Source organism: Oryctolagus cuniculus, chromosome 14 (assembly GCF_051225735.1).
Source record: "Oryctolagus cuniculus isolate XC-2025 breed Fujian yellow rabbit chromosome 14, ASM5122573v1, whole genome shotgun sequence".
Taxonomy (NCBI): domain Eukaryota; kingdom Metazoa; phylum Chordata; class Mammalia; order Lagomorpha; family Leporidae; genus Oryctolagus; species Oryctolagus cuniculus.
The window spans coordinates 83,288,947-83,433,125 of record NC_142880.1 but is presented as its reverse complement, the minus strand read 5'-3'; the positions used below and the strand labels follow the sequence as shown (position 1 = coordinate 83,433,125).

The 144,179-nt window shown below is 43.3% G+C and overlaps 1 long non-coding RNA gene across 1 annotated transcript; it reads right to left on the bottom strand.

Annotated features, from left to right (window-relative positions):
- Positions 1 to 28,037: 28,037 nt before the first annotated feature.
- LOC149122415 (uncharacterized) lies at positions 28,038 to 95,110 on the bottom strand. The gene is made up of 3 exons (XR_016220818.1): positions 95,012 to 95,110; positions 32,108 to 32,257; positions 28,038 to 29,156 (listed from the first exon to the last, which is right to left on the bottom strand). It is a non-coding gene; the product is annotated as an uncharacterized LOC149122415 (long non-coding RNA).
- Positions 95,111 to 144,179: the final 49,069 nt, after the last annotated feature.

Here is a 144,179-nt window from a genome sequence, read left to right as displayed (position 1 = left end):
GGAGCGGTATTGGAAGTGGAGCAGCCAGGACTCGAACCAGCACCCATATGGGATTCTGGTGCAGCAGGCCAGGGCTTTAACCCACAGTTTCAGCCCCTATATATACCTTCTATCACCAGGTCACCATTTCAAGAAAAGGATTGTGTCTTACTTGCCTTTGTACTTCTAACAGTGTAAACAACTGCTTCTTAAACAAATGACTTAATGAAGTAGAAAAGTGATAAAAACAACCTTCCTTAAAGTTTTTCTTAGAATCAGGTTTGGAGAGGCACAGCCTTTTGAAAAAGAAAATTCCTGATATGTAGAGTCCATTCGTGCCCTAGTTTAATAAAGTTCATTTGTCAAGAGTTTTTGGGAAGGTCTCCATTCATATACTCATCATCATGTTCAATGCTGACTAATAGTCAGTGAATCAAAGTAGGATTACATTGAACTGGCAAACTTTTAATATTTGTTCATTTATTTTGTTTATTTGAAAGGCAGAGGGATAGAGAGAAAGGCAAAGAGAGATCTCCTATCTGCTTGTTCACTCCCCAGCTACCTGCAGCAGTTGGAGTGGGCCAGGCTAAAGCCTGAGAATTCCATCCGGGCCTTCCCCATGGGTGGCAGGAATCCAGCTACTTGACCATCACCTGCTACCCCAGAGTGTGCATTAGCGGGAAGATGGAATCAGGATCAGAGTCAGGACCCACACTCAAGGACTCACACTCACACTCCTATATGGGATGCAGCAGCCCAAACAGTATCTCAGCTGCTGCCCCAAATACCTGCCCCTTAACATACCATCCTCTGATTCTGAAAGATCCCACAGGATCTGCTTAGGCCTCGAGGTCACATATTATGAAAGTTATTTACATGGCTAAATGCTGTGGGGAGGAAATAACTGTTTGAGATTTGCTTCATTTTTTGGTATGATTCTAGATAAAAGGGCATTTGCAATGTCTTTTTTTTTTTTTTTTTTCAAATACTGTTTTTCGGGGCTGGAGCTGTGGCACAGCGGGTTAACGCCCTGGCCTGAAGCTCCAGCATCCCATATGGGCACCAGTTCTAGTCCCGGCTGCTCCACTTCCAATCCAGCTCTCTGCTTTGTCCTAAGAAAGCAGTGGAAGATGACCCAAGTCCTTGGGCCCCTGCACCCATGTGGGAGACCTGGAAGAAGCTCCTGGTTCCTGGCTTCGGATTGGTGCAGCTCTGGCCATTGCAGCCAATTGGGCAGTAAACCATCGGATAGACCTCTCTCTCTGCCTCTCCTCTCTCTGTGTAGCTCTGACTTTCAAATAAATAAATCTTTAAAAAAAATAAAAAATATTGTTTTTCATTTCTTAACTCCAAATCCATCTTTTGTTTTTCTCTCTCCTTCCTTCCTTCCTTCCTTCCTTCCTTCCTTCCTTCCTTCCTTCCTTCCTTCCTATCTTCCAAGATTTATTTGCAAAACAGAGTTATACAATGAGAGGAGGAGAGGCAGAGAGAGAGTCTTCCATCCACTGGTTCACTCCCCAGATGGCCACAATGGCCAGAACTGGGCCTATCCGAAGCCAGGAGCCAAGAGCTTCTTCCAGATGTGAGTGCAGGGGCCCAAGGACTTGGGCCATCTTCCACTGCTTTCCCAGGCCATAGCAGAGAGCTGGATCAGAAGTGGAGAAGCTGGGACTCCAACTGGTGCCCATATGGGATGCTGGCACTGCAGGTGGCGGCCTTACCCGCTTCGCCACAGCACTGCTCCCCACCACATCTTTATATTAGAAGTTCTCTCCCACTGTCATTTGGGAAGGCACCTCATAACAAAAAAGTCACAGAAAGTCACTGGCCAAGTTTCCAATCTACACGTGCAATCGGCCCCATCTTTCCATGAAGCCCCAGCCCCAGCCTGTCTTTGTCTTCCCAGAGCACTGCAACTGTCGTCTTTTGTGCTCACCAGTTGCTGGAGCTCTTTGGGGCCATGAAACAAGCCCCAGGTAAACTGCAGTTCTTGACATCCCACACACACACCTGTTTCAATAAGTATTTCTCACACTGCAGTGAAATGATGAAAACACCACGAATGTGACCATAACTTATCTTCAACCCTTAAAGGGCCAGGTTACTATTCACAGCTTTAATTTTTTTTAAGATGTTAAGGCTTTCGTAGAAAAAGGAGAAACTGAGAATTTTCTTTGAAAAGGAAACAAAAAAAGATGAAAGAAATAGAAAGGGACAAGTGGATAGAAGGCATGCCCAACAGAGATTCAAACAGATGATCACTTGCTATCATCTCAAAGACCCCTGGAGCACATCACACAGCTGGCTCTGCCTTTCCCCCAGCCTACGGGGAGGAGAGGGGGATGTTTCACCCTCCATGCCTTGAACGTCACTTACTCCCCAGAAAATGACGGTGCACACAGGGGAAGGGGAAGTTTGTAGCAGGGCTAGGCAAACACGGTTGGGGCGTCCACATTGTATCCATCCCCCCACCCTATGCTTCAGGTCATAAAGGCTGCAATAAGCACAGAGCTCCCACCAGCAGGTGGACTCCTCTACCTGCCTCACACCACTTCTCTTTCCCTGCTCTTGCGTGAGCATCTTGTGCCAGGACATCCCACGAGCACAAGGTTCATGCTGCCTGTTCCGCATTCTCAGGGCTGCCTTCCCCATGGAGTGCAAACAGGGGCACTTCTCCGGCTGGCTGCTGCCACAGGTGCCCCAGATGACACATGCCAGTCCTCAGGGAACTATGACCAAGCACACGCTAGGGGTCGTAGGCAGGCCAAGCCCAGCAGCGTGGTCCCGATCTCCAAGCCCACTGTTCTGAAAGCGCCATCCCCTCGCCCGCTCTGCCCGACTTACGCCTCCAGACAGATGCCTCCCAAGACTAAGCTACTGTGGTCGTGAGGAACCTGTCAAGGTGAAGAAAATTAGTTTCTGCTTCAGATGTTTTAAAATCTCGGGAGTGGATTTTTAAAGCAGTGTTCTGATATGGAGAGCGTGAGTACAAAACTGGGCCTTGGGACCACAGAGACGCAGCCCAGCTGGCTGCTGCAGCGCCTGCCTGACTTCAGTTCTCGGGGAACATTGCTCATTGGTGAATCAGCCACAGAGGAACCCGCCAGATCATCCGCCAGGAATCTTCTCAGACTTCCAAATGGCACCACATCTCCCTACTGAGTCATGGAAAGCCCCCAGTCACCAGTGATGTCCCCTCAAGTCTCAAAGTCCCTGACAGATAGGCGTATGTCTTCTCTGGATAGCTTGCTGAGTCAGATTTAAACATCACCAGGAGTCTGTCTGATCACCACTCTGAACTCCGCATACAGCCCTCCCCTGCATCGCTCACTTCATTATGATGACATCAAGTGATTGCAGCACCCAGTGTTTGTAGTGACAGCAAAGCAGCATTGGATCACAACAGAGAAAGGGGGGAAAAAGCCATGCCCGAGAAAATTAGAATCAATGGCAACAGATGACTGTTTTTTGAGAAAAATTAGACCAATGATAAACTGTCACTTGTTTACCCAATTGATAGAAATAAACTTACAAGCAACATATATACAAACATCTTACCATGGTACAATCAGATTTACTAAAAAGCATGTGGTCTTGGGGCTGGCGCTGTGGCACCCGCAGTGCCAGCATCCCATATGGGCACCAGTTCGTATCCTGGCTGCTCCACTTCCGATCCAGCTCTCTGCTGTGGCCTGGGAAAGCAGTAGAAGATGGCCATATTATCTATTATCTGTTATTACTGTGAGGTAGCAGACTGTCTTATGGAAAGGGTATGGAAGAACAAGGATTCAGCGAGTGGTGGAAGAAATAACCAGTCTATCACAAACTCCTGCGAAGTCGAACAATCTAAGTTCATGTTAGCCAAATGGACCACAAACCCACCTCAAAACTGAAAAACCTTCATTTAAAGTAGTAGCTTTACAAATAAATAAAAATAACAGTATTTTCCTTGAATAAATACTGGACTAGCAACCCCATTTAGACTGTCATTTTGATTAAATGTTGGCAACAAATATCAACACACACACATAATTTATGAATATTACTGGCTAATGATCAAATCAAGGAAGAAGCATTACCTACAAGCAAGTTTCTCTGATTTTCCATTTTCATTCTCAAAATAGATGGGATAACTGCTCTCCAAATTACACAAACCCTTTATTTCATAGGAGAAAGCCAAGTTCAAGAAATAGTTTCATGTACAACCCTTGTTCACTTTGTGCTGCTAGAACAGAATACTTGAGAGTAGGTAATTTATAAAGAAAGCAAACTTATTGTTTACAGCTCTGGAGGCTGAGAAGTCCAAGGCTGAGGGACCTACCTCTGGCAGGGGGCTTCTTGCTGTATGAAAGGCAGAAGGGGGAGAGAACAGGCATGAGCGAGAGGGAAAGGAGCTAAACACATCTTGTACCAGGAAACCTCTCCCAGGATAACTATCCTCCTCCTGAGATAAGGGCATTAGTACATTAGAGAGGGCAGAGCCCTTGTGACCTAATCACCCCCTAAAGGTCCCCACTCTCAGCTCTGTTGCGCTGGGGATCGAGTTTTCAATACAGGAACTTTTGGGACACGTTCAACCTATATAAGCATCCATAATGGATGCTCTGCACTTGAAGTTCACAGGCCCCTCCCAGTCAGTGCATCTTCCCTAAAGCCTCTCACTAATCAATGGGGAAGGTTCCCAGGAAGCCGTCGCTCATTTTCAGAAGGCTTGAGAGCCTGTTCTGAGAGGCAGGTCCCGTTCCTTGCTAACCACACATTACATTACTTCTGATACACAATCTCCTCAATCTTTTAATAAAATATTATCTATATCTTGGTCTCTGAACCAGACCATTTGATTCTCTGAGTTATAAAATGAGGATGAGCATAATTTTTCTTCAGATAAAATCCTAACACTAAATGACATAGTTCAGGAACATACTCTAGCATACTTACTTTCACTTTGTTTTTAACAAGTTATTATAATATCTGGGTAATATTGTGACATTGGCTGAATTGGGTCCTCTAAAGACTTATTTGCTGAATTCCTAACCCCTGGTAGCTCAGAATGTAGCTGCATTTGGAAAGAGAAAGATGGGACTACATTAAAATAAAGGTATTAGACTGATCCCATCCAATCTGATTGGTGTCCTTACAAGAAGAGGTGGTTTAGATACCCAGAGAAACACCAGGTGCATGCACACACAAAGGAAAACCATGTGAGGACACAGCAGCAAGGTGGGCATCCACCAGCTATGCAGGAAAAAGCCACTCCTGCTGAAACCTTGATTTTGGACTTTCAGCCTCTGTGGGAAAACAAATTTCTTTGGGTTAAGGCCCCCATCTGTAGCACTTTGTTATGGCAGCCCCAGCAAATGAATACAACCATATGCATGTTTTGTTCAACCAATAAGTAGAAATCTATCTACACAACTCAACAAATACCTATTAGCAGACACAAATATTTTGTGGAATGAGGCCAAAAATGAATACATTATTAGAGCCTACTACTGGCCACATAACTAAAACACATAGATGATTAAGGAGCTATCATAGCCCATCAGAGACTTTAAATCTAGCAAAGAAGTCAAACTCCGCATCTGAAGTACCAAACAGGAGTGTGGACAAGATTCTTGGCGACTCCTTTGAGAAGATGAGAATGTGCTATTGCACTGGAAACACAGTAAGAGGAGGATACAAGAGGCAACAGTAAGTCAAAGTTCAAGAGAGAAGCAACTGCCTTTTCTGGAAAAAAAAATTATTTATTTGTAAGGCAGAGTTACAGGAAAGAGGGAGAAATAAAAAGAGATAGAAATCTTCCATCCTCTGGTTCACCCTCCAAATGTTGACAATGGCTAGCACTGGGCCAGACCAAAGCCAGGAGCCTGAAACTCCATTTGGGCCTCCCACGTGGGTGCTGGGGACCAGACGCTTGGATAATCCGCTGCTGCTTTCCCAGGTGCATTAGTGGGGATCTGAATCAGGAGTGGAGCAGCCAGGACTCAAACCGTGTTCACATGGGATATATCATAGTCAGCAGTTTAACCTGCTGTACAGCAATGCCAGTCCCAGTAACTTCTTTTATTTGTAACATGTTCTAGCTGTTTCTGAGTAAGAATAGCCTGAAATAGCAGACTAAACCCTTATTAACATCTCAGAAAGAGTAACTCAGTGTCAACTATAACAAATGAAAAGGAGGTAGGCACTTGCTAACTGCTAAATTAGACATACAAATATCCACAATGAGTAATTCCCCTTAAGGCTCCCTTTAAGCCCCATTTGTTCTGTTGGCTCATAATATAATCCTCTCCTAAAAATGAGATATTTGTGAGGAGCACAAAGTCAAGAAACTCTCAAGAGACATTTCTCAGTGGTCAAAACTAGCCACTGTTTCAGAGATATATGTTGATAATTTTCACTCTCAAACTATGTGTTTCATGTTAAGTGTAATTCCACTTTCAATCAAATACTTATCCAAATCTTTGAGCCAATTCATGAATTCATGGGCATAAACAAGTAAGGAAAACACCAGTAATACATTCAGCCATTCTAAAGTCCCCCCACAGTTCCCATTCTGCAGTGAGGTAGGGTAGCTCTGTCTGGATAGGGGTCAAGCTAGGCTCTGAAACTCCACAAAAGTCAGTGGTTCTCCCCACTCACATGAAGAATAATGAAAAGAACAGAATACCTGAGCCTCAGGCACTTGTTTCAGAATTCAGTCATAAATTGACTGTCATTCTACACTTGCCAAAAGCTTGAGGCAAATTGTATTTGAAAGAAATTCTACTGAACAAGTTAAGTATCTGAGCTCTAAGCCTGAAGTCACTTAAAGTGATTAAAGAAAAAAAATCCCCCAACATGTCACTCATTCCCTTGCAGAAATGATCCAAGGCCATGGTTTAACATTTTGTTTTGGTGTAAAAAAAATTATAATTTGTAATACAATGTGTGTTTCATCAAACTGTGGATTGAATACATTATCCTCTGTTATTCAACAGCCATTATAGATAGAGTTGCATTATCTGCACAACCAGTTCTTTCCATTTTGTGCAAAACAATAGGAGTAAAGTAAGATGGTCTTTTTCACAGGATGCTGCTCGTTCTGTTAAAATGGGAGTCTTCCTAGGTCAGAACCTGTCTCTTCCCTCATGACCCTGTCTCCCCCTCCATGACTTTATCTGGTTGCCAGTTTCATCCATCATCTCTTCATCAGTGATCCCCAAATCTTCCAACCACAGCCAGCTCCAACTCTGGGACTGGCACCATCTAATGGAGTTTCCTGTAATGATGGAAATGTTCTAGAATGTACTATCCAATACAGTAACCGCTAGAACCATGTGACTGTTAAGCACATAGAGCACATAGTTAAGTTTAGTTTTTAAAAGATTTGTTATTTGAAAGACAGAGTAACTGGGCGGGGGGGGGATCAGTCAATCTTCTATCTTCTGGTTCACTTCCTAAATGTTTGCAATGTCCAAAGCTGTGCCAGGCTGCAGCCAGAGCCAGGAATTCCATCCAGATCTCTAACATGGACGGCAGGAACCCAAGGACTTGACCATCATCTGTTGCTTCCCAGACTCACATGAGCAGGAAACTAGATGTGAAGCAGAGGCAGACTCTATCCCAGGAACTCAGTATGGGATGCAGGCATCCTAAACAGTAGTTTAAACCGCTGTGTTACAATGAGCTGCCCCTCCCAACCCACAGTTTAAATACTACAGGTACTACCCAATTATATAGGTACTACACGGTTTAAATACTATAGGTACTACCCAATTATATAGGTACTACACGGTTTAAATACTATAGGTACTACCCAATTATATAGGTACTACACGGTTTAAATACTATAGGTACTACCCAATTGTATAGGTACTACACGGCTTAAATACTATAGGTACTACCCAATTATGTAGGTACTACACGGCTTAAATACTATAGGTACTACCCAATTATATAGGTACTACACGGTTTAAATACTATAGGTACTGCCCAATCATATAGGTACTACACGGTTTAAATACTATAGGTACTACCCAATTATATAGGTACTACACGGTTTAAATACTATAGGTACTACCCAATTATATAGGTACTACACAGTTTAAATACTATAGGTACTGGCTACCACATCTGACAGCACAGCTGCAGACTTCCATTTGTAGCTGCCTGCTGATACTTGACCCCATCCTTGAAAGCACTCCACAACTAATTTGCCCAATTCAAAACACTCATTTCTGCCAGACAAAACCTCCTGCCTTTCATTTGCTAATGTGTAGCATTTGTACCACCATGCTCTTGTTCATCCAGACTTGCAGTGTTAACAGGTCTTTAACTACTAAGCACAAGAGAAATTTTGCAGGTCATTAGACGTAGGAGGAGCAGAAGAAGGAGGAGGAGGACAAGGAAAGGATGGAGAGGAAGTAGAAAAAGCAGGCAGAATGCTTTTGACTGGTAAGGTGAGGAAGGACTTCCTGGGAGTTTAATAAAGCAGAGTTCTGCTCTCCGTGGAAGCTAAGTCTGCACAGACCACTGCCAGCTGCTCTGGGGTAGGCACTTACATCCTAGAGTACCTACTTCATAATCAGGAAAAAAAATAGGAGGAATCACACTCCGGAGCAACACTGTCTAACAGAAATTTCATGGAAGTCATAAGCTAGTTACAAACTGTTTAGAAGATTTATTTATTCATTCGAGAGGAGAAAAAAAAGAAATTGACAGAGCGCTCCCATCCCCTGGTTCATTCCCCAAATGCCTGCAACAGCCCCAGGACCAAAGGTGGGAGCTGAAAACTCAATTCAAGTCTCCTACGTGGGCGGCAGGGACCCAGCCACTTGAACCATCGCCTGCTGCCTTTTAGTGTGCACATTAGCAGGAAGCTAGAGTTGAAAGCAGACCTGGGACTCAAGCTCAGGCCCTCTGATATGGGATGCTGGTGTCGCAGCTCACAGCTTAATTGAACGTTAGACCAAATGCCAGGTCCTAGATTTATTCAAGAAGTAAAAAAAAAAAAAAATCTATTTTAATACCACATTCTATCTAATCCAATATTATTTAATCCAATATATCTGAAGTAGCCCCATTTCAACATGTAATTGATATTTTAAATTATTTATGAAATATTTTACATTTTCATTCTGTTTGGAAATCCAATATTTTATACTTATAGTACTTCTCACTTTGGACACTAAACTTTCATTGGAAAAAATCTGTATCTAGGTTTCACAAAGTTAAAGAGTTAAAAACAAGAAAGTTTCAGGTTGTTCCATACAACCTTAAAAGATTTCCAAAACTGAATGTTTAGCTTTCAATCCAGATTTAAATTAATTCTAAACAAAATTTAAATCTTCAGTCCCACTACACACAGTCCAAGTGTCCAGTGCATGTGGCTAGTGGCTACCATGTTGGATAGCACCAGCTGAGAGCTTGCACTACTTCAAGAAAAAGCCTTGGAAGAGAATTTTTGGCAAAAAGTTGTACAATAGACAAAGGGTGCACACCAAAGGAAAGAATTGTCATGTAACAAGGCAAGCTCGAGTGCACACATGTGGGAGCACTTTGGACATCACAAATATCCACTGTATTTTCTTGCCGGTTGGCCCTTTCCAAGCCAGGAGAGGTGAAATATCAGAGGCAATAGATTTACATTGTCTTGCTGTTCTCCACCCATTGGCCTCACTGCCTGCAAAGGACACTGGCATAGGTGTAGAAGCAGGTCCCGGGCCGGCGGGGTGGTGTAGTGGGCTAAGCCTCCTCCTGCAACACCGGCATCCCCTTTGGGCGCAGGTTCGTGTTCCATCTGCTCCAGCTCTCTGCTACGGCCTGGGAAAGCAGTACAAGATGGCCCACATGGAAGACCCGGAAGAAGCTCCTGGCTCCTGGCTCCTGGCCTCAGATGCCCCTAGCTGCAGCCGTTGTGGCCATTAGGGGAGTGAGCCAGCAGATGAAAGATCTTTCTCTCTGTCTCTCCCTCTCTCTCTCTGTAATTCTGCCTCTCAAATAAATAAATAAAATCTTTTTAAATTTTTAAAAAATAAAAAGCAGTTCCCTTTTCAAAATTGCTCTGGAATTGAAGCCGCATGGGAGCAGATCAAGAGACAAGATGAAGGAAATGCACCAGCTTGGGTTGTGAGTTCAAAACGCTTCTGGTATTTTTTTGCTTTATTTAGCTGTCATCTTGCTACCATACTAGAAGCACTGAAGAAATATATTGGAAGAAATGCTTTAGCAATATCAATACTCTTCACAAATTCAAAGGGTCATACACATTAAAAAAATAGACTCAACCACCAGAGGAGAGGAATTTTTGTCTGTGTTATCTACTTCTTTATCCCCCTGACCAATACCCAGGCCCACATCAAGAGATCAACAACCATTAGTTTAGCAACAAACTAATAAACAGCTCCATAGCTTACCATGCAATAACCATACAAGCAGCGATTCTACCATAGAGTCATATTCCAAATGTGCTGTTCATATTTCCCAGCTCTTTTTTTTAAAGATTTATTTATTTACTTTAAAGGTATAGCTACAGAGAGAAAGAGAAAGAGAGACAGAGATCTTCCGTCAGCTGATTCACTCCCCAAATGGCCACAACAACCAGAGCTGGGCCATGTCAAAGCCAGGAGTCAGGAGTTTTCATGCAGGTCTCCCACAAGGGTGCAGGCGCCCAAACACTTGAGCCACGTACTGCTGCTTTCCCAGGAGCATTTGCAGGGAGCCGGATCAGAAGTGGAACAGCCGGAAATCAAACCAGTGCCCACATGGGATGCTGGCATTACAGGCAGTGGCCCAACCCACTACACCACACCACCAGCCCCAAAGCAAATATTTTTAACTATTCACTATGTGTCCATAATTCTACTAGATGCTAAGTATATAGAAATAATAGACACAAAAAGACTAAAGCAAAGGTTAAATTTCTATATAATATACTCTAGTTCACAAAAACACTACATAATTCAAAGGGTCCACTTGGCTACTAATTTTATTTTATTTGAATAGTATATAAAATATTACAACTCACATAGAAGCCACTAGATTCCCTCCAACTCTTAAAATCTTAAAAAACCTCCATCAATAAAATAAACATCGCTCCTACAAAAACAATGCACTAGGGATGTTATTCTAGCTGGTTTCATTCACCTTGCTCTGATTGGGCATCCAAGTTCTCTTTTCAGGTTCATATGGGAGTTTTCCTACAATCTCTTACTTAACCCAAGTGATGCTTTTTTTTTTTTCTGTTTTGAGACTTTTCAGACAAAGTTAATCATGGGCGCGCTTCCAAAAGGGCTAAGAATTAGAGAAAGGAGTTGATTGCTTAATTCTTGCCTCTGACTCAGTGCTTGTGTTAATTATGCAGAGCCAGAGTCCTCAGAATGTTCTTCAGAGCTCTGTGATCCACTGATTAGCAATGACAAGGCCATCTGGCCTTCTCGCAGCACGTTGGAGAAAGTCTCCACGGGCATAAAAATCAGGGATGCCTATCATTTAGAATGAGTCAAGTGTTGCCACCAGGTTTGAAGGAAATGGTGTTTGACTACAATATGAGGCCTGTCCCGAAGGCAGCTATGTCTGTGCACATCAGTGCCATGATCTGAACCACCAACCTCGCTGTCTGGACGAATAACCTCCTCTCACCTGCCCTTTAGCAATTCTTCTCCTCAACTCCCTTTACACTGTTTTTCCTCCCTCCAGCACTTAGTACACCTAAAATGACAAATTCATTCCAGGTCTGTAAGGTGGGGTTCACTTTGGAATAGTTACTCAAAAACAGTTGGCAAAATGAAGGCAAAAAGGAGTCGGAACAGTCAGAGGGATGTAGCTGGGATGCCAGGACCTCAGCTGTGGATGAAGCCAAGGTGAGCTGGCAACTGCTACCCTGCACTCTTTTCATCCACGCAGCCTGGCCCAGAAAAGGAAGAAAAAATGGAACACAAGGATGGCAAAGCTCCCAGTGGGGAGACATTGCTCAAATGCCCACTAGCGTATCTTGATGTAATTGGCACACAGGCATTGAAAATTTGAAAACAGCCAGCACCCTTGGCCTCTGCAAGCCAGGAATTTCCACCCAGTGTTTCTTTTTATTCCAGGAAAACCAAATAGCAATGCAATCCTCAGTCATTAGACCATGTATCCAGTTTGAGAAGCCAGAATGTTCCCTGAGGACCTCTGGGTCCAGGACCACCATCCTTTAAACTTCATCTATTACCTAAGCCAGAACTAGACTAAGGATGACAAGAACAGACAAATGAACAATGCACTTCCCTAGTGAAAACTCCATTTGACAGTGAAGCCTCACATTTCTTTGTGAATTCAGGAATGAAATTTTCAATGCAGCCAGGCAAAACACAGAAATGGCAGACCATGTGAACAGTGTCTGCTGGACTCATTGAACACATGCATTGGTAAATATACCACATCAGTTGTGATTTGCAACAACTCCCTTTTTTAACCTTGGGCAATTGTCATCCATGTGTAGTCCTAAGGCTGCTATTCCTGGTGAGTAATGTAGACTTCATATTGTATTCGCTGAAAGTTTTTTCTTTGGATTGCCCAATTTTCTTCAAGTAAATGAGTTGCTCTATGCTGAATGGTTTGAGTGCTTTGGTGAAGTTAGCATGTTAATTTGACTCATACTTTTCCTCGTAGTTAACAGGCTAGAGATGCCTGAGAAGCACGTGGTAACCACAGGTGCCTCCACCTCGGGTACTTCGTGAACTGAGCAGTCTTGCAGGACCCAGCACAGATACTGCACACCCAGGGGGGTGAGAACAGACACGCAAGCACAAGAACCCCTCATTCTGACGGGAGGAACTCTGCACCTGATGTTACATCAAGCTGGAAGTCTTCCAAGCAACCAAGTAACTCACATTGGCAGCCACATTTATGATCTTGATTATAGACAGTGCCAGAGGTTCAGCTGACACATATCTGACAAGGTTCTATGCAAATTCAGAAACACTTCCAACACTGAACATATCAGCTGTGATTTCCTACACTCAGTTTGGCAAGCTTTTATTCTCTATAGAAATTCCTCTAGGTGTGCCAGTTTCCACACTGAATATTAAGTTACTTCCTCAGGTCTTACTGTTCTAAAGGAGAAAATGAAGATCTGGTCATATTTTATTACTTCTCTCATAAATAACCCAAAGCTCTGAATGAGTTTTCAGAAAAAAATAGGAGAAAGAGAGAGAGAGAAGGGAGAGAGAGAGGGAGGCGGAGGGGAAAAAGGAGAGGGAGAGAGATTATTCTTTAGAGAGGAACATTAATTCTTTTAACTTCCTTATGTGTCATTTAACAAATTAGCCATTCAAGGCATTAAATGACTCTGAAAGCAGCCAGGCTGAATGAACCACCCTGCAAACAGTAACCCTTTTATTTATAACTTACTAATCACACCTAGCATATCATCCTGCCAGCTCTTTGTAATTGTGACAAAGAGAAACAGACAAAGCCAACTCTACAGATACACAAACTAAGAAATGATCAACCCATTGGTGTCACCAGCCAAACCAAAAGTGACTCGCTCTTCCTACCAGATATAAGATTCCTGTGAAGTCGTTCAGTAAATATTAATTTACTGAGGGCCTACTATGCCCAGGGTTTAGCTTCTCTAGGGCAACTGGGGGATAAATACATAACCCCATGGGGTGAGGACTTTTAGCTTTCTTCTTTGGGTACAAAAACTAATTTTTTTTGACAGGCAGATTTAAACAGTGAGAGAGAGAGACAGAGAGAAAGGTCTTCCTTCTGTTGGTTCACCCCCCAAATGGCCGCCACGGCCGACTTGCTGCGCCAATCCAAAGCCAGGAACCAGGTACTTCTCCTGGTCTCCCATGCAGGTGCAGGACCCAAGCACCTGGGCCATCCTCCACTGCCCTCCCAGGCCACAGCAGAGAGCTGGACTGAAAGAGGGGCAACCGGGACTAGAACCAGGGGTGCCGGCACCACAGGTGGAGGATTAGCCAAGTGAGCCATGGCACCGGCCACAAAAACTAATTGACTAGAGAGCTGAATCTTAAAGAGCAGATCATGATATAAGTAGAAAGGAGGTACCTTCTATTTTATGAATAACCTTAGTTATTATAATAACCATGTGAGAAATAAATCATGCATATGATTTTATAATTAAGAAAGTTTTGATTCTGAAAGGGTAAATATAACTTACAATAAGACACATAGATAGTACAATTTAACTCATCTCTGTCTCACTTGGGAACAGGGTTGTACCTTATCTGTTCACAAACTACTTATGAATTAGTAACAGGAATCAGAAGCCAAACAAAATGCTAAAACTTGTGGCTTTATTGATTAAAAGTCTAGGGTTCACCTTGGGGCATTCGGATCTGGCTAAAAGGCCCATGAGAGTCTCACAGGCATGGAAAGCCAAGACACGATGGCAAAAACAACCTAAATGAAAGATCCTGGTGAACAAGACCCCAGCGGAAGGAACGGGCCATCAAGGAGAGAGGCGCCTTTCTCTGAAGGGAGGCAGGAACCTCCACTGTGATACGGCCTTGATTAAACAAGTTCAGAGTCAGTGAACTCAAGGGGCTTCCATAGCCTAGATAGCTCATGGTAAGAGCCTCGGGTGATTGCTGATATCGTAAATAAGAGTGCCAATTGTTAAATCAACAACGGGAGTCACTGGGTTCATGCTCCCCACGTAGGATCTCTGTCCTTAATGCGTTTTACTATGAAACTTAGAGACAACACTACTAGTCAAACAATACCCTATACCTTGTGCGGTTGTGTGAGGGCAGCCTGTTGAAATCCTTGCTTAGTATATACTAAGTTGATCTTCTGTATATGAAGGTAATTGAAAATGAAACTCGATGAAGGGTGGGATGGGAGAGGGAGTGGGAGAGGGGAGGGCCGCGGGAGGGAGGGAGGTTGGGGGAGGGGAAGCCACAATAATACAAAAGCTGCACTTTGTAAATTCACATTTATTAAATAAAAAAAAGTCTAGGGTTCAGATTAAGGAACTACACTGTTGAGATCATGGGAGTATTCAGTTTTTTCATTCGTGAGTCTTGTTTGAGCATATCTGGAACATGTCAAGTTCTATGCATCAAATTCTTAAAGGATTTTCATAAAGTGTGCAGATAACAAACAAAGAAGCATCTCATAGATGAACTGGGAAATTCATCCTGCAGAACAAAATGCTGGCAAGAATCCTACAGTAGCTGTCTGCAATGACCAGAAGATTGCCATGTTTGAAAACAAGGGGAGGAATGCGGGGCAGAGATGTTTGGCACAGTGGTAAAGATGCCGCGTGGCACATCTGCACCCGTATCAGAGTGCCTGCATCTCAGTATCCTCTCCACTTCTGATTCCAGCTTCCTGCTAATGTGTACCCTGAAAGCAGCAGATGAGGGTTGAAGTGCTTGGATCCCTGCCAACCACATGGAAGACCCAGACTGAGTTCTGGGTTCCTGGTTTCAGCCTGGCCCAGACCTGACTATTAGGGCTATTTGGGGACTGAACTGATGGCTGGAAGATTTCTCTTTCTCTTTGTCTTTCCCTCTCTCTGTCACACTTTCATAGTTTTGTGTACTTTTTTTTTTAATTTTTAAGCATACAAGTTTGTTTTTTGCAGCACCAGAAAACAAAATAAGAAACTAGAATGACCTTCCCCATAGCCTCTGTGTAGCAATTGAGATATGAATTGCTGAAGACATAGAAAAAGCATAATGAAGAGCCCAGAAAAGAGCAAGTGAATATAAGAGACATTTAAGAGAAGCACCGTCAGGAACTGATGACGTCAACCTTGGTCACTCACCTCGCATGGCACGTGCTTGCCCTAGATATTCGCAGCACTCCCCATACCCCTCACTCTGCCATCACTTTAATGCTGCCTCCTTGCAGAGGCTTTCGTGGCCCACCTGATCCAATGTATACTCTTCGTTTATTCTGGTTTTATTTTTATGGCACACATAATTAACTGATATGCATGTTTTCCTGTGTCATTTGCTTGAATGTCAATTTAATAAAAATATTTGTTTGTTTGAAAGGTAGAGCTACAGAGAGAAGGAGAGACAGAGAGAGAGAGAGATGTCCTAACCTGTGAGTCACTCCAAAAATGGCCACGACAACCAGGGCTACACCAGGCTGAAGCCAGGAGCCTGGCGTTCCACCTGGGTCTCCTATATGGTTGGCATTGGCCCAAGCACTTGGACCATCTTCCACTGCTTTCCCAGGCACATCAGCAGGGAGCTGGATCGGGAATGGAGCAGCCAGGATTTGAACGAGCCCTCATACGGGATGTGAGTATCACAGGCAGTGGCCTAACCCACTATGCCACAAAGCTGCCTCTAGATGTCAGTTTCATGAGACAGAAACCTTTCATTCACTGGTTTTCCAGGGAACCTAAAACAAAGCATGGCTCATAGTTGAGGATCAATAAATATTTGTTGAATTAATAATTTTAATGAAACAATATGTGCTATTACTCTACCCACCAATAAGTGTGGTTCGAATGTTTACTGTGTGCACTTTATTAATCTAGGGCCCTAAGTACTAGAGAGGGGTTTTTCATTTATTTTGTATTTTAGTATAAAGCATTTACCCTCTGAGAATTTATAAAAGTTGGGGATACCAAAGGTAGTCAGTGATGCCAAAGAAATTAAGGGTGAAAAGTATTGGTAAAAATCATTGGCTATACTACCCTAATAAGGAGTTTGTGTTTTCCTGCATTTATGCATCAATTACTCATTGAACATCTATTATGAGTCAAGCCAGAACTGTGCTAGCCTGGAGACATGGGGGTGAACAACATAGATATGATCCCTACTTTCTTGGGAATTCCAAAAGAAAGATGTAATGAGGTGGCAAACAGCAAATGAATCAATGAACAGAGTAATCACAGAAGGACCCTGAGGAAATAAACAAGATCTGTCACAGAGAACAATAGCACACCAATCGCATGCAATCACCAGATAAATGCAGGCCGGGAGGGAGCCAGCACAGTGAACATCTGGTCCTCTGTCTTCTCTCCCCATCCAACCTCCTACCGGTGCCAGCCACTGGCCCAGATGCAAGGCAGCCTGCACCATATACACAGGGCCAGCAGTACACAGCAGGGTGGAAAAGATCTGGAGGTACAAGTGTGTGTGTGCGTGTGCGTGTGCGTGTGCATGTGTGTGTGTGTGTGAAAGCATGCCCTAAAATGCCCAAAGGAGCCCTGAGTTCTCAGACTTTCCTGGTTGTTGTTATACTCACAGTTACTCCATTGCATAGTCAATTTCTTTATTACCTCTCTCCAGAGGGACAATCTATTTCCCTGTGTATAGTTGTTTGTCTAACAAACTTCACAGTGTTGAAAATAATCACAGATCTGGGGCCAGCATAGCAGGTAAAGCTGCCACTTGCAACACTGGCATTTCATATGGGCTCCAGTTCAAGTCCTGGCTGCTCCACTTCCAATCCAGCTCCCTGCTAATGTGCTTAGGAAAGCAGCAGAGGATAGCACAAGTGCTTGGGCCCTGCCACCCATGTGGAAGACCCAAATGAAGGTCCTGGGTCCTGGCTTCAGCCTGGCTCATCCCTAGCCATTGTGGCTATCTGGGAAGTAAATTAGCTGATGGCAAATCTCTCTCTCTCTCTCTCTCTCTCTCTCTTCCTCTTACTCTCCCTCTCCCCCTCTCCCTCTTTCCTTTCTCCCTCTCTCCTTTCTCCTCTTCCTCCTCCTCCTCCTCCTTTATCTATAATTCTGACTTCAAATAAATATTTATTTTTAAAAAAAGAAATAATCACAAAAATAATATCTCTTAAGTTTCCACTAACCAGGTTCATGAATCTAAGCATCTTTAACTTTACTTCACAAAAAAAAGTATATCTTTTGGTTTTTATTTTTCCAAAGATCTTGTTTGATTTCTCTTCTTTCTGAATAAGCAAAATGAAGTATGTATTTTTTAAAGTAAAAAAAAAATATGTACAACTTTTATACCACAGAAGCAAAGAGAAATAGAATTCCCATCCACTGGTTCTCTCCCAAATTCCCCCAATAGTCAGGGTGGGACAAAGCCAGGAGTCAGGAACTCAAACCAGTTCTCCTGTGTGAGTGGCAGGATCCCAATTCTTGAGCCACCACCACCACCTCCCCGGGTCTGCAACAGCAGGAAGTTGGAATGAGGAGCCACAGTCCATGATCTGACTCAGGAACCTCAGTGTGGCACGTGGGTGTCCCAACCAGTGTCTTCAAGCTAGGCCAAGTGCTAGTGGCCCATGGTGCTAGTGGCTCATGGTGTGAGTGGCCCATGAAGGTATGTGCTCTAAAGCCCCATATCAGGCAGGCATGGTGGCATAGCAGGTTATTTCACCACTTGGGACGCCTACAGAGTTCCATTTTCAGGCCTGACACTTCCACTTCTGATCCGGCTTCCTGCTAATGTATCCTGAGAAGCAGTAGATGGGGCGAATGCTTGGTCCTCTGCTACCTGCGTGGGAGATCCAGAAGGAATTTTAGGCTCCTGGCTTCAGCCTGGCCCAGTCCCAGGTGTTATGGGCACTGGGGGGGTGGGCAGGTGTGAACCAGTGAATAGTGAATTGAAGATCTCTCTCTCTCTCCCCCCCCTCCACCTTCCCTCTCTGTACCCTTCCTCTCACTCTGCCTTTCAAGTAGATGAAAATAAATAACAATGACATTGAAAACACATTGAATTCCCCGTTTTAGGTCTCAGAAACTGAATATACAGCTAAATCTCACCTCAGACTGAAGAACAACAATACCTGACACTTACTGAGCTGTCGTTATGGAAAACCACTTTACCACATCAATTAATCCTCACAACCTAAGAGATAGCTACAAATAATATTCCCATTATACAATCAAAATAAACTGAAACACAAGAGATGATGTCACTTCCCCAAGCAGCTATTACGTGGTGAGAGCTGGATTCGATCTGTAATCACGACTGAGCCCAGTTTACCAGGAAGTAAGGAGAGAGCACCTGTCCAGAAGCCTGTGGGTGTGGTCACGCCTCTCGCTCCTTCCCCACCTAGATCTTTGCAATGACTAAGAATATACTTACAGACCACCCCATAACAACAAGAACAGAAAAATCTATTAAGGAGGTGCTGTTAAGTGGGGAAAAAAAAAAAACAAGTTTTAAGACAACTGAGAACATTATTATCTCATGTATAGAAAAATAATAAATATGGATAAGATAAATAGATCTATTGTTTATAGATAATGTGACACATAAATACCAAGGTAACTATACATGAATATTTGTGGTCAAGGATAATTTCTGGAAAGATAGAAGAAAAATCTGTGCATACACAGAGTTGCCTTAGAAGAGCACTCAAGGAGAGTAAGGGATTTATTTCGACTACACCCTTCCACACTGTTTGAACTTACTACATATTCCAATGTTATCACTTTAATTACACTAGTATCTCACAAGGAAGCAAAGGCCAGGATGTTAACACAATAACTTATCACAAAGGAGCATTGCTGGCAATCCCCAGTGTATCTGAAATTTCTACCAAGGTCATCAGTTTTAAACTTGTTCACTTTATCATGAGCTGTTAATGCTAATAACTGCTATTAGTTCTCCCCCCTCCACACACACACACTGAAATCTGCAGTCACAAAATATCTTCATTAATGTCTTTTGAAAATAAAATACTTGCAATAAAGAGACACAAATTGTCTCAGCATATGTTAGTAAACCTGTCAGCATTTTAACAACCAGCAGACAGATAAAGCAACACTTGACCAGTGAAGACTGATAAAATATAACTTAATGGCCACCTTCACCATGCCCCTGTGTGACCTCATGCCCCTACTGAGCCACAACTGGGTGCTCACCAGCCAGATTAATTAACCACTCCCCTTTGGAAGTGGGTTAAAAGCCTCGGACATGGTGGCCGCCCCTCTCTTCCTTTCCTTGGCCTCTTGCCAGGAGCTGGCTGGCTGTAGCCCTGAACCTCCAGGGTGCGTGGCCTAGATGCTCCTCTACGTGGCTGGTTCCCATGCTCAGTATGAACCCAGATTTATCTCTCTCTCCTATGCATCTTTCACACTAAATAAAAGCCTAAAATGTAAAAAAAAAAAAAAAAAAAAAAACACCTTAATGGCCAACTCAAAAGGGAGAAAAGGGAGGAATACAAAAGCAATAGCTTGAGTCCTCCTGTTCTCCAGTTGTGCTAATTCCAACAGGCTGTCTGCATGCTTTGAAGCAAATAGCTTCAGCTGAGACATAAGTGTGTGTGGAAGCACAAACAGTACCTGGAACCAGTTCAACTACAGGCCTTAGCTGCACTCCTGTTAACCAGCCATGTCCTGAGAGGGAACATTATGGAAGACCTTGATTGCCAAAGATGAGGGTATTTGGATCCAACTGTGCACAAATGCTATGTACCATGACTAACATAATATCAACTCTAGATTCCAAATGGGTGTGAAGCCCGTTTTTATAGATGGTGAAGGCCAATTCAGAGTGATTAGGCAGAAATCACAAGGCAACAACGTGTTACACACACAACTACATATTGAATTCTCAGTACCTGTTAATTGGGACTAAATTAAGGAGCATCCATAGACTGAAACAAAGCAGTCACTGAATTTGTACACAACATGACAGAAATCAATATTGTACTTTGTTTCCTCCAGGGTCATCCAACATCAATGCCACGGACACTGAAGTCATGATACCCTCCCCACATTATTCCTCAAGCGAGATGCATCAGTGCCCTCAGAGCCTAATCTTCCATCGGTCTTGGGAAGTACTTGGCATTCAGTGCCCTGCTAGGTATCTCCAGTGTGATTGTGTGCTTCTGCTTCTTTTTTAAGATATTTATTTATGTGAAAATCAGAGGCACACACAGAGAGGAGAGACAGAGTGAGAGAAAGAGAGATCTTCCACCTGCTGGTTCACTCTACAAATGGCTGCAACAACCTGGCTGGGCCAGGCCAAAGCCAGGAACCAGGAGGCTCTTCTGAGTCTCCCACATTGGTTCAGGGGACCAAGCACTTGGGACAGCCTCTGCTGCTTCCCAAGTGCATAAGCAGGGAGCTAGATTGGAAGCAGAGCACCTGGGACTCGAATCGGCCACTCTATGGGATGCTGGCACTACAGGCCATGGCTTTAACTCACTGTGCCACGGCACCAGCCCCTGCTTCTGCTTTGTCTACTTAGTGTCTTGTGTAGTCTTAATCACACAAATTGTACTCCAATTAGCTCTGTTAGCTTGACTTATTCTGTTGCATCACTCCTAAACCAGTAGAAATAATCCTTTGTCTGATATGAATGTTATATAACATACTAGTTAGAAATGTGTCACTTTGGAGATCAAATAAACCTGGGTTTTAAACCTGCTTCCACTACTGACTAGCCTCAGGACTTGGGCAAACTGTTGAATCTTTCTGAGACAGAGTTTTCTCTTCGTTAAAGTGGCACTGAAAAAAATAAAGTGGTACTAGTACGTACGTTACACATGGTTTAATGGATTCAGCGAGAAAGTGGAGGATGGCTGTAATGTACTTACCACAGTGTCTGGAAAATAGTAGTGTTTAGCAAACAATAGCTTGTAATTCCAGAGTTTATTTTGTTGTTGTTGTTATATTTGAAAAAGAGAGAGAGTTCCCACCCACTGATTCACTTTCCAAATGCCCCAATAGCCAGGACAGGGTCAGGCTGAAGCCAAGAGCTGGGAACTCCATCTCCCACTTGGGTTGTTAGGGACTCACATACTTGAGCCATCACTACCGCTTCCCATGGTGTATACTAAGAGGAAGTTGGAATCAGAAGCAGAGCCAGGACTCGAACCCACGCTCGCTGATACGGGATTCAGGAATCCAAGCTGCATCTTAGTCTCTGCACCAAACACCAGCCCCGCAGAGTTTCCGAACCTTCTTCACAGAATACTTTTGTTCACCTTCCCATCATCCCTCCAGGACCAAGAAAGGTCAAACCACTATACTGATGCAGTAGGAGAATCTCTTGATCACAACACATATTAACCTAGATGGAATTTTATTAGACCACAGAAGGTCTGAATTTTACAATAAAGGAAAGTCTCAGAGTGATGTTGGTTTTGCAGGGATATGTAATAGTGACACAGTCTCTTTGTTCCAGGTTTGGTCAAAATTCAAAAACTTTAAACAAAACTAACATGAAATACATGAGATTGCATTGGGGAAAATTTAATCAAATTAATTTGCAATTTTCTTTGATGGCAGGGATGGGACATTGAATAAATGAAATCCATAGATCACACAAACAAAAAGAAATCTAATTTAAAAAGCAATAGCTTCACCCTCTTCTGATTCCTTTCCCTGGGAAGTCTGCAAATGTGCTGAGTGTCAGTTGCCTCTGAAGTTGAAAGTGAAATCCCCTAGAAGGATGCAAGAATGGAAGGAAGTAAAGAAAGAACCATGAAGGTGCTCAGTAATGCCCACCGAACACTGAAGGGTGGGCAACACCATGGTGCTGAGTGGTCAACCCATAATTAGAGGAAAGGTGCCCCTATTTCAGGCAGTGCTCTTTTAAAATTTTTATTTATTTTCATATTATTTAGATAGGGAGAGCTCTTCGATCCTCTGGTTCACACACCAAATGCCCAAACACAGCCATCGCTGGGCCAGGCCAAAGCCAGGAGCCTGGAAGTCAATCCTGGTCTCCCACGATGGTGGTAGAGATCCAGCTACTTGTGTTTCATTGGTGAGCATAGCTGCCTTCCAAGGACTTGAGTCATTACCTGCTGCCTTCCAGGGGTGCATTCGCAGGAAGCCGGAGGAGAAGCAGAGATCTGCAGAAGGCCAGTCCCAAAACAAACTGCACCAGAGCAGCCTGGAAACCCACAGCACTTTTGCTCAGACTTCCTGGCTTCAGGGAGAGGTGTATCCACAGCCCAGGGTAGACAATGCTGCCTTTCCCCACCCACTCACCCTTTCTCCACAGGGACCTTCAGAAACATAAAAAACAAGCCTGTGTCACAGCTAGCAGCCCTGAGCTGGATCCACCTGAGAGATGCATTCTCTTTGGCTTGCAGAGTTTAAAAACAAAAAAGAGAGAATGTTGAACACAGCCATTAAGATCTCACTTGAGGGGCTGGCGCTGTAGTGCAGCGGGTTAAAGCCCTGGTCCACAGCAATTATCCCTTTTTGTCACCAGTTCAAGTCCTGGCTGTTCCACTTCTGATCCAGTCCCTTGCTATTGTGCCTGGGAAAGCAGTAAAAGATGCCCCAACCCTTGGGCCCCAGGACCCATGTGAGAAACCCGGAAGAAGCTCCTCACTCCTGGCTTCGGATCAGCACAGCTCCATTGCAGCCACCTGGGGAGAGACCCAGTGGATAGAAGACCTTTCTCTCTCTCTGCTTCTGCCTCTCTATAACTCTTCTGTTCAAATAAATAAATAAATCTTAAAAAAAATAATCTCACATGAGATGCTGGAAGTCCTAGCTCCACTCCTGATTACAGCTTCCTGCCAGTGTGCCTCGTGGGAAGCAGCAGACAATGGCTCAGGTAGCTGAGTTCTGTCATCCCTGTGGGGAGACCCAGACTGAATTCCAGCTCCAGGTTTCAGCCTGATACAGCCCCAGATATTGCAGGCATTTGGTGAATGAAACAATAGATGAGAGTACTCTCTATTTCTCTGTCATAAACAAAATAAAATTTTTTAAAAAAAATTTCTGGTTGCCTCAATTAAAAATGAAAAGATCTCACATAAATTTCAGATCTCTGGGTCTTCTTAAAAAGTTGAAGTTTTAGCTGGGCGTTGTGGCATAGCAGGTAAAGCCACTGCCTGCTGTGCCAGCATCCCATATGGGTACCAGTTCGAGACCCAGCTGCTCTATTTCTGATCCAGCTCTCTGCTATGGCCTGGGAAAGCAGCAGAAGATGGGTCATGTGCTTGGGCCCCTGCACCCATGTGAGAGACCCAGAGGAAGCTCCTGGCTCCTGGCTTCGGACTGGCCCAGCTCTTGCTGTTGTGGCTGTTAGGGGAGTGAACCTTCTCCCCCTCTCCCTCTCCCCCTCTCTCCCCTCCCCCTCCCCCTCACCCCCTCCCTCTCTGCCTCTGCCTGTCTTTTAAATAAATAAAATCTTTAAAAAAAAGTTGAGGTTTGTAACACCAGGCCAGCATGGCCAGGGAGATGAGGTCCCCCCTTGGGTGGAAGGCAGGCTTTCCAATCACAATGTGCTCTGACACCTGGCCCTCCTCATTCACTCTCATGGGCTGCTGGGTTAGATATTTGAGGACCTAGAATGTAGCGTCATTAGGAACATCAAGCTAAGTGTGACAACTAAATGTCAGAGTCAATCAATATGCCTACTAATGGAAAGATCATAGTAAGAATCAAATCATTGAATGGAAGATACTCTAGCTGGATGTTAAAACATACGGGTTTCCTTCCCGCAACCACTAGGGTGTGAAATTCAGCAAGTTGGTTATCCTTTCTATATTACAGTGTTCTCATAAAATTAGGATAACAATACCAGTATCATTTGTTACAAAATGTAATTTGCGTTATTTTTCAGTCATCTGTAAAGCAGAATAAGCGAAATATAAATGCTAATGCTGAATGATAATAAGCAATATTTGAGACAAGAATAAAGGGAAAAAATTGTACTAAAAAACATGCTCTGATGTCCTCACAAAATATTACAATGCATTGACCTGCCAGTGATTCCACATTATTCTCCACACTTCACAAATTCAAAATGAACATGTTTAAATGCCGTCGCCACAGTTCAAAATCCTTTGCTACTACAAGGGGAAAAAAAAAGTAAAAAGCAATTGCCTTTGTATTTCACTATTGTTAGGAGTAATTAGAATTTGAGCCTCTGTTTTTCTGAACTCTAACGTGTATCTGAGAAGCTTAACAGGAGGTTGAATAAGGCGAGGATCACTCACTGCACATCCTGCCCAGAACTTCATTAAGCAATGTGTGGATCTAATTGTACCCATAAAATATCCGCACCCAAATGAATTTCAAACAATGCTTCCTAAAGGGATGGAGCCCATTAAATCTCTTCCTCCTGGAGCCACAGGCAGGATTGGGAGATGAGATGGCACTGACTGAGCACCTGCTATTGGGTTCCCTCATAAGCCAAGTAAGAACCAGCTCTGAGACCCAGATAACACTAGCAAGAGCGAGGGGAGGAACCAAAAGTACTTTGACAAGCAACATTTCTCCCAGCTTTCTCCCATCAGGCCAACAGTCACAGTGCTGAGCAGAGGGAATTGTCTTTATTCTATGATGCTTTGACCATTTCATACACATCACGTACACACACACATCTCTTCTGGCCAGTAGGGCCTGGTGCTGATCTGAACCTCACACACAGTTCTTAAGTGAAACGAAATTGCTTTCACTCTATTTTCTATAGAACAGCACAAAAGATATAAAAACCTCAAAGCACTTTATCAGGCATCTCCTGTATTTTGGGCTTTGAGTGCATGAGGGTAATAAGCTCACCGCAATGGAGAAAACGATGTCTGTCTGAAACGTAAGACTTGGGCCCACTGTGCACGGTGGGATCCCCCGGATTCTGCAAAGGCAGAATCATCGTGCAATCATGGTATACATCACACTAGTGTTGCTCAGCCCTGAAAAAGTCACGCCTTGAGTGGAGGGTGGGACTCTCTGGCTTCACTCCTATTCCCACACTGCCACCACGTCACCTCTAGGGGTGTCAGCATTCCCAGATAGCAAACCACACAGTGGATCCCTACACAGACCAAGCATTTGTTTCTGTCTCTAGCACTTACTGGGCAAGAAACAAAAACTCCTGTCTTGGTCTTCTCATCTGTGCAAGAGGATAACAACTTGTGCTGCAGGACTCTTGGGAAAACTAAATGAAGCAAAGGGTCTGGCTCACAGAGACTGCGGAATGGACGAGACCACCCCTGGAGTGCAGGAGGAGTAGAGAGGCAACTGACTCAGAGTGAGCTGGGAGAAGAGGAAGATGAGGGTGTGGAAACACTCAGCGTCGGCTTCCAGGCTCCCCGGAGTCCCCCTGAGGCTCTGGGGCCCAGGTCAGTTCTTCTCAAGCCACCCTGTTGGAACAATCCCCACTGAGAAGAGCACATTAGGCCCCGGGGCCTGTTAGAGGCTTCAGAACCCATTCTTACACATTTCTTGTCAAGACATCACATCTTGTGGATTTGCTCCCAAGCACGGCTACCTTTGTTTTCATGAAAAAAATAATATTGTCACCTCCTAAATCTCTGAGAAATTGAGTCTTGAAGGTGTGCTATTGCATGGTGATGTTGCCTAGCCCTGGCCTCCTTTCCCACACACTTGGGTTTAAATGTGCCTCGGTTTGCTCCTGCACGGGATTGTCTTTCCTTTAACACAATTGATCCAATGAGGCCAACTTGGGGTATTGTAACCTCTTATTATTAACAAAAAAGCCTGAGGCCTTGAGAAACTAAAGAATTTTCTCCAGACATAGTACCTTATATATAGTATATTTACAAACTGGGTCATATATGCCAGCCCTGTGTGCCTGTGTCCTACCAAAAACAGAATGCAGATTTGCTCTAGTTCATACCCTTACGTAGGAGTAGCTGGTGATAAATATTGCAGTCGCTGTAGTGAAATTAGACTTTCTTAATATTTCAACTACAGAACGACAAAACTCCATGCATACATTTGGAAAAAAAAAAAAACACACAAACTTTACAATGAGACTTTCAAAATATTGTCTTAATGGGAAGCACAATTTAATTTGTAAAATGATATCTAAATTCAAATAAGCATTAATATTAAAAGATGACTACTCTTATTTTTTAATAAAGCATTAAGGTGATTCTTAAATGAAACTTTAAATAATCTTTGTCATATGCAAATCTAAAACATTATTTTCAAGTTTCCTGCCACAGTAGCGACGATCAGATATTTACCTCTAGGGGGAGCTCAAGGCTTTCTCTCTACCCAATCTTTCTCCACTTTCTGTCCTTTTCCTTCATTGATAGAGCCCTGTGGTCTCTCCACTGTAGAAAAAAATGTTCCACCCAGTTCTCTTCACTCAGTAAAAATGTAGGGGAGCCCAGGGGAAGAAGGAGGCTCTGGCAAAAACACTGGGCCCATCTCTGGTCTAGTGCCCTGTCCAGTCTACCAGCTGGCTGTTTTTCTCTGTGGGGCTAAAACTCAGTTATTAACAGACCCAAGCATTTACCAGGAGGATCCCCTTAGCAAGCCCTTCAGACCACCAACAGTGGAGTATGTGACTGTGGACTCCTCTTCTCCCAGCCATCTCTAGCTCTCTAACATTGCTACCGAGGACCTTGAACTCTAGTACCTGTATAATTTATACCAGTACCTCCCAAAACATGTTCCAGAGAACACCCATTTTACTGCAAGTTAAAGAATTTTCTATGAATAAGGGATTCCTGCCAAAGAAATTTAGGAAACAGGAGGTTATACTTAGTTGGAAAGTGCTCCTGGCTGCACAACTCCACCTGGTCTTCAGGGCGTGATGACTCCAAAAGAACAAGTAGTCAGCAGTTTCCAAACCCACGTGAGCTCAGGTCTCCTGTTTAAGGGCTTCCTCTTGAGATTATTGTTGAATATGCTCTCAGATACATGGCTCAAGATTGCTTGATGACAGTCAAGAAAAGCAGCAAAGACTTGGGATATTTTTAATACCTCAGCTTAGTAGACTTCAACAAAAATGGGTGGTTTGGTCTATGCCCTATGTAACTCATGTTAGAGTTTAATCCTCACCGTGAAATAATAACAAACTGAAAACTTAATCCACGGCAGTGTTTAGAGGCAGGCCTTTGGGACTGGGTGAGGATCAGTTAGAGTCATGAGGATGGAGCCCCAGGATGGATACTGGTGGTTTCAGAAGAAGAGATATTCAGGAGACACAGATGTATGCTCCCTGTCTCTCATCATGTGATGATTTGCTGCCTCAGGACCTTGCCTGCAAGAAGACCATCACCGGACACAGCCCCTTGACCTTGGACCACAATTGTGAGCCAAAATCAAACTCTTTTCTTCGTACCTTACTCAGTCTGTGGTCCTGCACTTCACCTTTAACAATAGACTATGTCCCAAAACAATTTCAAATATCTGGATATCAGCTTTAATTAGTCATTTTACACATACTATAAAAGACTTAGGGCCTCCGGCAATTGTATCACTGCCATCATCTAACAGTTTCTATGCCACTGAACTTCCTTAGGCCAAGTGTATACAAAATTATAAATACATATAAAAAAATTATTCACATCACAAAATGATTTTCCCTGTAAAATTCCTCAAATCAGAGATTATTCTCAAAGTAAGATATACAAATGGTCAATATCTCTTATTACCATGTTCTTATTACCATGAAAATGCTTGACATCACTAATCATCAGAGAAATGCAAATTGAAACCACAATATTACTTCACTGCTATTGAAATGGCTGCTATCAAAAAGACAATAGCAATTGTTAGCAAGCATGTGGAAAAAGGGAAACTCTTGCACATTTGTTGGGGGGAATATAAATTAGTACAACCAATATGGAAAAATGTATGGTATTTCTCAAAAGCTTAAAAATAGAACTACCATATAATCTAACAATGCTACTACTTGGTATAAGTTTAAGGCAAATGAAATCAGTTGTCAAAGAGATCTCTACACTCTCATGTTTATTGCATCATTATTCACTATATCTAAGATATGGAATTAGCCTCAGTGTTCATCAGTGGATGAATGGATTAAAAAAAATATGTACACACTGGGACACTCTGCAGCCATAAGAAAGAAGGAAATCTTGTCACTTGAAACAGCATAGATGGAACTGAATGATCTTATTATAAGTGAAGTAAGCCAAGAATAGAAAGACATATACTGCATGATCTCACTTACATGTGCAATCTAAAACGTTGGTTTCTTAGAAGAGTAGAATGGTGGATTCCAGAAACTGGGGTAGCTGAAGGCAAGGAGATGTTGGCCAATAGATACAAAATTACAGCTAGCAATTAAGACAACTGGCTTACAGCCTTGCATCCCACACCAGTGCCTGGGTCTGAGCTTGACTCCCAATCCCAGCTTCCTGCTAATGCATACCATGGCAGTAGGTGACGGCTCAAACAGTTGGGTCCTGCTCCCCACATAGAAGACCAGGATCAGGGTCCTGCCAGCTTTGGTTTAGATGCTGCAAACATGTGGGGATTGAACTAGTGGATGGGAGCTCTCTGTCATTCTTTTTGTCTGCTTGCTGGCTTTCTCTTGTATTCTCTGTCACTATAAGTAAATAAATATATGTTAGAAGTGAGGAAAAAGATTGACATATTGTACAAAGCATGATCACTATAGTTAGTGATCATACATTGTATTCTTGTAAAATTTCAAACAGGAAGTTAAATGTTATCACTATAAAATATTAACTATATAAGGTAATGCATATTTTAATTAGCTAGATTTAATTACTCCATTAAATATAGTTCAAAACATGATGCACACAATAAGCACATACAATTTTTTTTTAAAATCATTTGTATTTTGTTCAATATGATCCCACATATGAGGGCTCTTCAAAAAAGATTCATGGAAAATTGAATTAAAATATATGTTTGGTACAAAAACTGTTTGAAAGCCATAGACATGCAGGATCTTCGAAAAGTTCATAGGAAATACATAGGTATTATGAAAAAAACCTATATACGCATTTTAAAAATTTTTGCACCAAATAAACTAATCATTTTTAATTCCATTTTTCCACAGATGTTCTGTAGTATCCCTATATTTGTTTCACAATCCTGCCTTACTATTTTGTTATCACATCAATCCAAATACAATCTGCATGGAAAAAAATGAAAAAGGCAAATCATGCCATTTTGTGGCCTTGGTAAGAGATTTTAAGGCTGTGTTCTTATTACCAGTCACCATTGGCATGTGACGGGCTGGCTAGGGCAATTGGGTCAGGATCACCAACAGGGCTTTTCCAAACTACAGTTCAGGCATCTGCCTTCAGACTCTCCTCTCGGAGGGTGTTGCCATTCCCCAGTGTTGAGATCATGGAAATGTGATGTATCCCAAAGAACTACTAGAGCAGTCAAAGCTGTAAGGATCAGGCGGGTATGCATTTGGCCTAGCTAAGCTGTGGCTGCGATGGCCATATCCCATGCTCAAGTCCGTGGCTTCCATCCCAGCTCCACTTGCAATTCTGCCTTCCTACTAATGCACTCCCTGGGAGCTGCAGGTGATGGCTACAGGAGATGGGTCCCTGTGGGAAATCTAGGTGGACTTCTAGGCTCCTGGCTCTGGTTGAGTTCAGCCTGTGCCTCCATAGGCATCTGGAGAGTGAACCAGTGGATGGTAGCCAGAGCTAGCGTGTTCTCTCTCTCTCTCTCTCTCTCTCTCTCACCCCTGGCTCCCTTCCTCCTACACCCATACCCTGCCTCTCTCCCCCTCTTAAAAAAAAGCAGAAATATAAGACTGTTGTTTCCTAAGTGGGTTTATACCCAGAGAACAGGTTTTAAAATAATATAATTTCTACTTATATTTTATCACAGAAATTAGAAATCATATTTTCTTAATATTTAATCATATGAATGCAGTCCAAATAAAGAATTTACACATATTACAGAGAGACATTTTCAAAATATTTCGCTGATGCAGGCACAATTTAAAAGTTGGAAGACCAATGGTATACTGAAAATTATACATCTGAAAGAATATGCCAGGTTAATTAGAAGGTAACTTAGACAGATGTGAGCCTGCAGTCCAACAATGGTCTCCCATTGTCAAATAAATGCCAACAGGAAACTAAACGTATTTTTAAAATGGCTCCATGCTATTATAAGAACAAAACTTCACATTCTGCTAAAACTGTCACTTGAATAGCAAATAACAAACTTTGGAACTTGGATAGAAAAAGAAAAAATTTTTAAAAGCAGAACTAAAATTAAGTTTTTAAACTATTAGGACTAGGGGCAGGCACTTTGGCACAGCGAGTTAAAGCCCCAGCCTGCAGCACCAGCAGCCCATATGGGCACCAGTTCGAGTTCCAGCTGCTCCACTGCCGATTCAGCTCCCTGCTAATGTGTCTGGGAAGGCAGAGGAGAATGGCCCAAGTCCTTGGGCTCCTGCACCCATGTGGGAAACCCAGAAGCAGCTCCTTAGCTCCTGGCTTCAGATCAGCTCAGCTCCAGCCGCTGTGGCCTCCTGGGGAGAGAACCAGCAGATGGAAGATATCTCTCTCTCTCTCTCTCTCTCTCTCTCTCTGTAACTCTTTCAAATAAATAAAATATTTAAAAAAAAAATAAAATTATTAGGACTAGGATATGGTTCCTCTGCTCAAAAATATCAGCAATACATGAATTTGGGTAGTGTGTTTCTAACAAATGCTAATTAAGAGTAGTCTAAACATACTCAGTTTTTAGATTCAACAAGTAATCTGAACTTGTATTTTATTTTTGAGCCAGAATAAAGCTTGTGAGGTTATTTAGCTGGATTTCTTACCAATTAAAAAATGTAAAGAAATACCTTGAATAAAATACTAGATTCTTCTTTGTAGACTGTATAACCAGTCTCTATGCAGAATCTTCCAAGTTTACTCAAACTGGTGGGATAGTTGCCTTGAGAAGTAACTTTTCCATAAGATAAGCTTTATTTTCTTTGCAAGAGTCATATCAAAAGAAAAATTCAGCCTTCCAAAATTAATTATATACAAGTAAAATCAATTAACATAAACATGTTCTAATAATCACATATCTTTCAGCTACAAAGAAACAAACTCATAACCAAATAAAAGGCTAATAACATTAAATGAGTATAAAACTTTTTTTTCTCTAATGTTACAACACTGGTTAGTATTCCTGGTATAATTTGTGGGGTAAATTAAAGCTTGAAGATTTCTAAATACCTTCATAGTCCTAAAAATGTTCTAATTCTAGGGAATTTAGTGATTTAGTCTTTATAAAAGCAATTTTTCATGATTGAAGAACCTAGAACTCCACTCCCCTCACTCTAATACTGTGAGTTATAATAGCAAATTAACCAGAGCCATTTAATCATATCATACAAAAGGACATCTGAAAAAACACATTTTGTTTCACCTAAAAGCCTTTGTCATAGCTTAAGTTCAGAAACCAAATCTTCTAGAAGAAACACCAAAATAAGTACAGTAAAGGAGTGTGCCAGGTATCCTGGATTGTCATGCTACAGGGAAGAAATCAACAGGCACCACTCACCGACAAGAGGACCATGAAGAATCAACTGTGTCTGAGTGATCACTTCCAGGACTTTTCTGCCCCAAATTGAAGGCCATGTGAAGTGATGGCTTCCATCCAATTCTTCAGAGAAGTGCTTCTCTCCAGAAGCAGCTTGGCATGGCTTCGTTCCTGATGGTTTAAAATTATAAATTGCTAATAGACTCATCCATTTTTTAATTAATATAATATTTGTACATATACATGGGGATCAGTATCATAATTTGATACATGTAAATAATGTTTAATGATCAAACCAGGATAATTAGCATTTCTGTCTGCTCAAATATTTATCACTTCTTTGTGTTGGGAAGCTTTGGGCTCTTTTAGTTATTTTGAGGTACATATTAAATTATTGTAGGCTATTGTTACCCAATTGTGCTGGTATAACACTAAAAATTCGTTGTACATAACTGTATTTTGATGCTTGATTTCTAATGTCTCTATGCCTCCTCCTCACTACACTTCCTTTTCTCTAATGACCAATATTCTACTCTTTATCTCTAGAAAGTTAACTTCTAGAATTTCCAGAAATGTACCATGTGGTTTTGCGTGCTGGCTTACTTCAATTAACATAATATCATACATTTCTACCATGCTGCAGCAAATACACTTTCATTCTTCTTTATGGCTGGATGACATTTTATTTTGTATGTATACCATGTGTTCTTTATCCATCCATCCATCAGTGGAACTTTGGTTGATGCCATATCTTGGTTACTGTGAATAGTGCTGCAATTAACATGGAATTGCAAGTATGTCTTTGATGTAATGACTTCCTCTTCTATGGCTATATATCCAGTTGTGGGATAGTTGGATCATTTGGTAGTTCTATTTGTGGTTGTTTGAGGACCCAGCATAGTTTTCTATAATGGCTATATTACTTTACATTTGCATCAAAACTGTATGAGTTCTTTTTCTACATCCTTGTCAGCAGGTGCTATTTTCTTTGTTTTCTGCATTTTCGATTATAACCATTCTATTTGGAGTGAGATGATATCTTATGGTTTTTATTTGCATTTCCATGATGATTAGTAATGTTGAGCATGTTTTGCATATGCCTATTAGCCATTTGCATGCATTTTGAGAAATGTCTGTTCAGATCATTTACCTATTTTTAAGTATTCTATATTTTTTGTTGAGCTTTTTGTTTCTCATAGTTTAGATAGCAAGGCTTTTTAAGATTAATTGCTTGAAACTATTTTCTTCTGTTCCATAGGTTGGCTGTTCACCCTCTTTCCCTTACTGTGCAGAAACTTCTTACTTAAATATAATCAAACTTAGTTTGTCGCTTCTTTTGTTGCCTGTGCTTTGGGGTTTTATCCAGTTACCCATGCTGATGTCTTAAAGCATCTGCCATGTTTTCTTTTAATCATTTCATCATTTCAGATATTACATTTAAGTCTTCGATCCAGTTTGAACTGTTTTTCATATGGAGATGTGAGGTCGAGCTTCACTCTTCTGCATATGGATATCTATGTTCCCAGCACCACTGATTGAAGAGAGAGTACTTTCACCAGTGCGTGTTGCTGCTGCCTTTGTTGCAGTCAGTGGACTACAAGTGTCATTGCTGTGTGTGTCAGTTGTTAAGCCAGTATCATATTCTTTTGTATACAGTGTGCTTTGAAGTCAAGTACTGAGATACCTCTGTCTTTGTTTTATTTTTTCAGGATTGCTTTTGCTGTTTGTGTTTTTTGTGGTTTCATATGGATTTTAGGATATGTTTTCTATTCACATGAAGAATGGCATTGGTCTAATGATGGAGATTACAATGAATCTGTAGATCACTGAGTATTATTGGCATTTTAACAATACTAGTTCGTCCAGTCTATGAATACTGGATGCGTTTTGTGTGTATGTGTTCTCTTCCATTTCTTTCATCAGTGTTTTATAATTTCCATTGTACAGAGTATTCACTTCCTTGGTTAAATTTATTCCTAGATTTTTTTAAAGGTACTTTTAATTAGATTGCTTTCCTGATTTTTCTTGAATTTTTTTTCAGCAAGTTCATCACTGGTATATGTTGATTTTGTATCCAACAAATTTTCTGAGTTTGTCTATTAGTTCTAGCAGTCTTTTGGTGGAGCTTTTAGGTTTTGTATGTGTGTGTGTATGCATTATATCTATAATTGTATCATCTTAAAATGGACAATTTGGCTTCTCCTTTCCTATATGGATGTCTTATTTCTTCCTCTTACATAATTGTTTTCTCTTAATTGTTTGGCTAAGATTTTCAACACTATGTCCAAAACTAGTGAAACTCTACATCACTGTCTTATTCCAGATCTCAGAGATTTTGTAAAAATAAAAACCTATGTCATCTTATGCATAATATAAAAACCATTAGGAGGTAAGTCATTGTTTTCTAGAGAAAACTAGAGTTGCTTTTTAAAAAATACTGTACAAAAACTAACACTTTTAATCATCATTTTCATAGACCATAACCTGTTTGGAGTCAGAAGTGATTTTTAACTACCTTACCAGAACCAAAACTTTTTGTTAGAATTCACCAGTATTCTCAATAACGTGCCAAAGCTTTTCACCTCACCTTAGCAGGGGGTCAAATGCTTTAAAAACGTGGCAGGCACAGCATCACCTTGTGGAATAGTCACCTTTGAGATAGTCGGCAGTATCTGAAACGTGTTCATAAGACTCAGGTAAAAGCAATAGCCCATGGAGACTCTTAGAGCATGTTATTAAACTGGGCTATTAAGCATATTCATAGTTCATAAAATTTAATGGTCTGTCTGTAGTGATTTATTTTTTTAAGTCAGCTGAAGGCTTTCAGGAAGCCCAAACATGACCAAATGTCATCAACCACTCTCTCAAGCTTAATGTTAACATTCCAAGTCTCACCATAAACTTAACAAATTAACGACTTGCCCCAGTATGAACTCAAAGTCTCCCCTTGAATAAATTAAAAAAGCTTCCTGACCTATCAAGCATTTCTGTGAGCTGGAAGGATATATTCTTTCCAGAGTACTAGGTCAGAAACATTATGAAAGAAGTCAGAAGGACTCATTAATATGATCCATAAAGAAGAATCTAGACCAAATGAGCAGGCAGAGGATGTATCCCTGAAAACCAGGAGTCATTGTATCTACTGGGGAAAGGGGGTTCAAAAAAAAGCATGTTAGTAGGAAATAACTCTTTATGACAGAGGCTATGACTGAGAGTCCAAATCCAATGAATGCCAACCAGAAAATATGCTGGTTCCGGGCTGTCACCATGTGTTTTAGCATTTCTATGTAAATTGCTAGCTAAGGAGAAATTTCCATTTAAATTGCTAGCTATCTGTTGTATCAATCATATACTGCATACATATGCATTCTTTTCAAAAATAAGCAGTGAAAGTGTCAAGGAATCCCTGTAATTTTTTTCTTTAAGACATCTATTGAATCAGTGTGAGGCTACATCCATGACTTAATTTTATATCTGTATCATTTCAGAAATTCAAACATTCTAGAAAATGGAGTAATGAGTAAGAAAAGCATGAAAAGAATAATAAAATAAAAAATAAAGCATTCCCTCATCTGTAAACTGGAAGAAATTTCTAGGTAAAAGTTACTGCAAAGCACACCTTCTCTGTTCCTGACAGTGCACCTGACACAGCACCTGAAGTGGGACTAGGTACAGAGTAGCTACTCAAGAAACAGGTTACAGGAAAGAAAAAGACAAGCACACACAATGAACAGAAGAATAAATGAGCATCTGTTTTTCACTACACCCCACATCTACTTTATTGGGAAGCATGCCTTTCCTAAATTCAAGAAATAGTAAGGATGCAGGAAACAATTCTAACTGAAATCTTTTTGCCTGATTTCTTTGACATGAAACTTTTCATTCACATCTTTTGATGTCCTATGTCTATATCATTTTTTCACCTTATTTCGATTGCCTCACCTCTTAATTGTTTCATTGCCTTCCTGATTAGAAAAAGTAATACACATTCAGTGCAAAAAAATAATAACCAGCATATGCAAAAGATGACAAAGGAGAAGTTATAACCCAGAATTAACGGCTGCTAACATTTCTGTTATTAATTAACAGAAACATGTTTCTGTTACATATGTTACATTTTGCTAACATTTCTGACTATACAGAATTTTATTTATTCATATATCCAGAATAAGACCATACTATATGAATGTGTGTGTGTATAAACACCTTTCATTACTTATTTACCTACCACTATGGAAATAAGTCTTTGACCCCAACCAATCACTGTGATCAAAATTCTTCAGCTCAAGTCTGAAATTTTTTTAAAGATTCATTTATTTATCTGAAAGTCAAAGTTACACAGAGAAAGGGAGAGACCCACAGACAAAGAGAAAGAGAAAATCTTCCATCTGCTAGTTCACTCCCCAGATGCCTACAATGGCCATGGCCAGTCAGGCAAAAGCCAGGAGACAGGAGCTTGTTCCAGGTCTCTCATGTAGATGGCAGGGGCCCAAGTACTTGGGCCATCCTCTGCTGCTTTTCCCAGGCCATTCAGGAAGCTGGATAAGAAGTGGAGCAGCTGGACCTCAAACAGCGCCCATGTGAGATGCCAGCATTGCAGGCAGCAGCTTTTCCTGCTATACCACACCAGCCCCTGAAGATGTTTTTTGTGTTTTTTTTTTTTTTTTGAGCACATAGCCTTTTAATCCACCAAGACACCTACACAAGAATATTCATGGTAGCATTGTCTGTACTAATAAAAAACTGGAACTATCAATGGGAGTCTAGTTAAATAAATTAGAAATCACTATTCAATGGGAAATTAAGGATATTCAGAGAAACAGAACTAAAGGGGGGGTAAGATTTATTATAGGAAGGGATTCATGGCTAATGGATATGGAGAAGTGCAAGGATCTGCTGTCCACAAACTTAAAGAATCAGCGGTACAGTTCAGTATGAGTCTAGAAGCCCAAGAGCCAGAACCACTGACGTCTTAGGGAAGAGAAGGTGGCTGTTCCAGCTCAAACAGAGCAAATCCACCCTTCCCTACTTTTATGTTCTACCTTGGCCCAGGATTGGATAGTTCACTGGTGAGGATGATCCTCTTTAGCCAGTCTGCTAACTCAAATGCTAATCTCTTCCAGAAACAGCCTCACAGACAGTCAACAGTACAAGCTATCTGGGCATCCCTTAATCCTTTCAAGCTGGCACCTAAAATGAACCATCACATCTCCCAAAGTTCTCACTTCCTCTTACCGGCACCTTGGGAGTTAGGATTGCAACATGTGGACTGGGGGAGGAAGGGAAGACAAATATTCAGTGCACTGCACTGATGAGAGATGCAAGTAGCAGTAGCGCTGTGTCACCATTGCCTTATGCCAGTTGCCAAAGCCTCACTCCTACAGGGCACGGCTGAGAGAGAATACGTGCACACACACTGGATGTATTAAAGAACTCCAAGCTTCAGGAATGTGAGTCCTGTATGCTGGGTAGAAAGCACCCTGTCCTTGGCTCTGCAGGAAGACACCAGCTTTCTTTTCCAAGGCTGTTCACTAAGTAAACAACCTTATGAAGGCAAACTGACTAAGGTAGTACGGCCTCTGCCCTCCGCCCACAAGATTGCCCGAGTCATGCAATGAAAGGCGGGGAAAATTTTTCTACCAAGGGCCATCTGGATATTCATAACATCATTTGTAGCCATACAAAATTATCGACTTAAAGATTAGCCTACTATATATATATTGAATTTATTTTTTAAAAAAGATTTGTTATTTATTTATTTGAGAGGTAGAGTTACAGAGAGAGGTCTTCCATCTGCTGGTTCACTCCCCAAATGGCCACAATGGCCAGAGCTGGGCCAATCTGAACCCAGGAGCCAGGAGCTTCTTTCAGATCTCCCACATGGGTGCAAGGGCCCAAGCACTTGGGCCATCTTCCACAGCTTTCCCAGGCCATTAGCAGAGCGCTAGATTGGAAGAGGAGCACCCAGAAAGTGAACCAGTGTCCATATTGGATGCTGGGGCCACAGCCAGAGGCTTAGCCTATTATGCCTCAGAGCCGACCCTTATATGTATGGAATTTCAAGTCCCACCTGCAGTTGGCTTGACAGAGCCAGACCAGTTGATTACCTGGTCTGGATATTCCTCACCCCTCCAACTCTCAGGAATCAGTTCCCAACTGCATATGTGCATCATTCTTTGTAGTGGCTACATCATATGGAATAATATTAAGGTTCTATGATGCATTCAATTTTTTAAATGAAATTTTAGTTGTTTCTAAAACCATCATTAATATTGTTGTACTTGTCCAGTACTCTTTGGAGCTTAATCTAGAGGTGGGATTATTTTGCCAGACATCTATATAGCTTTTGAAAGTTTTTTGTTTATACATTCCATTGACCTAAACTTCCTACTTGTAGGGATTTGTTTACACCCTACTTTTGTAAATAAATGCTTCATTCCCTACCCTTTTACTAACACAGGACATTGTCAGTATATTTGCTATTTTCAAATCTAACAAAGTCATATATTACTTTGCTTTCATTTTCCTGTCTTAACTACTAATAAATGTTTTATAGTTTATTAATCATGTAGCTTTCAGAAAATGTTTGTTTACTTACTTGAGACATGGAAAGAGAGTGAGAGCACAAACTGCTGTCATTTCTCGGTCACTCATTGAGTGTCCACAGTGGGTTCCTGGCTGTGGCCCAAGCCAAGAGCCAGGATCGCAATGCCGATCTTCCACACAGGCGGCAGAAACCCAATTACTCGAGTCACCACCACTGCTTCCCAGCATTTGCATTGGTAGGAAGGTGGAATCAGAAACACGAGCACTCACTAAACCCAGTAATTCCAGTAAGTGATGTGGGTGTCTTAACCGCTAGACTGGGTACCAAACCTTTTACGTGTGATAATTAATCCTCGCTCAGTTATATGCTATCTCTTCATAAGGTATATTCCATTTACTTTAAGAACTTTTATGCTGTAGAATATCTAGTTCAATACTCATCTATAGACATCTATTCTATTGGGGACAAACATTCTAGCCCTCAGACTTTCATTCCATCTCTGGGGGGCAAGGGGCGTGACTAGTGTAATTCCACAGTTATACCACAGGTATAAACTCCTATATTTCTTCATTTAGACATCTCTGCCTCAGTGTGCCACCAAATATCTGTGCTAAATAGCTTAAAACTTATCCAGTTGCAAGTGCTGATTTTCATATAAGTCCTTCCATCCTTTTTCCACTCTCAAATTCTAAATGATCAAATTATTTAAAATTATTTAAAAGCACCGAGGAACACTGAAAAGAAAGACTACAAATGCTCTAATAGAAGAGTTTGAACCTAGCCAATTTTAATAAAAATGTCTCATCACTGTCAACATAACGATCAAAGTTATTATTCAATAATGTCCCAATCTCCCAGGCCAAGCACATGTTCAAGGGCTGTTAAATCTGCATATGCAAACACATGCACATTTGTTGTAAATATCATAAAACTTAAAGAAGTTATATAATGTGTTAATCTTGTTAGTGGTTTCCCTAGGAGGAAACCACTTTTAATTACCACTGAAAATCTCATTACATCATAAAAGCAAATCATCTTTTGCAAATCATGCCAGATATTAGAGGAATATAATGGGGAAAATAGATTCAAATTTGAAGTCTAAAAACAAGTGATTGCAACATTATAATAAAACCCTCCAATTCTGCAGTAAAGTACTTTTTCCCTAAAGGCAGAAGAGCTTATTGACAGATGTATTCAAATAACTTACGAGAGCAAACTTTGACAAGGGCTTTTCTAGGAAATGAAAGGCAGTGTGTTAACTCAGGACTCAGGGGTGAATGTCAAGTCTCAAAATTCTCAAGGTAGTTTTTTCACTGATTTCATGTAGCTGATGTGTATTAGGTAGCAGACATTTAAATACAATTTGTAGGGGCCGGTGCGGTGGCGCACTAGATTAATCCTCCATCTGCGGAGCCTGCATCCCATATGGGCACCGGTTTTAGTCCCGGCTGCTCCTCTTTCAATCCAGCTCTCTGCCGTGGCTGGGGAAGGCAGTGGAGGATGGCCCAAGTGCTTGGGCCCTGCACCCGCATGGGAGACCAGGAGGAAGCACCTGGCTCCTGGCTTCGGATCGGCACAGCGCCGGCCATAGCAGCCATTTGGGGAGTGAACCAACAGAAGGAAGACCTTTCTCTCTGTCTGTCTCTCTCTCACTGTCTGTAACTCTACCTGTCAAATAAATAAATAAAAATCTTTTAAAAAATTAAATAAATATAATTTGTAAAAATAACTTCAAGTTCAAAGAAAACTAAAGTAACATTAGGAGTTCCAGATTCCTCTAGGGCTTGTGTTGTTGGTTTTTTTGTTTTTTTGTTTTTTTGGAGGGGGTGCGGGGGGAAGTAGATGTTGAACTAAAATAAAATCCTTACACTTGAATGAACAAGCAGCCTCTGGATACTCCAAGCTGGTGAGGTACCAACAGCAACTTCCGAGCACAGTTAGAGATGTTTAGGGAACCAAACCTATGCTGTGTCCAGGAACCCAGAGCCTCCTGGTAACACCAGAAAGTGAGCACTGCTTTCAGAGCCAGACATCAATATCCTCCAGGTCATGGAAAAAAGACCCTAAGTAACCAGCAATTGCATTACTTTTCTTCTTGACATTATGTAGCTGTTGGAGGCCTATTGATAACTACAGCTATGTACACAGACATATATACATCCACATGTACACAGATAAGCAGACATATAACTTTAAATTTGACTCCCGGGACTCCCGGCAAGATGGCGGAATAGGAAGGGAGCACACTGATAGTCTGGGGAGAGATAGTTTAATAAAAGTGGAGATACTGCAGGTTCAAGGAAGAGTAGGGGAGGAAACAGCAGAAGAAACTCTTCCGGAACGCGTGACTCACAGCGGACCTGCGTGGACAGCGTGGGAGCCCACAGTTTGGGACATCAGCGGCAGACTCAACACACCAGCGCTGGAACGCGAGGTGAGCCGAACCTCAATAGCCTGAGACACCGGCAGGCAAGCGGAGAGAGGAGACTAGAGGGAACGACCCCCCGGGGGGGGGGGGAAGTTCACAAGGCTAACTGGAAGAGAGAGAGAGAGAGAGAGAGAAAAAAAGGGTGACTAGTACGGACACGGGTTTCTCTCTCTCCGCTCACCTCTCAAGGGCGAGCAAGACAAAGAGCAGGCGCCATCTTGGACATACGTCATAAGCAGAGCGACCTCAGGTCTGCACCGGCCCTGAGCCTAGCAGAAAAACCTGACTCTGGGCGGGGCGAATTAACAGGAGATTAGGAGCTAGTAAATTTGTGGTGCTACTGAACTGAGACTGTGAAAAAAGAGACGGTGGGGGAGAGATCTCACGGAATTCACGTGAGCACTCTCCAGAGACGCTACAATTCCGTAACTTTGGCAACCCAGTGGGAGGCTGAAGGAGAATTTGAGCCCACTCTGAGGGCCGAACAGATTCCCTGTGGGGATCTTGGGAAAGAGCTTCCGATCTCTGGCTCCTGTGGGTATATCATTTGCCTGCTAACTACCTCCAACTTCATTCAGCTGTGCGGAATTACTTCCCTTTTGAATCAAAAAAAAAAAAAAAAAGGAAGAGAGAGAGAGAGATTTACCACGCCTAACCTGGGAGTGTCACCTTTGGCACACCAAACAGAGCTCTCAGGCCACACCCATCTCAAGCCCTAAGGCTCCATCAAAAACAGATAGTCCACTTAATCTAGAGTCATAGTATAACAAGAAAAAGCACCACAGTGAAGAAACCAAATATCTCCAATATGCCAAATAACAAACGCAAAAACCGAGGCAATAAAAACAAGGAAGTCACCATGACGCCCTCAAATGAAAAAGACACCCCAATTCAAGATTATGAAGATGATGACATAGAAGAAATGCAAGAAGCAGATCTCAAAAAATTGATAAGAACATTAAGAAGTTCTCAAAAACAAATTCTGGAACTACAGAAATCCTTAATGGACAAGATAGAAAATCTCTCTCGTGAAAATGAAATATTAAGGAGGAATCAAAATGAAACAAAACAACTAGTACAACAGGAAACTGTGATAGTGACTGAAGTGAAGAATTCAATAGATCAAATGAAAAACACAATAGAGAGCCTTACAAACAGAATGGGTGAAGCAGAAGAGAGAATATCGGACTTAGAAGACAGAGAACAGGAAAGGATACAGTCAGACCAAAGAAAAGAAGAGGAAATTAGAAATCTGAAACATATTGTCGGGAATCTTCAGGATACTATTAAAAAACCCAACATTCGGGTTCTAGGAGTTCCTGAAGGCATGGAGAGGGAGAAAGGATTAGAAGGCCTTTTTAGTGAGATATTAGCAGAAAATTTCCCAGGTTTGGAGAAGGACAGAGAAATCCTAGTACAGGAAGCCCACAGAACCCCTAATAAACACGACCAAAAGAGATCCTCACCACGACACGTTGTAATTAAACTCTCCACAGTGAAACATAAAGAAAAGATCCTAAAATGTGCAAGAGAGAAACGTCAGATTACTCTCAGAGGATCTCCAATCAGACTCACAGCTGACTTCTCATCAGAAACTCTAAAAGCTAGGAGGGAATGGCGAGATATAGCCCAGGTACTAAGAGAGAACAACTGCCAGCCCAGAATATTATATCCTGCAAAGCTATCATTTGTGAATGAAGGTGAAATAAAGACTTTTCATTGCAAACAGAAATTGAAAGAATTTGTTGCCACTCGTCCAGCCCTGCAAAAGATGCTTAAAGATGTGTTACACACAGAAACACAGAAACACGGTCATCAATATGAAAGAAGGTAAAGGAAGGAAACCAAGGAAGGAAACCTCACAGCAAAAGATCACAGGGAATTCAAAGCATATATTAGAACTTATCTTTGGCAAATGGCAGGGCAAAGTTACCACTTATCATTAGTCACTTTGAACGTGAATGGCCTGAACTGTCCAGTTAAAAGACACCAATTGGCTGATTGGGTTAAGGAACAAAACCCATCTATATGCTGCTTACAAGAAACACATCTTTCCAACAAAGATCCATACAGACTGAAAGTGAAAGGCTGGAAAAAGATATACCATGCCAACAGAAATGAAAAAAGAGCGGGCGTAGCCATCTTAATATCGGACAACATAAACTTTACCACAAAAACTGTTAAGAGAGACAAAGAGGGACACTATATCATGATTAAGGGATCAATTCAACAGGAAGATATAACAATTATCAATGTATATACACCTAACTACAGGGCACCAGTTTATCTAAAAGATTTATTAACGGACTTAAAGGGAGACTTAGACCCCAATACAGTAGTACTGGGGGACTTCAATACTCCACTCTCAGAAATAGACAGATCATCCGGTCAGAAGATCAACAAGGATACAGTAGATTTAAACGACACCATAGCCCAAATGGATCTAACAGATATATACAGAACTTTCAATCCTACAGCTAAAGATTTTACATTCTTCTCAGCAGTACATGGAAGCTTCTCTAGGATTGACCACATACTAGGCCATAAAGCAAGTCTGAGCAAATTCAAAAGAATTAGAATCATACCATGCAGCTTCTCAGACCATAAAGGAATGAAGTTGGAAATTAGTAACTCAGGAATCCCTAGAGCATACGCAAACACATGGAGATTGAACAACATGCTCCTGAATGAACAATGGGTCATAGAAGAAATCAAAAGAGAAATCAAAAACTTTCTGGAAGTAAATGAGGATAACAGCACAACATACCAAAACTTATGGGACACAGCAAAAGCAGTGTTAAGAGGAAAGTTTATATCAATAGGTGCCTACATCAAGAAATTGGAAAGACACCAAATAGATGAGCTTTCAATTCACCTCAAGGATCTAGAAAACCTACAGCAAATCAGACCCAAATCTAGTAGGAGAAGAGAAATCATTAAAATCAGAGAAGAAATCAACAGGATTGAATCAAGAAAAACATTACAAAAAATCAGCCAAACGAAGAGCTGGTTTTTTGAAAAAATAAACAAAATTGACACCCCATTGGCCCAACTAACTAAAAAAAGAAGAGAAAAGACCCAAATCAATAAAATCAGAGATGAAAAAGGAAATGTAACAACAGACACCACAGAAATAAAAAGAATCATCAGAAATTACTACAAGGACTTGTATGCCAGCAAACAGGGAAACCTATCAGAAATGGATAGATTCCTGGACACGTGCAACCTGCCTAAATTGAACCAGGAAGACATCGAAAACCTAAACAGACCCATAACTGAGACAGAAATTGAAACAGTAATAAAGGCCCTCCCAACAAAGAAAAGCCCAGGACCAGATGGATTCACTGCTGAATTCTACCAGACGTTTAAAGAAGAACTAACTCCAATTCTTCTCAAACTATTCAGAACAATCGAAGAAGAGGGAGTCCTCCCAAATTCTTTCTATGAAGCCAGCATCACCTTAATTCCTAAGCCAGAGAAAGATGCAGCACTGAAAGAGAATTACAGACCAATATCCCTGATGAACATAGATGCAAAAATCCTCAATAAAATTCTCGCCAATAGAATGCAACAACACATCAGAAAGATCATCCACCCAGACCAAGTGGGATTTATCCCTGGTATGCAGGGATGGTTTAATGTGCGCAAGACAATCAATGTGATACACCACATTAACAGACTGCAGAAGAAAAACCATATGATTATCTCAATAGATGCCGAGAAAGCATTTGATAAAATACAACACCCGTTCATGATGAAAACTCTAAGCAAACTGGGTTTGGAAGGAACATTCCTCAATACAATCAAAGCAATCTATGAAAAACCCACAGCCAACATCCTATTGAATGGGGAAAAGTTGGAAGCATTTCCACTGAAATCTGGAACCAGACAGGGATGCCCACTCTCACCACTGCTATTCAATATAGTTCTGGAAGTTCTAGCCAGAGCTATTAGGCAAGAAAAAGTAATTAAAGGGATACAAATTGGGAAGGAAGAACTCAAACTATCCCTCTTTGCAGATGATATGATTCTGTATTTAGGGGACCCAAAGAACTCTACTAAGAGACTATTGGAACTCATAGAAGAGTTTGGCAAAGTAGCAGGGTATAAAATCAATGCACAAAAATCAACAGCCTTTGTATACACAGACAATGCCATGGCTGAGGAAGAACTTCTAAGATCAATCCCATTCACAATAGCTACAAAAACAATCAAATACCTTGGAAAAAACTTAACCAAAGACGTTAAAGATCTCTACGATGATGGTGCTGAAATTTATATGGAGGCACAAGAGACCTCGAATAGCTAAAGCAATCTTGTACAACAAAAACAAAGCCGGAGGCATCACAATACCAGATTTCAGGACATACTACAGGGCAGTTGTAATTAAAACAGCATGGTACTGGTACAGAAACAGATGGATAGACCAATGGAACAGAATTGAAACACCAGAAATCAACCCAAACATCTACAGCCAACTTATATTTGATCAAGGATCTAAAACTAATTCCTGGAGCCAGGACAGTCTATTCAATAAATGGTGCTGGGAAAATTGGATTTCCACGTGCAGAAGCATGAAGCAAGACCCCTACCTTACACCTTACACAAAAATCCACTCAACATGGATTAAAGACCTAAATCTACGACCTGACACCATCAAGTTACTAGAGAACATTGGAGAAACCCTTCAAGATATTGGCACAGGCAAAGAATTTCTGGAAAAGACCCGGGAGGCACAGGCAGTCAAAGCCAAAATCAACTATTGGGATTGCATCAAATTGAGAAGTTTCTGTACTGCAAAAGAAACAGTCAGGAGAGTGAAGAGACAACTGACAGAATGGGAAAAAATATTTGCAAACTATGCAACAGATAAAGGGTTAATAACCAGAATCTACAAAGAGATCAAGAAACTCCACAAAAACAAAACCAACAACCCACTTAAGAGATGGGCCAAGGACCTCAATAGACATTTTTCAAAAGAGGAAATCCAAATGGCCAACAGGCACATGAAAAAATGTTCAAGGTCATTAGCAATCAGGGAAATGCAAATCAAAACCACAATGAGGTTTCACCTCACCCCGGTTAGAATGGCTCACATGCAGAAATCTACCAACAACAGATGCTGGCGAGGATGTGGGGAAAAAGGGACACTAACCCACTGTTGGTGGGAATGCAAGCTGGTCAAGCCACTATGGAAGTCAGTCTGGAGATTCCTCAGAAACCTGAAGATAACCCTACCGTTCGACCCAGCCATCCCACTCCTTGGAATTTACCCAAAGGAATTTAAATTGGCAAACAAAAAAGCGGTCTGCACCCTAATGTTTATTGCAGCTCAATTCACAATAGCTAAGACCTGGAACCAACCTAAATGCCCATCAACGACAGACTGGATAAAGAAATTATGGGATATGTACTCTTTAGAATACTATACCGCAGTAAGAAACAACGAAATCCAGTCATTTGCAACAAAATGGAGGAATCTGGAACACATCATGCTGAGTGAAATAAGCCAGTCCCAAAGGGACAAATACCATATGTTCTCCCTGATCGGTGACGACTGACTGAACACCAAGAGGGAAACCTGTTGGAGTGAGGTGGACACTATGGGAAATGGTGGCTTGATCAGCATAGCCCTGACTGTTAATGAACAACTTAATACATTATCCCTCTTAGTAGTTTTTTTTATCTGTTCTACTTAATATGACTGGTTTAGATCTGTAATTGATGCACAGTTATTCTTAAGTGTTGAAAATTAACTGAAATGTGATCCCTGTTGAACATGGTGGTGGGAATGGGAGAGGGAAGAGATGTATAATTTGGGACATGCTCAGGCTGACTTGCCCCAAGTGGTGGAGTTGGAAGCATACCAGGGGATTCCAATTCAATCCCATCGAGGTGGCATGTACCAATGCCATCTCACTGTTCCAGGTGATCAGTTTCAGTTCACAGTTGGTCATGGTGAAGGGACTGGGAGTCAAAGGGAACACATAGACAAGTCTAGTACCTGCTAACGCTAACCGATGGAGTAAATAAAGGGGAGAGTGATCCAACATGGGAAGTGAGATACTCAGCAGACTCATAGAATGGCAGATGTCCTAAATAGCACTCTGGCCTCAGAATCAGCCCTAAAGGCATTCGGAGCTGGCTGAAAAGCTCATGAGAGTATTTCAGGCATGGAAAGCCAAGACACTCTGGCAAAAGATCTCTGCGAGTGAGATCCCAGTGGAAAGAACAGGTCATCAAAGAAGGAGGTACCTTTCTCTGAAGGGAGGAGAGAACCTCCACTTTGACTATGACCTTGTCTAAACAAGATAAGAGTCGGAGAACTCAGAGGGCTTCCATAGCCTTGGAAACTCATGACTGGAGCATAGGGAGATTACTGATGCCATAGACAGGAGTGTCAATTGGTAAAGTCAACAACAGGAGTCACTGTGCACTTACTCCTCATGTAGGATCTCTATCCTTAATGTGCTGTACATTGAGATTTAATGCTATAACGAGTACTCAAACAATATATTTCACTTGGTGTTTCTATGGGGGTGCAAACTGTTGAAATCCTTACTTAATGCATACTAAACTGATCCTCTGTAAAAAAAAAAAAAAAAGAAAAAAAAAAAGAAATTATCAATTCCCAACTTGACTCTCACTGGGATTAAACATGACAATAGGTCTGCTCTGATTTCATCATCATTTAAAAAAATCATCTATTATTTTTCACTTTATGTTTCTGTGGGGGAGCAAACTGTTGAAATCCATACTTAATGTATACTAAGCTGATCTTCTGTATATTAAGATAATCGAAAATGAATCATGATGTGAATGGAAGGGGAGAGGGAGTGGGAAAGGGGAGGGTTGTGGGTGGGAGGGACGGTATGGGGGGGAAGCCATTGTAATCCATAAGTCGTACTTTGGAAAATTATATGCATTAAATAAAAGTTTAAAAAAAAAAAATTTGACTCCCACACACAAACTCCCCTCAGTTCCTCACCTTGCCCATGCTAATACTGGGAACACAAGGGACCAAAAATCCACATGAGCTGTACTAGTACCTTCACACCCCTCTCTTTTACATATTTATTGAGTTCTCATAACAGCCCTCATCACACACAACAGAGGAACCGAGCCTCCGGAGGTTAACTGACCCATGTGATGTCACACACTTGGTGTCTAACCACTGGCCTTGGATTCCCAGAAGTTCCCAAGACCAGCTCCTTCTTCGCCTCTCTCTTGGCGCCTGAGTTCAATTACCTTCGTGAGCACAGGAAGGGATGCTTGGCTTTCTTAGCCTCCCCCAGTAATCACAGAGACCCAGCACAGCAGAGAGTATCTTCAGCCTTCAAGAAGGAGAGAAGATCTTCTGTCTGTGCACCTAGTACCAGCGATGGCTGAAACCCTGAGCCAGGAGATCCCACAGGTGAGTGAAGTTTCCCCTAACTTTCAACCACTACACAGGTAAGATCAAAACACAGATTCTCTGGATTATGGGATCCTGGACCTGAGTGGGATCAAAAATCTCATTCCAAGTAATTACATTCAGAGAATAAATTCTCTGCTCAGTAATGCACTTCTCTGTGTATTAATACAGATGAGAAAAGTACAGCAGGGCTCTCTGATTGTTCTGCCCCATCCTTTGGTAGAAAAGCAAAACTATACAGTCAAGAATGATGGGGATGAGTATGTTGAATAAGGTAGGAGGTGTTTCAATGGGAGCCAAATGATGTTTGGGAGAAAAGATCAAGGTGTTAGTACAAGACCTGGGCCGGGTGTTCTTAACTCAAGCCAGTTTGTTGGGCTTTCCTTCTGCACATTTCTTCTTCACCAGCATTGTCATTCATCCAGTTTGAGGGTTATGCTGCCTGGAGTAACTAATAGAGTACCTAAAATAGAAGGTGTTGAAGTGAAATGGACATGTTGAGATTCGATGATCGTCTACAGTCCTTCTCTCTTCTATTGAGAAACAGTGTTTTTTTTTTTCTTCATACTATTTGTTGAACTCATTACTTAGTGTAGGGTTAATCTTATGAGTATAAAGTAAATTGAAAATAGATTTGTAAAACGTAAGAGCAGGAGGCCGGCGCCGTGGCTCAATAGGCTAATCCTCCACCTTGCGGCGCCGGCACACCGGGTTCTAGTCCCGGTCGGGGCGCCGCATTCTGTCCCGGTTGCCCTCTTCCAGGCCAGCTCTCTGCTGTGGCCAGGGAGTGCAGTGGAGGATGGCCCAGGTGCTTGGGCCTTGCACCCCATGGGAGACCAGGAGAAGCACCTGGCTCCTGGCTCCTGCCATCAGATCAGCGCGGTGCGCCGGCCGCAGCGCGCCGGCCGCGGCGGCCATTGGAGGGTGAACCATCGGCAAAGGAAGACCTTTCTCTCTGTCTCTCTCACTGTCCACTCTGCCTGTCAAAAAAAAAAAAAAAAAAAAGTAAGAGCGGGAATAGGAGAGGGAGGAGGAAGAAGAGCTGAAGCATGGATGAAAGGCAGGGTAGAGTGGGAACTATCACTATGTTCCTAAATCTGTGTATATGAAATACACGAAATTTGGATATCTTAAGTTAAATTTTAAAAAGAAAGAAAGAAAGGTTAGGGTGTAAACTATGAACTTGATACTTGCCAATTAAAGGAATAGGTGCTAATGAGAAAATGTCTCCAAGGTCAATGCTCTTGGGACCACCTGATTAATGTTAGCTCTCTAGTTTGAATTAATTTGGTAAGTAAACACTGACCCTGCAGAAACTCAAGAGTGCTCAGCAAAGCAGATGTGTTGTAAAGCAGATAATTCTGACTTTTCAGGCCTCTGGCTTGCATGGGCCCCATCCAAGAGCCTGGGAGGTACTCTAGCAAGGTGACGCGCCTGTATGCTAAGGTGAAATTTGCACAAGTGAAATATTTTCACTGCGCTTGGTTGATTAGGAGCCCTGATCCTTTCCACTCCAACACTTCTTCACGCAGATGTTGACGCAGAAAGATACGGTGGCCTTTTTCAGCCAATTGTATAGGGCGGGGTTAGAGTAGCTACAGTTATTGGAGGATCCAACTAAAAGAAGGCGTTGAATTGGAAATGCATTTTTTTTTTTTTTTTGACAGGCAGAGTGGACAGTGAGAGAGAGAGACAGAGAGAGAAAGGTCTTCCTTTGCCGCTGGTTCACCCTCCAATGGCCGCCGCTGCAGCCGGCGCACCGCGCTGATCCTGGCAGGAGCCAGGAGCCAGGTGCTTTTCCTGGTCTCCCATGGGGTGCAGGGCCCAAGCACCTGGGCCATCCTCCACTGCACTCCCTGGCCATAGCAGAGAGCTGGCCTGGAAGAGGGGCAACCGGGACAGAATGCGGCGCCCCGACCGGGACTAGAACCCGGTGTGCCGGCGCCGCAAGGTGGAGGATTAGCCTATTGAGCCACGGCGCCGGCTCTGGAAATGCATTTAAATCTAATGGGCTGTGGTTGTGTGGCTCACAGCCACCTCCTCATATAGTTAAGTTATTGCTAGCTGGCCCAGCATAATAGCTTCTAGAGAGACTACTCCCACTGATACCATGTAGCATCCCCAGAATCAGGCCCAGAGGTTGTACCACAGGAAGAATGTTTTCTAGAGCACCGAGGCTGGAGGTATGTGCATAGTGGAGGGCAAATAAGAACTCTAAGAAGCTGAAAGTTGATAGTTTCTCATATTTGGGGATAATTCTAAAAATATATATTACCCACAATGAGTTGTGAAGCTCAAAATACACTTCTATAAACATCAATAATAGAAATTTTTATACAATATTTTAGATAATTCTTTATGCAGAAATTATATCACAATGTCAGTGTCATAAAGAATGAAACAGTGTGCAACCTGAAGATGTAGAAATATTAAAAATATTATTGTATTAATAAGTAATTACTTTTTAAATCAATACATTTTTTTCTGATTTTTAATATGTGATTTGTTTGTTTGAAAGGCAGAAATAGAGCTCCAATCCACTGGTGCTATTCCTAAATGCTACTAGTGGCCAGGGCTAGACCAAGCTGAGTCCAGGAGCCATGAACTCCATCCAGGTCTCCCACATGAGTGGCAGGGACCAAACCACTTGAACCATCAGCATTGATTTTCGGAGTCTGCATTAGCAGGTAGATGGAGTCAGGAGCCAAAGCTGGATATGAAAACCAAACACTCCAATGGAGACACAGGCATCTTAACTGGCATCATAACCACTAGGCTTACACCCACCCCTATTTTTCTATATTTTTATGTCTATGGAATTTGTTAGGCCTTTTAACGCTTAGCACTTTGTTTTGATTTCTTTTTATATTCTAAGCAAACATCGACTTTCACACTTAATTTAGTTTTTATGAATTTGAATTTCTTTTCTTAAACAGAACTCCCAAAATTACAAAAGCCTCAGGTCCCATGAAATCTTTTTCTTCCCATAAAAGATCATCTCCACAAGAGCTAAGATCGCTGAAGAAGGTAGAAATATCAAACCACAAGCCACATTGGCTGTGCCTACAAATTAATGGATGCTTTGTGAGATCAATCTGGTTATCCTTAGTGGTATACATTTCAGCAGTGACTCTGAAGAGTGAGAGGAGAAATCTGTCAGGAATGAAGAGGCAGTGTGCACAGGAGGACAGAAGCAGGGGGAAAGGAAGAGGCCAGGAGTACTCCACATTTGCTCTACAAGGGCCAATAAACATTCAGGGCACCTAGTGCTCAGAAGAGGCTAGTTAGCTCCTCAGTTCACAGGTGAGCCAATACAATAATCCCTCTGCTGTCAGGGACAAGATCATGATCATGATTTCAATATGAGGAAGAGGGTAGACTTTGGGACAGAGTTTGCGTTGTCTGCCTGATCTACAAGGCTTCTTCCCTGAGAAATATTCTAGTGATATGTAGGATACTGCCATGATTTGAGTGTCCCCACCAACGCTCATGTTGAAATGCAATCCCCTTTATGAGGTACTAAGAGATGAGACCTGTGGAATCCAAGATGGTAGAATAGGGAAGGAGCTCATTGATAGTCGAGGAAAAGATAGTTTAATAAAAGTGGAGATACTGTAGTCTCAGGGAAGAGTTAGGGAAAAAACAACAGAGGAACCTCTTCCAGAATTACAGGGACACAGTGGGCCTACATGAAGGGCACGGGCACCCATAGCTCAGGAGCCCAGCTGCTGAGAGTCTCTTCTGCACCAGTGCTGGACAGAGAGGTGAGACAAAACTGCAGCAGTCCAAGACACTGGCGGAAAAGCAGCAGGAAGAGCCTAGAGGGAATAAGGCTTGAAGCCCCGTGGAGGAAAGTACACTCCTCTAGCCTAACTAGAGGAGAGGAAAAAAATAAAAGGGAAGATACAAACACAATTCTCTCTCTCCACTCACCTTACAAAAGTGTGCAAGCCAATAGAGCAGGCGCCATTTTGGACATACATAACAGCTGCACCAGCTCAGGGCTGCACCCGCCCCCAGCCAAACAGAAAGACTTGACTCTGGTGGGGAGTAGTAGACTAAGACCTAGTGAATGTGTGGAACTTATAAACTGGGACTGTGAAAAAAAAAAAAAACTGAGGGTGTGTGGGAAAACTCACAGTGGGGCTGAGACATGAGTAGTCTCAGTTGGAGACGCCACAAGCTTGGGCGGCCTTGGCTACCTGGTGAGAGACATTGCAGGGGAATCTGAGCTTACACTGAGGACTGCACAGAACTTTGTGTGGTCCTTGGGACAGAGCAGACGAATATTATACCCAATGGGGCTAGTGCTCAGGCACTGATCGCCATCAAGGAGAAGAGCTCAGCTGAGTGGAATTACTTCCCTTCTGAATGAAAGAGAGAGAGAGAGAGAAGATTGACCACACCAAGCTTGGGTATGTCACACTTGGCACACCCTTAACCCTAAAGAACTGAACAGAGCTCTCTGACCACACCCACCACAAGCCTCTAGAGATTCACCAAAAGCAGACAGTACACTTAATCTAGAGTCATAATATAAAGAGAAAAACTACCACAGCAAAAAAAAAAAAAAAAAAAAAAAAGAAAGAAAAAAGAAAAAGAAACAAAAGAAGGTCTCCACAATGCCAAACAACAAATGAAAAAACCAAGGAAACAAAGAACAAGGAAGACATCATGACACTCCCAAATGAACAAGACACTTCAATACAAGATTATGAAGACGATGAGATAGAAGAAATGCAAGAAATGGAACTCAAAAAATTTATCATGAGAATATTTAGAAGTAATCAAAAACAAATGCATGAACTACTGAAATCCGTGCAGGACATGACAGAAAATCTCTCATGAAAATGAAATCTTAAGGAGGAATCAAAATGAAATGAGGAATTTAATAGAACATGAAATTGAAATATTGAAGAGAAATCACAATAAAATGAAGAATTCAATAAACAAATAAAACACACAATTGAGAGCCTTAAAAACAATCAGTGAGGCAGAAGAGAGAATATGGACTTAGAAAACAGAGAATAGGAAAGTATACAGTCAAACCAAAGAAAAGAAGGAGAAATTAGAAATCTAAAAAATATTGTTGGGAATCTACAGGATATTATTTTTTTTTTACAGGCAGAGTGGACAGTGAGAGAGAGAGAGAGAGAGGAGAGAGAGAAAGGTCTTCCTTTTGTTGTTGGCTCACCCTCCAATGGCCGCCGCAGCCAGCGTGCTGCGGCCGGCGCACTGCGCCTATCCGAAGGCAGGAACCAGGTGCTTCTCCTGGTCTCCCATGGGGTGCAGGGCCCAAGCACTTGGGCCATCCTCCACTGCACTCCTGGGCCACAGCAGAGAGCTGGCCTGGAAGAGGGGCAACCGGGACAGAATCCGGTGCCCTGACTGGGACTAGAACCTGGTGTGCTGGTGCCGCAAGGTGGAGGATTAGCCTATTGAGCTGCGGTGCCAGCCTAACAGGATACTATTAAAAACCCCAACATTCAGGTTCTAGGAGTTCCTGAAGGCATGGAGAGAGAAAGGATTAGAAAGCCTTTTTAATGAGATACTAGCAGAAAACCTCCCAGGTTTGGAAAAAAAAGAGACATCCAAGTACAGGAGGCACACAGAACTCCCAATAAACATGACCAGAAGAGATCCTCGCCACGACACTAATCAAATTCACCACAGTGAAACATAAAGAAAAGATCCTAAAATGTGCAAGAGAGAAACTCCAGATTACTCCCAGAGGATCTCCAGTTAGACTCACAGCAGACTTCTCATCAGAAACCCTACAGGCTAGAAGGGAATGGTAAGATATAGACCAAGTACTAAGAGAAAAAAATTGCCATCCCAGAATATTATATCCTGCAAAGGTCTCATTTTGTGAATGAAGATGAAATAAAGACCATTCATAGCGAAGAGAAATTGGAAGAATTTGTCACCACTCATCCAGCCCTGCAAAAAATGCTTAAAGATGTGTTACACACAGAAACGCAGAAACACGGCCATCAATGCAAAAGAAGGTAAATGAAGAAAATCTCTCAGTAAAAGATCACAGGAAGTTCAAAGTCCAATTCAATCCCATCAAGGTGGCATGTACCAATGCCGTCTTACTAGTCAAAGTGATCAGTTTCAGTTCAAAATTGATCATAATGATAGGATTAAGTGTCAAAGGGATCACATAAACAAGACTAGTGTCTGGTAATAAGAACTGATAGAATTAAAAAGGAGAGAACAATCCAACATGGGGAGCGGATACACAGCAGACTCATAGAATGGCAGATGTCCTAAACAGCAATCTGGCCTCAGAATCAGCCCTTAAGGCATTCAGATCGGTTAAGAAGCCCATGAGAGTATTTCAGGAATGGAAAGCCAAAGCACTGTGGCAAAAAAAAAAAAAATGACCTAAATGAAAGATCTCTGTGAGTGAGATCCCAGCGGAAAGAACGGGCCATCAAAGAAGGCAGTACCTTTCTCTGAAGGGAGGAGAGAACTTCCACTTTGAGTATGACCTTGTCTAAATAAGATCAGAGTTGGTGAACTCAAGAGGCTTCCATAGCCTTGGAAGCTCATGACAAGAGCCTCAGGTGATTACTGAGGTCATAAATAAGAGTGTCAATTGTTAAATCAACAACGGGAGTCGCTGTGCACCTGTTCCCCATGTGGAATCTCTGTCCTTGTTGTGTTGTACTATGCAAATTAACAGTAAAACTACTACCCAAGCAGAGCTCTATACTTTGTGTATTTGTGTGGGTGCTGTCTGTTGAAATCTTTACTTAGTATATACTAAGTTGATCCTCTGTAGATAAAGATAGTTGAAGGTGAATCTTGATAAAGAGTGGGATGGGAGAGGGAGTGGGAGATGGGAAGGTTGCTGGTGGGAGGGAGGTTGTGGGGGAGGGGCCACTATAATCCAAAAGTTGTATTTTGGAAATTTATATTTATTAAATAAAAGTTGAAAAGAAAAGAAAAAAATACAAAAAAGTATATGGAAACATTGGGTAAATAGAATGTAAGATGATTTTATTATGTTTGTTTTGTCCACCACACCATGTGAATCAGGCATAAGTATATGATTCAGCCTCAATGAAGATTTCACATAAATTTGATGAATTTTAAACTTAACAATTTTTTCCAAGTTTATTCAGAATTCTTCCAAATTCTGACTCCTTTGGTCACCATGGTAGAAAGTCAGGTACAGGAAACATCTTTCTTGCTGTAGTATCTGAATTTGTCAGCTTTTTGTTAGTTTAATTAAAATACCTGAGAGAAGCCACCTAGATAGGAAGAGGGTTCATTTGAGATCTCACTGTTTTCTAGGTTCACAGTCCAAGATCAGACAACCCCCATGGTCTGGTGTCTGACAAGAGAGATGGATAGAAGAACAACATATAGAGCAGTAATCAAATACTGAGTCAAGAAGCAGAGAGAACAGCTAGGCTGAACTCAGCTTATATAACCAACTGTCAAATGAAAATGACCTTACAAGGATATGCCTCCAATGACCTAAAGACCTCCCACAATGCCCACCTCACAGATACCATCAACGGATCAGGACTCTATTCCTAACCCACCAACCACTAACCTTTAACATAAAATTCAACGGAGTTTAAACATTTACATTAGTCAGGAAGCCAAATCATGTTCAAACTATAGTAGTGTCCAACAGCCTTATCCCTAGTTAGGCAAAATAGGGCATGACTAGCTTCCTCAAGTTTAGACCAAACTCCAAATCTTAAATTATCATATCACTCATGTGTTCAGTTAGGAAATTGCTCATCCTATACACACTGGGCTATCAGCAAACAAGCCTTAATATATGTGAAAGAAATCATCAGAAAAAAAGAATTTGCTTGCAAAGAAGTTGCAATGAGGCCAAATTTCAGGAAAATTCATTCATCAAATAAAAACACAATGAGATTGTTAGCATTGTTAATTGCCAAAGTTAATGAGCTTGTATTTAATCTGTTCATAATGGAAAAAAAATCAGTTGTCTCACAATTTATATCTGCGTAGGTCATCATGTATTCTCAGATGTTAGGTTTGCAAAAGTTGGAGATAAAGTTGTTTTGTTTGGGAGTCAATAACTTATAGAAAATGTTCATTGTTCCATTTGCCTTGGAAAAAACAAAACCAGAGACAACAAACACATTATTTTTAGTTTGTATTGGGGCACAAAGTTGGTTTTCTTTATCCTGACTGTGGGACATGATAGGCACACTTAGTCATGATGGCAGGATCATGTCAATTTGAATTCAGCAGTAGATATTCTAACCCAATTAACTGTTAAGAAACTAGACTCTCACCAAATATACCTTACTCCTACCCTCACGCATGCCTAGTTTCTCCTAGTCCAGAGCCTTTCTGATTCAATTTATTTAAATGTAAGTGGGCATTGGCATGGTGGTTAACTGTTAAGAAACTAGACTCTCACCAAATATACCTTACTCCTACCCTCATGCATGCCTAGTTTCTCCTAGTCCAGAGCCTTTCTGATTTAATTTCTTTAAATATAAGTGGGCATTTGGCATGCTGGTTATACCACTGCTTGGGATGCCCACATCCTGTACTGTAATGCCTAGGTTCAAGTCCCAGCTCTGCTTCCATTCTAGCTTCCTGCTAACATGCATCCTGGGAGGTAGCAGGTGAGGGCCCTAGTAGTTGGGTCCTTTGACTCACATGGAAGACGGATTGATTTCCTGTGTCTTGGTTTTGCCCTGGCTCAGCTACGGCTATTACAGGCACTGGGGGAATGAACTAGCAGATGGGAGATCTGTGTGTGTGTGTGTCTGCCTCTCAAATTAACAAAAAATAAATGTTAAACCAAAAAATGCTCTTTAATTAGTAAGTAGTTAGTCTTCTTAATTTTTCTCTTCATGGTTGCCTATGGCTAGTACCAAAAAATTAGCATATGAAAAATTTGTTTCATCACAATTCTGGAATCTAAAAGTCAAATTTAAGATAGTAGATAATTGGGGCGGAGCCAAGATGGCAGAATAGTGAGGGCACGCACCGATAGTCCGGGAAAATTTAGTTTAATAAAAGGGGAGTTACGGTAGCCTCAGAAAAAAGAACCAGGAAAATACTGCAGAGGAAAATCTTCTGGATCGAGTGGCTGTGAATCGGAGGATCTACTGGGAGAACAAGGTCGCAGACCGAGCCGCGGACCGAGCCGCGGGTGCCGCGGAAGCCGCAGGGTCTGCGCGCCAGTGCGGGAAGGGGAGTGCATATCACACAGACAACAGCGGGGAGAGTTGGGACGTCCAGGGCTCCGAGTCTACACATCGGCACTGGAAGGGGAGGTGAACTCAATAACCCGAGACATTGGCAGGGAAACGGGGGTCAGAATCTAGAGGGGGGCCGGAAAGTGCAGCAAACTCACTACCGGAAAGAAGGAAAAAAAAAAAAAAAGCTTGGGGGTTTCTCTTTCCCCTAACCTTGCAAAGGTTGCAAGGCTGCAAGGCTCGAAGAATTCACAAGAGACAAAGAGCAGGCCCGCTCTCTGGATTTACATATCAACAGGGGAAAGCTACAGAACTGAGTCACTACAATTCAGTAGCCTAGGCAACCCAGTGGGAGTCCAGAGGAGCCTAAACAGACTCTGGGTAGAAGCCAGAGACTGGAAGCTAAACACCATCAATTCTGCACAGCCGTGCCGTGCGGTGTTACTTACCCCCTGAATAAAATAAATAAATAAATAAATAAATAAATAAATAAATAAATAAAAAGAGAGAGACTTACCACGCATAACCTGAGGGTGTCACCTTTGCACACCCTTAACCAGGAAGAACCAAGCAGAGGTCTCAGGACGCACCCATCTCAAGCCTCCAAGGCTCCTCCAACAGCAGGCAGTCCACTTAACACGGACATAGTATAAAATTTAAAAAAAAATTTAAAAAAAAAAACGCACAGTGACGAAAGAAGAATTAACTATGCCAAGTAACAAACACAGAAATTGAGGGAACAAGATCAACGATGACACTATGACACCTCCAAATAAACAAAACACCCCAAGCCAAGATTATAAAGATGATGAGATAGAAGAAATGCAAGATACGGATTTCAAAAAATTTATGATAAGAACATTTAGAAGTTTTCAAAAGCAAATCCTTGAACTACAGAAATCCTTATTGGACAGGATTGAAAATCTCTCTCGTGAAAATGAAATTTTAAGGAAGAATCAAAATGAAACTCAGAAACTAGTAGAACAGGAAAGTGTGATAGTGAAGAGAAATCAAAATGAAATGAAGAGCTCAATAGATGAAATGACAAACACATTAGAAAGCCTTAAAAACAGAATGGGTGAAGCAGAAGAGAGAATATCAGACTTAGAAGACAGAGAACAGGAAAACATACAGTCAAACCAAAGAAAAGAAGAGGAAATTAGAAATCTAAGAAATATTGTTGGGAATCTACAGGATACTATTAAAAAAACCAATATTCGAGTTCTAGGAGTTCCTGAAGGCATGGAGAGGGAGAAAGGATTAGAAGGCCTTTTTAGTGAGATACTAGCAGAGAACTTTCCAGGTTTGGAGAAGGACAGAGACATCCTAGTACAGGAAGCTCATAGAACCCCCAATAAACATGACCAAAAGAGATCCTCACCACGACACGTGGTAATTAAACTTACCACAGTGAAACATAAAGAAAAGATCCTAAAATGTGCAAGAGAGAAACGTCAGATTACTCTCAGAGGATCTCCAATCAGACTCACAGCAGACTTCTCATCAGAAACACTACAGGCTAGGAGGGAATGGCGAGACATAGCACAGGTGCTAAGAGAGAAAAATTGCCAGCCCAGAATATTATATCCTGCCAAGCTCTCATTTGTGAATGAAGGTGAAATAAAGACCTTTCATAGCAAACAGAAATTGAAAGACTTTGTGGCCACTCGTCCGGCCCTGCAAAAGATACTTAAAGATGTGCTACACTCAGAAACACAGAAACACGGCCATCAATATGAAAGAAGGGAAAGGAAGAACACCTACCAGTAAAAGAGCATGGGAAGCTCAAAGCATATACTAGAAAATATTTCCAGGAAAATGGCAGGGCAAAGTCACTACGTATCAATAGTCACATTGAACGTTAATGGTCTGAATTCTTCAGTTAAAACACACCGTTTGGCTGACTGGTTCAAAGAACACAACCCAACTATTTTTTGCCTACAAGAAACACATCTCTCTAACAAAGAGGCATGCAGACTGAAAGTGAAAGGTTGGAAAAAGATATTCCATGCCAACAGAAACCAAAAAAAAGCAGGTGTAGCCATATTAATATCAGACAAAATAAACTTTAATACAAAAACTGTTAAGAGAGACAAAGAGGGACACTATATAATGATTAAGGGTTCAATTCAACAGGAAGATGTAACTATTATGAATGTATATGCACCTAATTACAGGGCACCGGTCTATTTAAAAGAAATGTTAAGGGACTTAAAGGGAGATTTAGATTCCAATACAATAGTACTGGGGGACTTCAATACTCCACTCTCAGAAATAGACAGATCATCCGGACAGAAGATCAACAAGGAAACAGCAGATTTAATTGACACTATTGCCCAAATGGATCTAACAGATATCTACAGAACTTTCAACCCTACATCTACACACTTCACATTATTCTCAGCAGTGCATGGAACCTTCTCTAGGATTGATCACATACTAGGCCATAAAGCAAGTCTCAGCAAATTTAAAAGAATTAGAATCATACCATGCAGCTTCTCAGACCACAGCAGAATGAATCTGGAAATCAGCAACTCAGGAAACCCCAGAAAGTATGCAAACACATGGAGACTGAACAACATGCTCCTGAATGAACACTGGGTCATTCAAGAAATCAAAAGAGAAATCAAAAACTTTCTGGAAGTAAATGAAGACAACAACACAACATATCAAAACTTATGGGATACAGCAAAAGCAGTATTGAGAGGCAAATTTATAGCAATAGGTGCCTATATCAAGAAATTGGAAAGGTACCAAATAAATGAGCTTTCAGCGCATCTCAAGGACCTAGAAAAACTGCAGCAAACCAAACCCAAATCTAGTAGGAGAAGAGAAATAATTAAAACCAGAGAAGAAATTAACAGGATTGAATCCAAAAAAACACTACAAAAAATCAGCCAAGTGAGAAGCTGGTTTTTTGAAAAAATAAACAAAATTGACACCCCATTGGCCCAACTAACTAAAAAAAGAAAAGACCCAAATCAATAAAATCAGAGATGAAAAAGGAAACGTAACAACAGACACCATAGAAATAAAAAGAATCATCAGAAATTACTACAAGGACCTGTATGCCAGCAAACAGGAAAATCTATCAAAAATGGATAGATTCCTGGACACATGCAATCTACCAAAATTGAACCATGAAGACATAGAAAACCTAAATAGACCCATAACTGAAACAAAAATTGAAACAGTAATAAAGGCCCTCCCAACAAAGAAAAGCCCAGGACCAGATGGATTCACTGCTGAATTCTACCAGACATTTAAAGAAGAACTAATCCCATTTCTTCTCAAACTATTCAGAACAATCGAAAAAGAGGGAGTCCTCCCAAATTCTTTCTATGAAGCCAGCATCACCTTAATCCCTAAGCCAGAGAAAGATGCAACACTGAAAGAAAATTACAGACCAATATCCCTGATGAACATAGATGCAAAAATCCTCAATAAAATTCTGGCCAATAGAGTACAACAACACATCAGGAAAATCATCCACCCAGACCAAGTGGGATTCATCCCTGGTATGCAGGGATGGTTCAATTCGCAAATCAATCAATGTGATTCACCACATTAACAGACTGCAGAAGAAAAACCATATGATTATCTCAATTGATGCTGAGAAAGCATTTGATAAAATACAACACCCGTTCATGATGAAAACTCTAAGCAAATTGGGTATAGAAGGAACATTCCTCAATATAATCAAAGCAATTTATAAAAAACCCACAGCCAGCATCCTATTGAATGGGGAAAAGTTGGAAGCATTTCCACTGAAATCTGGCACCAGGCAGGGATGCCCATTCTCACCACTGCTATTTAACATAGTTCTGGAAGTTTTAGCCAGAGCCATCAGACAAGAAAAAGAAATCAAAGGAATACAAATCGAGAAGGAAGAAGTCAAACTATCCCTCTTTGCAGACGATATGATTCTTTACTTAGAGGATCCAAAGAACTCTACTAAGAGACTATTGGAACTCATAGAGGAGTTTGGCAAAGTAGCAGGATATAAAATCAATGCACAAAAATCAACAGCCTTTGTATACACAAGCAACGCCATGACTGAGAAAGAACTGCTAAGATCAATCCCATTCACAATAGCTACAAAAACAATCAAATACCTTGGAATAAACTTAACCAAGGACGTTAAAGATCTCTACGATGAGAATTACAAAACCTTAAAGAAAGAAATAGAAGAGGATACCAAGAAATGGAAAAATCTTCCATGCTCATGGATTGGAAGAATCAACATCATCAAAATGTCCATTCTCCCAAAAGCAATTTATAGATTCAATGCAATACCAATCAAGATACCAAAGACATTCTTCTCAGATCTAGAAAAAATGATGCTGAAATTCATATGGAGGCACAAGAGACCTCGAATAGCTAAAGCAATCTTGTACAACAAAAACAAAGCCGGAGGCATCACAATACCAGATTTCAGGACATACTACAGGGCAGTTGTAATCAAAACAGCATGGTACTGGTACAGAAACAGATGGATAGACCAATGGAACAGAATTGAAACACCAGAAATCAACCCAAACATCTACAGCCAACTTATATTTGATCAAGGATCCAAAACCAATTCCTGGAGCAAGGACAGTCTATTCAATAAATGGTGCTGGGAAAACTGGATTTCCACATGCAGAAGCATGAAGCAAGACCCCTACCTTACACCTTACACAAAAATCCACTCAACGTGGATTAAAGACCTAAATCTACGTCCTGACACCATTAAGTTATTAGAGAACATTGGAGAAACCCTTCAAGATATTGGCACAGGCAAAGAATTTCTGGAAAAGACCCGGGAGGCACAGGCAGTCAAAGCCAAAATCAACTATTGGGATTGCATCAAATTGAGAAGTTTCTGTACTGCAAAAGAAACAGTCAGGAGAGTGAAGAGACAACCGACAGAATGGGAAAAAATATTTGCAAACTATGCAACAGATAAAGGGTTAATAACCAGAATCTACAAAGAGATCAAGAAACTCCACAAAAACAAAACAAACAACCCACTTAAGAGATGGGCCAAGGACCTCAATAGACATTTTTCGAAAGAGGAAATCCAAATGGCCAACAGGCACATGAAAAAATGCTCAAGTCGCTAGCAATCAGGGAAATGCAAATCAAAACCACAATGAGGTTTCACCTCACCCCGGTTAGAATGGTTCACATACAGAAATCTACCAACAACAGATGCTGGCGAGGATGTGGGGAAAAAGGGACACTAACCCACTGTTGGTGGGAATGCAAACTGGTCAAGCCACTATGGAAGTCAGTCTGGAGATTCCTCAGAAACCTGAAGATAACCCTACCGTTCAACCCAGCCATCCCACTCCTTGGAATTTACCCAAAGGAGTTTAAATTGGCAAACAAAAAAGCGGTCTGCACCCTAATGTTTATTGCCGCACAATTCACAATAGCCAAGACCTGGAACCAACCTAAATGCCCATCAACGGTAGACTGGATAAATAAATTATGGGATATGTACTCTTTAGAATACTATACTTCAGTAAGAAACAATGAAATCCAGTCATTTGCAACAAAATGGAGGAATCTGGAACACATCATGCTGAGTGAAGTAAGCCAGTCCCAAAGGGACAAATACCATACGTTCTCCCTGATCGGTGACAACTGACTGAACACCAAAAAGGAAACCTGTTGAAGTGAAATGGACACTATGAGAAACGGTGACTTGATCAGCATAGCCCTGAATGTTAATGAACAACTTAATACATTATCCCTCTTAGTATTTTTTTTTGTCTGTTCTACTTAATATGACTGGTTTAATTCTGTAATTATCACACAGTTATTCTTAAGTGTTGAAATTTAACTGAAATGTGATCCCTGTTAAACATAAGAGTGGGAATAAGAGAGGGAAGAGATGTACAATTTGGGACATGCTCAAGCTGACTTGCCCCAAATGGTAGAGTTAGAAACATACCAGGGGACTCCAATTCAAGCCCATCAAGGTGGCATGTACCAATGCCATCTCACTAGTCCAAGTGATCAATTTCAGTTCACAATTGATCATAATGAAAGGACTAAGAGTCAAAGGGAGCACATAAACAAGTCTAGTACCTGCTAACACTAACCGATAGAATAAATAAAGGGGAGAGTGATCCAACATGGGAAGTGAGATACTCAGCAGACTCATAGAATGGCAGATGTCCTAAATAGCACTCTGGCCTCAGAATCAGCCCTAAAGGCATTCGGAGCTGGCTGAAAAGCCCATGAGAAGATTTCAGGCATGGAAAGCCAAGACACTCTGGCAAAAAGATCTCTGTGAGTGAGATCCCAGTGGAAAGAACAGGTCTTCAAAGAAGGAGGTACCTTTCTCTGAAGGGAGGAGAGAACCTCCACTTTGAATATGACCTTGTCTAAACAAGATAAGAGTCAGAGAACTCAGAGGGCTTCCATAGCCTTGGAAACTCATGACTGGAGCATAGGGAGATTACTGATGCCATAGACAGGAGTGTCAATTTGTAAAGTCAACAATAGGAGTCACTGTGCACTTACTCCTCATGTAGGATCTCTGTCCTTAATGTGCTGTACATTGAGATTTAATGCTATAACGAGTACTCAAACAATATATTTCACTTGGTGTTTCTATGGGGGTGCAAACTGTTGAAATTTTTACTTAATGCATACTAAACTGATCTTCTGTTAAAAAAAAAAAAAGAAATTATCAATTCCCAACTTGACTCTCACTGGGATTAAACATGACAATAGGTCTGATCTGATTTCATCATCATTTAAAAAAAATCATCTATTATTTTTCACTTTATGTTTCTGTGTGGGAGCAAACTGTTGAAATCCTTACTTAATGTATACTAAGCTGATCTTCTGTATATTAAGATAATCGAAAATGAATCTTGATGTGAATGGAAGGGGAGAGGGAGTGGGAAAGGGGAGGGTTGTGGGTGGGAGGGACGGTATGGGGGGGAAGCCATTGTAATCCATAAGTCGTACTTTGGAAATTTACATTCATTAAATAAAAGTTAAAAAAAAAAAGATAGTAGATAATTAAAACCAACAATCCATTCAACACCAGTTAATGTGAATGTGAATAGGTTTTCCTGTGTTCCAGACCTTCTTACATTAAAGAACAGATCTCTGTAACATTATTAAAAGCATATTTCAGGGCTGGTGTTGTGGGGTAATGGGTAAAGCCATCACCTTGACACCAGCATCCTATGGAGGCACAGGTTCGAGTTCCAGCTGTTCTTCTTGCAATGCAGCTCCCTGCGGCTGGGAAAGCAGTGAAGATGGTCCAAATGTGTGGGCTCCTGCCACCCATGTGAGCGACCTGGAAGAAGCTCCTGGCTCCTGGCTCCTGGCTTCAGCCTGGTCCAGTGGCCATTTGGGGGAATGAACTTGCAGACAGAAGACTGATATCTCTCTCTCACACTCTCTCTAACTCTGCCTTTCAAATAAATAAATAAGCATATTTCAACTACTTTGTTTAACTGAATAACATTAGCAGTGACAAAATGGACATGATGGCTTTTTTTTTTCTTTTCTTTTTTTTTTAAATTTTATTTGTTTACTTGAAAGTCATAGTTACAGAGAGGCAGAGGCAGAGAGAGGGGTCTTCCATTTGCTGGTTCACTCCCCAGATGGCTGCACTAGCCAGAGATGCGCCGATCAGAAGCCAAGAGTCAGGAGTTTCTTCCTGGTCTCCCACACGGGTGCAGGGCCCGAGGACCTGGGCCATCCTCCACTGCCTTCCCAGGCCATAGCAGAGAGCCAGATTGAAGAGGAGCAGCCAGGACTCGAACCGGCGCCCACATGGGATGCCGGCACTGTAGGCAGCGGCTTTACTTGCTACGCCACAGCGCCGGCCCCCATGATGGCTTCTAACAGAGGTGGACAAACTATAGCCTATGGGCCAAAGTCAGCCCAACACCTGGTCTTGTAAATGATAGCTTCACTGATCACAGCCATAGCTGCTCATTTACGGCTTCTTTTGCACCACAAGGGCAGGATCCAGTAGTCAGGACAAACCTTACTACCTTTAAAACCAAAAATACTTACTTATCTGACCATTTTCAGAGAAAGTTTGCCAACCCTTGATCTATAGCTAAATTCAACTGGAGCTCAAATTTATCATTAATTTAGTATATCCCACAAAAATCTGATGTCTGGCTTTGGACATTAGCTTATGGGCATTAAGGTCACACAACTATTGAATATGTATCAAAACCTCCTTTGTGCTAATTCATTTCCATCTCAAAGAAACTCAATGTGTCTTTGAAAAATAACTGAATTATGTCTTCCAATTTTGCCTGTGGACATAAAGGTAATAGAAAAAGTATAGTGCTAGCTGAGTGATGTAGGGAAAGGTAATTACCCTAAGCCTCAGTTTTTTTACCTAAAAAATGATGGCAAGTTATACCTCATGGGGTAAATGGTCTATTGCAATGATTAAATTAAATTAAATTAAATTAGTGAGATGCTTAGCCCTGTACCTGGCACTCACTCAATCTATGCTATTAATGATAATATTATCAGTTCTACAGTTAATTAACTAGAAAAATAATTAGGTAATTAATGTGAACTTCTGGCAGAAAGTTTTAAAAATCACAGATATTTGTATAAATTCTGACATTGAAGCATACTGCCAGAAAAATCTCATTGTAAAGACTTCCTAAAATAATATTATACCTGCCAGAGCATTTATTCAAAAAGAAACACACTTGCTGAAAGAACATTAATTAGCAAATCATACCTGGTAACAGACATACGTGGCAAGGCTCCAGGGAAAATATCTACCTGTGTTAAGAAATCCAGCTAATCTTCAGTCTGAGCTGTTACTCCATTTGGAAACAAAACTGCTAATGGAGCCAAATGAAGAGAGTTGAGTAACTGAAACATGCTATACTTGTTGATTTACAGGGAAAAAAAAACTCTTAATCTGTCTCAAGAAATATATGTCTATTAACTTCCATTTTGATTCCACAATGTCTTCCATCATGCCCTCCCATGATAGAGCAAATATTGCCATGAATTCTTTGTGTGGGGTCTTATTTCCCAACTGCTGGAATTTGAGTTGACTTTATGGGATGCTTTCATGAACAGAAAGAGGCAGAAAGGACACGTTTGACTTCCAAGCATCAGTTTCAGGAGCACTGAAACTTCTATGTATCCTTCCAGAACACCATGACCTTGTGAACAATCCCAGCTAGCCATACTGAGGGTCAGAACCTTTCTGGAGGGAGAAATCACAAGGAGAGAGAAGCCCAGACCCCATCCATTCCAGCCCTCCCCGCTGAGCCCCCAGATATGTGAATAGGGACCTCTAATACTAACCTGCACCAGCAACCTGCTAGCTGAAAAAACAAACAAGCCCAGTCAACTCCAACTGAAGCAAAATGAACCAACTCAGGGAACCCTGCCCAAGTTAACGTCCCACAGGATTGAAAACAAACAAATAGCTGCAATGTTTTAAGCCACTAAATTTTGGATCAGCTATGTAAAACTAGGTACCTGAGACACACACCAATGCACAGGCTAAAACTAAGGCCACCCAAGCCTGTTAATTTTCAAGTGAAATTGAGAGAAAAGGATGGAGGTGGGACTTAAATATTACTAGAGGGGCCAACATTGTAGCATAGCAGGTTAAGCTGCCGCCCGTGGCACCAGCATCCTATTTGGGTGCCACTTCAAGTCCCAGCTGCTCTACTTCCAATCCAGCTCCTGCTAATGGCCTGGGAAAGCAGCAGAGCATGATCCAAATACTGGGGCCCCAGCACCCACCTGAAAGACCCCAAAGAACCTCATAGCCCTTGGCTTCAACCTCATCCAGCCCCAGCCATTGAGGCCACTTGGGGAGTGAGCCAGCAGATGGGAGATTTCCCTGTTTCTTCCCCTCTCTGTGTAACTCTGTGTTTCAAACAAATAAACACATCCTTCACACACAGAAAAATTAATACTACTAGAAGCACTCATTCCTGGCATGACAACACTGATACTTTGAACTTCAATCCCATGCATCTCACCTCTCCTTGAGTGGTTTTGTAATTGGCAAACTCTCTCATTCAACTAATAATTACAAAGGTCCCATACCTTTGTTAGGAAGTAGCACACAGCTATGAAAACATGCAGACACTCTGTCTGCACTTGTAGAACTTACCACTTAGTGGGGTACATTCTTGGTCTATTTTGAGCTGCTATAACAGACTACCTGAGACTGGGGATTCATAATGCACAGAAATTTAATGACACACAGTTCTGGAGGCTGGTAAGATTAACACTGAGGAGCTAGTGCCTGTCCAGGGCATTCCTGTTGCATCATGCTATGGCAGAAGGCAGAAAGGTAAGGCTGAAATCTCCCATTGATAATGGTAACAATCCCACCCATGAGCCTAGAGCCCTCCCGCCTCATCACCTCTTAAACACTCCATCTCTTAACTACTATTACAATAGCAATTGAATGTCAACATGAATTTTGGAAAGCATGAACAAATCCAGCCACAGCAAGGGTCTTAGTCTGTATAGGCTGTAATAACAAAGTGCCACAGGCTAGAAGGCCTCATAAACCGCAGAAATTTATTTCTCACAGTCCTGAAAACTAGAAGGCAGAGACCAAGGTGCCTGCATGGTTGGGCTCAGGTGAGGGCCCTTCCAGGTTACAGACTGATGTTTTCCCATAGCTTGGGGCCCGCACTGTGGCATAGTAGGTTAATCTCTGCCTGCGGCACTGGCATACCATTTGAGTACCAGTTCAAGTCCCAGCTGCTCCTCTTCTGATCCAGCTCTCTTCTGTGGCCTGGGAAAGCAGTAGAAGATGGCCCAATCATTTGGGTTTCTGGACCCTCCCATGAGACCCGTAAGAAGCTCCAGCTCCTGGCTCCGGCTCCTGGCTTCGGATTGGCCTAGCTCTTGCTGTTGCCGGGGGGGGGGGGGGGGGGGGTGAACCAGCAGATGGAAGACCTCTCTCTCTGTCTTTCCCTCTCATTGTTTGTAACTCTACCTGTCAAATAAATAAATAAAATCTTTTTCAAAAAATATATAAGTTATATCACATTCTATCTCAAGGTCCTCAGCCAATATTTTCTGCTTTTTATTTCTAAACATCTCTAAGATTACCCCTGTCACCACCAGTGGCTGCTGCAGGTCTGGTTGAAAACAATAGATATTTTTGCATAAAAGTCTTCCAGGCAATAAAAATTCAAGAGAATAATGCCTTGAGCTTTCTCGGGGGCTAACCCTTACCAGCCTGCAGTATTTCCTCTGGCTGGCTCCTGCTTTTAATATTTCACTTTTTCACTGACTTTGTAGGTGTAACATGAAAGAGAAAAATCAAACTGGCTTGCAAGCCTGAGGCCTGGGTCCTGCGGGCAACAGGGAACCAAGAGAATTTACCTTTGCAGTGAATGTGCAGGGATGGTCTGAAATTGGTTGGCCCTGCTTACCTGCACCCAGTAAGCAGGACATAGATTAAGTCTCCAGAACAGCCAAGAGAGGGCCTACTAATGTTAAAAAATAAAAATAAAAATCCTTGCAAAGGTAGCATATGAGCTTCTTGTAACTGGCAGACTCTTCATTGTGTGCAGGTAGCCTGTGCGGCAGTCAGAGCATCCTGCAGGCTACGTTGTGTAGTCTTCAGAAAGCAGGTGAATTTCTATACACTTTGCTGTAAAGAAATGTTATGTTCATAAATGGTACCTCTTGGCATTTTTCCATTAGTCACAGCACTAACACATATTGACACACACACAGATCTTAAGAACATTCTTGATTCCAAAAACCAAAAAGGCAGATTAGGGAAGGTGATGAGCTACTGCGCCAAGGGACACTGATCTTAAAGTTGGATACATGGGGGAACAGGATGTTATCTGAAGCATGTAAAGGAGATAGTGAGAAAAATTAATCTCATCCAAAGTGATGAGAAAGTAATATCTATAGAATTGGAGCTCATCAGAACAGTCCAACCAAGACACAATTTGAGAGGCATCAATATGTAGGTAGCAGCAGCTGGCAGGGGCTGGAATACACTCTCCCAGAACGAGTCATCTGTGACAAGATAGAAATGTCATTCAGGATTTTGAAAAAGCCCTCTCTACAAAAAGAACCACCTGGGGCCACTTTTCTGGGAAAGGTCTGTAAGCAGAAAGTGCTTCCAGATTACCCGACACAATGGGCAAGGGGAGGTAGGACGACCACCCTCCTCCTTTTCAGGATGTACTCAAGCCTTCCTGACACAGGGGAATCATGGGTTGATATGACTGTCTACAGCAGACTGGCTTATGTGATGAAGAAAAGAAATTGCTGGATAGCTCTCCTTCACAGCCAGATCCTGGCAGCCCAGCCAAACGAAGCAGGGTGCGGGAATCCCAGTGCACCCACATTGCCAGTAGCCCCACCCTGCAGCCACTGTGTAGATACACCACAGAAAAAAATGTCAGAATGGAACACAAACCAGAAAGAAGGAATAGCCTTTGGAGGAAAGCATCTCAGGACTGGGGTGGGCAGGTAGCCTAGTGGTTAAGACACCCACATCCTACATCATAGTACCTGGGTCCTGCTCCTGACTCCAGCTTCTGGCTAATGCAGACCCTGGGAGGCAGCAGGATGGCTCAAGTGATTGAGTTCCTACCACCCTCATGGGAGACCTGGACTGAGTTCCAGCTCCTGACTTCAGCTCTGGCTATTGTGGGTATTTGGAGAGTGAATCAGTAGATGGGAGCTAGTGCTTGGATTCTCTTGCTCACTCTCTTCCTCTCTCCCCTCTCAGATTTAAAAAAGTTTCTAAAGGAAAATATTTTTCTGAATCCACATCTCTACCCAAGAAAGCTTCCACCTGAGAATGTGTTTCATGCCATTTACATGAATTATTTTACCACCCACTCATAATATTGCTGTCCACTTGTTTACAGTCCCTTATGACCCACTCTTTATTAATGATTTGTGTCTGTGGGTTAAAGACACTTTCAACTTGAGAATCTTTAACATCATGGTAGAAATTTCTGGTTGGTCAGAGTATTGTGGACTTAGACAAATTGTACAAAATAGTACAAGACACAAATTATGGTCTCGTTTTTCACAATGGCCAAGTGGCTGCCAAGACCACTAGTATAGCATTATAATTGATCTAGGAGTACTACAAACAGAGTTGCAAAACACATTCTGATGTCTACCCATGAGAGAGAGTTCAGCAAAATAACTGTTAAAATATTCATTGCAAACACACACATACACACACAGTAACCTGTGTGTGTGCCATGGGATTTTGTTGGTTCATTTCATGAAGCATGGTGACCCCACCCTAAGTGATCACATTCCTGAAAATGATGTGATTATCCTATGATTATTTTGCTGGGGCCAGAGAACTAGAAATTAGACAACTGAAAATTCTTAAGAACATTTGCTTCATGGTGCCAACATTGCCCACACCTGTGCCGTGAGACAGCTGACACACAACCTCAACATGAGTGAGCAGACCACCCAGGAGGAGGGAAGGGCAGAGCCTGGTTGAGAGAAGATCCTCATTTCTTGGCAGAGCTGGTTTTCATGCACAGCTCTTTGAAGAAGGCAGGATATCGGGTAATTATCAAAGGGACTTCATTAAGAAAGAATCTTGGAGCAGGTGTTTTCAGTGGTTACAATGCCTACTTCTCTAACATGCCAGAATTCCATATCAGAGTGCTGGGGTTTGGGTCTCAGATTCGCTACAGATTCCAGATTCCTGCTAATGTGCACCCTGGTGGGCAGCAGGTAGTGGCCCAAGTAGTTGAGTCCCTGCCACCTATGTGGGAGACCCAGACTGAGTTCCAGGCTCCTGGTTTCAGCCTGGCCCAGCCCTCGCTGTTGCAGGCATTTGGGAATTGAATCAGTAGATTGGGGATATCTCATTTCATCCCATTCTCTTTTCAAACAAATAACAATTTAAAACAACACCCTTGAAAAGTATGTTTATATACTGGAAAGGCAGAGCGACAGAAAGTACGAGAGGCAGAGAGAGAGATCTTTCCTCCACTGGTTCACTCCTCAAATGGCCAGAGGAGCCAGGGCTGTGCCAAGCCAAAGCCAGGAGCCAGGAACTCTATTCAGGTCTCCCTTGTGAGTTTCAGGAACTCAGGTACCTGGGCCATCATCTGCTGCCTTCCCAGGCACATGTGCAGGAAGCTAGACAGGAAGCAGAGGAGCCAGGACTCAAGCCAGCACTCCAGTATGGGATGCAGGTGTCCCAATATAAGCAGCGTAACCTGCTGCACTGCAACACCAACACCAATGACAACATTTCTGTACTAAATAAATAAAGACTGACAGGTTAATCTGATCTTTTTCCAAGACAGTGTAACTGCTTAATACATGCGCCACAGGGGCGGTGGGGGGGGTGTATAAAATTGCTAAATAGAGGTGGATGACATCGATTGGCTAGAAGACACCATCCTGCAGCTGACAGACTAAAACTACACTGACAGCCTGATGCAAGTCAGGTACCTGTGTGTTTCCATAATCTGTAACAACTGCTTATGGAAACAGAAAATGGCCCAAATAACTTGGCAGAAATAAAAAAAAAGCATAATGAACATTGAAAGGTGGTCATCATCATTCTATAATATCAAATTCAATGAAAATAATAGCACTTCTACAACTCTCAACACTCCTTTTCTAAATAATGCCTATCCAGAGATTATAAAATAGAAAAAAAAAAGATATCAGGTCACCTGCGAAATGTGAGAATTAACAAATAATCAAAATCCACCCTCAGGATCTAAATCACAAAGCAAGAAATCTGGATTGCAGATATTTGACAGCTTCCATAGTCCAATCGCACTCACTAAGAAAAATACCTGGCTCTTGCCCTAGAAAAAGAAAACCCAACACAAAGCTCACATGCTTCGTCTTTTGAATACCATTTTACATGTGCAGCTGATCGTTTTTGAAGATTTCAGAACACTCTACAAACAGGATCTGCATGGTCCTGAGCTGTCAAAAGCAAAGGCGCTTTGAGAAAATAAAGCCCATGCAAGATGACCTCACACGCCAACAGTGGCTACAGATAAACTCCTAAATCTCACTTTCTATCCTCCTGTTTCAACTTTCTCACTTAGGGAACATTTGCATATTATATTCGTATTCCTTTCAAATACATGCCCCTAAGTATTTTAGACTCAAAATGAAAGGCTTCTTGTCTCCAGGTAAAAATTTAAGGACAAAGAAATATACCAGAAAAACAGAGAGGCTGTGGCATGATGGTTGTGTCAACAGCCTCTACCACAATGCCTGGCATATAATGAATATTCTGTAAGTACTTGTTAAATTACTTAATCCAGGGGTGGGTGTGGGATACAGTAGAATAAACCACTGCTTGGGACACCTACATCCCAAACTGGAGTGCTGGTTTGAGCCCTAACTTCTCTGCTTCCAACCCAGCTCTCCTGGGAGGCAGCAGATAATGGCTCAAGTGATTGGGCCCCTGCCACCTACGTGGGAGACCCAGATGAAGTTCTAGGCTCCCGGCTAGTCCTGGCTGCTGTGTTACTGTCACCTGGGGAGTGAACTAGCAGACAGAAGAGAAGTTACTCTCTCTTTCTCTCTCTCTCTCTGTGTGTGTGTGTGTGTGTGTGTGTATGTGTGTGTGACTATTTCAAATAGATAAAAATTGATTTTTAAAATAGCTCAACAATCCAATTAATTACCCACAAAATAATCCATCCATCTCTTATAAAAATATGTGATCAAATTGACCCAAATTCACAAATCCACACATTTGGCTATTTGAAATGGGATACCATAAAAATTCTTTCCTTTATTAATCTTGAAAGGTCCCCCATTGACAATCTAAAAATAGGAATGTCAAAACAGGATAGCTTCCCACTTAAGCTTAGAATTCCCCACTAACACTACAGAATGTTCATACTGAGCTCTAAGAAGTATTGCATTAATTGGGGCCATCGCTGGGCGCAGTGGGTTAACGCCCTGGCCTGAAGCGCCGGCATCTCATATGGGCACCAGTTCGAGACCTGGCTGCTCCACTTCCTGTCCAGCTCTCTGCTATGGCCAGGGAAAGCAGTGGAAGATGGCCCAAGTGCTTGGGCCCCTGCACCCACGTGGGAGACCCGGAAGACGCTACTGGCTCCTGGCTTCAGATCAGCACAGCTCCAGCCGTTGCAGCCATCTGGGGAGTGAACCAGTGGATGGAAGACCTCTGTCTGTCTGTCTGTTTCTCTCTCTCTCTCTCTCTCTCTCTCTCTCTCTGCCTCTCCTCTCTCTCTGTAACTCTGAATTTCAAATAAAAAAAATAAATCATTTTTTAAAAAGTATTACATTAATTGAAAAAAATGAAATTATACCATGTATCTTATCTGACCACAATGGAATGAAGCTAGAAAGAATCTTTAGAAAATATGAAAACACATGGAGACTGAACAACATGCTCCTGAATTTTGAAAAGTGGGTCATAGAAGAAATCAAAAGGGGAATCAAAAAAATTCCTAAAATGAATGAAGATAACAATGCAATATATCAAAACTTATGAGATACAGCAAAAGCAAAAGTAGGATAAACCATGGTTTATCCTACTGTATCCCAACACCCACCCTGGATTAATTATATAGGTTTATAGCAATTAGTGCCTACATTAAACTAGAAAGTCATCAAATAAATGAAACATCGATGAATCTCAAGGACCTAGAAAAACAACAACAAATCAAACTAAAAATGAGTAAGAAATAAGTAATTAAAATTAGAGAAGAAATAAACAAAATTGAAACCAAAAAGCAATACAAAAGATCTGTGAAATTAAGAGCTGGTTTTTTGAAAAAATAAAATAAAATTAACACACCACTGGCCCAATTAACCATAAAAGAAAGATAGGGAAGATCCAAATCAACAAAATCAAAGAAGAAAAAGGAAATATAACAATGGATACCACAGAAATAAAAATAATCATTAGGAATTATTACAAAAAGCTATATGCCAACAAGTTGGAAAATTGAGAACAAACGGACAGAATCCTGACACACATAATCTACTAAAATTGAGTTTTGAAACATAAAAACCCAAACAGACCAATAGCCAAGATGGAGTTTGAATCAGTAATAAACACTCTACCCCCAAATGCCCATAACAACCAGGGCTGAGTCAGGTGAAAGCCAGGAGCCAGGAACTCAATCTGGGTCTCCCACATAGGCAGCAGGGAGCCTAGAACTTGAGCTATCACCTGTTGCCTCTCAAGTTGTGTATTAGCAGGAAGCTGGCTAGGGAGCTGAGCAGGACTCAGACCCAGACACTGTAATACGGGATATTGGCATCCCAAGCAGCTAAGCCATAAGCTGCCTGCTCTTCAAGTTCTTTACATAGACTAATGCACACCACCATGAACCACGGCCATCCTACCATGTTGCACAATACCAGAATCTGTTGTGTTTACCATACTGTGTTTTAGAATCCATTTTCCATCTTCCCCTCAGTCCTCCCCAGTTTCTAGTAATCACTATTTTAAATTCATTTATTTTAAATATACTTCTTTTTAAGGGGCTGGTGCTGTGGCACAGCGGGTTAACGTCCTGGCCTGAAGCGCCGGCATCCCATATGGGTGCAGGTTCTAGTCTCCGCTGCTCCACTTCTAACACAGCTCTCTGCTATTGCCCAGGAAAGCAGTGGAAGATGGCGCAAGTGCTTGGGCCCCTGCACCCACGTGGGAGACCCGGAAGAAGCTCCTGGCTCCTGGCTTTGGATCAGCGCAGCTCCGGCCGTTGCAACCAACTGAGGAGTGAACCAGCAGATGGAAGTCCTCTCTCTCTGTCTCTACCTCTCTCTGTAACTCTGTCTTTCAAATAAATAAAATAAATCTTTAAAAAAAAACATTTTTAAAATAATGATTAAAATTAAATAGAAGTAATTAAATTTAAATATTTACTATTTATATATTGAAAACAGACTCTTTCAGGGGCCAGCATTATAGTACAGCAGGTTGGGCCACCACCTACAAAGTTCAAGCCCCAGCTGCTCCACTTCCTATCCAACTCCATGCTAATGCCCCTGGAAAGGCAGCAGAGGATGGCCCAAGTCAAAGTTTACCCACTTTGGAGACCCATATAGAGTTCCAGGCTCCTTACTTCAGTGTGGCCCAGCCCTGACCACTGGAGCCATTTGGTAATCAAACAAGCAGATGGAAAATCAATCAATCAATCATCTATCTATCTATCTATCTCTCCCTCCCTCTGTCCATCCATCTGTCCATCTTTCTCATCTTCTCTCTTTGAGACTACCTTTCAAATAAATAAGCATATATATATATACACACACACACATATATATACACTACTTTAGATACACATTTTTAACTTCCACATTTGAAAGAGAAGTTGTGGTGTTTGGCCAGAGTGAGCAAGCAAGCTACAGAGTCTATCTAGAAATTTCATTCAAGAGGCCAAAAAAAAAAAAAAAAAAAAAAAATAGTCTTACAGAATGCTTATATAGATGCTATTAGGAAACAACAAGGTTGTTTTATGACTTTACCTCAATAATTATATTTTTTTATTTGTGGTCTTTCTTTTTTAATGTAAGCACTTATCACTATAAACTTTCTTCTTTTTTCTTTAGGGTTGGTTTTATTTATTTGAAAGACAGAGTTACAGAGAGAGGGTAGAGACTGGTTCACTCCCCAAATGGCCGCAATGGCTGGAGCTGAGCCAATCTGAAGCCAGGAACCAGGAACTTCCTCTGGGTCTCCCATGTGGGTGCAGGGCCCCAAGAACTTGGGCCATCTTCCACTGCCCCCCCAGACACACTAGCAGGGAGCCAGATTGGAAGTGGAGCAGCCGGGACCTGAACAGGTACCCACATGGGATGCTGGCACTTCAGGCCCAGCCCTCAATCCACTGGGCCACAGTGCCAGCCCCAGAAATTTATTTTTTAGTGTCAACTTTACTTCTAGACACAGAGAGATATTTGTAACCCTGGAAGCACATAAGAAAAATAGATCCTATTTTTGCCACAGATACTTCATTTGTTCATTTGGTCATTGCCTCGAAGTTACTGAATGCATATTCCATGCCTAGAGTGGTGCAAGGTGCTGCGGGGGTACAAAGATTGAGGGAAGTGCTTGCCTTAACTTACAGGAGGTGGTGGTATCTTGAAGTGCTGACCATCAGCACAAGTTGTTCTTTGCCTGTTTCATCCCAGCCAGGGTGAATGTAACAAAGTACAACCAGTCTAGATTGTTAGAAACATTGGTCAACTTCTATAGGCAAGAAAAGAGCAGGGGAAGAGGCCCTGCCTCTCTGCAGTCCTTGGAGAAGAATAAACAGCAGGACATAGCACTAGGTAGCTCTGCTAAGCATGTAGAACAACACTTAACCCTTTAATATACAACTGGAAATCATTTCCCATGATGGCTTGCTTCTTTATCTTGGATACAAACCATCCAACATTTCTCCCCAGACTTTTTTCCAAGATGGGCATAGCTAGAATACATGCAGCAACACTTCTAATTTCTGCCTTTTGGTGTAGTTTTTCTCCTCAAATATAAGTCCATGTGTACAAAATAGGAAGACCGCTTCTTAGCAATATTCAGTACTGCCCAGTGCAAAACACTATACATTCCTTCTCTCCTTTCTTGTTTTTCTACAGACAAGATCATTGTACCTTTGAAAGCATTCCTAGATCCACTGACTTCACAGTGTATTTCTACTAACTGGCCCTGATACACCCCTCCTCTCTTTCAGTATAATAGCTTTTCTTTTTCATTAGTACCATCTGCTTAAAAGAGAAAGATATTTGAATTTGAGAATATCGATTCCCTTACTTAACACTTAAGACACACATTTTTCTAATGTTTTTTGCACATAATATCATCGAGGTGCAGTTGATACCTAGTTAGGTAATCTGAGATAGTAAAGGAATACAAATATCTTGAAAGTTATTTCTGTCTGATTTAATGGGCATTGGTGGTTCTTTCTTTTAATACAGTATCAGTCCATTTATTTTATCAAATCTGCTTTCCTTAAATTGATGTTAAAATGAATTTGCAATCCACAGAAAATACTAAATATGGTTGGGAGCTTGGAAATAAAGTGATAGAAGCATTTTATATATATATAAGAGAGAGAGAGAGAATATCCTGGGTTAATCCACAAAGCAAAGGTGGCAGTATTTGCTTAGCCTGTGAGACTCCTAAGCTACCTAGTAGAGTGAAATACAGGCTTTTATAACTGAATGTCTATGCATTATTCATATACCTACACAACAGCCGTAAGAATTATCCATCAGTTCATTTATAGCTGGTATGAATTGTTCCACAGCATTCAGAGTACAAGAAATGTCACATTTCTTTATTTTAAAAATCAAATTAAACCAAATTCAAGTTCCAGCTAGCCAAGGTTGACAAGATCAATCAGATGTCATATATGCCTTAGAAGAAGAGATCAAAATTCATAATCAAAACAAAACAAAAAAAATGCTAGGGCTTACTAGTCCAGCAAAATGAGTGAGAAGGGCCCAGGTTCATGTGGTCTATTCAAAGGCTGCCAGTCTCTAGGATTCATCAATGGCTGCCCATACAACCATTCCAATCCAGATTCCACCTCCTCTGAGGGGTCTGCATTCTGGTTTAATTAGATGTCCTCAAGTTCCTGAACTAACACCCCATTACTACACCAGTATCAGAAAATCTTACTGTGTACTTCCAGAAAATGGGCCACTGCTCTCCAACCTCCAAATGTAAAATTTTCAATCAATACATTTTCTTGGATAAGCTAACCAAATCACCTTAGTGGTATCCCACCTTTAAAACACAAAGATGCGGGGCCGGCGCCGTGGCACAGGAGGTTAATCCTCCACCTGCAGCACTGGCATCCCATATGGGCACCGGTTCTAGTCTCGGCTGCCCCTCTTCCAATCCAGCTCTCTGCTGTGGCCTGGAAAAGTGGAAGATGACCCAAGTGCTTGGGCCCCTGCACCTGTGTGGGAGACCGAGAGGAGGCACCCAGCTCCTGGCTTCAGATAGGGGTAGCTCCGGCCATGGCGGCCCTTTGGGGAGTGAACCAACGGAAGGAAGACCTTTCTCTCTGTCTCTCCCTCTCACTGTCTGTAACTCTAACTCTCAAATAAATAAAATCTTAAAAAAATAAAATAAAATACAAAGATGTGAGACAGGTGTCATGGCACAGCAGATTAAGCTAATTGGAATGCCTGGTTTCCATATTGGAGTACCTGGTCCAAATCCCAACTCCCCTGCTCTCCACTCAACGTCCTGCTAATGTATATCTTTGGAGGCTGCAGGGGAGCCTCAAGCATCTGGGTGCCTGCCACCCATGTGGAAGACCAAATGAAATCCCTGCTCCTGGCTTTGGCTTGGCCCAGTCCCAGCTGTTGTGGGCATCTGGAGACCAAACCAACAAAACGAAGATCGATCTCTCTCTCTCTCTCTCTCTCTCATTCTCTCTCCCTCTCTTTCACTGTGATTTCCAAAGAAATAAAAATAAGCATTAAAAATAAATAAAAAGTTTCAAATTTGTACAGAAAGGATGGAAATAACATTCCAAAATTATATTCATCGAGTAACACTGGCTATTAGGATAACAGACCATCAGTGCTAGTAACACAACACAGTAGAGGAAAAATGCAGATTTTACTGGTGGACATAGTTCTCTGATCTATACAAGTTGACAGCAACTGAGCCCATTTCAAACATGGCTCTAGGATTGTTCTGAGCACTGACATCCAGCAAACACGTGGAGAAGGCAAGCTGAGCTTATCTACCTTGACTCAACAGTGACAACAATTAAGACTTCCTTTTCAAATTATAATTAAGATTTTATAATAATTTTTATAATTTGCCATGTTCACTTCATATGTAGATATTATAGACTATGCACACATCCTACTTTTTCTTGAAAACAGGGCCATTATGACTGCTTATGTTCTGGTGGCAGATTCTATTCACATGACCTCACTCAAGTGCAAGAATACTTATAAATTCTATTTTATGCAAAAGAAATGACATATTTTGATTAGTAATCAGCCATATCTGCTACCAAATATGAGATAATTTAAAATTAAAATTTACCTGTTCTGATGCCCTCTTCATTTGGTAATGAGACTTTCCAAATTGAGAAGGTAAAAGAGAAAATAATCCAGACCCGAGCCTCCTTGCATAACAGAGAGTGAGCAACCAGTGATAAATCCAAAATCCATAAAGCAGTTACACGTGAAGAACAAAGGCAGGGCTCACCTGGCTCGCCTCCTTAACATACAAGAAAGATACTGGAGACTCGGAGGTTAAGTTACCGTCCCTAACACACAAAACCAACTTACAGCAGAAAAAAAGAAATAAGATCCTGTGAGCCTTTGTCAGTCACTTTTTCCACTAAAAGTTAATTTTATCAATTTTTGCTTTTTTTAAAACACACAGACCCAGATCTTCCCAGGTAGAATTTTAAGATTCCAAACTCCCCGTTGCAAGGTACAAAGGAAGCACACACTTTTCCACTACCTTCTCATGCTCACTGCCTGGGGGCTGTAAATTATCCTGGAAAAAGATTACCAGGCGAAATGACATACAGATTTTATGAATATATTTAAACTTTAAATGCAGAGGGGCTTCACCAAAAAGAAGTGAAAATCCCAAAGAGGAAGTCAGACTTGGAAGCTTATATCATCATTTTTTTTTTAAGATTTATCTATTTATTTGAAAGTCAGAGTTACAAAGAGACAGAGGGAGAGTGGGAGAGAGAAGTGTTCCATCCGATGGTTCACTCCCCAAATGGCCAGAGCTGGGCCGACCTGAAGCCAGGAGCTTCTTCCGGGTCTTCCACGTGGGTTCAGGGGCCCAAGGACCTAGGCCATCTTCTACTGCTTTCCCAGGTCATAGCACAGAGCTGGACTGGAAGTGGAGCAGTTGGGTCTCGAACTGGCACCCATATGGGATGCTGGCACCTCAGGCCAGGGCGTTAACCCGCTGCGCCACAGCACCGGCCCCAGATTTTCTTCCAGCAGCTGTTCTTCAATTTCCTTCAGCTCAAAGCAATCAATATGGTTAAGTGGCACATTTCGGGGTGGCCTATCCTGAACCTTCCTCAGGAGAAAGAAAGGTGGAGAGGAAGAGACTTCCACATTCTTAGCCAATGACCCCATAAGCGTCCATCGACCGCTGTGCATACCAATGACCAGAGTATGACTCCTCATCCCCAAGGGCACTAATTCTTAGCAGGGCAGCTTTGCTTTACAAACTCACAAGCCAACAGCCATAAAAGGTCAAAACAGTCCCATCTTGAACCACACACAATTTTGTCAGGCGACTTGTTTCCTTTCTGTTAGATAGCAAAAAAGGGAAAAAAAAAAAACACAGATTTATTGCCAACAGGAACTATACTTGAAGAGCTACTGATGATTCATGGGAAATATTGGAATTTCTATTCAGGTATGATTTTGCGTTAGTATTAAATTGTGTAAGTTTTTTTTTTTTTTTTTTTTTGGAAAAGCTTCTATTCCATTTGGAGCAGTTCTCATGATCCCCCACATGTTTGTTTAGCTCTTGTAATTCGTTCTTCCCCTGAAGTCACCTTAGTTTCTGATGGTAAAATCTGTTGCTATGAAGACAATTATGGTGCGTCGAAGCATAATGGCTTGGTGGGTAGCCTAAGTAGCAGGAACTGGCAAAATTTTCAGTCACAAAGGTCCTACTTTCTTCCTTGAGTTGCTGGTAAAATGTGTTGGAGAAAGGGAGTTAGGAACGAGAGGAAGTCAAATGTCACTTGACTGAGCCTGTGGTTCCTGGAAGACAAGTCTTGTTCGTTTCAGTTGGAAAGGGGGAGGTGCACGGCGAGCCTGTGGAGCCTTCCAAGTGCTCCACTCACAGTTTCACAGACCTTTCCTACCTGCCTGAGCTCCTGGGCTTGTGCTGGAAAAAGCAGCTACAGTTCTTTCTGTGAACCAAGACAAGCAAGAGGCACAGGGAGACCTTCAAAAAATGGCAGCAACACAGAAGCTGAGTGGGGCTTCCCTGTGGATCATGAGTTTCATCTAAGCCCACAAGGCAGAAAGCACCAGGTATTTTGCTAATCCTACATTGTCAGCAGAGCCACCAGGGAGCCTCAGCTCCAATCCCATGGGACTTAATAACGCGTGCTGCTACCATCACCCTTCCATTCCCACTGGACACATTCAGTGCTGCACATCAGAATAAGCACAGAACTTTTCAAAAATACCCATGCCTGAAGCAAACGGGTCAGGCCAGAATTGCTGTGGCTGGGCCCAGGCATTGGTATGCCCTTAAAGCCTCCCCTGGTGATGTTAAGATGCAGCCCCCGTGGAGAACCAGGGATCCACAAGACCAGAAGGCTAAGAATCTTTGAAGTGTACTGTGCTGGGCTGTGCTAAGTGCTGGCTTTTCTTTCCCGTCCTGGGCCTAGTCCAGGGAACTCTGAACTGAAGATGCCTCTCATGATGCCTCCCAAAGAACCCACTCACGTACCCGAAAGAGAACCACACTTCAATGCCAGGCACACAGCAGTCACAGACAGACAGGAAAATCAGGATTCACTCTTCTCCAAGATCCTTCACTTTCGCTCCAATGCAAGAGGAGCTAAAATCAAAAAGGAAGGGGGAAAGAGAGCAGACGGTGGCTACTGATCCTTATACGCATCCCTCCAGCTGAGGCCTCGCTGACTGCTGGGTCAGGGAAGAGGTCAGTATGAAATTGGATGTGAGATTGAAATTTCGGCAAAAACCAAACAAGACTGGATTTTCAATATCTGAAAATGACCAGAGACTTGTAAGATCTACACAAGATGTTGTTAAAGGACACAGAGAGAAAAGGCAATTCAAAGGAGTTGGCTTGAAGGAAGTGATAAGAGAAAAACAAACCACTTCACATTCGAATCCCACTGAGATGTTCAATAACCTACTTACAGTCACGATACTTCCTGCATGGATTAATTGCATCATGATTTGAGGATACAAGAAAGGAATGAATTGCATAACTTCCTGTGGTTCCTAGTTCAGTGAGTCTATGATAAACAAGATGCTAGAGAAGTCAACAGAGAAAAAGAGATTTCAGATATGAGATGAACAAGTTCTGGGAATCTAAGGTTCCAGGTGCATGGTACTGGGTGTGTTAGTCAATTTGATTGTGATAATCATTACACTATATGCAAATATAATATATGCAATCATCACTTTTACACCTTAAATATATCCCATCTTTATTTGCTGTTAAATATTTTTAAATGAAAAAGAGAAACTGTAAAAGAGAAGATACTCTCATTTTCAGATCTAACAAAAGAGAAGTGGTTCTATATGCAGGTAGATAGGTGGAATAGAGAACTAGTAGTGGTCCCCTTGGAGTCAATCTACTTTATTTTAACATATGTTGGTCAGAGACATTGTCAGGGAGTCACCTACACATGCCTACTGAAACTTCTTAGAATTATGATGAATACTTTTTTCAGAAGAACAGAAAACACGGGGCCGGTGCTGTGGCATAGTGGGTAAAGCCGCTGCCTGCAGTTCCAGCAACCCATATGGGCACTGGTTCTAGTCCCAGCTGCTCCACTTCCAATCCAGCCCTCTGCTATGGCCTGGGAAAGCAGTAGAAGATGGCCCAAGTCCTCGGGCCCCTGCACCCACGTGGGAGACCTGGAGGAAGCTCCTAGCTCCTGGCTTCAGATTGGCGCAGCTCCAGTCGTTGTGGCCACCTGGAGAGTGAACCAGCAGATGAAAGATCCCTCTCTCTCTCTCTCTCTCTTCTCTGCCTCTCCTTCTCTGTGTAACTCTGACTTTCAAGTAAATAAAATCTTTTTTAAAAAAGAACAGAAAACACTTCTCACAGTATAGTTATCTACAGTATATAACTTCTTAAGCAACCAGAAGCATGAATGAAATTATAACAGTGTGAAGCTAGACCCTCAACTCAGCCTCTAACACCTGAAGGTAATAGGGAGCTAGAGGGACATTCGGAATGGACACTCTGCAGCTATGGTTTGCTGGATTCTCTGGTTATCCAATCTTGCTCCACTGCCATCGTAAGTTACTCTCTCACTCACCATCACATCACGTTTTATCAGGAGTGAGAGAAGAGGGCAAAGACCTGCACCCAGCTACAAAGAGTAAGCCACCATATAGCTCCCTAGACAAAGGTTCTGGCTCGAAGTAGTTGACTGGGTGGTCCTGAAGGTTATTTCGGCAAGTACTTAATTGATGACAGAAACTCAGAATTCTTTGCACAATGCAATAGAAGAGGAAAATAAAAAATCTTTGTCTACAATCAAGTTCAAAGACCACTGGATGTTAACTGAAAGATATCCCACCAGCCTGCCTCTTTTCAATCAACTCGTTTAGAATTCCTTTCTTAATCACTAGCAGACAAAATTCCCAAAGGATGGGCATTGTCTCTAAGAAGGCCACAAGCAAGCCTATATAGTTCTTAAGATTGGCTCTATTCAGTTAGTGTCTGCTAGACAAATCTGTGCATTGGGTAAATGCATAGATGGTGAACAGATGTTCTAAGAAAGGAAAACCTAGAACAATTCAGTGTTGGGGGTAGGACCTGAGGAAAAGTTAAAAAGGGCAAAAGGACACCACTGGGGAAAGAGATCTAAAAGCTAAATTTATATTGTAATTTTTCCAGAACAACCCTATTAATAATTGTTGAAGCTTACATGTTAAAATCATCCCTTCATAGTGAGTACATTTCAACAGCTTCTTTGCCTAACAATCTAAAGCTTTAAAAGCCTCAATTTGGCCTTCAAAGGGAACCTAGCTTTGGTCTTCCCATTCAAAACCACCAGGCATTTTTTTCTCAGTCCACAGCTGGCAAATTGCAGAGTTGCAATATCTGAACCAGGCATGAACAACTCACACATAATGAAACTTCAACTAAGCAAGGTCTCAGAACTCCAAGATTTCTCACAAATTAGGCCTGTTCTTGGAATCCACTCTTGATAAAGTTAATGCTGAGTCGCCTCAGATAGTCAAGCCCATGCATTTGAGGGTTTTGACAATGCTGAATGCTGAATCTGTGGTTTTAAACATCAGTTCTGGTTATTTTCAGCTGTTCCTGTCTTTTTGATGACACTGTGAGGAAAGAACTTCAGAGGGTATTTTCATTCTCTCATGTTTCTAGAAAAAAGGAAAATTATTTGTAGAAATTTTCCATTACCTAGGAAATGTACCATTCCCCAAAAAAAATCTGTTAATAAAAGTATTCATTAATATACAGAGCCAAAGGTAACTACTCAGCCTAAATGAGCTACTTTCTCACAAATTAGAATTTCTCAGGTTTCCCAATTTCCTGTGACATCAATATACAATGCATCTTTTTGATGAATGTGCAGCCACAAACTACTAACAACATACACGTGAATCTCTGTGACATGATGGGGCATCCATCAGTTTCCAGGGAGAGGAATAAAATGGGTACAGTCCAATCTAACTGCATGTACCCGAACACTAGAGACATATTAGGATGACTTTAGAGTTTCCCCCAAAGCCAGGATCCTAAAATATATGCTCTACTGGTCTGAAAGGCTACATATGAGCCATTGCTTTGGATTAAGAAAGGGTTTTAGAATCAAATATGATTATAATCTACACTGTTATAAAAAATGTATTTCCTTAATCCTAATATGGAAGAATTTCCCTATAATGCTACATCTGGCCTCACATCACACCCTCACTCAAACCTCTCAAGGGGAGAGTTTGGAAGAAGGACCTAGCCCCATCACAAACTTCCCTTCTCCTCTACCGGCATTCCTGTTTTTTTTAGAAAACTTTTATTTAATAAATATAAATTTCATAGGTAGAACTTTTGGAATATAGCAGTTCTTCCCTCCATTCCCACCCTCCCATCCTCAAAATATCCCACCTCCTACTCCTTCTCCTATCCCATTCTTCATTAAGATTCATTTTTAATTATCTTTATATACATAAAATCAACTCTGTACTAAGTAAAGATTACAACAGTTTGCACACACACAAACAAAGTATAAAGTACTATTTGAAGACTAGTTTTACCATTAATTCTCATAGTACAACTCAGTAAGGATAGAGGTCCTACATGTGGAGCAAGTACACAGTGACTCTTGTTATTAACAATTGATACTCTTATCTATGATGTCAGTGATCACCTGAGGCTCTTGTCCTGAGCTGCCAAGACTATGGAAGCCTTTTGAGTCTATAAACTCTGTCAGTATATAGACAGGGCCATGATCAAAGTGGAAGTTCTCTCCTCCCTTCAGAGAAAAGTACATCCTTCTTTGATGGCCCCTTCTTTCTACTAGGTTCTCACTCCCAGAGATCCTTCTTGTAGATCATTTTTTGCCACAGTGTCTTGGCTTTCCATGCCTGAAATGCTCTCATGGGCTTTTCAGCCAGATCTGAATGCCTTAAGGGCTGATTCTGAGGTCAGAGTGCTATTTATGGCATTTTTCATTCTGTGAGTCTGCTGTGTAGCCTGCTCCCCATGTAGGATCATTCTCTGCTTTTTAATTCTATCTATTGCTATTAGTAGACACTTGGTCTTATTTATGTGATTTTATGTGATTCCCTTTAATACTTAATCCTATCTATATGATCAGTTACACACTTAATATGATCACTTTAACATGTAAGATGGCATTAGTACCTGCCAATCTACCTGCATTTCAGCAACAAACCTTGTAAAGGATAGAAACAGACTACTATGAACTCACTATATTTTTTTTCACAATATTTAAGTAAATTTTTACTTAAGTCTAATATACATACAGAAGAGTACACAAATCCACAGTTCAATAAATTTCTGTTGAGTAACAACATGAAGCTACTTCAAAAAGTTTTTGGAATGGAATTAAAAGATAAGTTTATTTGGGGGCTGGCATTGTGGTACATTGAGTTAAGCTACCACCTGTGTTATTGGCATCCCATAAGAACACCACTTTTAGTGCTGGCTGCTCCACTTCCAATCCAGCTCCCTGCTAATGTGCCTGGAAAAGCAGAAGATGTCACAACTGCTTGAGATCCTACCCCCAACATGAGAGGCCAAGATGGAGTTCCAAACTCCTGAATTTGGTCTGGCTCAGCCCTGTCTATTGTGGCCATTTGTGAACCAGTGGATGGAAGATCTCTCTTTCTCCCTCTCGCTTACAACTCTGCCTTTCAAATAAATAAGTAAATCTTAAGTATATATATTATTTTGGTGCAAAAAATTTTTTGAAATCTATGCATACTTTTTCCATAATGCATATTTTCCTTGAAATTTTTGAAGATCCCTTATATGCATAAAGCCACCATCAGGGTCAAGAAATTAACCTTTACCAACATTCAGGAAAAATCCCTTGCACCAACAGCCATCCTTCCAAAGATACCTTCAAACATCAAACACAAGGTTTTGCTTTTTCTTGAAGTTTGTATCAATGGAATCTATGAATATTACACTCTTTTGGTATATAACTTATTTTGCTCCACATTACACCTGTGAGAGGATATGTGTTATGACTTACAGCTTTCACTTGTTCTGTATCTGTTGTGTACTATTATGTTGTATAACACAACTCATCCATCAGACTGTTGAGGAAGGTTTGAGATATTTGGGGCTATCACAAATGATGCTACAATCAACATGCTTGTACATGTTTTTGTGCCTATATACACAGATTTCTATTGGCTCTATGCCAAACTAATTGCATTATGACTGCTGATAAAAATGAATCAACGAAGTTCCCTGCTGGGAGACTGTCGGTTTGTTTGCCTAGCTGGTGACTACTGACTGACACCCTGCAGCATCTTCCAGTGCTATTGATTAGTTCCAGGGTGGAATGCGGAAGCATTACTGCCCACAGAGAACTGGATCGGAACTGTGCTCAGCTGGAGAAAGAATTACAGGGCAGCCCAGAGGGCTCATTTCACTAAGATGGCATTTCTTGCAGAGAACAGCACTCATAATGAATAGAAATGAGCTGTGTGATGAGGTTAGAGTTGATGGAAGGGCCTGGACTTTCAGAGGAGACACTCTGAGAATGAAAACATTGGTCCCACCTGCTAGCTGCCCACCTAACAAAAAGCCCGGAGACTAGTGTGAAAGAATATTGGCTTACAGAAGACAGACACACTGGCCACACTCTACATTGTGCTGTTTGGTTTGTGTTGTTTCACTCTATGTTTCAACAAGCCTATGAGGAAGGGGAAGCAACCCCCCTGGAGAGGTGCACTTGTCAGAGTTGCCTGGTAAGCAGCATAAGGGCTGTACCATACAGCCAGGAGGTTTGAAGACAGCCCATCACAGCAGCTGTACAATGGGGGCATCAAGTGACACAATGCAGAAAACTTGCCAGAGAAATAACCACGGAGACCCTTTCTCTTGCTATTCTTCTGTGGGACATTCTACTCCACTCTGCCTACAGTTTGTACATGGAGGGGCATACTGGTGTCCACTTGCTTTCCCAGGCCCTGTGGTGGGACTTTGAACCACTTCCTCTGAATGTGGACATTTCACTGCTGATTTAACTCCTATTGGCAAACATCAAACTCAACACTGTATCTGGCCATGAACTCTTCCAAATGTCATTCTGTAAATAGCTTTAATGACAAAATGAATAGCTCTGAAGTAGTTATGAAAATGATTGTCAAGGTTAGTAAAAGAATTTTCATTTATAGATAAGCTAAGAGGATATGTGTGCATACACACACACACACACACACACACACACACGACTTCTACCACAAATGGGGCCTTCTCACAAGCTGAGAAACGGTCCTGGTTCCTGGGGCTAGCAGAGAAGAAGCCTAAATTCTGGATGATTGCACTTTACAAAGATTCATTCTAAACATTTATTCAACACACTCTTTCTCCCCCTCTCTCTGTATAACTGTATAACACTTTTTTTTTTAACAAGCAGAGTGGACAGTGAGAGAGAGAGACAGAGAGAAAGGTCTTCCTTTGCCGTTGGTTCACCCTCCAATGGCCGCCGCGACCAGCGCACTGTGCTGATCCGAAGGCAAGAGCCAGGTGCTTCTCCTGGTCTCCCATGGGGTGCAGGGCCCAAGCACTTGGGCCATCCTCCACTGCACTCCCTGGCCACAGCAGAGAGCTGGCCTGGAAGAGGAGCAACCGGGACAGAATCCGGAGCCCTGACCAGGACTAGAACCCGGTGTACCAGCGCCGCAAGGCGGAGGATTAGCCTATTGAGCCGCGGCGCCGGCCTGTATAACACTTTTAAATAAATAAAACATTTTTTTAAAAAGTACAGTACAAACTATTATAGCTACTATGATAAGTCATTGCATTGACGGAAATCTATGTTAAGACCTTATTATGTGCAATAAATGGTGTATCCCTTCTTTTCATTTGAGAGACAAAGCTTCTGCTTGTTTACTCCCCAAATGCCAACAACAGTCAAGTCCAGGAACTTGATCCAGGTCCCCCAGATGAGTGACAGTTACCTAACTAATTGAGCTATCACCTGCTAAATCCCAGTATGCCAAGTATCAGAAAATTGGGACCAGGAGCATAGCCAGGACTCAAATGACATACTCCAATATGGGATAAGGACATCTTAACTCTTGGGCCAAACACTCACCCCAGTATCTCTTACTAATAGTAAATTAGCTCCGGCACCGTGGCTCACTAAGCTAATCCTCCACCTGTGGCGCCGGCACCCCAGGTTCTAGTACCAGTTGGGGCACCGGATTCTGTCCTGGTTGCTCCTCTTCCAGTCCAGCTCTCTGCTGTGGCCCCGGAAGGCAGTGGAGGATGGCCCAAGTGCTTGGGCCCTGCACTCGCATGGGAGACCAGGAGAAGCACCTGGCTCCTGGCTTCGGATCGGTGCAGTGTGCCGGCCATAGCGGCCATTTGGGGGGTGAACCAACAGAAGGAAGACCTTTCTCTTTCTCTCTCTCTCTCTCTCTCTCTCTCACTGTCTAACTCTGCCTGTCAAAAAATAAATAAATAAATAAAAATAAGGAACTAATTCTAAATCAGCAAAAGTAATGGTCTCCCTTCATAAGAACTCATTCCCTAGAATAAGGCTCCATCACATGGTATATGAGCCATATTACACCTACATTAGGGACCATAATCCTTAGGTCTACCACAAAGTGAGGGAGACTTGAGCACACACAAATTAATTTCTTAGAATTGCCTCATTCCAGAAAAGCCCTCCTCACCTGCAATGGGCTCTGTACAGGAAAACTTTACACAGTGATAGAAACATGGGACAGTGTTCATCTAGATTCTCTAGCTTCTTCTCACTGTCATCAGATATTCCCTCTCTTCCTTCCCTCATCTGGACCTTCCTCGGGCCAGGCAGGGCCCTGGCTCACCTATACTGTGGCTGATGGATTTTCAGTAGCACTTTGTAATTGAAGTTGGTATTGAGTGTGTGTAGAACAGGAAGCAGTTCTTTCCGTAGATCTGGAGTGGGAAAGAAAGGTTTCTCATGAAGATGAAGCTCTTATGCAAGCCTGATGCCCATTTTCTCGTCATCATGAACTCTCTGGATCATATTCCTGGATGCAGCTATAAAAATGCAAATGTGTTATGGATGAGAGATAGGGTAAGACATTATCAGTGAAGAATGCCTTTGTTGTACGAAATATAGCAACTCCATGGCAGAGATCAGGGCCGTAATGGAATGAGACAGAAGACAAATATGCTTCTGATGGAAGCAAATTATCAAGTATGGATGACTTATCACATAAAAGGATAATGGCCTTTCGGGAAACAATGTTGAAAGGGAAGAACACAGGTTCTGCAGACAATTTTTGAACCACTTTGAAACTATTCCCTTGTGAATTCATATATTTTTGTTTTATTCTCTCTTGACCACAGGAATCTCTCTTGACTACAGGAATCTTCACTGATAATATAAATTCTAGTATTTCTTATTCTCTCACTCCCAACCTCTATAGGGCATACTGTTTCCTGCCAAAGCCACCGCCTCACAAGGCCATGAAATCAGGACATACCCAGAGGGCTTCAGAGCTAAACACATTGCCAGAGTCAGGTGAGACCCTAGCCTTCAGGTGAAAACAACAGTTTTAAATTTCTTGAAACTGTGTGTAGGGATGAGCATTTGGCCTGGTGGTTAAGCCACTAATTGGGATGCCTGAGCACCCAACTGGAGTGCCAGGCTTTGTGTCCCAGCTCCATTCTCAATCCCAGCTTCCTATTAATGCAGACCCTGGGAGGCAGAGGCAAGGGCTCAAGTACCAGGGCTCTTGACACCTACATAGGAGATCTGGATTGGGTTCCTATTCCCCACACACAAGCCAGTGAGGTATTTGATATACATATATATACATATATATATACATATATATATATACACATACACATACACACACACACACACACACATATATATATATCTTATTCCATTGCTTTCTGTGTCTCTCTCAGATACATTTTTTAAAAATTTTAATAAAATAAAAAATTATGTGCAATTTCACCAGTTTCAAATTTGAAATAGAAAATCATTTACCTTCCCCAGAATTTTTTTAAATAAGTTGCTTATTTTTATGAATAGAGAATGATTAAGGCTATAAATAAAATATCTTTGGAATCTGAAACATCAGTATCCTACTTTATGGTAATTCAAACCCAATAATTCCAAGATACTGATGCAGTTAGCTCATGGTTATAGTTCTCTGTATAAAATTTAAGTGAAGACTGTAGTGAGAATCTAATAAGGAGACATGCAGACAGGCAATGGAGGGAAATGGGAGATGAGCCAGAGATGAATGCATACAACTCATGTATGGACTGGCGCACACACCTTCAGTTCCAGACTTTGAAAATAGGCTGGGACCGGCGCCGTCGCGCGGTAGGTTAATCCTCCGCCTGTGGTGCCAGCATCCCATATGGGTGCCTGTTCTAGTCCTGGACTAGACTTGGGCCATCTTCTACTGCTTTCCCAGCCCATAGTAGAGGGCTGGATCAGAAGAAGACCAGCTGGGACTAGAACGCAGTGCCCATATAGGATGCCAAGGCCACAGGCAGAGGATTAACCTACTGAGCCACAGCCCTGGCCCCACTCAGCCTCTTTTAAGACTCATTTTCCTTTACCAAGAATCAAACCCAGGAAAGTTCTATGACTAAAGCCAAAGAAGGAGGAAACAGCCAGAATGCAGTATCTACAGAATTCAAAGTAGCACATTTGGAATTCCCCAGCAGGTTGGATTTGCAGTAATCAAGGAAGCCCTGAAGTGTCAGGGAATTTTTACAACAGATTAACTTCTTTTGCACTAGCTAGCAAATCTCTTTGGAAGTTGAAATATAAGCCAGGAAAACAACAACTCAGGCCTCTAATGTGGGCATGATCCCTAGATCTGAAATCCACTGGGAAAGAGCACTGACACGGCACAGTCAACACCAAGAAGCGGTTGTACCTCAGGAAGTCTGCTCCTTTCTACTGTGCAGATTTATTGCAGGCAGGTTCCCAAAACATGGAAAGCTGAATGTTCCTCTTGGTCCCCCTCAACCTGCACTAAAATTTGATTTGAAGAATCACATTAATATATACTAAAGGAAGGAAAAATTAAAAAGTAATGAACGTCAATCAGTAGTGTTTTAGAGGGGCCACTATTGTGGCACAGCGGGTTAAGTCGCCACCTGTGATACTGGCATCCCATATGAGTCCCAGTTCTGGTCCAGGCTGCTCCATTTCTGATCCAGCTCCCTGCTAATGTGCTTGGGAAAGCAGCACAAGATGGCCCAAGAGCTTGGTCCCAGCACCCGTGTGGAAGATCTGGATGGAATTCCAGGCTCCTGGCTCAGTCCCAGGCCCTTGTGGCTATTTGGGGAGTGAATCCGTGGATTGAAGATCTCTGTGAGTATGTTTGTGACTCTTCTTCTCTCTGTGTAACTTTGCCTTACAAGTAAATAAAACAAACAGTTTTTTTAAAATAGGGCTTTAGATAGAGTCTCTGCATCTCAGGTTTGTTCATCTATAAAGGGAAATTTTCTTATAGCATAATGATGTACTAAGTAGAAGATCTAACAATGTAGAAGCTAAGTCATTGCCAACTGGTCCCGGAGTGAGCCAGTTATCCTCTAGGGTTCCATTTCTTCTGATTCCATGTAACAAAGGGCTAAAAATGAGCAGCCCACAAAGATGCTCAGGATCAGAATAAATCTGGAACTCAGATTCCACCGTCCTTGTCTTCTCTGATCCTGGGCAACTGGATATCAAGGAGCAGCCTAGGAGGAAGTCTCCATGATATTCTAATTTGATGGGCATGGCTCACAGAAGCCTGACCAGAAATCACTTCCCCTGACTCAAGCCACCAGAGACAGAAACTTCCTCTTTTGAATACCTGATTGAGATGAGCTAGAAGACCCCTTTTAGAAACCAGGAAGTGATGGAGCCGGTTATATTTAATGTTACTGATACAGACAACCAGCAAGGCCACACAAATCAGATCATCTGGGCTCTATACCTAAGATCAACCCTGCAGAAAGGGACAAAAGGGAAAAGAGTGGTTAAAGCCCAGAAAGTCCCAGAGCGACGAGTCGTGTGTTGGAGCTGCATTCACCTCTTGGGCACGACAACCCAAGTTAAGCCAGCTTGGAGCCTCACACCTGCCACTGCTTCTTCACCCTTCCACCCAGCACTTGACTGCCAGAGAGAGGGAAACCAACATGGCTCCCTGTGTTCATTCTGTCATGACAAGCTCTTGTCAACACGGCTGTCTATCCAGCGGGAAGCACTGTTTGAGAGTTGAGATCTATGCTATCTACAATAAGAATCATTTCACTTGGAAGGAGCCAACAACTCCTGTTCCCATTTCTAAGAGTGAAACTCTTTTCAGAGCTGAAAGAATATTTCTGACTCTCCTCTCTACTCACTGTCTTCTTACCATCTGCATAACTATCTGGCCCACAAATGAATTCTTCCAATCTTTGGTAATGTTGTCTGTCTTTTTTAAATTTTGCATCTTCCAGCATTGGTACCAGGGACCATCAGCACCAGAAACCCTCCTCACCGGGCTTTTCTCTCCCTCCTCTCCTATGAGTTGGATCCTCCCTCTCCACAGTCCCCTCAGTCCTTCCTGTATTGCTCATTCCAGTAGTTTTCTAAAATTCTCTATCCTCCTCCTTCTCTTTGCAGAAGATCCATAGTTAGTATACGTGAATATCACTCATAAAGAAGATTCCAATTCAATCCCATCGAGGTGGCATGTACCAATGCCATCTCACTGTTCCAGGTGATCAGTTTCAGTTCACAGTTGGTCATGGTGAAGGGACTGGGAGTCAAAGGGAGCACATAAACAAGTCTAGTACCTGCTAACGCTAACTGATGGAGTAAATAAAGGGGAGAGTGATCCAACATGGGAAGTGAGATACTCAGCAGACTCATAGAATGGCAGATGTCCTAAATAGCACTCTGGCCTCAGAATCAGCCCTAAAGGCATTCGGAGCTGGATGAAAAGCTCATGAGAGTATTTCAGGCATGGAAAGCCAAGACACTCTGGCAAAAGATCTCTGCGAGTGAGATCCCAGTGGAAAGAACAGGTCATCAAAGAAGGAGGTACCTTTCTCTGAAGGGAGGAGAGAACCTCCACTTTGACTATGACCTTGTCTAAACAAGATAAGAGTCGGAGAACTCAGAGGGCTTCCATAGCCTTGGAAACTTATGACTGGAGCATAGGGAGATTACTGATGCCATAGACAGGAGTGTCAATTGGTAAAGTCAACAACAGGAGTCACTGTGCACTTACTCCTCATGTAGGATCTCTATCCTTAATGTGCTGTACACTGAGGCTTAATGCTATAACGAGTACTCAAACAATATATTTCACTTTGTGTTTCTATGGGGGTGCAAACTGTTGAAATCCTTACTTAATGCATACTAAACTGATCCTCTGTAAAAAAAAAAAAAAAGAAATTATCAATTCCCAACTTGACTCTCACTGGGATTAAACATGACAATAGGTCTGCTCTGATTTCATCATCATTTAAAAAAATCATCTATTATTTTTCACTTCATGTTTCTGTGTGAGAGCAAACTGTTGAAATCCATACTTAATGTATACTAAGCTGATCTTCTGTATATTAAGATAATCGAAAATGAATCTTGATGTGAATGGAAGGGGAGAGGGAGTGGGAAAGGGGAGGGTTGTGGGTGGGAGGGACGGTATTGGGGGGGAAGCCATTGTAATCCATAAGTCGTACTTTGGAAATTTATATGCATTAAATAAAAGTTTAAAAAAAAAAAAAAGAAGATTCCCATAACTTTTCCTGATTCTAGCTACTTCCTTATGCATCTGCCATCAGACCTGAACTTCAGGTCTGCTTTTGTAACTGGGTATAGAATAACAAAAACAGACAACTTTTATCACCTCAATGTAAAGCCAGGAAGTTGGTGCTTCTGGGCTGGACTGCTGGCTTCCCACCTACCCACGTCCTAGGACACACATTGCTTGTTCCTTATCTCAACTTGTTTTCCAGAGCAGGGAAACTTGGGCAGGCCGGATCTCATCTCTGCTCCTGGGGGCAGCAGAGAAGTAATGCACTGTCATTGATCGGAGACCGGCAGCATTTCTGTGATTTCTCCATCCCAGCACCCCTTCCCTGTAATCCCTGTAGGAGCCTCGTTCAGCAGTGCAGTGGTCCTTGAGACGTGAAAGCCTGCTTGGCCGGCGCCGCGGCTCACTAGGCTAATCCTCCGCCTGCAGCGCCAGCACACCGGGTTCTAGTCCCCGTCAGGGTGCCGGATTCTGTCCCGGTTGCCCCTCTTCCAGGCCAGCTCTCTGCCATGGCCCGGGAGTGCAGTGGAGGATGGCCCAGGTCCTTGGGCCCTGCACCCGCATGGGAGACCAGGAGAAGCACCTGGCTCCTGGCTTGGGATCAGCTTGGTGCGCCGGCCGCAGAGCACCAGCCGTGGCAGCCATTGGAGGGTGAACCAACGGCAAAAGGAAGACCTTTCTGTCTCTCTCTCTCTCACTGTCCACTCTGCCTGTCAAAAAAAAAAAAAAAAAGCCTGCTAATGAACTCATCTGTTGACCAATTAAATTCACCCAAACAACTTGTCATTATTTTGACTTGCCCTGGGATCAAACTTTCAGTAACACTCTCATTCCTTATGATCAACTGAGAGTTCCATTGCAGATTTCTAGATGGGCCAGGTCCAGTACATTCCTTAGTCCTTGGTCCCAATAAGACTGGCCCAATACATACACAATGTAAGCCACATATAGAAATTTAAATTTTCTAGTAGTCACACCTAAAAAGTAAAAAGAAGCTAGTGGGATTGAAGTGAATAGTATATTTTATTTATTCAACTTATTTATTTGCATCAACATATAACCAAGAAATAATAAGCAAAATATTTCAAATTTTTTTCACCACCTCTTTGGAATCCAGCACATCTCAATTTAAATGCTTATATTTTCAATGGCAGTACTTGGTCTATGTCTCAGTTTCATAAAATTTACAGTGGAAAAGTAGATTCACCTACCCAAGCTGTTTCAAACATACTTGCAAGTTTGCCAATAACTGAATTAGTATCATCTTTAAATTTATGCCTAAGTTAATTAAAACTAAAAATTCAGTTCTCAGGTAGTGTTTTGATATAGCTGTTAAGACGCTTGTGTCCAACATTAGAGGACCAGGGTTCAAGTCCCAGTTCTGCTCCCAACTTCAGCTTGCTAACGCAGACCCTGGGAGACAGCCAGTGATGACTCAAGTGGTTGGGAGACCTGGATTAGGTTCATTGCTCCTAACTTGGGCCTGGTTCAGCCCCTGCTTTTATAAGCATTTGGAGAATGAACTAGTGGATGAGAGTTCTCTCCTTGTCTCTCAAATAAATAAATAAATATATTTTACATGCACTTCTACCTGCAGTCATCCTCATGTGAGGCTGCTCCTTCTCGCATATCCCAGGTATCTTCAGAACCAAATGGGGGAATGAGGAATGAGGCAGCCTCTAGCAGCCTTGAGAAGCATACCTCGGGAACAGCCCACTATTTTACACTACAAAGTCCCACCCATATCCCAGTAACTGTATAGGTGGCCTGGGTCTTTCCAGAAAGGAAGACACCCCAGGAGAATCCTTTCTTTCCTGGGGGCCAAGAGGGCTAACCAGTCTGGTAACATTGGTTAACAAAACCTTGGGAAGAATGTCACTTATTTCACACCCAAGAAACCCTGTGTCCAGGAGACCAGTGTGGGGGAAGGAGAAATGAACCCCAGTCCCTTAGAAGCCCCCTGCAAATGCAAACTGCACACTCAGCTCTCAGCTCTTTGCTAAGATGCCCACCTGACCTGGTAGCTGTATTCCCTTCAGTAAATTTTGTAATTGTGCTTACCCTAGCCTGAATGACGGGGTACTCTCTCAGAGCCCTGTGGAGAGGTATCCATCCATTCTGATGGATGAACTTCCTCATTAAACCGTTCTACCTTGCTTACCACTGCTCTGTGTCTCACATCTGACATTCTCTCTTCTGACGGGAAGATGAAGAACCTCTATCCCAGCCATCTCCTGTAACAATACCATCTTCTCCCCCATATCAGTGCCCCTGACCACCAACTCTTCACTCTTCTGCATGATTTCAGTGCTCTGTGGATGTCCAAACCGATACCTGGCCTCAGAGTTTGCTGATACCCTCCTGAAGAGCGAAGGCTTGTACGCTAGGGCCATTGATAAGGGGCAGGAGATACTATTATATTTCAATGACTTTTTTTTTTTTTACAGGCAGAGTGGACAGTGAGAGAGAGAGACAGAGAAAAAGGTCTTCCTTTTGCCGTTGGTTCACCCTCCAATGGCCGCCGCGGCCGGCGCGCTGCGGCCGGCGCACCACGCTGATCCGATGGCAGGAGCCAGGAGCCAGGTGCTTTTCCTGGTCTCCCATGGGGTGCAGGGCCCAAGCACCTGGGCCATCCTCCACTGCACTCCCTGGCCACAGCAGAGGGCTGGCCTGGAAGAGGGGCAACCAGGACAGAATCTGGTGCCCCGACCGGGACTAGAACCCAGTGTGCCAGCGCCACTAGGCGGAGGATTAGCCTAGTGAGCCGCGGCGCCGGCCCTTCAATGACTTTCAATTCTTTTCCATTTCAACCACTGCCAAGCAGTACTTCTGTCTAGAGTTTGTCATAATCCTAAACGACTACACATCTCAAATCAAATGTTCATCCCACCCCATGTCTATGCTCTCCTGATGTTTTAGAATTTAAAGACACTGGCCAGCGCCGCAGCTCACTAGGCTAATCCTCTGTCTGCGGCGCCGGTACTCCAGGTTCTAGTCCCGGTTGGGGTGCCAGTTCTGTCCCGGTTGCTCCTCTTCCAGTCCAGCTCTCTGCTGTGGCCCGGGAAGGCACTGGGCCCTGCACCCGCATGGGAGACCAGGAGGAAGCACCTGGCTCCTGGCTTCGGATCAGTGCAATGCACCCGCCATAGCAGCCATTTTGGGGGTGAACCAACAGAAGGAAGACCTTTCTCTCTAACTCTGCCTGTCAAAAAAAAAAGGAAATTGTAGACACTTCGGGGAGATTGCCTCTTCCCTCCAGTGCACAGCCCCAACTCCTGTCCTCACAGCACAGTGAGAGGGAAAGGGACAAAGTTCCTGAATCAAACTCCTTCTGGTCGCCCCTTAGCTCTGCCACTTACTACCTTTGTGCAAGATATTGAATCTCTCTGCACCTCCTTTTCCTTATCTACAATGAGGATAGCAAACCCATCAGGTAGCTTCTGTGAGAATCAAATATAAAGTACCCAGTGCTGGTAAAACAAAGATTCTGAGATGTCCTAAATTTGATTACAAAGGGCACAGGATGGAAGGAAGGAGAGATGGAAGGAGGTTAAGCAGTAACAAGTTCAAATCAACAACAAAAGACCCTTGTATATATTTATACCTACGTTAAAACCTTTACTCACAGCCTACTACAGCTGACCACTTGCTCTGTTCAGATATAAACTTTCTAGACTGAGTGTTAACCCAACCAGCATAGAAGCAACAATTACTGCTCCTTGCAGACTCTTCCTAACAGCCCTCCTCTCCCAAGGCCACTCCTGCCCCTATCCTAGTGTAACCCTGCCCTCTTCTCCATTGCTTTCTGTGGAGTCTTTAGTCTCTTACAGCCTTGAGGCTGTAAAACTCAAGCAGACACTTAGCAACTGCTACCCAGCCCTGCTACTGGTAGTTGTAGGAACTTACCCCAGGATCCAGTCCTGTCCCTTTCCAGACAGCATCTGTAGTGAGTCAGCAAACCCTTTATTTCAGAGATCTTTGATCTCTAGAGCTTTGGTTTAACAGTACCATGCAGTCATCGTATAAATTTATTAAACAAAATGTTTTACTCAGACAGAAAAGAAAAATACTTGCCCAGCAAATTCAACTATCCTTTCCCTTGGTCCTTCTGGCCCACCCATGAGGCAAAACCACAGCCCATATCAGTGCTGCCATCTGCCTTCCTGTTATCTGCGCCAGGCAATCAAGACCTATGGAGAAAATTACAGCACGGTGCAAATGGTTGCAACCACAAATGCTAAGTCTCTGATTCAGCACAACTAGATGAGCAATTTGCTTGTCTTCAATCAGCCCTTTCTACCACTCTCCAGACCCAGCAGGCTTTTTGGCAAACACTAGAAAATCTCTAAAGAGAAATTTTTGGAGAACACGTGTCAGAAAGCTAATGAGCTTCTGCTTGATTCCAAGTGGTATTGGCAGTTATATTATTGAGAAATGTAAATGGCTTCTGCCCACCCTAACCCATTTGGGAGGTCAAGTTTACCCAAAGACTCAATGAACTGGAATTTTGTAGTCCAAACAGAGCAGTGGAAGAGGCAAATGCAAACTAAATTTATGGGGATGAAGCTGGAAAGAGGAACTTCCTTAGGCAGAATGCAAGGCTCTCAGAGGTCACACTGGGTAAGTTCAAAAGATAAGCGTCATGTACTTACTTTTAAACATGGTGTGTGCTGGCGCCGCGGCTCACTAGGCTAATCCTCCGCCTAGCGGCGCCGGCACACCAGGTTCTAGTCCCGGTCGGGGCGCCGGATTCTGTCCCGGTTGCCCCTCTTCCAGGCCAGCTCTCTGCTGTGGCCAGGGAGTGCAGTGGAGGATGGCCCAAGTGCTTGGGCCCTGCACCCCATGGGAGACCAGGAAAAACACCTGGCTCCTGGCTCCTGCCAACGGATCAGCGTGGTGCACCGGCCACAGCGCGCCGGCCACGGCGGCCGTTGGAGGGTGAACCAACGGCAAAGGAAGACCTTCCTCTCTGTCTCTCTCTCTCACTGTCCACTCTGCCTGTCAAAAAATTTTTTAAAAAATAAATAAATAAATAAAAATAAACACAGTGTGCAAGCTAAATAATGGCCACCAAAAGAGTCCACACCCTAATGCCAGAACTTGTAAATGTTTTCTTACAGGACAAAAGGGAATGTGCCGATGCAATTAGAAGATCTTCAGTTGGGGAGACTATTCTGAATTCTCTAGGGGGCCCTCATGTAATCACGGGGGAGGCAGGAAGAAATTGGACATTGAAGTAGGAGTTGTTAAACAGAAACAAAGGGTGAGAGGGAGGTGAGGGAGGGGTCATGAGCCACGGACTGTCCAGGCAGCCTCCAGAATCCAGAAAAGGAAACAGATTCTCCCATTTGATAGGAGATAGGCCGGAAGTCAAACAGGAAACAAATGAGCTGGAGATTTTCTGCAGTTTATTTCTGTAGCTCTGCACTGCCTCTACCCCCTCACATGCCAGTCCGGTAGAGCCACTTTCACGTCATGCACCTCAGCCTTCGACACAGTAAAGAGAAAAGAAAAAGCCTGATCATTACCCACAGCCATGGTCAGGGGCAAAAATCTCCCCAGTACTCAGCCTCTTCTACAAGGGAGTGGTGCCTTAGTACACGTAAGGCCATCTGGGAATCTTAGAGCACTCCCACATGGAGTTTAAGATCCACTTTATCATCAAGACATCTCCCCCTTCCTGGTCCCAGAGGGGACACAGGTGCATCCTGGGAAGTAAACATTTTACACTGATGGGTAGAGATAACATTATATTGCAGGACTGCAAGGATTCCAGCTCACCTATGCCTACTTAGCTACCCACCTGTTCACACCATATCCCTATTATTGCACTTTTCTGGTTTCAGCTCTGAATTCATATGTCAGATGGGGACAAGAGCCTGGAATAAAACAGCTGGAAAACATATTGGAAAACATATTCCCACAACACTTTGAGCCTTAAAAAGGAATCAGCCCTGCTTGTAACCATACAGAATACATCTTCCTTTTTCCTTTTCACAGTCTGACCTTGTGACTGTAAAGAACGCATCTCCGATTCCTTTTCACATTTTAATGAACACAAGCTAACAACTAATCTTGTGAGTAATTAGAAAGTTTAATCAGCTGATGCTGGCCTAACAATTTCAGTAGCTAGTCTAAGAAAGGAATTTATGACCACAAACCAAAAGCAACTAAACTTCACATCAAAGAAGCCATTACTTAAGTGGCCTCAAAATGACTAATAGAACTGACACATAAAATCTGACAACTTCCCCCAAATCCCTTTTCCTCCTTTAAAAGTCCACTCGCTAACTTGTGAAATGGGAAAAGCACTTTTGAGACTGGAGAGGTCTGCTTTCCCCCCAAGACACTGGCCTCTTGAAAAATCCTGTTCCCTTGCCTCATGTCTCATCTCTGGCGAACTGACTGCCCAATGTTGAATAGCCCAGGACTAACTTTAACTGGCATTATGCTGAAACCTTGCCTTTAGCTCAGTGATACTGATTTTGGGCTTCAGAACTACAGAACTGCAAGAGAGGAAATGTCTTATTTTGAGCCACCCAGTCTGTGGTCACTTGTTATAGCAGCCTTAAGAAAAAAAATACACATCAGTAGTGTGGAAAATCTCAATACTATGATACATTTCTTTTTTTTTTTTTTTTTTTTTTTTTGACAGGCAGAGTGGACAGTGAGAGAGAGAGACAGAGAGAAAGGTCTTCCTTTTGCCATTGGTTCACCCTCCAATGGCCGCCATGGCCAGCACGCCACGGCCGGCGCACCCCGCTGATCCGATGGCAGGAGCCAGGTACTTACCCTGGTCTCCCATGGGGTGCACTTGGGCCACCCTCCACTGCACTCCTGGGCCACAGCAGAGAGCTGGCCTGGAAGAGGGGCAACCGGGACAGAATCTGGTGCCCCAACTGGGACTAGAACCCGGTGTGCTGATGCTGCAAGGTGGAGGATTAGCCTAGTGAGCCACGGCGCAGGCCTGCAATGATATATTTCAAGAAAGAAAGAAAGAAAGAAAGAAAGAAAGAAAGAAAGAAAGAAAGAAAGAAAGAAAGAAAGAAAGAAAGAAAGAAAGAAAGAAAGAAAGAAAGAAAGAAAGAAAGAAAGAAAGAAAGAAAGAAAGAAAGAAAGAAAGAAAGAAAGAAGGAAAGAAGGAAAGAAGGAAAGAAGGAAAGAAGGAAAGAAGGAAAGAAGGAAAGAAGGAAAGAAGGAAAGAAGGAAAGAAGGAAAGAAGGAAAGAAGGAAAGAAGGAAAGAAGGAAAGAAGGAAAGAAGGAAAGAAGGAAAGAAGGAAAGAAGGAAAGAAGGAAAGAAGGAAAGAAGGAAAGAAGGAAAGAAGGAAAGAAGGAAAGAAGGAAAGAAGGAAAGAAGGAAAGAAGGAAAGAAGGAAAGAAGGAAAGAAGGAAAGAAGGAAAGAAGGAAAGAAGGAAAGAAGGAAAGAAGGAAAGAAGGAAAGAAGGAAAGAAGGAAAGAAGGAAAGAAGGAAAGAAAAGAAAGAAGGAAAGAAGGAAAGAAGGAAAGAAGGAAAGAAAGAAAGAAAGAAAGAAAGAAAGAAAGAAAGAAAAGAAAAGAAAGAAAGAAAGAAAGAAAGAAGGAAAGAAAGAAAGAAAGAAAGAAAGAAAGAAGGAAAGAAAGAAAGAAAGAAAGAAAGAAAGAAAGAAAGAAAGAGAGAGAGAGAGAGAGAGAGAGAGAGTTTTCTGTTTTTGAAAGGCAGAGTTACAGAGAAGTAAATGTAGAGAAAGACAGAGATCTTCCATCTACTGGTTCACTCCCCAAATGGTCACAATGGCCAGAACTAGGCCAGGCCAAAGCCAGGAGCCAGGAGTTTTATCTGGACCTCCCACGTGGATCCAAGGCCCCAGGTGCTTGGGCCATCTTCCTCTGCTTCCCCAGGCACATTAGCAGGATCTGAAATGGAATAGCCAAGACTCAAACTGGCATCCATATGGGATGCTGGTGCTATAGACAGTGGCTTAACCTGCTACACTACAGTGCCAGCCCCAACTGTGAAGCCTCTGCCAGGAAGAGCGTGTTCAGGGTAACTAGCCATCAGGGCCTGGGGCCTGAGGTGAGACTTCAAAGGACAATTTGAGGACAGTGTGAGTCAGTGGGATCTGGGGCAGCTTTGCTCCAATGCACAAGGCCTCCTTGAAGGAGTCAGCTGCTCAAATGGAACAGTGATCAGCATGAGCTCAAATTTGTATGATTCCAGTCTCCCAGAACTAACTGCGTCCTGATGCATCTCTCATGTTGGGAGAGGCAGTGTTGCCATAGTCTGTGGTCACTACCATTCTTTTACTCAGTCTGGTTTCTTCCTCGTGTTCACAAAGAATGAGGAGCACAGACAAGGAAGAGTGTGTAAAGCAGAAGTCATATGGGATAAAGTAGCTAACTGTAGGTCACAAACCACAAGGTTCTGCCGCTCGTAATGTTATCCTGTCAGAACACCACCTTTCCCAGGATGCCTTGTTTGCATCTGAGATCTGGGCAAGGGTCGCCTTGTACATAGGGGTCTCTGAAGAAGGGAGCCGTTGAGGATGATTGTCTAGGAGTTTTCATAGGCTCGAAAAGGGCATGTTCTCACAATTGGTCCAGGGGGTGGATGGTTTTGATTGTTAATTGGGCAAAAATTCCAATGGAGACTCCATAGAAACAATAGAAAACACATGAAACTCTCCCCCAAGATGCAGACAATTCTCACTGCCTAGGTCAGTTACAACACTGCAGAAAAACTTAGATGATGAGGACTGGAGTGTAACATCAACATCCTTCACAGAAGCCAGCTGCTTGACTTTTCTCAGGTCATGGTGATCAAAAATCATTTATGTGGACCATGTGGGATTTATCCCTGGTATGCAAGGATGGTTCAACATTCACAAGTCAATCAATGTGATACATCAAATTAACAAACTGCTGAACAGAAACCATATGATTATCTCAATAGGTGCAGAGAAAGCATGTGATAAAATACAACACCCTTTCATGAAGAAAACTCTAAGCAAACTGGGTATAGAAAGAACATTCTTCAATACAATCAAGGCAATTTATAAGAAACCCACAGCCAGCAAACTATTAAATGGGGAAAAGTTGGAAGCATTCCCATTAAGATCTGGAACCAAAAAGGATGCCCACTCTCACCGTTTTTATTCAATATTGTCCTGGAAGTTTTAGCAAGAGCCAGTAGGCAAGAGAAAGAAATCAAAGGGATTCAAATTGGGAATGAGAAAAACTATATCTGTAGATGACATGATTCTATATATAGGGGATCCAAAAAACTCCACTAAGAGACAATTGGAACTCATAGAAAAGTTTGTTAAAGTAGCAGGATATGCAGGCCAGTGCTGTGGCGCAGTGGGTTAAAAAGCCCTGGCCTGAAGTGCCAGCATCCCATATGGGTACTGGTTCTAGTCCTGGCTGTTCCTCTTCCATAAACATTTAACATTCCATGTTAAAGTGATCATATAAATAGGATCAAGTGTCTGGTTATAATAAGAAATAGAATTATAAAGGAGAGAATTTTCCAACATGGGAAGCAGTCCACACAGCATACTCATAGAATGACAATTGCTTTAAGTAGCACTCTGATTTCAGAATCAGCCATAAGGCAATCTGGTCTGGCTGAAAAACCCATGAGAGCATTTCAGGCATGGAAACCCAAGACGCTGTGGCAAAACATGTCCTACATGAATGACCTTGGGGGGTGAGACCCCAGTCGAAAGAAGTGGTCATCAAAGAAAGAGGTACTTCTGTCTGAAGGGAGGAGAGAACTTCTACTTTGCTTATAGTCTTTTCTAAATACTGACAGAGTTTGTGGATTCCAAAGTCTTCCATAGCCTAGACAGCTCAGGTCAAGAGCCTCTGGTGATCGCTGATGTCTTATATAAGAGTGTTAATTGTTAAATTAACAACAGGGGTCACTGTGCCCTAACTTCCCATGCAGGAGCTCTGTTCCAAAGGAGTTGTACTATGAGAGTGAACAGTGAAACGTCTCAAAGAAAAAAAAAGTGAAATTAATTTCAAGATGCAATGACTGGGGCTGGCACTGTGGCATAAGGGGTAAAGCTGCCACCTGTACTGCTGGCATCCCATCACTGGTTCAAATCTCAGCTGCTCCACTTCTGATCCGGCTCTCTGCTATGGCCTCGAAAAGCAGTAGAAGATGGCCCAAGTCCCTGGGCCCCTGTACCCATGTGGGAGACCCAGAAGAAGCTCCTGGCGCCTGGCTTCAGATAGGTGCAGCTCTGACCATTGTGACCAATTAGGGAGTGAACTGTGTAACTCTGACTTTCTTTTTTTTTAAGATTTATTTATTTATTTGAGAGTCAGAGTAACACAGAGAGAGGAGAGGCAGAGAGAGAGACAGAGACAGAGAGAGAGAGAGAGAGAGAGAGAGAGAGAGAGAGAAAGGCTTCCATCCACTGATTCACTCCCCAAAAGGCCCCAATGGGAGAGCTGTGCCAATCTGAAGCCAGGAGCCAGGAGCCTCTTCTGGGTCTCCCACGTGGGTGCAGGGGCCCAAGGACTTGGGCCATCTTATATTGCCTTCCCAGGCCATAGCAGAAAGCTGGATCGGAAGTGGAGCAGCTGGGTCTTGAACCAGCGCCCATATGGTATGCCAGCGCTTCAGGCCAGGGCATTAACCCACTGCACCATAGTGCCGGCCCCGCTGACTTTCAAATAAATAAATAAATCTAAAAAAAAAAAAAAAAAGATGCAATGATTTGAACAGGCCTTGTCTTGCCTATTGGGGAATAGCTTTTCTTCTTTTTTCTTTCTTTCGTGAAAATTGTTGAACTCTTTTTTTTAAATTATTTATTTAGTTATTTATTTGAGAGGCAGAGTTACAAATATAGAGAAGGAGAGACAGAGAGAGAGAGGTCTTCGATCTGCTGGTTCATTCCCCAAATGGCCACGCTGGCCAGAGCTGGACCAATCCAGAGCCAGGAGCTTTCTCTGGGTCCCACACGTGGATGCAGGGGCCTAATTACCTGGGCCAACCTCCACTGCTTTCCCAGGCCATAAGCAGAAACCTGGATCAGAAGAGAAGCAGCCAGGACATGAACCAGCACCCATATAGGATGCCGGCACTGCACGCAGAGGCTTAGTCCACTACGCCACCGTGCCGGCACCGTTGGAACTCTATACTAAGTAAAGAATTGGTCATCTGTGTATAAAGTTAATTGAAAATGAATCTTAGTGGAGAATGGGACCTGGAATGGGAGAGAGAGGAGGAGGAGGGGTGGGAATATGGGTGGGAGGACAGGTATGGTGGGAAGAATCACTATATTCTTAAAGTTGTACTTCTTGAAATGCATGAAGTTTGTATTCCTTAAATAAAAGGTTTCTTTGCAAAGAAAAATGATCTGAGACTAAGTATTTGTTGGAAGAAAATGTAGGGGAAACACTCCAAGTCACTGGCATAGGGGACAACTTCTTGGACAAGATTCTCTGACACAAGCAACAAAAGCAAAACTAAACAAATGGGACTATATCAAACTCAGAAGTTTTTGCACAGCGAAAGAAACGTTCAGTAGAGTGAAGAGACATCAAACAGATTGGAAAAACATATTTGCAAGTAATATATCCAACAAAGGATTAATATCCAGGGCCAGAGCTGTGGCACAGCAAGTTAAAGCCCTGGCCAGAAACACCAGCATCCCATACAGGCACTGGTTCTAGTCCCGTCTGCTCCTCTTCCGATTCAGCTCTCTGCTATGGCTTGGGAAAGCAGTGGAAGACGGCCCGAGTCCTTGGGCCCCTGCACCCATGTGCGAGACCCGGAAGAGGCTCCTGTCTCCTGGCTTCAGATCAGCGCAGCTCCAGCCATTGGGGCCATCTAGGGAGTGAACCAGCACATGGAAGTCCTCTCTCTCTGTCTCTACCTCTCTCTCTGTAACTCTGTCTTTCAAATAAATAAAATAAATCTTTAAAAAAAAAAAAAGAAAGAAACTCAACAACAAAAAGCAACCAATCCAGTTAAGAAATGGACAAAGGACCTCAGCAGACAGTTCTCAAAAGAAGAAATACAAATGGCCAAATATATGAAAAATGCCCAAAATCACTAACTAGCCATCAGGGAAATGCAAATCAAAACCACAATGAAATAACACTTCACCAATGTCAGAATGGCTAAAATCCAAGAGGCAGAGACTAACAAATGCTGGCAAAGATATAGACAAAGGGGAACACAAACACTGTTGTGGGAATGTAAATTAGTGTAGCCACTGTGAAAAACAGCATGGAGAGTTCTTTAAAAACTTCTAGTTAATGGACTTGTTATAGGGTCCAGCAATCCCACTACTGAGTATATACCCCAAAAATGTGAACACATTGCATCAAAGAGATACCTGTACCACCGTGTTTATAGCAGGACTGATCACAACAGCCAAAATTTGAAATCAACCAAAGTGCCCATCATCAGATGGACGCATAAAGAAAATGTGGTTTGTCACACACACACACACACACACACAATGGAATCTTATTCGGCTATCAGAAAGATGAAATTCCACCATTTACAGCAAAATGGACACAAATGGAGTACACCATGTTGAGTGAAATAAGCCAGACCCAGAAATCAAGTACCGCATGTTCTCCCTCATATGCGGGAGCTAAAATTTAAAAAACTAAAAAATAAAAAATGCTTATGTGTATCAGTATTGCTGCAAATATAATTTTGTGAAATTGTTTTATACCTTTGTCAAATCAGTGGTTAAAAATGTTATACTATTCTAGTTTTAATGATCTGCTATTACTTTAAAATCTGCATATGGGTGAAGTGATCATTTTTCCTCTCAATTATTGTTTATAGCTGTTGTTTATATTCCCACTAAGCTAGGGTCCTTTTTTGCTTCTTACTTGTCAAACTTCGTATTTGGTGAAGTATTAAGCCTTTTTTACTGTAATGTAAATTTAAAACATGTTATCTCAAAAACTAAAAAAAGAAAGAGAGGAGGATAGAGGATAGGAAGGAGAGAGAGGGAGGGAGGAAGGGAGTATAATTATACTCTTAGAATTGTATCTACAAACTATACTGAATCTGTTAAAAACTATTCAAATTAAAATTAAAGTTTTTTTTTTAATGTTAACACTCGGCTGGGCCTGCTCAAAGGGAGGAGGAAAGGCAGGGCTCTCTGCACCTCCATCGTGGCAGACTGAGACAAGCGGAAAGGATGGTTTTGTAATGGGAAGATGGATTTCCATTTTTATTCCAAGTTCTTTCTTGGCCCTACCCCCCGAGATAAGAATTCAAAGCAGAGGCATGAGTGAGGAGTACAAGTGACAGAATCTGTTTAGGAGTGAGACAGCTAACATTACTCACATACGAGTGGGCAGCCCCACAGGCAGACACCTGCCGTGAGTGGGTCCGAGAGCTGCCTACAAGGAAAGACCGTGGAAGGAGGTCAGAGAAGGACCAACAAGAACCAGAGGCCAATAGCCTAAAGGACACCTCCCAGATGTCGCAGTCCCCTCTGTGGGGTAGGTGGTGGGTCCCCGAATCTACAGATGGAAAGGAGTTCAGGTGGGGTTTAGCAGGTGTGAAGCTTTCTGGGAGTTTCATGGCACCTTCATGTGGCGCTTAATTTCATGTGGCCATGATGACATCTTCTCCATCCTGGTGTAGGAGAAGCAGGTGCATCATGGGAAAATGAGTGTACTAGATTGCCATGTAAAGTGGTAGAGCTCCAACGCACGGCTAAGGGCAGAAATTGTGAGCAAAATCTTCCAGTTCAATTATTCCTGCCTAATCTTCCTGCCTATTTCCCTCACATGCTTCTGTCTGATGGTGCACCGGGTATTGAAGCTTGGAGGAAAAAACAAAACAGGAGATAAGGATGAGAAGTGTTTTTGGGGTCAGTAAGGTGTTCACTGGACCCTTAGGGCATAGGTTTGGGGGGTACAATGTTCAATTTCGATTCAAGAAGAAGAGGCTACTTCTCAGGTTGAAGCAACTGTGGGCACAAAGCAGCTCAGAGGTCCAAGGAGCTGGAAAGCAGGGACCAGCCATGCCGGGGCTGGGTCTGCATTTCTCCACCCTTGTCTCTGGACACTGGGACAGCCTCTGAGAGGACGGGGCCATCTCTTGAGGATGAAGGTGTTCGCAGGAGCTGAGACAGTCCAGACTGTGAGGAAATGATTCTCTTCTAGGCTGCATTGATCAGTTAACCGGCAAATCACACCTCACTTCCACAGACAGCCCGTCCACTTCTCTGCCCACCTCTCCTAAGCAATCACTCTTGTAATTGCAGGAACCATGGTTGTGTGAATTAACTGTAGGCCTGCAACCACAACTACAAAAGTGGGGGAAAGAGCAGTTTCGTGTGAGAATGAGTAAAGAATGTTATCTGAAAAGAATGCTTATTCCCAGCCACAACAGAGGCCCTGTAAGGGACAGATCTTCGCTGAGTTTGACCCACTCCGTGGTATTCCGTTTGTGCCCAGTGTTCCTTCCAGTGGTTGTGGAGGAAGCCTGGTGGATTGTTGAGCTGCCTGTCAGTCCCCAGCCATCTCTGGTTAGGGCCATGCCTCCCTTAGTTCTCAGGCTCAAGGACAGGAGGCCATATTTAATATTCACTGTCAAATTGTTTATGGTTTGCTTTGCCTCATTGGACACCCCTATAATCCCTCCAACTTTAGTTGCTAATGACTGGGGTGAGTAATATTCATGACTCTAAAACAGTCCCCATATGTGCACAGCTGTTCCATAATTAATTAATTTTAAAAAAGAGAAGCATGAAATCATAACAGATTTTTAGTAATCAGTCCAGAGCTATGGTCTTTTGGTCACAGATCAAGTATGAGTGAAAGGAACGATATGTAATTACAGTCAACCCAGATCAGGTGAGCTGAGGCTTAACAAGTACGTCCTTAACCCAAGCTTGGAAGGGTCAACAGGTGATGGAAATCAGAGAAAGGGGAGCTTTGTCCAGAGAATTTTTAATAAGTCAGCTTTGTATTATTCATTGTGCCAGTAGACATTACGCAGTCTTTTTCTATTTAAAAAGATTAACTCTGACCCCCTCTCCCACCCCTTCTGTTCTCCAGGGCTCCGCATGGCCACGGTCACTATCAGCTCTAAAGGTCTCTTCTTGAGGACTCGCTCATTGTCTCCCCCCAAGCTGCTCTCTTGGCATGTCTTGTGTGAATTATTCATTTTTCCTTGAATTCCCCAGCAATTTTACCACCACTGAAAGCAAAGCAAAACAAGTATACTACTCATTCAAGTCAGCAACCTGAAGTTGGAGGAGTTATCGGGGTTTCCAATGAGGCAAAGCAACAAGAAATTTGAAAGTGAGTATCAAAGATCTAAATTCTTTTTTTTTTTTTTTTATTTTTTTTTTTTTTTTATTTTTTTTTTTATTTTTGACAGGCAGAGTGGACAGTGAGAGAGAGAGACAGAGAGAGAAAGGTCTTCCTTTGCCGCTGGTTCACCCTCCAATGGCCGCCGCTGCAGCCGGCGCACCGCGCTGATCCTGGCAGGAGCCAGGAGCCAGGTGCTTTTCCTGGTCTCCCATGGGGTGCAGGGCCCAAGCACCTGGGCCATCCTCCACTGCACTCCCTGGCCATAGCAGAGAGCTGGCCTGGAAGAGGGGCAACCGGGACAGAATCCGGCGCCCCAACCGGGACTAGAACCCGGTGTGCCGGCGCCGCAAGGTGGAGGATTAGCCTATTGAGCCACGGCGCCGGCTAGATCTAAATTCTAAGAGGGCTTGCCCCCCCTCCACTGACTCACCCTTTGCCATAGGTTCTAACCTCCTCTAATGATGTCCAGCTTTATTCTCCACCCCAATATACTGATATTTGTTGTAGAAACAAGTAAGTATGCCATCCCAAGATATGCCACTTTGGCAAAAGGGTTATTTTGAGCTGAAAGTGATACACGGGAAGCTCTCTGCCCTCCCCATTTACCTAAAAACAGGACACAAATTTATAGAGGACATGGTCCTCCTCCCCTCTCTTCCAGGGAGAGGCTTCCCTTCACCCTCTGGACATCCACTGGAAGGAACTGACAATGAGTAGGATAAAAGACACACAAAAATGCATTATGTGCAAGCGGGAGAATCACTGCGGAGTGATTACCCACTCACAATAAACTTCAGATGCTAAATATACTTCTAGAGGGGGCAAAGGGAGATAATATAGGCAATTCTGAGGGCTAGTAACTGAATACTAAGGAGAACGCATGATCCCGGGAGACAGAAAATAACATGTGATTGACTTTCTTTGGAGACTGAATAAAGCCCAAGAGGCAGAGCTTAGCTTGTGACAGAAAGCCCACTGGGCATTCTTCTGAAGAATGGGACTGCAGGGTGACAATGCGAGGCAACTGTGCTCCCTTTGGCAGGTCACATCTTAACACAGATCAGGCAACAGCAGAGTAAATCCTCTTCCAGCATCTGCTGCCCTTTGCGAGCCTTTAGTTTAAAATGACCAACAAACAGGTGTCCTATTTTGGGGTGAAATTCCACAAGCTGCTTCAGGGAAAAGGGTGATCCTTGAAGACAACATTAGACCTGAGCGTCCTGAGCAGGGCCCCAGAGGAACCTGCATGACAAACTGACTCTATATTTGCCTCCCCAACATTGCTACCTCTAGAGATGCAAAGGCCTTTTGTCTTGACTCTTCTCCAAAAAGTAACTAAAAGTATTTTTTGTCGACAACATAAGCCAGAGGTCCAGGTCACCTCTTGGACTGTTACTTGTGCCCTGTATATTTCCCACATATATATGAATACACTTGTTAATAGACTTCCCTTTGTCTCTCTCATTTCTCTGTATTTTGCTACAGTGGTGCATCCCAGCTAAGAACTCAGAAGGGCAGAGTAATCTTTCCTCCCCTCCAAGGTCATATGAAGGTCACCCTCCTTCCAGGCCATACTGCCAGGGCCTTGACTTCCTCCCCTAAATGAAATACAAAGGTTTTCCTAATTAACACAATGCTCCCTACACGATATTTACTGGTGCCAACTAATAAAGGGATTAAGTTTTCCATCCCAATACCATTCATACCCAGATCAAACTGGTTTCTTGATGGAGGGGGAGACTAAATCCTGCTTGTTTTACTTATTTTCAAAAACCAAGTAATGTGATTTGTCCTATTTGTAAGTTTACTGCTGGATTTGACTCAAGGTTTGCCTTATAAATAAACCTACTCAGTTTCACCTACTCCGTTTATTTTTGCTTTATATCATGTTTTGACAAATTCTGACACAGTTAAAATGGAATACGAAGCAGCAAATTGCTTCTACTTCAAACATATCTAAAGAAGTTAAATTTTATTCTTGCTAATAATAACCCAAGAAAAGGTTACTCATATAAATTAGAAAAATCTTTTTTCTAAATGCAACAAAAAGTTTTTACTCCTATTGGAAATTGATTTTACTAGTAGAGTGTAAGAAGTTTACATTGGTACTAAATTACTAACAAACTTGTTTTCCTCTAATCCAGGAATAATATTGGAGCCTACAAATGATTTCATACATTTGGACCCCCTACTCCCTCGGTGCCCTTAAATTTATTTCATCTTATGATAAATTTTTAAAAGCAGAGGAGGTAAAAAAAAAAGTATGTTTTTGCTAATAATGGATAGATTTGCAACCCTGTTGTATCCCGGGAATTCTGAAGTTTTGGGTTTTGGCAGGATTTGTGGTTTTTGGGTTTTTTTTGTTTGGTTGGTTGGTTTTGTTTTTTAAGACTTATTTATCTATTTGAAAGGCAAAGTTACAGAGAGGCACAGGCACAGAGAGAGAGGTCTTCCATCTGCTGATTCACTCCCCAGATGGCCACAATGACCGGAGCTGGGCCAATCCCAAGCCAGGAGCTTCTTCAGGGTCTCCCATGCAGGTGCAAGGGCCCAAGCACCTGGGCCACCTTCTACTGCTTTCCCAGGCCATAGCAGAGAGCTGGATCTGAAGTGGAGCACCTGCGACTTGAACCGGCGCCCATATGGGATGCCGGCACTGCAGGTGGTGGCTTTACCCACTATGCCACAGTGCTGGCTCCTTGTGTTGTTCTTTGTTGAGCTGTTAGATTTTAAGTCTTTCCTGCTCTTTCCCACCTCCCTCAGACGAGACCAGGAGTTCCACATCTCGACTCTGGTCGTCTCCATCAGGAGTGAATTCTATTTGAGTGGCAGTAACTCATTTAGAGAAAAGAACGTGGATATACAGGTGTTTGAATTCTGACCCTGCCACTTCTAGCCATCTGAACTTGCATGGTAATTAGTCTTTTTGAGACTGAACTACCCCCTCCATAGACCAGAGTTATTAGAAAATTTATTCAAGGTTTCAAAATAGGCAGAAGGATTACCAGTGGTCTTTGAGTGTAGAACTGGGGAAACCGGACAACAAAGGAGCTCCCCGCCCTTGCTCAACAACAAGCGTCCTGTGAGTGCCTACCACACTAACCAGAGTAGTTCTTTGCTTACCCGTTGTTGAGTAACCTGCAATCCTGCAGTAGTTGCTTTTAAAAATCTGCTGAGCTGGGGCTGGTGCTGTGGTGCAGCGGTTTAAAGCCCTGGCCTGCAGCTCCCGCGTCCCATGTGGGCATCAGTTTGAGACCCGGCTGCTCCACTTCCAATCCAGCTCTCTGCTATGGACTGGAAATGCAGTAGATGGTGGCCCAAGTGCTTGGGCTCCTACATTTGTGGGGGAGACGCAGAAGCTCCTGGCTCTTGGCTTCAGATCGGTGCAGCTCTGGTCATTGTGGCCATCTGGGGAGTGAACCAGCAGATGGAAGACCTCTCTCTCTCTCTCTTTGCCTGTGCTTCTCTCTTTAACTCTCTCAAATAAATAAAATAAATCTTAAATTCTGCTGAGCTTTCTTTCCAGGGACCCTGCTAAAACAACAGAACCGGCTGCAGCCACTATTGTAACTGGAGTTTGTGCTGATCAACGCAGACTGATCAGAGAGCTGCCTTGGGGTTCATAATAATATGAAATGGCACACCTCCTGTGATGTCTCAGTAGCTGTCTTTGAATAGAGGACCGTACATAAAGATGGGACTTGTCCAGGGCTTGCTCAGAGGACTTGCCCCACCCCTTTCCTCCCCACCCATCGTGTCTTGTCAGTTTGTTTCCCCTGGTTCTGGCCTCAGTTACCCCAACTCCATAAATTCCCAAACCCCTTCCTGCACAGGGAGATTGCTCTGGGCTTTGACTTCCCCCTTTCTCCTGCAGGCTTGTCATGAATAATAAATGTTCTCTTTCTCAGAAGTTGAATTCAGTGTTCTTATAAAAATAACAGCGTGCATGCGAGCAGGAGATCTATTCAGAAACAAAGCAGTGAGCCAGCCCAGAGTTCCAAGGTCCCTCCAGGACTACCCTGCTCATGGCTTTGTAGACCCCGCTGGGTGGCACTTGCACAAGTCAATCAGAGCAGCGGCCTGAGCCCTGTGTTCGGTGACTCAGCGCTGGGAGGCTGCACCGTGGGAGTGTTACCAGCCTAAATTAGCACAGAGGTTTTGCTTTCTGGAGGAGAACTCTGGTAACTTGGAGATGTCTTGGGGTGAGTACATTGAAAGTAACTGATCCTTAAAAACCCCTTTTGCCTTTTCGATGTCCTGTGGAGGGACTACTGGTTGGATGGAGTCCTTTTGTAGAAAGAGGGTTGGGCTACTTCTGAAACTTGCTTTATTCAGTGACCAGGCAGTTGATCATTTGACTTGGTTTATTCCCTCGTAATAGCTGCTTTATTTGTCTTTGTGTGCACAGGTTGGTTTGTCTGTGTGTGTTTTAGCTGTTTCATTTATTTGTTTTATGGGTGCACTATTATGCAAAATACTAATTCCAGCCCAAAATGCAACCCCTTAGGCTGTATTTGTCTAACTTGAGTTATGAGCCTATGAAGAAAAAAAACTATTTTTCTGTAACAATGCTTGGCCCTAGTGCTCTCTTGAATCTGGGGAAGTTTTGCCAGAAAATGGTTCTTTGAATTATAGCACTTCTGCAACTAGATTTGTTCTGTAAAAGAAAAGAAAAATGGGAAAAGATTCCTTATGTGCAGAATGTTATAGCTTTATATCAGAATAAGACTATGCAAAAAATATAATATGGTTCAGACAAAAATGGGGAAAAACTAGTTTTGCCAGAATCTAATAGGAGAATGAGGACTCATGAGTGATCCTACTGAACACCCAACCAGCCCCCACCACCTGCATACAAAGGTGCTGGGCCTGATCCAACACCCTCAGGACCACCAAGGGCTCCTCCTCCTCTCCAGGGAAATGTCTCCCCATCACACACCCACCAGGGAAGGCAGTTTGGCCAAGGAGATTCTTAAACTCAATTGGGCAGTTTCCCTTCAGGCAGATGCAAGTAGGTAGCATACATGCCAAAGGACAAGCATCAGGGATGATTTATGTCTCTACCCCCTTTTCTAGTTCAGACTTATTCAACTGGAAAAATAATATATCTACTTACAGGATCCTCAAAAGATAAATGTCTCTGGCCAGCACCGCAGCTCACTAGGCTAATCCTCCGCCTGCGGCGTCGGCACTCCGGGTTCTAGTCCCGGTTGGGGCGCCGGTTCTGTCCCAGTTGCTGCTCTTCCAGTCCAGCTCTCTGCTGTGGCCTGGGAAGGCAGTGAAGGATGGCCCAAGTGCATGGGAGACCAGGAGGAAGCACCTGGCTCCTGGCTTCAGATCAGCACAGCGCCAACCGTAGCATCCATTTGGGGGGGGTGAACCAACGGAAGGAAGACCTTTCTCTCTGTCTCTCTCTCTCACTGTCTAACTCTGCCTGTCAAAAAAAAATATAAACTGCCTATGCCTCTATTTTTGCAACTTACAATCCTACCTGGGCAGACATAAGGACCTTCATGAATACCCTCCTTACAGCAGAACATACAGTGCTTATAAAACAACCTGAAAAGAAGGCCAACAGATTGTATGAAAATGACACACACACTTCAGATTGCCAGAACTCCACTATACCTTTTCACGGCAACTGACGCAGCCTGGGATGTTAATGATGCAGGCTACAGGGCTAGACTAAGCTAACATAAGGGAGGGCTCCACAGATGGAAATGTCTGAGTAAGAGGCAAGAAGTAAGAAGCTAGGTAAGGCTTCTTCCACCCGCTCAGGAAGGAGTTTTGAGGCCTTTATACAGCAGCTGCCATTGATCCTGAGGCTGCCAATAACTAAAAAATGGTCCATGTGATCTTTACTGGGTAGAATGCACCTGATTTACTTTTAAATGCAAAGAATGGAAAGAAGTTTAGAAGAACTTCTATCTGAATCAGTGGGATTTCTTTTAAAGTCTTTAATTACTATGACCACGTTCAGGACAAGAGCAACAACGTAAGATGAAATGCAGGCCACACTCTTGGCAGTGGCTACTGCCCGGGAAAGGAAGACATTTCACCACTGATGGCCAGAGAATTGGAACAACCCACGGTGAGATGCCCCTCAGGGCCAGAAGTCCCTAACGAGAAAGGCTACCCTGCAGTTCACTTGCCATAAAGAAGAGGGACACTGGAAAAGGGAATGCCCAGCTCTCAGTGGGTCTGGAGACAAGTACCAAATACCCCAGACAACCGAGAATGAACAAAACTGAGGGCGCCCAGGGGCTCCAAGCTACCTAGAGAACTCCACTGAGATTTCCCGCATGGAGCAAAGATAAGAATTCAATGATCAGGGCCGGCACCGTGGCTCAATAGGTTAATCCTCCACCTTGCGGCGCCGGCACACCAGGTTCTAGTCCCAGTCGGGGCGCCAGATTCTGTCCTGGTTGCCCCTCTTCCAGGCCAGCTCTCTGCTGTGGCCAGGGAGTGCAGTGGAGGATGGCCCAAGTGCTTGGGCCCTGCACCCCATGGGAGACCAGGAGAAGCACCTGGCTCCTGCCATCGGATCAGCGCGGTGCGCTGGCCGCAGCGCGCCGGCTGCAGCGGCCATTGGAGGGTGAACCAATGGCAAAGGAAGACCTTTTTTTTTTTTTTTTTTTTTTTTTTTTTTTTTTTTTTGACAAGCAGAGTGGATAGAGAGAGAGACAGAGAGAAAGGTCTTCCTTTGCCGTTGGTTCACCCTCCAATGGCTGCCGCGGCCGGCGCGCTGCGGCCAGCGCACCGCACTGATCCGATGGCAGGAGCCAGGAGCCAGGTGCTTTTCCTGGTCTCCCATGGGGTGCAGGGCCCAAGCACCTGGGCCATCCTCCACTGCACTCCCTGGCCACAGCAGAGGGCTGGCCTGGAAGAGGGGCAACCGGGACAGAATCCGGCGCCCCGACCGGGACTAGAACCCGGTGTGCCGGCGCCGCTAGGCGGAGGATTAGCCTAGTGAGCCGCGGCGCTGGCCAGGAAGACCTTTGTCTCTCTCTCTCACTGTCCACTCTGCCTGTCAAAAATTAAAAAAAAAAATTAAAATTAAAAAAAATAGAAACCAATGATCAGAAAGAGGCTTGCTGATTTTCTAGCATACACAGGAGCTGCCTACTCAGTGCTAAATACCTCAATGACTAAACCAGGACCAGGCCCTATGAAAGCTATGGGAGTTCCAGGGGAATCTTTGAGAAAACCTTTCCTCCAACTCTTAGAAGACCAAGTCAGAGAGAATCACTTAAGACATGGCTTTCTCTACCTGCTGGAACACCCACTACCCCTACTGGGACGGGACTTGTGCAAGCTGGGAGCACAAATCCCTTTCTCCCCCGTGGGTATTAGAGACAGGTGCCTACCTCCAGGACTGCTGGCACCCTCCAAGCAGCTCTTCTTAGACAGCAAAGGAAGCACCAGCCGACACTCCAGAAGAGACCTCTTGGGAGGCAAGGGCAGATGTGTGGGCAGAAGGAAAACCAGAGGGTGAAAACAGTCACTTCGGTCAAGGTAAGACACCAACCCAACCCCTAAACACTCAACCTAGAGCAGTATCCATTGAGAGAAAAGTCCAGAAGGGGACTACATCCCTCATCAATACCTCTTAAATGCCAGTTGATTCAGCTGTGTCAGTCTCCTCACAATACCCAGTGTAGCCAGTCTAGAAGCCTGGAGCTCAGCTTGTGCAGGAGTTGAGCACCGTTAACCAGACTGTGGAAGACACCCACCCAGCGGTTCCCAATCCATGCACCCTGCTCACAAGCTTGCTGGTTTCCAGTCCTAGATTTAAAAGATGCTTCCTACTTCATCCCTTTGGATTCTGGAGCCCAGGATTCATTTTCCTTTGAAAGAAAAGACTCTGAAATCAGGATAAAACAATATTGTTGGACTGTTCTTCCCCAGTGTTGGGATGCCCCAACCGTATCTGGAGAAGTGCTAGCAGGGGTTTTGAAAGACTTACAACTCACAGAGGATACACTCCTTCAGTATGTAGATGACACTTTGATTGCCACTAAGAACCAAGAGGCCTCAGACCAAAACATTCTATTGACTTTAAAGTTTTTGACTGAAGAGGATCTAGAGTTTCTAAGACAAGACCCAAATTTTACAGCCACTGTAAAATACCTGGATTTGAACTTTCGCCAGGGTGGAGACTGGAACCTGCTTCCAGGAGGGCTCTGCCTGCCACTCGTCCACATGGGAGAGGCTTTTACAACCTCCTGCCACATCTGGACACCAAATTTCAGCCTAAGAGCAAAACCCCTATATGTAGCCCTAAGAGGATCTGAAAATGAACCATAGGAATGGTGTGGGGAGCAACACCAGTCCTTTCTTCTAATGGAACATTGCCTATTAACAGCACAGGCCTTGGGACTGCCAGGTATTAGGAAGCCTTCTCCTGTGCTTGTCCATGAGAGGCGAGGAGTCAGTTTAGTATCCTCAACCTGAAACTTGGGGTCAACCAGGAGGCCAGTGGCCTGTAGCTGGACGTAGCTATCTGGAGTCTGCCAGTCTGTCTTTGGGCAGTAGCAGTCACTTGCAATTTGCTACAGAGGCAGAAACATTTACTCTGGGCCAGTCAACCACGGTATATACTCCACATTGCGTACCTCATTGCTAGAACAAGAGTGGGAATATTGGTGGACATCTGGAAGGTTGGGAAAATACCAGGACATTCTTCTAGACAACCCAAATGTAAAATTAAAAGTAGTGTCAGTCCTTAACCCTGCTACTCTGTCACCAAGCAGTACTGAGGAAACTGTCATTGAATGTATTCAAACCATCAAGCAGGAAAACTCCAACAGCCATGTCCTGCCTGACCTCCCCTTGAAGAATCTGTACTTAGGCCATTCACTGATGGAATCAGCGTCATGATAAGGCTGGGAATGCAGTGGTGACTACCCAAATTCTTGAAGCTGAGGCTCTTCCCTCTGGGACCTCAGCCCACAGAGCTGAATGACTTATACTCACTCGTGCCCTGTTTCTGGGAATCAACATAAAGGTCACCATATGCACTGACTCCAGGTACACCTTCTCAGAAGTACATGCTAATGGAGCCATCTGGAAAGGACACTCAACAGCAGGTAACCAGGAGATCAGACATACCAAAGAAATACATGGTCTATTAGAGCCCAGTGTGCTGCCAAAAAAAAAGGCAATTGGGCACTGCTGAGGACATCAGAAGACTAAAACCCCAGTGTCTAAAGGAGGTAATAAAGCAGACCAGACAACTGAATAGAGGGCTTTGATTAGGTTAGCAATGGTCCAAGTAAACAAGATAATGGCCTTAGTGATTTACATAGGCCTAACAAAGACTCATCCTAAATATTCTAATGAGGGCGTGGGAAGGGCTGATGAATTGTGTTTTGACTGGGGCCCTCCATCACCCATGTGATCCAATTTATAAGTATACTAAGGAAAGATGAATCTGTAACAAGCAGGGAATCATTAGTACCAGAGCATCTTCTGGAAGGTGATAAATCGTATCCACCAGAGCAGATATTACGTCTGCAGTACCACTCTACAGTGGGTATAAGAGTATATAAGCAGGCCAAATACGAGAAAGACTCTTTAAATATGACCACAAATGCATGAGTTGTGAAAAAAAAAAATCCAAAGACAGCCCCCCCACCCAATCATTCAGGCAGTTCAGACTAGGAGAATTGGACCAGAAGATTGGCAAACAGATTTGACCACGATACCAAAGACAACTGGAAATCTCAAGTATTTGTTAGGTAGACAACTTTACTGGATGGGTAGAAGCGTTTCCATATAAAATAGAAAATCGCTCTGAAGTGGCAAGGAGCCTCCTTAAGGAAATGGTCCCAGGTTTGCACTCCCCTATTCCCAGAGTGACAGTGGGGGAGACCTCATTGCCCACATAACTCAGGAAGTATCAGGAACTCTAAGAATTAAATGCAGGCTTCCTGGAGTCCTCAATGAACTAGAACATGAAGAAAAGAAACCATATCTTAACAAAGACTGGGGCCAAAATTTGTCAGGAAGCTGATCTAACTCAGGATAAGGCACTGCCAGTTGCTTTGCCTAGAGTTCAAGTAGCCCCCAGAGAAGCTGACTCCAATTGAGCCCTTATGAACTGCTAGATGGGAGACCTTTTGAACATAATGAATATACCTAAAGTTCAGATAATTAGTGATCAGATTACACAGTCAGATGTCATTATATATGTTCAATCTCTGGGTGGGACTCTAACTGCCATTCGCAAGTTCACCTCCTACAGGTTCACCTGTCTCACAAATGTGCCCTTCAGAGTATAACCCCAGGAGACCTGGTATTACTGAAATCCTGGAGAAACAAACACCGTGAAGATCGACTCCAACTTCACTGGGAGGAACCACGTCCTTCGATGACTCACTTTTCAGTAGAACCACAGGGAATCGAGCCTTGGCTCCATCCTACCCAAGGCTGCAACCTCCTGAACACGGCTCTTATGCTAGCAGAGGCTGTCAGAACAGCAGGGATAAAGGACATTTTGCTGACAAAGAGCACAGAGCATCACCTCTCACCAGCACATCCTAGACACTGACAGATCTGGCTATTCCTGTGCACCGTTGATTGATCTGAAATTCTTATTTAGAAAGAACCTCCTATTATCGCTTCTCGACCTTTCAGCTAAGATCAAGTGTAGAAAGAATCTCCCACATAAGTAGCTTATTTTGTTCTATTGTCCAAGCACCACACAACAACTGACTTAGAGGATATTGTCACTTTGGCGGGCACAGTATTAGCTAATTGACTAATTATATGATATTATCTGCTTCTTTTTTCCAAGAGTATGGCTTATCTTATCAAATGTGTGCTCTGTTAACGCAATTAGAGAGATGATGTGAGATCCAGTGCTTCATACTCTATGGTTTGCATTGCAGCCCTGATGTTGATCATTTTTGTGACTCTGGGTGCTCCTTGTGTGCTACCAAAAGGCCAGAGTCACCACCAATGTGGTCACAGCTCCCTCGGATCCTGGATGAAACCTCCTGCCTTGTTGAGCTGACTGGCCCATTGCTCATATACTTTGCTACTTTATCTTACAAAGGAAACGTCAGTTGTGTTACCTGTAGGAAGACATAGGAGAGTGTCCTCAGTCTTCCTGTAGATAACCTCTTACACTATCAGAAACTGACTTGGAGGCCTAAACCAAGACAGGACAGAGCTGTCTTTTCTTCCTCTGCCTACTCCTGCCAACAGTTTTTATGCAGACAACTTGGGAGGCAAACACTCTACACCAACTTTCGAAAGCTGTTGCTACAAGAGGCAAAAAGCAATGTTGGATCTGTCATCATAATCTCCACAGCCGGGATAAAACATATTCCGTCCTAGCAGCCCAAAGCTCCTTCTAAGTTCCTCAATTACTATTTAAAAGAGCACTGATAATAATATAACTTTTGTACTCTCTCTAGAGGCTACCCTAAAAACTATTCCTGGGACAACATTTCCATGCTTTCATCGGACTTCCTTTTACATACTATGCAGTTCTCTAAATATTAAAGACCTAAATGCCTCCCCTACAGGGCTCAAACCCACCATACATCTGAGATTTAAGGTACTTTTAAAAATGTGGTCCCAGCCGGCGCCACAGCTCACTTGGCTAATCCTCTGCCTGTGGCATCAGCACCCAAGGTTCTAGTCCCAGTCAGGGTGCCGGATTCTGTCCTGGTTGTTCCTCTTCCAGTCCAGCTCTCTGCTGTGGCCTGGGAAGGCAGTGGAGGATGGCCCAGGTCCTTAGGCCCTGCACCCACATGAGAGACCAGGAGGAAGCACCTGGCTCCTGGCTTCAGATCAGCGTGGTGCGCCGGCCGTGGTGCGCCGGCCGCAGTGCGCCGGCCTCAGTGGCCATTGGGGGGTGAAAAAATGGAAAAGGAAGACCTTTCTCTCTGTCTCTCCCTCACTGTCCACTCTGCCTGTCCAAAAAAAAAAAAAAAAAAAATGTGGTCCTCTCTGGCAACCATAACCTTACAAATTGTAACTTTTCTATATTCTAATAGGGAACCCAAAATAATTCAGCTATATTATAAAATTTGAAAGGCAGAGTTACAGAGAGGCAGAGACAGAGAGACAGATCTTCCATCTGCTGGTTCACTCCCCAAATGGCTGCAATGGTTGGAGCTAGGCCAATCCAAAACCAGGTGCCAAGAGTTTCTTCCAGGTCTCCTATGCAGCTGCAGGGGCCAAAGACTTGGGCCATCTTCTACTGCTTTCCCAGGTCATAGTAGGGAGTGGGATCAGAAGTGGAGCAGCTGGGACTTGAACCAGCACCCATACAGGATGTTGGCACTGCATGCAGCAGATTTATCTGCTACGCCACAGAGCTGACCCCATTAGCAATACATATTTTTTTTTAAGTTTATTTATTTGAAAGGTAGGATTAAGAGAGAGACAGAAAGAGAGGTCTTCCATCAGCTGGTTCAATCTCCAAATGATCGCAACTGCCGGAGCTGAGCCGATATGAAGCCAGGAGCTTCTTCCAGGTCTCTCACGAAGGTGCAGGGGCCCAAGGACTTGGGCCTTCTACTGCTTTCCCAGGCTGTAGCAGAGAGCTGGATCAGAAGTGGAGCCTATTTGGGAGGTTGGCACTGCAGGCAGTGGCTTTACACACTATGCCACAGCGCCAGCCCCCAGCCATATTTTATTTATTTTTTGACAGGTAGAGTTAGACAGTGAGAGAGAGAGAGAGAGACAGAGACAGAGACAGAGAGAAAGGTCTTCTTTCCATTGGTTCACTCCCCAAATGGCCTCTACGGCCGGCGCGCTGCGCTGATCTGAAGCCAGGAGCCAGGTGCTTCTTCCTGGTCTCCCATGCGGGTGCAGGGCCCAAGCACTTGGGCCATCCTCCACTGCCCTCCCGGGCCACAGTAGAGAGCTGGACTGGAAGAGGAGCAACCGGGACAGAACTGGCACCCCAACCAGGACTAGAACCCAGAGTACCAGCGCCACAGGCAGAGGATTAGCCAAGTGAGCCATGGCGCCGGCCCCCAGCCATATATTTTTAAAAGCATTTGATATTAATAAAAAGTGGTCACTTTTTCAAGCTTACTACCATCTCTCCTGGAAGGTCTTAACATCTGCAGACTATCAGGAGCCAAGCGAATGGCAATACTGGGCTCATGCTTGCCAAGATAAAAATTGGCATAATAGTCCCCCAAATAAAAATGTCTTCAGGCTCACCAAAACCTATAAATCAGGCCCATTAGCTAACTCATTTTTGGCATTGACCTATCCCTCCTGGATACTGCATGGATGGCAACATGTACACCAAAAAGCTTCATATTTCTGTGCAAAGACCCAAGGAGTCACCCCCAGGGAAAGTAGGGGCTCAATTTATTCTGGCCAAGTCAGAGTATTCCAATGTGTCGGTAACATCTGGGTACAATGTATGCTGTGACATGTCCATCCTAGGCTAAGTATTTTGCACACAGGAAAACAAAAAAGGTGAGGCATTAGGATTAACCATTGCCAGTGTAGGCCTGGCACTAGGAGTGGCAGCACCATAGCAGGATTTGTTTATCTTGAGGCTACCCTTCAGAATCTAACTGCCTCAATGGAAGAATTGGCTACAACCACAGCCTCTAGTCTAGATTAACTAAAAATCCTGGCAGATTCCTTAGCAAATGTACTGATGAATAACAGAATAGCCCTTGGCTATCTCCTATCAGAACAAGGAGATGTCTGTGCAGTTGTCAACACTTCCTGCTGCACACAAGTACAACTGGACAAGTAGCACAGAATACGAGACAAATATAACAACAGGCTAGCCAGTCACATGCACCCAGGAGGTCTGGAATTCTATTAAAGATTTCCTCCCCAACAAATCCAGGCTAAACTGGCTACAGTCACTCCTTCGGTCATGGTCTTGTTACTACCCCTCTTGTTTGAGGCCCTTAATCCCCGAGTTCCTTACTAAACTCATTACTGAAAGATTTCAACTCCAAATTTAGGGGATGTCAACCTCTCCATCCATCCCACATAAGTGATTGAGAATATATAAAGTTTGGGGCAAACAATTTCGTTCCTTAAATCCTGACCAATCTGAACCCTTTGTCAGCAAGAAGTAGCTAAGGCTGCTCACTGCCTCTTTCCCTAAACTTCAGGACTGAGGAATGAACAAAGAGAATGGGGAACTGAAACCCTAGACAACTAAGGATCTGCTTTCCCCTGCTTCACAGCAACCTTCCTGTGGCTGCCTAACAGCCCATAATACAGGTCTTTGCCGAGTAGCTTGCAATCCCAGAACAGTTGCTTTGGAAAAACAGTCTGCTGATCTGTCTTTCCAGGGTCTTTGATAAACATGGACAGAACCAACGACAGACAATATTGTAACAGCAACCTGGGCAGACCAACTCTGACCAGAGAGTTACCTTACAGCTCATTATATTGAATGGCACACCTCTGATGACATTTCAGCAGCCATCTTTGAACATGCAAAGTCTGTAAAAATACGACTTAGCATGCAAATCACTTGCATGCAGTAGAAGATCCAACTACAAAGATCATGGCTTACAGCTCTGTTGAACATTGCTTAGTTTTGCATCTGAGCCAGCAATTTCACCCAAACATTGCCTACAAACTCCCCAGCCTCTCTAGAGCCCTCTGGGGCCTCTAATGCTACTGTTAATATCTACAACACAATTCTTTCATTAATCAATGAAGTACACACAATCCTAAATGTATAATCACTTTATGTTTGTATGTGACTCGTGACTTTATTTTTCTGAAAGTTATGACTTAACAGAGTAATCACCTCATTTTGGATTCTAATACGATTCAATAAAATGAAATTATGATAATGATGATTATATTTCATGTTCATGTTTGTATTACTCTGTGCCAGCACTGTTCCTAAACACTCATGTTACGTGTACTAAACCAGTTCATCCTCACAATCCTATGAGCTAAACATGACCTCCTTTTTATAGACACTAAGACTGTAGCATAAAACGGTTGAGAAAGTTACCCAACATCTTAGAGCTGGTAAGTGTCAGAGTAAGAGTATGCAAACCCCTGAAGGAAGGTGAGGGACCTAAGTGCCTACAAAGTCTTTCTCTCCTTTTCTATGATCTCAGCTGCCCCTCAGAAATTACCTGTGAAGAGAACATGAGACTTTAGAGCTCCCAGCCTGTCCAGCACCTGCTGAGGAGTCAGTAAATTATTCCAGTGGGACCGCCTCTCCTCCAGCCATGGTCCCAGCCAGAACATCCCAGCCCCAGCAATGCCTCTGGGGCCCTGAGACTAGTGTGCAGGAAGTTAAACACCTGACACTCACTGTCAATTCTTGTTGCCCCTACCAGGATCCCTCTTGAAGCAGCCTGGTCATGTCAGCACTGTAGGAAACTTAAGAGGAGAGGAAGTCGGGAGATTTTATGTCATGGCTCTCAGATGAAAAGTCTCACTCATGGCCCAAAAACTGGCTATTCTTAGGCCCAGAGCTGCGAGATAACACCTCAGCCTGCAGGGCTGGCATCTCATATGAGCACCGATTCAAGTCCCAGGCGCTCCACTTCCAATCCAGCTCCCTGCTATGGCCTGGGAAAGCAGCAGCAGATGGCCCCTGCACCTGCAAGGGAGACCCAGAAGAAGCTCCTGGTTTCAGATGGGCTCTGCTCCGGCCATTGCAGCCATTTGGGGAGTGAACCAGCGAATGGAAGACCACTCTCTCTGTCTCTGTAACAACAAAATCAATAACAAAACAATAAAATAAATCTTTAAAAAACTGGCTATTCTGAATGAGGCTCATATGAAGGAAAGAGAGGTGGAAAGAAAACAATCTCTTCCACATGCAGAAACCACCCACCACTGAGGGAAGACCAGTAGAAATAGCACAGAAATCAGCGGGCCTAGTAAATTAAGGTGTAGATTTTTTTTCTTTATTTTACAGGTAGAGTTAGACAGTGAGAGAGAAAGACAGAGAGAAAGGTCTTCCTTCCATTGGTTCACCCCCCAAATGGCCGCTACAGCCAGAGCTACACTGATCCGAAGCCAGGAGCCATGTTCTTCCTCCTGGTCTCTCATGCGGGTAGAGGCCCAAGCACCTGGGCCATCCTCCACTGCATTCCCAGGCCACAGCAGAGAGCTGGACTGGAAGAGGAGCAACCGGGACTAGAACCCGGCGCCCATATGGGATGCCAGCACCGCAGGCGGAGGATTAACCAAGTGAGCCATGGCGCCGGCCCCAAAGTGTAGATTTCTATCCTCTCTGCTGGATGGTTTGATATCTTGTGCCTGACTGGTTTTTTTGTTTGTTTTTAAGATTTATTTGAAAACAGAGAGACAGGGAGAGAAAGAGATCTTCCATCTGCTGGTTTACACCCCAAATGGCCACAAGAGTCAGGCCTAGGCCAACTGAAGCCAGGAACTCCATCCTGTTCTCCCAGGATGTCATGGCCTCCCACACGAGTGTAAGAGGCCCAAGTCCTTGGGCCATCTTCTGATGCCTTCCCAGGTGCATCAGCAGGACGCTGGATCAGAAGGGGAGTAGCTGGGACTTGAAGCAGATGTCTGATATGGGATGTCAGCATCACAAGCAGTGGATTAAGCACTGTACCACAAAGCAGCGCTAGCCAGCTCCTTCCCACTGACATCCTGACTCTTCTAGCCATCTTGATGCTTGCCCAGCCCAACCCCCACCCCCATGTTCAACATTAAATGACCTGAGAAATAACCGTGATGCCAAGACCGCTGCACATCTGCTGGGGAAGGCCAAACGCTGTAATTAGGGGTTCTCCAAGTGTGGCTCAGAGACCTTGAGGATCTCCACGACCATCAGGTGGCCGATAAGGTTGGAATCGTTTTCATAATAGTGAGGCAGCTTTTGCCTTTTGCACTGTTTTTGACGTTTGCAAAAACAGTGATGAGGAAAAGTGCTGACGTTAACACAAACCAAGGCAGCAGCACCCGCCTGTATTAGTAGCCACTGCATTCTTCACCACCATGCAGTCCCCACTAGTGACATATACTCTGCCTCTTCATCAACCAAAAGGGCATGAGAAAGTCACAGGACTTCCACCTGGTCTGCCAGACCAAACCAATTTGAGTTCTCCCATCTAGGAGCTTAACCAGACCCCCTACACCTGAGTGTGTAGTATTTGTCAGCTAATTGACCACAGATGCCTGGCAAATAGGGACGAGGCAGTGGAGTTCAGTAACTTTCCACCGCAGGGCTAGGTGTTTGGCTCAGTGGTTAAGATGCTGCCTGGACATCTGCACTCCGTTTCAGAGCACCTGCATTTGAGTCCTGGCTCTGTTTCCAATCCAAGCTTCCTGCAACGCACACCCGTGGAAACAGTAGTAACGCTCAAGTGATTGGGTCCTGGGCACGCATATTAGAGACTTGGACTGTGTTCTGGGCTCCTGGTTTTGGCCTGGCCCTCCTCTGGCTTTTATAGGCATTTGGAGAGTGAACTGGCAGGTGGAAGGATTCTCTGCCTTCAATTAAAATCAAAGTAAATATTTTAAAAAGAACAAATAATAACCTTATATCTGTATAGCACTTTATCCTTTTCAAATCATTGACACGTCTCCCTGGAGTTGCACAGCGCAGCCGCTGTGAGGTGGCGCAGTCATTGTTACTTCCCAGTAACCAATGAATGAGCGGGGCCATAAAAAGACGAGAGGACCCCCCAGCACCCACACAGCAGCACGGGCCTGGGTGCTGCTGGGAGCCAGCTCTCCCGACCCCCACACCGTGCTCTCCCCGCCCCTCCGTGGGACTCCTGTTGTCATTTTGCTTTTTTGAAAGGGATTAGGAAAAGGCCAGCACCATCTTCACTGCCTTATGATTATCTTTTTTATGCTGTGCTCTAGTTCTTTGATTCACAGGCAAGAATACTTGATTTTTAAATAGAGTCTGGGAGATTTTCATCCTAAAACTTCGTCCAATGTGTCTATGAGTTTCCTTACTGTTACCCCCATAAATCACAATTCAATACAGCCAGAAACAAGCAAACTCCCCTCTGTGGAATGCCAATGTCATTACCTGCCATCTCTCCCATCACCTGCCTAGTAATATGCATCAATGTGCTGAAGTTGTCAGAGACGTACATACTCTAGCAGTACAGTTCTGTATTTTCCTGATGGTTACATACAGATCAAGTCTAGAGAGCAGTTTCCAAAAAACATTGCCATTAGAAAAGACACAGGAGCTAAAAAACCAAGATACTCCAGAATTCGAGGGCTTCCTACTTTGTATCACTGTTTCAGCTGTGTGGAATAATATGGGATCTCGAACACTAGCAGTACAGTGCATGGGCAAAAAGTTACCTAAGGCTCAGTGAATAAGAAAGTGGTATTTACCCACAGGTGCACTTGCTTGGCCCCCAGGCTGTAACTACACAGAATGTCTGGAAATAGAATGTTTGGAAATAGTCTGTGTACATATTTTCAAAGCCACCATGGGTCATTTCAGAGGAGGTTAGGTTTGTGCTCAGATCCGAGGGCCTCCCCAGGTATCTGTCCCTGAGCAGGCTGAGTGCCCTCACAGAAATCCAGCTCCCACTCAGAATTCGGGATTTCCAGAGACAGGCATCTAGCAGAGGTGGGCTCCACCTAGAGGTTAAGAGGAAGCAGAATATGCAGCCCCAAAATATGCTACTTTGGCATGAGAACAAGCAGATACAAGAGAAACTCTCTGACCGCCACTATTTGCTAAAAGCAGAATGTTATATATTTCTGTTAGGCCGTCACAAAGCACACCGAACACTGGAGTAAAGGAAGGGTTTATTGGGGAAAACGCAACAGACTGGAGGGGAGGGACAAAGAAGGATAAGAGAAAGAGTATAAGAGAGAGACAGAGGAGAGGAGCTAGTGAGGAGAGAAGATGGAGCAGAGAGAAGAGAGGAGAGGAGAACAGACAAGAGGACCGGAGAGCAGAGCAAAGAGAGCACGTGTTCAGGAACAGGCCCTTTTAAAACTGCTGGAGGGCGGGCAGGGAAGCAGGAGCAGCGAATCCCGTTAGGATGGGGGTGGAGCTTGGCACAGATAGTTGGGCCATGTGGCTACCTGGCTTTCAGCAATAGTGGCAGGAGGAACCGGGGAATAGGATGTAAATCAGGGTATAGATCACGCCATAGATAAAACTGCACCAGTTTCCTAACACAGAACATAGATTGTGCAGGTGTCCTGCTCCCCTTACCAGAAAGGACGCCAGCAATCCCTGGGGACGACTCTACGTGCTTAGCGGCCCAGGGAGGGGACGAGAAGCTACCCGAATCTAGTAACCAGCCCTTACCTACCAGCAGTCCACCCCTGTATTTACCTTGCCAAAATTCACCTCTCCAAAAAGCTCAAAATTCTCTGCCTTGTCTTTGTCATGTCACTTCTGTAAAAAGTCACAGTTCTGTCCATCAGAAAAGTGCCTGCGCAAGCCAAGGCACACAGAGCCCAGGGCTGCCCTTTCGCTGACTCGAGACTCCTGGCAGATGGGATAGGCCTGGGAGGGGCACACCCTAATTATGCGGTGGGCTCTCTCACACTCCCCAACACAGCTGCTGGAGGCAGAGGCTGCTCCTCAACCCCTCTAGAATTTTCCCCAGTAGCAGGTACACGTTTCTGTTGTTGTTGTTGTTGTTGCTAAGCTTGCCCACAGCATGGTCAGTGAATTCTTTGTGTTTGGAATCAGTCCTAATTGCAACTCCCAGTAGTACCCCATATCTGTTTTCTCATCTTTAAATGGAAACAAAAACCACCCATTTGTAAAGATTGAAAGAGATACGTAAATTTCCAAAACAAAGTCCTGGTTCATCTGTATAGTCCCTTTGTGTTTCCTGCTATTATCAAAAGTAAGAACAGGGCCGGCTAATCCTCCACCTGCGGCGCTGGCACACCAGGTTCTAGTCCCGGTCAGGGCGCCGGATTCTGTCCCGGTTGCCCCTCTTCCAGGCCAGCTCTCTGCTATGGCCCAAGTGCTTGGGCCCTGCACCCCATGGGAGACCAGGAGAAGTACCTGGCTCCTGGCTTCGGATCAGCGTGATGCACCGGCCGCAGCGGCCATTAGGGGGTGAACCAATGGCAAAAGGAAGACCTTTCTCTCTGTCTCTCTCTGTCCACTCTGCCTGTCAAAAAAAAAAAAAAAAAAAAAAAAAAAAAACTAAGAACAGAGGCTGCAGATGAGCCTCTGCCCCTGCTGGCCCTGTCTCCTCCCCCCTGTGTCTGCAGACAAACCACCTTCTCCACTTATCATCAGAAGCTGTTACACATAATTAAGATGTACAGCCCCAAATACACGCCTTCCTTGCTAAGGAGGAAGATGGTGACAAACGTCTGGGAAGATTAGCTCCCCCAACCACACGCTAAACCAACGCATCTTAACCTCGCTGCACCTTACAATCACCTATGAGAGGACTATAGATAAATACCCAGGCGGAATGGGCCAATTCCATTTGGCTCAGGTGAAGCCAGTTGGTTTAAAGGGCCAAGCGTCAGGTGTGGGCATCTGTATTTTTTTCAAGGCTTCACATACAATTCAAATGCTCCAAGTGCTGAGAGCCCGTAGGTTCCGGTGGAAAAGCACATGGGTTTCCCCAGAGAAAACGGTGGCGTTCCCAATCCCAGTTCTATGAATGCCTCTGTCAAAGGTTGATTTATAACTTTAATATATTGGTTTCCTTGGGGCTGGCAAGCAAGCTGAGCTAGTAATTATCACAGAGGAATTTGCTCTATTCACTTACTCCCAGTTTGAATTTTAAGCCCACTCAGAAAGCCTCTACCACCCTCAGATCTCTATGGAGAAACTCCAGCCCTGACAGCACGGGGCAGCTGAGCAGGTTACGCATCTGGCTCTTGCTCTTTGTGGGATGCTTGTCTTGGGACACTCTGTGCTTCTGATTTGCAGTCCTGCTTTTATCTATAATTTATTTCAGTTGAACCCATCATCACTGATTCCAGACAGTCTAACAACAGTAATTGGTTGATCTCTGAAATGTTCATCCAAAGAAGAAAGCATTGTCTAGATGCCTCTCTTCTCAAGTGAGGATTAGATGGCATAAGAAACTGTAAAACACTTCCAATTTTATTCTCCAGACTCATGCACAGAGATCGAGCCGAGAGGTCCTGGGAGGGGAAGCACGGGAAGGGTGGGTATAGGCTGAGGAATCAACGCCCATGGCGGGAGGGTTCTCAGACAGCCACATTCCATAGTCTGCTGCAGGAGCCTAGGCTGGAACAGCCACCTCTGGGCGAGAAGGGAGTCTGATTCTCCCAGACTCTCCTCTCCTCAAGGGATCCCAGCTACCTGAGAATCACTGGCAGCTGAGACTTCTGTGTGCTGCCACCTGCTGGGCAGGCACCTATTTCATCCCACATCTCCCAGCAGAGCAGGTGCAAACGCAGTTGACAGAGGAGGAAACCGCAGTCAAGCTTGCATCCACGTCTTCCAAGTTTGGTCTTTCCCAGGACCCCACATGTGACTGATTTACAGAGTTGTTCTAATCTAGATGTGATGTCCAGGTGATACAGCATAATAAACTTAATCCCCTAAAATGATACAGGAAGAGCCCAAAGTAATGAGGTCAGTTTTGCTTTTTCCTTTATAGAGGGGAATTTAAGTTAACTTTGGCCACTTAATAAAAAACTATGTCTTGACTTGTTCAACACAATGGTAGTAAATAGTGATAAAAAACATTAAAAAACTACTTATTTATGTGGCTTCATGTGATGTTTCAGTATGCCCCCACATTTAAAAAAAATATTTTTTCTTGAAAGCACAAGCTTTATTCAGAATAAAAGTAAGTTTTCTTATTTTTAAATTTTTATTTCTTGGAAAGACAGAGACACACAGGAAGAGAGAGAGAGAGAGAGAGAGAGAGAGATCTGCTGACTCATTCCCCAAATGACCACAACAGGTAGGGTTGGGCCAGGCTGAAGCCAGAAGCTTGGAACTCCATTCATGTCTCCCACGTGGTGGCAGGGACCCAAACTACTTGAACTACCACCACTCCCTGCCATGGTGCACCTTAGCAGGAAGCCGGAGTCAGAAGTGAATCAGGACTTCACCTCAGGCACTCCAGCATGGGACACAAGCATTCCAAGTAGTATCTTCACTGCTCCACCAAATGCCCACCCCAATAAACGCACAGTGAAGTGGCCGCTCTGGAATCACAGAATCTGGCCCAAATTCTTGGCCAGAATTCCAGGACCCCGCCAAATTCTCCAAGTAGTGGATGGCCTAATTCAACGGAGTTTTAATGGATTTGCTCCCTGACCAGGAAAGTGTTGCATTGTTTGTCCTCCAGTGCAATCAATAGAGATTTGCCACAAGGGCCACTTCCTCCTTCAGGCCCCACTCAAATCTCTTACCCTTGGACTCAGTCCTCTGGCCGGCAGAGTCTGGCAGCATCTGGGCGCCTTTTCACACATTGACCCTGCCTGTCTGAATTTGCCCTCGACTTGCCTAAGGTAGCCCTTGGTAGTGCTCCCTCTTCTCAGAAGACGCGGGAAGCATGCCTGCCTCTCTTCCTCCCACCTGCTCTCAGATTAAAGGACCCCAAGGGAGAGGTAGGGTCTACCAGGCACAAGGAGCCTTCGCAGAAGCCATGGTGTCAATGCTAAGTACCTAGCACTCAGCAGCAGGGAGCAAGCTTGATAACCAGATTCAAGGGAATAGGAGGTGCTATCATACTTCCCCCACTGCCTGCAGCACTTTATAATCGAATAGTGTGGGAGGGTTCACTGAGACCAATGGTCCTTAACCCTCAGCCTCCATCAGAATCACTGGGCTGGGACTGTGGAGGTGCGGTGATCTGAGCTGTCACTCAACGTACTGGTTCATGTCCCAGCTGCTCTGCTTCCAGTCCAGTTTAGCAGAAAAGGACCCCAAGTACTGGACCCCTGCCACCCATGTAGGAGGCCCAAATGGAGTTCCTGGCTCCTGGCTTTGGCCTGGCCCACCCCAAGGTGTTCTGGCCATTTGGAGACTGAACTAGCTGATGGAAATCTTTCTCTCTCTTTCTCTCTCTCTGTCACTCTTCCTTTCAAATAATAGTAAATAAATCTTTTTAAAACATAAAACCACTGTGCCACCCCTAGCATTGCTGATGCAGTTTGTCTACTAGGAGACTCAGTAATCAATCAATTGATTGATGAGAGGCAAAGATGAAAGTTCCTATCCACTGATTCACTCCTCAAATGCCAGCAAGAGCCAGGAAACCATGAATTCCATCCGAGATTCCCACAAAAGTAGCAGGGACTCAAGTACCTGAGCCATAATCACCACCTCACAAGCACATCAGTAGGAAGCTGGATCAGAAGCAGAGTAGTTGGGACTTGAACCAGGCACTGCATTATAGGATACAGATGTCTCAAGCAATGGCTTAACCCATTGTGCCATGATGCCAGCCCCTGACCTGGTCAATAGTTTTTGAAAGACACCAGGTGTTTCTAATGTGACTTCAGAGCCACTGAGCCAGACAAATGCAACCAAAACAAACTGAACCTGGTATTTACTCATCAGAGGGTGCTGCTCGCCTTGCTACCTCCAGAGAGCATTAAATTGACACTAGAGAAAGGTGGGGTTTAAGTTACAGGAACACTGATTAAAGCAAGTGGATAACACTTGGGGAAAGGGGGCCCTCGGGGCTTCCAGGAGGAAGTGGCCTGTGCACATCCCACCACAGGAGTCATGTGATATGGGCAGACAGAGTGCTCTCTGGGTAGGAAAGACGCACACCTGGGTGTGAATGCAAAGGGCTTGTGCCCACTCTGAGACCTCCTATTTAAAGCTGTTATAGGATCTGGCATTGTGATATAATGGGTAAAGCCACAGCTGGTGATGCCAGCATCCCATATGGATACCAGTGCATGTCCCAACTCCTCCACTTCAATCCAGCTCCCTGCTAATGGCCCGGAAAAGCAGCAGAAGATGGTCTAAGTCCTTTGGCCCCTATACCCATGTGGAAGACCCAGAAGAAGCTCCTGGCTCCTGGCTTTAGTCTGGCCCAGCCCTGGCCATTGCAGCCATTTGGGGACTGAATTAGCAGATGGAATCTGTCTCTGTCTCTGACTTTCTCTCTCTCTCCCTCTCTCTTCTCTCTCTTCTTCCTCCCTCCCTCCATCCCTCTCTATGTAACTCTGCCTTTCAAATAAATAAAATAAACTGAAGTTGCCATAAACTGACTCGAGACAGTTGTGAGCCATTTATTCCAAAATGAATCCTTTTGATGATCCTATTAGATTTTTCCAGAGTGACAGCTATGGCAACCACCCCTAAACTGTTTAAATGGCAGTGAGTCGAGGACATATGTCCCTATCTTCTTTCTCACCTTTTTGTTCAAACCTGTAACATAGGATGACTCACCTTTTGGTTGGAACTCATTATCCTTGAATCTTGCATTGGTTGTCACCTGTGACTTGTCCCCCCAGATTTCAACACAGCCAATGATAAGCCAGCACACAGTTGGGGCATCACAGACCAAGGGTCCCAACCCATCTAACCTCTAGACCTGAAGCAGGCTTCACAGTCCAGCCCTCTTTTTCTTACACTCATGTCAGTCTTCTGTTTCCCTATGACGACAAACTCAAGGAAATGGTTTCCCATGAGAAGAGGGGAGAGAGGGGGTTTCTCGTAAAAGCCTAGAGGGAAGCTGCCTGAGTCACCCCCTCAACGTCTTCCCAGCATATAAGCATCTCCAGACCCATCTTGGCCCCACCCTGGCCATGTAAAATAGAAGGAAGGTGTGCTTGAATATTCTGGGGGAGAGGAACCAGAAAGCTCCTGTCTGGGGGGAAAAGCAGTTCAGCCCTTTGCATCTGGTCTCCACTAGGAAACCATGACACAGCACATGTCCTGGCACCTTACCACCTGCTTCAGACTGCCCCTCTGGAGCAGAGGGCTCAGGTACCAAGGGGCAGAGATCTCTCCAGGAGGCCACAGACTTGAAAAGCCATGCTTGCCCTTTGGGCCAAGACCTTCATTGGTTTTTGTAGGTCCCCGCCTTAACTTGCTTGTAGGACCATGTCTGAAGTCCACTTGGGGTAATGTTCCTATTTGGAGGTGATACAGTAGTAAGCACTTTGTTCCTATGACCTTGTATGTTGAGTGACCTTGAGGCAATAGGTTCCCACTGGATTTTCTAAGCTAGCCCCTGGCTGTCCAAAGCACTCAATGGTTTGTTTCCAATGTCTGTCTCCCCGACCAGGCTGCAAAAGGTAGAGAAATTCCTTTTTATTTTAGTTTTTTTTTTTAATCCCTCCTGCCCAGTGTATAGGACCAAATGCAAGAAAAGAGCTTAATGAATGTTGATAACAAAAGTCAGTTTTTGACTCTCCCAGATAACATTTCCAGACTTGTCTACTTTGGCAACTTAAAGGTTGAGTCTTTCTCCAACCTCTCTAATTCCAATCCTCTTCACCTTCATCCTCGGACCTATTCTGTAAACTTTCAATTGTGAACCAATGACTTTGGCCTCATGTGGTGATTCCCAGATATTAATGAGGACCTTTAGAGAAATTTGCTCCTGATTCTAAACAGTAAAATTACACAAAAAGATTGACATTTCCTCTGTTTCCACAAGAAAAAAATTATACACATTCATACATATATTTCATGTCCTTGGTACATATTGTTCAGTACTTTCAACTGAGAAACACTTCTATAAAAATTCAACAATTGGCCTTCTTCTAAAGTAAGTAGTGCTTCTCCCTGACTGTGACTTGAAGACACAATATCTATTCTATCAATTCTCTGGAACATTTCTGAAGTTTACCTAGGACCTTCAAAATTGGCAGGACCCAGTATTCTCCTTGTAGGCAGTAGAGGGTTCTAACCATCAAACAGGTAGAGCTGTTTCCAAAGTAGAACTAAATAACCCTCCCATCGGCTGTCTTCTCCCTGTTTCACAGAGGCATCAGTGAGCCAGTCTTCATTCAACGCCTACTGCATACGTATGGCATTTCTCTCTCGCTGTAGCTAGGGAAAGAAAACTCTCTCTACTCACTTTAGGTTCTCAGCCAGGCTCCTGTAAGAAAATACAGATCAGCAAGAAAAAGACATACAAATTTCCTCAATTTTTAAGTTTTACATGGCCTGGAGCCTTCCTAAGGAAATGAAGACATTAAGAAACAAGTAAAGCTGTGCATTTTTATCCTAGGTTATATGAAGAATGGAAAACTGTAAGCAAATAGGAGAAGACAAAAGACTATGAGTAGCAATGGTGCATTTAGCGAAGTCTGTTCATCCAGATTCCTCTTGGCATCCATCCATCCATCCATGGCTAGGACAAAGGCGCTCCTTCCTCCAGGTATAGGTGGAGCTCTCTCACAGAGGGTCTCATGACCCGCTTAAGGGAAGATCAGGGAGTCCAGCCAGCACCTGCTGTTGTGCGAATCCTTTCCACCTAAAATATTCAGTGCACCCAAGTATGCTATTTTGAGACAGCATGCCTTAAACCCCATCACCCACAATTCAGCACTTACATTGTCCCCCAGGCAAAATGGTACTCCTTGAAAAGACATGAGTTTTCTCCTATCTCCTTCTGACTTTCCAAAGCACAAAGCTAACCCTGAATAGTCTCACAATCCCCATTGATCAATTCTTTGGGTCCTCCCCAAGTGTTTAAAGTGAAAGAGCACTTAATTGATCATTTACTTACAAAAATAGCAAAAGCAGAGACTATTAATCAATAGCCAACCATTTGGACTTGTATGTCTCATCCAAACACTCCTGAGAGACAGCTAAGGTAAGGCAGATTTACCACAGGCAAACTGTACAAAACTTTTATGAAATAAATCAGGAAACATGGTTAAGATGCCAGCTCCTAAAGTTATATTTAAAATCAGTAATCACTCATCAACACCTCCTGGGTGCCAGGTACACAGCTCAAGGTCTAACTTTTAATGCAAAAATGTTATATAAGAGGTGTGTGCAAGGGGTAGGAGAGGCCAGGAGAGACCAACCAACCCCAAGAGAACTGAGGAGAACGCTTCCTGGCAGAGGCAGCACCTGCAGTGTGTTGGGGGAATCAACACTCACCCAGCCAGATGTGGGGAAGAAGGTGGTACAGGGCAGGTAGAGGAGGCGGCAGCCCCAGGAGATGCAAGCACAGGGCTGTTCCAGGAACCGGAGGTGCCCTGAACAGTGGTGTCAGAGAACATGGGGAGAATCAAGACCTTTGGAAGTTTTCAGTGCAGCCCATAGACAATAAAAAGGCAGTGTGTGGGGCTTCCAAGCAAAATATCATATATCAAGAAACAATGCCTAGAAAGATAATCCTAGATGAACTCGAGGGAAGAAACTGGTGAGGAAAAGGGGCAGGCCCAGCTGTCCCCCATTCCTCAGCAGGTGTGCAAATCACCCCTGCAGGTCTCACACTGCCACCAGGAGGCAGCCCAGATGCATTCTGGGGAAGTCAGACCCCACCTGTAAAGTCTGTTACAACACCTGCCACACAGAACTCACATAGGGGAGGGGAGGCTGTGGAGACAATCGTGCTGTCCCTGTCACAGCCGTCACTTGTGCCTCAAACATTCTACAACAGGAGGCCGTGGTGCTAGCAGCAAATAGCTGGTACGGAGTTCTCCAGTTTCTCAATATCCTGAAGTTCTAACTTTACTCTTGGTTGTTTCGAAGTGATAATTTCTGTAGCAGCTATTTTCATATGATCTGACAAGGTGTGAATTTGTTAACTTCTGCCAAGGACAAAAAATGATACTTAGAAGCATTTGTCTCTGATTCTATAAACCATGGCAACAGTCAGGGTTCAATTCTTGAATACTCAGTCCACATAGAGAATGAGGAATTAACGCCCAAGTCCACATGGAGTAAGAGGGAATAACGCCCAAGTCCACATGGAATATGAGGAATTAATGCCCAAGTCCACATGCAGTAAGAGGGAATAACGCCCAAGTCCACATGGAGTAAGAGGGAATAACGCCCAAGTCCACATGGACTATGAGGGAATAACGCCCAAGTCTACATGGAGTAAGAGGGAATAATGTCCAAGTCCACATGGAATATGAGGAATTAACACCCAAGTCCACATGGAGTAAGAGGGAATAATGCCCAAGTCCACATGGAATATGAGGAATTAACACCCAAGTCCACATGAAGCATGAGGAATTAATGCCCCAAATGTTTTCCCTTGAAGTGAATTTGAGAAGATCCAGGACTCTGCTCCCAGCTTACTTCCTTTTTTTATCTTTTTTTAAAAAAGATTTGTTTATTTTTAAAATCAGAGTTGCAGAAAGAGAGGGAGATGGAGAAAGAGAGAGAGAGAGAGAGAGATTTTTCATTCACTGGTTAACTCCCCAATTGGTCTCCATGATCAGTGCTGCACCAGACAGAAGCCCAGCGCTTCATCAGGCTCTCCCACATGAATGCAGGGGCCCAAACACTTGGGCCATCTTCCACTGCTTTCCCAGGCCACCAGCAGGGAGCTGGATCGGAAGAGGAGCAGCAGAGATATGAACTGGAGCCCATATGGGATGCAAGTGTGGCAGGCAGCATCTTTACCAGCTTTGCCATAACACTGGCCCCTTAAATCTTTCTTCCTTTTAGTTTTCAGGAAGGATGACTGAATTCATCTGCAAGTTCTCCTTACCCCTCAAGAAAGACTGATTGCTCCAAAGACATTTTGAATCCTTTCTTATTTTCAATGACATCTCTCTGGAAAGCCAAAATAGACCCATCTGGTCTTTCAACACAACTCCAACAGGAAAAAAAAAAATAGTTGTGATGAAATCTGTTTTCCAGAAGGATTGCTTGCTGACTTTTGCTCTGCTCAGTCTGGCAAACAAGAGATCTCAATCAGAGAAGAGAACACACACATGAATAAGAGAACAGGGCGTCTCCTGTCTCAAAATTAAAGGACAGCTGGGTTGCAGGCTGGTTCCTCCAGGAGTCCTCGGGCCCACCAGCATCTGTGTTTCTTCCTTCCTCTGTCTCCCCTGCCCTAATTCAAGCAGAAGCTGAGTCTATGCCACTACTTAACTTACTCAACAACCTTGTTTTCCATACGGGAGAGATTACGATCCCCATTAACACCAAACCCAGAAAGACCAATCAGCTTGGTCAACTCTACCTAGGAAGCGTCAGTAGAGACTGAGCTCAGTCCTATGACCCCAAGTCCACAGTTCTCCTATGTCCCTTGGCACTTGCAAAGGGAGCTAATTCTCCAAGTCCATGTGTATGCAGACTGGTTTATTGGGCAAAATTACCATTCAAAGACAATGTCCACAAGGCAAATTACAACTTTGATTTGACTTGCACTATAAAAACAGGGAAAAAATTCATAGGAAAATTTGCTTGGGTGAAAGAATCAAGGTGGAAATTTGTAGTTACAACAGCTTTGACCCACAGAGCCATCCACAGGCCACCATATCAGCATCACCTGGTAGCTTTTTTAAATCAAAGAAATCTGTGGCAGGCATCTGGCCCAGCAGTTAGGACACTCTTTGAGATGCCTGCACCCCATGCTAGAGTGTGGCTCCACTCCCAGTTCCAGTTTACTGCTAATGATCAAGTACTTGGGTCCATGCTACCCCCATGAGAGACCCAAATTAAGTTCCTGGCTTCTGGTTTTGACCACTGCAGGCACTGGAGGATGGGAGATCTCTGTTTGCCTCTCTCTACCTCTTTGGCTTTCACATTAAATCAATCAATTAATTGATCGGTAACAACATAAATAAAATTACAGAATCTTAGGTCCTGTCCTACTGGAAGCTGCGGTTTAATAAGGTCAAGTGACTCGTTCATGCTTTATAGGTTAAGGAGCACTGCCCTAGCCACTCTGTACCTGTAAGCACTCTCCCAATATATCCCTACTAGGATTTGGGTATAGCTTGTGTGATTCCTTCTTAGAATCATGTGTTGGAAACCTCGTCCCCACGTGGAGAGGTTAAGAGGTAGAGGGATGTGGGGAGCAATCCGGACTGGACTAAGTTACTGGAATTAAGACTTATTCTATGCATCTGCTCTCCCACAATATGGCGCTGGGAGAGAAGTAAACAGCTTCCGCACAGCTGCCTCCAGTTCAACCAATAAACTGTAGGACTTGCTCCTGATTGGAGAGCAGCGTACTCGGCGTGTGGGCAGCCGAGTTGGGATTGGCGGAGGAGGACTATAAAGGAGGAGAGAGACGGCATGCACCAGGGAACATCTAAGGGGAACATCTAGCTGAAGGAACACCTGTGCAGCCCCCGAGAAAGCCGGCCGGCGGTGTGCCGCTCCCCTGCGGAAGTGGGGAATGTGGCCAGGGGAACTGCCCTTCCACGGAGGTGGAAGGGATAGTAGCCAACCCGGGAAGAACCAGCAGCAAACCCGGGGAGGGCCGAGCAGACGAAAGAACAGCGCAGGGTCCTGTGTCGTTCCTCCACGAAGAGGGGGAGCGACAGAGGGACATTTACTGTTGGGACCTAATGGGAGGTTGCAAACCCCACCCCTTGCAATGTGTTTCTGGTCTCACCATGTGACCTGGCCCTCTCACGTGCACTTGTACCACTGTGATGTCATCCACTGGGAGAGGATGCAGCAATGGGGGCCCTTGCTAGAGCTGGCACCATGCCGTTTGGACTTTCAATCTCCAAAACTGTGAGCTAAATATATCTCCTTTCTTTATAAAGTCCCTAGCCTCTGGTATTTCATTATAGTAATGAAAAACAAACTAATATGGTTTCCTGTGTTATTCTACAACCCCATTTCCTCGCCAGTGTTTCTGTGTGTATGATTTCCACAGCTTCCTCCTTGTGCATCCATACCAGTACAAGGTGCTATATCAGGGCTGGCGTTGCTGTGCAAGGGGTTGAGCTGTTGCTTGTAATTCAGGCATTTTATGTCAGCGTGCTGGTTTGAGTACCACATGCTCCACTTCCAATCCAGCTCCCTGCTACTGTGTCTAGGAAGGCAGCAGAAGTTAATCTTGGGCCCCTGCCACCTGCAAAGGAGAATTCCAGGCTCCTGGTTTCAGCCTGGCTTCTTTGAAATAAATAAGTTAATGGCTTTTTTTTTTTTTTTTTTGACAGGCAGAGTGGACAGTGAGAGAGAGAGAGAGAGAGAGAGAGAGAGAGAAAGGTCTTCCTTTGCCGTTGGTTCACCCTCCAATGGCCGCTGCGGCCGGTGCACCATGCTGATCCAAAGCCAGGAGCCAGGTGCTTCTCCTGGTCTCCCATGGGGTGCAGGGCCCAAGCACTTGAGCCATCCTCCACTGTACTCCCGGGCCACAGCAGAGAGCTGGCCTGGAAGAGGAGCAACCGGGGCAGAACCGGTGCCCCAACCGGGACTAGAACCCAGTGTGCCGGCGCCGCAGGTGGAGGATTAGCCTAGTGAGCCAGGGCGCCAGCCAGTAAATGCTTTAAAAAAAAAAAAGATTTATTTATTTATTTGAAAGTCAGAGTTACACAGAGAGAGGAGAGGCAAAGAGAGAGAAAGAGAGAGAGAGAGAGAGAGAGGTCTTCCATCCTATGGTTCACTCCCCAACTGGCCACAACAGCCTGAGCTGCACCAATCCGAAGCCAGGAGCCAGGAGCTTCTTCCGGGTCTCCCACTCAGGTGCAGGGGCCCAAGGACTTGGGCCATCCTCCACTGCTTTCCCAGGCCATAGCAGAGAGCTGGATCAGAAGTGGAGCAGCCGGGACCAGAACCATATGGGATTTCAGCACTTCAGGCCACGGCGTTAACCCGCTGCGCCACAGCACCGGCTCCAGTAAACTTTTTTTATAAAAAAAATAGTGCCATGTCTTTGGTAAACTCTTTAAATAAAATGATATAACAGATACTTATTTGTGAGCTTAGAACCATAACCTAACCATTACATACATGAGTAGATTTGTTCAAATTGAATCAGCAATTTATACCAATGGCTCTGAACCCTAGATGTACATGATATTCACTTAAGAAAGTTTTAGAAAATACTGGTGCCCAGGTTTTATTTAAGTCCAGTTGAATCAGATTCTGACCAAGAACAGGGTTGATATCCTGGCCTAACCTATCAATTATAGAGTTTGTGCTTAGCAGATATGCAATAAGTGCATGAGAAATCAGTCAAGTCTGAAACCCTACATTTATTAGAACGACATCTAATCTCACTGGCAAGTCACTCAAGTTACGTACACACCTTAAATTTTACTAATTTAATAAAACCAATCCTCTCCTCTCAGCAGAATACCGTGCATCTAAATTAGCAAGTATTGACTGCTAGGCGTTAGGCTAGAAGAGTTCACAACAGTGTCTGCTCCACAATACCAGCCAAAATCAGTGCACACATGAGGAACTAGAATAGGAGCTCTCGAGTTGGAACTCATTCAGAGCTGCATTTGTGGTTTGAAAGACTCTGTGTTCCCTAAGGCAGCTATCACCCTGTAAAAGAGTACAGCAGCTCCCAGAAGCTTCTCCATACACAGTATAACAGATTGCTTGCATTAATTTTCCATTAAATACTCTTTGGGAATCGAAAATGAATCTTGATGTGAATGGAAGGGGAGAGGGAGTGGATAAGGGGAGGGTTGCGGGTGGGAGGGACGTTATGGGGGGGAAGCCATTGTAATCCATATTCTGTACTTTGGAAATTTATATTCATTAAATAAAAGTTAAAAAAATATTTTAAAAAAAGAAAAGAAAGCAGTAACATTAGTGCAATGCCATAAGAGGAAATATTTTGTGGTGGTCAGAGAAACAGGAAAGGCTTCTTGGAGTCAAGAGAGAAAGAAATGAACAACATGGGTTGGCTAGGAAGCAGTCAGCTATTAAAAGATAGAGTGCATATTAATGTTTTGTCTTGGTATATTTTATAGTAAGGCTATTTTATGTCCTTGTTGAACAATATCCCCTTCCTTCACATACTAGGAATTAAAGTGCAAATAGCTTAAAAAAAAAAATACTCTTTGGATCTCTGAGTCCTTTGCAATATGACTTTGCAGCTCCTCCAGTTAAGAGACGGAGTCTCCTCCCTGTATTTGGAATCCGGGTCTTGGCTAATAGCATACAATGAAAGTAATGGTGCACCCATCCAAGCCTCGGCCTCAGGGGACCTTGCACATCTCTACTCTGCTTTTGGAACTATTAATTACTATGCAAACAATGAGCTAGCCTACTGGAGGATGAGAGACCACATGGAAGAGACACCAGATATTCCATTAGAGTTTGCAGGAACACTAGCAGAACTACACAACATTAGCAGAGCTACACAGAAAACCCACAGCTATCTAAAGACATGCGAGTCAGCCAAAGACTAGAAGAAATATCCAGCTGATATGTAGATCTGTAAACAATAAGGAATGCTTCTTTTTCAGGGGTGAGGTTTGTTCATTTTCTTAAATATTTATTTATTTAAATTTGAATTTTTTTATTTTAAATCTTTTTAAAATTTTCTATTATTTATTTGAAAGATAGTAAGGGGGTTAAGGCAGATAGAGAGTACTCCAACTATTTCACTCTACAAATGCCTATTACAACCAGGACTGGGCCATGTCATAGCCAGGAATTGTGAACTCAATCCAGGTCTCCCATGTGGTGGTAGGAACCTAATTATTTGAGCGATCACTGTTGCCTCCCAGGATCTACAACAGAAGGATGCTGGGGTCAGGAGCATGAGCCACGTATGGAACCCAAGTGCTCCAACATGGGACATGGGCATTGTAACCGGCATCTTCACAGCTAGACCAACTGCCACACTTGTGTCTTGTTTTACAGCTAAGTTTGCAAGTGGTTTGTTACATACGAATAGCCAAAAGGACAAAGCAAGTCAGCTATGGGACAGTTTCTTTAAAGTTAGAATGGCATCACTTGGTGACAGAGGTCATCTCTCTGGTTCCACATCAGGAAAAAAATCATCTCTACAAAAATAAACAGTTTCTTCTTTCTTTTCTAAAGAAATATTTGCAATATGAATGTATAAATGCATTGTTTTTCCAGTTAAGATACAAAGGTTCTTTCTCATTATCTTGCCAGTTGAGCACAAGGCTCAACTGAACAGGTAGGAAACTTTGGTTACATATATATATATATATATATATATATATATATATATATCATGACCAAATACTGCATGGATTTAACTTTGGTGCTCTGATCAATTTTCAGTCAACCCAGCA